This window comes from Diospyros lotus, chromosome 6, assembly GCF_014633365.1.
Source record: "Diospyros lotus cultivar Yz01 chromosome 6, ASM1463336v1, whole genome shotgun sequence".
In the NCBI taxonomy this organism is placed as follows: domain Eukaryota; kingdom Viridiplantae; phylum Streptophyta; class Magnoliopsida; order Ericales; family Ebenaceae; genus Diospyros; species Diospyros lotus.
In genome coordinates this window covers 21,567,681-21,689,576 of record NC_068343.1, presented here as the reverse complement: position 1 = coordinate 21,689,576, position 121,896 = coordinate 21,567,681, and the positions used below count along the sequence as shown (strand labels likewise).

The 121,896-nt window shown below is 36.4% G+C and overlaps 5 protein-coding genes across 13 annotated transcripts; 4 read left to right on the top strand and 1 right to left on the bottom strand.

The window, feature by feature from the left end:
• Positions 1 to 246: 246 nt before the first annotated feature.
• LOC127804008 (probable ATP synthase 24 kDa subunit, mitochondrial) lies at positions 247 to 24,774 on the bottom strand. 2 transcript variants are annotated; one of them, XM_052340707.1, is made up of 7 exons: positions 24,568 to 24,770; positions 14,590 to 14,683; positions 13,662 to 13,806; positions 13,007 to 13,117; positions 1,643 to 1,789; positions 983 to 1,105; positions 247 to 608 (listed from the first exon to the last, which is right to left on the bottom strand). In XM_052340707.1, exons 1-7 carry the CDS (start codon positions 24,604 to 24,606, stop codon positions 545 to 547), a joined length of 723 nt encoding a protein of 240 aa, XP_052196667.1. In that variant the 5' UTR covers positions 24,607 to 24,770; the 3' UTR covers positions 247 to 544. The 2 variants fall into 2 exon arrangements, with proteins under 2 accessions (XP_052196667.1, XP_052196668.1); XM_052340708.1 differs by lacking the exon at positions 247 to 608 and adding an exon at positions 775 to 866 and having other exon boundaries at positions 24,568 to 24,774.
• Positions 24,775 to 40,427: 15,653 nt separating this feature from the next.
• Positions 40,428 to 44,103, top strand: LOC127804714 (probable WRKY transcription factor 50). The gene is made up of 3 exons (XM_052341664.1): positions 40,428 to 40,671; positions 40,855 to 41,007; positions 43,636 to 44,103. Exons 1-3 carry the CDS (start codon positions 40,433 to 40,435, stop codon positions 43,787 to 43,789), a joined length of 546 nt encoding a protein of 181 aa, XP_052197624.1. The 5' UTR covers positions 40,428 to 40,432; the 3' UTR covers positions 43,790 to 44,103.
• A 29,156-nt stretch (positions 44,104 to 73,259) lies between these two features.
• Positions 73,260 to 75,461, top strand: LOC127804589 (cytochrome P450 CYP749A22-like). Its single transcript, XM_052341461.1, has 4 exons — positions 73,260 to 73,580; positions 73,679 to 74,135; positions 74,233 to 74,620; positions 74,741 to 75,461. The coding sequence occupies exons 1-4, from the start codon at positions 73,313 to 73,315 to the stop codon at positions 75,167 to 75,169; spliced, it is 1,542 nt and encodes a 513-aa protein (XP_052197421.1). The 5' UTR covers positions 73,260 to 73,312; the 3' UTR covers positions 75,170 to 75,461.
• A 7,212-nt stretch (positions 75,462 to 82,673) lies between these two features.
• Positions 82,674 to 94,238, top strand: LOC127804741 (small GTPase LIP1-like). The gene is made up of 7 exons (XM_052341711.1): positions 82,674 to 83,247; positions 86,070 to 86,161; positions 86,252 to 86,393; positions 89,271 to 89,575; positions 90,917 to 90,970; positions 91,056 to 91,183; positions 93,808 to 94,238. Exons 1-7 carry the CDS (start codon positions 83,154 to 83,156, stop codon positions 93,998 to 94,000), a joined length of 1,008 nt encoding a protein of 335 aa, XP_052197671.1. The 5' UTR covers positions 82,674 to 83,153; the 3' UTR covers positions 94,001 to 94,238.
• A 7,262-nt stretch (positions 94,239 to 101,500) lies between these two features.
• LOC127803601 (uncharacterized protein At5g64816-like) lies at positions 101,501 to 118,502 on the top strand. 8 transcript variants are annotated; one of them, XM_052339977.1, is made up of 4 exons: positions 101,501 to 101,668; positions 111,574 to 111,625; positions 111,709 to 111,761; positions 117,685 to 118,502. In XM_052339977.1, exon 4 carries the CDS (start codon positions 117,735 to 117,737, stop codon positions 118,116 to 118,118), a length of 384 nt encoding a protein of 127 aa, XP_052195937.1. In that variant the 5' UTR covers positions 101,501 to 101,668; positions 111,574 to 111,625; positions 111,709 to 111,761; positions 117,685 to 117,734; the 3' UTR covers positions 118,119 to 118,502. The 8 variants fall into 8 exon arrangements, with proteins under 8 accessions (XP_052195937.1, XP_052195941.1, XP_052195938.1 ...); XM_052339981.1 differs by lacking the exon at positions 111,709 to 111,761 and adding an exon at positions 111,825 to 111,874 and having other exon boundaries at positions 111,574 to 111,708; XM_052339982.1 differs by having other exon boundaries at positions 101,504 to 101,668; positions 111,565 to 111,625.
• Positions 118,503 to 121,896: the final 3,394 nt, after the last annotated feature.

Here is a 121,896-nt window from a genome sequence, read left to right as displayed (position 1 = left end):
GTCTGATATATATAATAAACTCTCACCACCACTAGTAGCAAGATTAGACTGAACTCGTTACTCATTATAGCGAGTTCTCCTTTAAAGAACTCGTTATTGAAAGTAGCAAGTTCTTCGTTAAATTGCTAGAGTAGAAGCAAAAGTCACTACTCCCAATAGAAGTTTTGCTTGCTGCCCGCCTCCATGCTGGCACCCTTTCTCCAACTTGGAAAGCTGATGCGACAGTTTTGTAGTATTATGTTAAAATGATTGGAAAGAGTAACATTTTATTAAATACTTTAAAAAATCATAATAATTTAAAAATGTCTCAAAAGACAGAGAAGTACAAACAAACTAGTCAGGCTAAGGGTAAGAAAACAATATTTTAAAAGACCCACCTTCGAATTTGATTTCATATTAATCTCAATCTGGTCTGGTCCGGTGTGGTGTAGTGGCAGTCAAGCCCTCAACAGAAATACATTCCATTATTCCTTTTTATTTCACTCAACTGAACCATGCAGTTGCTGAATTGAAAACAGATAGGCACCACCACCAATACTCAGCTTCACAAAAAGTTTCTGATGTCTAGTGACTTCACATCCATCATCTCCTCATCCTTGAATTCCTCCCTGTAACACAATTCAAGCCATTCATTCCATCAATTCCAAACCCCAATGGCAAATCATAACTCTTGGATATAATAATGGGGGCAACACCAAAATTTTATACCGAATTCTTACATAGATGTGGAACAACAATACCCGTAATAACTTCAAAAGGAAAACTCACAGAGACTTATAATTGTAGAAATAGCATTGCCCCATCCCTCTATATATGACTTCTATATAAAGAAGGCTCGGGATGCAGTATAATGCCCTTCGTGAATCCTATCCTCCAATTGAGATACTATGTATCAGCATACAAATACCAAGGGTCCCTGAGATAACAACCTCCTAGTATTCTCATACTGCTTGCTATGTTTAGCTCAGCAGAAGCAGCATACCTTTTCTTTTGAGTTTCCATTGCCTCGAGAGCATCTTTCTTCAGCTCCTCCAACTGGGCTTTTGCAATTTTCAGTTCCAGCTGTTCTTCATACTTGGGCAGATCTTCCCTCTGAATTCCTAGGCTGATAAGAGAGAAACCCGATATCCATTTTTCAAAAAGGTATAACCATGAATCGTGCATAGACTTGTTTCCTAATTGAAAATTTGAAACCTAGTAAGCAACAGAAAATCAGTGAAAAGGCATTTTTTTATTAATAATAAGAAAGAAAAAGATACCTTACCTTTACTAATGCACAAAAATTGAAACAATATACATAAAAACAAATGATATTTTCTTTACTAATGCACAGAAATTGATGCCACATATAAGGAAAATAAGTCAAGAATTACACAGCCACAGTAACCTCAGAGACAAAGAACATTGGCGACAGAACAGAATTCAATATAAGAAGAACAATAATTGCATTCGCACATGTTTATGTCAGCCAGAACATGGCATAAGTGAAATAGGCTGTTTGTGCAAAATCAAGCAAACTAATTTCTATCATCTGTGACCTTCCCTCATGTTTCTAATGCATAAACTGCTCAACAGGTCAAGCAAACATGATTGCCTCAAAGAAAACAGGAATGAAAATGTTTGTTTCATGAATGATGCTTACTTTTTATTGATCTTATCAAATTCTTCCATGAGAAGAACCATTCCCTTCTTGTCATTCCGCAAGAGTGGCTTCTTAGTTTCTTTTTCAACCTTTTCTAGTGCATCCATCATCATAGCTTCTGCACCAAGATCATCAGTGAGGCCCCTCCTGCAACAAAGAGAGAACTTCATCCATACAGGAAGGTGATATGCCTTCTTATTTTGGGTGAATGAACAAATATGCAATTAGATAGAGGGGAAAATTAGTACAAACCATGAAAAAAATGAAATTTCTATCTCCAAAAGTAAAAATTTTGAAGGGTGCAAGAGCAGGCCCCCAAACAAGGTTACATATTTTCCCAACCACCCAATAGCAACTTAGATCAAACTTTAACTAAGTCTGTTTCAGATGTGAACTTAAGGCACAAAAGGAGAAAATTTGGTTCTCTAAGACTCACATCCTGCTCTTTCCACCCACACCAAGAAACATGTAGTGCCAGTTTGGCTACCATGTAGTATTGAGGTTTGATAGTTGTTAGGACCTGCTCCCGGATTACCTGCTAGCATAGGAAGTTTGAGAGAAGGTCCATTTAAAATGAATACAAATACAAAATCACTCAAAAATTCTTTTCGTTCCCATATTTGCTCACTATCAATAGGAGTCAAAATAAATATTATACATCATTCTTTACATCATAAGCTTGGGTTTACAACCCATACATTTTAAAAATAAAAAGCATCAAGACTTTAAATACAAAATGAAACCCTCTAATCATGCCCTCAAACTACACTCATGGATCTTTGAGGGCGGGACATCTCTGTACACATCTATCCAGAACTCACCTCAAATAATTATTTTCCTTATTCCCTGGAATGACAAAAGAAGCAAGGGTGAGCCACAAGGCTCAGCAAGTATATGGCAAAAGGAAATTATGACAAGATCAATATACAAAGGCATGAATAACAAAAAGCCAATGGAAACTCACTACCTGACCACTAAACCTCAATTGAGTTCATGCCTTCCACACTTGACAACATCATCTCCCAAGAAATTATTATTCATTACATTTCATCAACACATTCTCAAAGAAAACGATAGTTTTATGATTTATCAAGACATATTTTAAATTTCCATAATGTAACCATGCCCATACATAACAAATTGGCACACAAGGCCCCTTTAACCACATGTACCACATCAGACATCCCACACATAAATACCAATTTCCTCTTTTCAATCCATAGTCATCAATATGTTATGCACCCATTCCATCATCATGCACATGCATCCATAATAGTAAAACCCACGTGACTCCCAAAACCGTCACTATCATGCATGTACGCATATATCATGAAAGATACTCATCATTCAACTGAATGCCATGCCTTTATAGAATCGTTTCATATGCATGTCACAATTTACAAGGGATGCAATACACATGCATCACAATAGCTCAATAAATCACCACATCCATGCAAATATATACATATATACGCACATATATCAAAATTCCACTAGCTAATCCTAGCTTGAGCACGCTTACCGGGTTAATGGCCACCTCACTCACGTCAGGCGCTCATAGGGTACCCTTTTTTCACACACGCAAACTTAGTTGCCCCACCAAAATAATAATAATTGCACAAATTATAATATCAAGCATGCATATGCAACTTCAAGTACATGCCACTTCGTGAGTGAACACCATAATACATGCAAGCCCTTTACACATAGTGTATACCCATGGCTATATATATAATACATGCATGCCCTTCTTTATACTATGAGTGCCCAATAGTAATTACCATGCCATGCTTAATGTATTTCATGTATGACACGACCCCATCATCATGCATCAAAATCATAAGACATATTGTGGATAATATCCTTAGTGTTTTATGGATGTATTTTCTTCTTCGAAGACTCTTTTCTATCATGAAAGATCTTTTAGGGCATTACTAAGTCACTTTATAATTTAACTCAAGCACACATGTAATCACATTATCACTTCTAAAGTCCTCTCGACTTAACTTGCATACCCAATTGGTTAAGTGGATTCAACATGGTTATGATAAGAAATTCAATCATTTAAAAAGGTTCCATCACGAAAAGCAAATGTCCATCCATTGAATAACAACTTATCTTAACAATCATGCTTAACTTTGGTTAAGTGGATTCAAGATGGTTATGATAAGAAATTCAATCATTTAAATAGGTTCCATCACGAAAAGCAAATGTCCATCCATTGAATAACAACTTATCTTAACAATCATACTTAACTTGGATTGGGAAAGCCTTAACCAACTCAAATAAAACCCAAAATATATGATATTATATATTAAATCGAAGCCCTCAAAGTCTAGTTTATAACGCTTCAAACAGATCTCAATTCCAACTTCTATATCAAAAGTTATGGCCAAAATAGCGAAGCACGCGTAGTGCAATCAAGTCGCGGCCGAGTCGACTTGCCCAAAACCGAGTCGACTTGGGCCGAGTTGACTTGACCTCCAGGACGAGTCAACTTGGCCGAAAACGATCACAAAAATCGGCTTCGGCCAAGTCGACTTAACCCACAACAAGTCGACTCGACGTAACCCGAAATACACGAAATGAACACAAAACACCCAAAAACTCTCATTCTAGCTTCCTAATCCACAACTGTCATTCTATGAATGAAATATGGGATGAAATACTTTCAAAGAGACCCAAAACCATCTCAAATGGAAAACCCACAAGTTAAGAAATTAATACAACATTTACCACTAAAGGTGAGAAGCCATTTTATCGAATATGATTCCAACTCCATGGAGAAGACAACATTTTGCATCAAATGAAGAAATGAGAGAAAAAGAAACTTACACAAAATAAAATTTAAGTGCAAGTAGAACTTGCCTCGATGATGTTTAAACCGAAGAGATGAAGAAGAAGAAGTCTCCTCCCACTGCATCCTTGAAGCCCCCATCAACAAAGAAGAAAATGAAGAAGAAGAAGAAGAATAAAGAAGAGACAAGGGAGCATGGGGAGGAATGGGTTGCCAACCACCCCCCCTTAGAAATTACTATTCTACCCTCCACTCACACACACAACACAAAATATCCTCACGCCCCTTATGGTCATTTTGCATTTTCTTTTTTTCTTTCTCATATTCATTATCAAACCAATTAGGCAAATCTCTTCTTTGCCCTCACCTTTATTCATAGAGCATGCCTATTTTTTACATTTGCCATTTTTCTTTCTTTCCCCATTTATTTCACTCAACAATTCACACAATATTATTTATATAAAATACCCATTTCTATTTTTATTAAATAAAACACACAATTTATGCACATTAGCCCATTTCATTAGCCCAACTCAATGGCCCATTTTCATCATAGGCCCCAATAGGCTATACAACCTCATTTCAAACAAAATACACAAAATCTACTCTTAGGCTCATCCCAAATTTCAAAGTCCAATCCATTAAGCCCACACACTTTGACTTCTCAACATTTCTAGCTCCAATCAAAATCATTTCCATTTACTTAAAACACAACCCATTAATACATGGGCTTAGGCCCAAATGGGCAACCCAAACCATTAAATTAAACACATAATTTACTTACATAAATTTTGTCACATAAAAATATTTTCCACATTTAATTGAATAGAACAAAATTTTCAATGCCCATAAATAAAATATTAATAAACTCCTAAACCCACTAACAGGTCGTTACAGTTTCTCCCCCTTCAAAGAATTTGGTCCTCCAAATTCGGACCTAATCATATGCCTAATTAGGAAAGAGATGCCTCATCTCAACTCAACTCCCAAGTAGCCTCACTTGAACGGAAATGCTGCCACCAAACCGATACATACGGAATTAATCGACTCCTCAACACCGTCTCTTTATAATGCTCAACGACATTTTCTCAAAAGACGCCTCGCTCCTGTCCTGACCTTCATGGTCTAATAGTCGACCATATACTGAGAACCCAACACAACTTCCTTATCCTTGACACATGAAACATCTTATGAACACTGGCCAAACATGGCTAGCTCATATATCAAAGATCCAATTCGCTCCAAAATCCCAAATAATCAATGTAGCGGGAACTAAACTTCCCTGAAGTCACACTTCAGCATACACCCATCCTGGGTATCGTCCTCTACCATGAATGATCTTTAACGACAACTGCAAGTCACGCCATCTCCTATCCGAGTAATTCCTTTGCCTCTCCTGGGCCGCCTTTATATGGGCCCTAATGATTTGGACCTTTTTCCAATGTTTTCTCAATAGCTTCCGATCCCAACAACGCTCGATATCCGACCTCTCCTCCACACAGAGGCGATTTACATGACTTGCTATAACAAACAAACGCCTCATAAGGCAACTTATCCAATGCTGGAGTGGTAATTATTACTGTAGGCAACTTTCACCAACTATATTTGATATCTCAATAGCCATGGAACTTCCTTACAAACACTCCCAGCATATCCCCCAATGTCTGAATAATCCTCATTGTCCGTCTGACAACTGCGGATGAATTACAACACTAGACTTCAACCAGGACCCCAAGACATAATGCCAAGCGTCCTTCAGGTCCACAGATCTGGCCAATACCAAAGCCCATGCCATTCGACGCTCAGGTTTTGGAAACCTCTCTATTGAGGGTCTTTCCCACTAAGTTCGACCCCTACTTCCAAGTTATTCAAGACAACGAAGCAGCGATGCTCAAAATCCCTCTTTAACAATCCATAGTAACACCTTGTTGTCTATGAGACTTCTTATATCTATAATGATCACCAATAGCGATCACTTCTCTACCGCTTAAACCCTGGACAAGATTCACAAGAAAACTACTTTTTTTTACCAAAATTCACATTGCGATTTCCCAACTTAAACAAAGTAACCCTTAAATACACTTGGCGAATCCCCTCACTCGGCGAGTATATCCCCATATCATTGATGAAAACCATAACACCGATTTTGAGATGACTTACCTCATTGTCTAACCATTCACTGATACCCTTTCACCACATGACAATCTTCTATGATGCCCCGCCTCAACAGCTATGCCATCAAGTTATCCACTATGGCGGGATTCTTATCTGTCATGGTCACCTATTCCAGGTACCACCATTCGCGCACGTCCTTACACTACCATATTTCTTCCTCTCTTTATGAATTGATCCATGATCATCTAAGCGCTATTAATATATAATAATACCACGCATCGAACTTGACTATACATACATACATATATATCTATTGACTGCATTACTATTTTAATGGTTTTAGAAAACCACACTCAGCAAAAACACCGTCTACAAATGAAAGGAAACGGGTGACTATTTGCGACCGGTCGACAACTCCTTACCATCAGTTAACAGCTGTTATGCTGAAATAGGCTCTCACCTTATTATTTTTTTTCCCTTAGCTTCCTGCTAACCGACGAATCACATTACATTTTTATATGATTTAGCCTAGTCTAGGTTTTACATATATATATACACGTGCGTTCATATGGTAGCTCTTTTTCTTTCTTTTTCCTCTAATTCTCCGCGCACACCATCATACTAAAATCAAACCAGAAATTTCAGGCAGGTAATACACGTGTCTCTCATAGAACTCCAACTTAAATCCACATGTTTCCCTCCCCATTAGTACAACCATATACTTAGGGGCTATACAGTGCCCTTCCCATTTCTCACAGCACGGGACATGGCCTTTCCCACCAAAGAACTTCCAGTGGTGTGCCCCAACTTTGTATCCACTAATTATTCACCACCCATCATGTCCATCCTTGGCATCTTCATGCACTAGAAATCCACAACTCCTTAGGAATAGGGACACTACTTACCTTCGCCACACCAAATAACGTAAAAATACAACACTATTACGTACTCATCTCTCACAGAGTGAGACTGCCTTAGAGTGTATCAATCCCTTCCTGCTCCAACTACTATCATCACAATTATCCTCCCCTGCCCATGGGGTTCATCAACTGTAGAACAACACTAAACTCGAGACAATACTAATAGGGAAACTGCTCCTTACATCTGGCTCCGCAGCCTTTGATCCAATCTCCATCTCTAACCTCTCGACCTCTATCCCCCATACTGTGGCAACATCGCAAAAGTGTTAGCATCGGTGGCCTTCTCAGCCACACCGAGAACAAATTGCATCTAATCTAACACATCTAGGCTCCAAGGGTAGCCCTTCCAATTATGTACCACTCGATCACTAAAATAGTAGACTCCTCTTGAGACCACTTACCCTAATCTTCATTTATTTCTATCACTTACAATTGCATAAACCATCTACACTATCGTGGGACAATCACTAATCCAGGTACCGACCAATGCATATCGAATCTCCTCATTGAATAGATTCTAATAGACGGACCTCTATTAGGATTTCTCCCACCATCTTCCCATGTTGCTTCTCAACTCACTCATTGTCCTAACATACATCCCTGGTAACTTTTCACGGGGAGACAATGCAAGTAATGAGGTACTCTTTTCTCGGCCTCAATTCGACGGCCTCTTTACAAGCACCCATTTACTATATAACTAATTATTTATAATTATCACTTTAATTTAACTTCTCGATTTCGAATTACTAAACATAGTCCTAACTCTACCTGACATTTCTATGTGTACAGAGACTCCTCTCGCCCCGAGCTTTGCTCTGATACCACCGGTAACATCCCGCATCAAGCGATAAGAAAGACCGGAACAACTTACCTTGATGAGTCTACACGAACTCCCCAGGGAGTCACCCATTATTGAGCTTCCCCAGCTCAAGCACGCTTAACCAGGGAGTTCTTTGTCGACATTTAGCCCAAAAGGTATCCAGATTATGTTATTTCCTTCTTTACTTATTCTCGATATATACTACCCATGGGCATTGGAAATTTTTCCCTATTAAATTAAATGTGGGAAATATTTTTATGTGACAATTTATGTAAGTAAATTATGCGTTTAATTTAATGGTTTGGGTTGCCCATTTGGGCCTAAGCCCATGTATTAATGGGTTGTGTTTTAAGTAAATGGAAATGATTTTGATTGGAGCTAGAAATGTTGAGAAGTCAAAGTGTGTGGGCTTAATGGATTGGACTTTGAAATTTGGGATGAGCCTAAGAGGAGATTTTGTGTATTTTGTTTGAAATGAGGTTGTATAGCCTATTGGGGCCTATGATGAAAATGGGCCATTGAGTTGGGCTAATGAAATGGGCTAATGTGCATAAATTGTGTGTTTTATTTAATAAAAATAGAAATGGGTATTTTATATAAATAATATTGTGTGAATTGTTGAGTGAAATAAATAGGGAAAGAAAGAAAAATGGCAAATGTAAAAAATGGGCATGCTTTATGAATAAAGGTGAGAGCAAAAAGGGGATTTGCCTAATTGGTTTGATAATGAAAATGAGAAAGAAAAAAAGAAAATGCAAAATGACCATAAGGGGCATGAGGATATTTTGTATTGTATGTGTGAGTGGAGGGCAGAATGGTAATTTCCAAGGGAGGGTGGTTGACAACCCACTCCTCCCCTTTTTCTCCCCATGCTCCCTTGTCTCTTCTTCATTCTTCTTCTTCTCTCGACGGTGGCTCCTCCTCCTCCTTCATTTTCTTCTTCTTCAATTTTCTTTTTGTTGATGGGGGCTTCAAGGATGCAGTAGGAGGAGGCTTCTTCTTCTTCATCTCTTCGATTTAAACATCATCAAGGCAAGTTCTACTTATACTTAAATTTTATTTTGTGCAAGTTTCTTTTTCTCTCCTTTCTACATTTGATGCAAAATGTTGTCTTCTCCATGGAGTTGGAATCATATTTGGTAAAATGGCTTCTCACCTTTAGTGGTAAATGTTGTATTAATTTCTTAACTTGTGGGTTTTCCATTTGAGATGGTTTTGGGTCTCTTTGAAAGTCTCCATGGAGTATATTTCATCCCATATTTCATTCATGGAATGACAATTGTGGGTTAGGAAGCTAGAATGGGAGTTTTTGAGTGTTTTGTGTTCATTTCGGGTTGCGTCGAGTCAACTTGTTGTGGGTTAAGTCGACTCGGTCGAAGCCGGTTTCTTTTGGTCTTTTTTCCCCGTTTTCAGCAAAGTCGACTCGTCCAGGAGGTCAAGTCGACTCGGATTTCCCTCAAGTCGACTTGGCCACGACTTGACTGCATTGCGCATGCTTCGCTATTTTGGTCATAACTTTTGATGTAGAAGTTGGAATTGAGATCCGTTTGAAGCGTTATAAATTAGACTTTGAGGGCTTCGATTTGATATATAATATCATATATTTTGGGTTTTATTTGAGTTGGTTAAGGCTTTCCCAATCCAAGTTAAGCATGATTGTTAAGATAAGTTGTTATTTAAATGATTGAATTTCTTATCATAACCATGTTGAATCCACTTAACTAATTGGGTATGCAAGTTAAGTCGAGAGGACTTTAGAAGTGATAATGTGATTACATGTGTGCTTGAGTTAAATTATGAAGTGACCTAGTAATGCCCTAAAAGATCTTTCTTGATAGAAAAGAGTCTTTGAAGAAGAAAATATATCCATAAAACACTAAAGATATTATCCACAATATGTCTTATGATTTTGATTTGGATGCATGATGATAGGGTTGTGTCATACATGAAATACGTTAAGCATGACATGGTAATTACTATTGGGCACTCATAGTATAAAGAAGGGCATGCATGTATTATATATATAGCCATGGGTATACACTATGTGTAAAGGGCTTGCATGTATTATGGTGTTCACTCATGAAGTGGCATGTACTTGAAGTTGCATATGCATGCTTGATATTATAATTTGCGCCATTATTATTATTTTGACGGGAAAAATGGTACTCTATGAGCGTCTGACGCGGGTGAGATGGCCATTAACCCAGTAAGTGTGCTCAAGTCAGGATTGGCTAGTAGAATTTTGATATATGTGCGTATATATGTATGTATCTGCATGGATGTGGTAATTTATTGAGCTATTGTGATGCATATGTATTGCATCTCTTGTAAATTGTGACATGCGTATGAAATGATTCTATAAAGGCATGGCATTCAGTTGAATGATAAGTATCTTTCATGATATATGCATACATGCATGGTAGTGGCGGCCTTGGAAACCACGTGGGTTTCACTATTATGGATGCATGTGCATGATGATGGAATGGGTGCATGGCACATTGATGACCATGGATTGAAAAGAGGAAATTGGTGTTTATGTGTGTGATGCCTGATGTGGTACATGTGGTTAGAGGGGCCTTGTGTGCCAATTTGTTATGTATGGGCATGGTTACATTATGGAAATTTAAAATGTGTCTTGATAAATCATAAAACAATTGTTTTCTTTGAGCATGTGTTAATGAAATGTAATGAATTATAATTTCTTGGGAAATGATGTTGTCAAGTGTGGAAGGCATAAACTCAATTGAGGTTTAGTGGTCGGATAGTGAATTTCCCTTGGCTCTTTGTTATTCATGCTTTCGTATATTGATCTTGTCATAATTTCCTTTTGCTATATACTTGCTGAGCCGTGTGGCTCACCTTTACTTCTTTTGTCATTCCAGGGAAGAAAGAAAATAATCATTTGGGGCGAGTTCTGGATAGATGTGTACAGAGATGTCCCGGCTTCAAAGATCTATGGGTGTAGTTTGAGGGCATGATTAGAGGGTTTCATTTTGTATTTAAAGCCTTGATGCCTTTTATTTTTAAAATGTATGGGTTATAAACCCGAGCTTATGATATAAAGAATGATGTATAATATTTATTTTGGCTCCTATTGATAGTGAGCAAATATGGGAATTAAAAGAATTTTTGGCAATTTTTGAGTGATATTTGTATTTGTATCCATTTTGAATGGACCTTCTCTCGGACTTCTTATGCTAGCGAATAATCCGGGAGCAGGCCTTGACAGTTTGGTATCAGAGTCGACCCTTAGTGAAGGCAGTCCGATGAGGGCGGGGAGTGGTGCTGGGGTTCAAGGGCCTGTACAAGGAGTGACTTCTGGCAAGCTTCTAAGATGACAGCCTCCAAAGGGGAGAAGATCTAGGACCAATTGTAAGGTCACATGACGAAGACGTCATGTGTTCAAAGGGGGGAAAATGTAATACCCCAAGAGCCTAGAGAGTGATAGTACATATCGAGGATAAGTAAGGAAGGAAACAACACCAGTTAGATACCTTTTGGGCTGAATGTCGACAAAAAACTCTCGAGTTAAGCGTGCTTGAACTGGGGAAGCTCAAGGATGAGTAATCCCCTGGGAAGTTCGTGTAAGCCCACCAAGGTAAGTTGTTCCGATCCTTCTTATCGCTCGATGTGGAATGTTACAATAGTTAATTCCACTTGCCACACTAGTGACCAAGTTGCCACTTATTCAGTCTAAGGATATAATCTGGACCAGATTGTTAGTCCCCCAAAAATTGGAGAGTAGCAATTCTATATGGACTTTGTTATTGGCAATCTACCGCCCTTGGATTATTTTCATTGGGAAACAAACATGATACAAAATAATCCGGTCACTTAAATTAAACATAGTACTCTGAATACAATGCATTATTCCTAGGCATTAATCCTTCAAAAATCCTTCAAATCTTGTCAAGAAACAAACATATCCCCAAAAATAATCAACAATCCAACAATTTTTGGCACAATACAGGAGGGTTAACAAAAGAAGAGAACTTCTTAATTCCTGACCACTGGTAACAAACTTAAAGCTGTGAGTTTGGTGAACAAGGCAGTTGATATATTGACTCTGACAGTTCTTACATATGGCAGACACAGTATAATCCCAATTAACCATTTGCTGTAGGGCCAAACACCTTGCCGAACATAAAAAGTCACAGACAGCTTGTTAAGCAGGCTCAACGCCCTTCTAAAACTCCAGTAAATCTGTAATTTATGCAACCTTCTCACCAATATATAATAATAATAATAATAATAATAATAAAACACACCCACCCATGCATACACACAAAAAGGCGGAAACATTTTGACATTTTCCCTCCATCATAAAGGCACACATTTCTTCCATTTTTAAGTATTAAGACCTTAAGTGGCTTTGATAAGACAATCATTAACTATCAAACAATGCAAATACTAAAAGGGCTTCAGACTAACAGAAACTAGGGTAGCAATGAATATAAATTGTCAGAAAATCAGTCAAGGCCGAATTAAAAACTCCTGGTTTACTGGCCTAGCTGGACAACATATTTAGCATTAAGAAAAATAGAAAAGTCAAAATTGAACATCCGGACAAAAAAAAAAAGCATGTGAGAGGACTAAATATCTCATGGTTGAGAGAAAAGATATAAAGAAAAACAAGAGCTAAAGTGTGAGTTCAGATAAACCGAATATTCCAGAGAACAGAATTCCAGCAGTGTGAAAACAAATTCATGCACCTGATTCGTATCTCCTTCAATGTCAATAGATAAGTTCGAGCATCAGGAATTCCCTGTGTTCGTGTTTGAATGGTGTACTGAATTCGTTGAGATTCAGAGAACAAGTCTGCCCTGAATCATAACATGCAAATGTGTTAAGAAACCTACATTGTCAGATGATGATGCATGCTCAACCAAACTTTAAAAAAACAAGCTGGAATTACTCTCACCATGACACATCACATATTTTTCTTTATTTTATTTCTTTTTTTAGGTGACAGGATCAGAGAACCAAGATATACAATAGAGTTTCAGCAAAGCATAAAATGATAGTAAAGTCACTTTTCCCAATTGATAAGGAATTATTTATGTTTTAGCTAAGAACTAATTCAAAGAAACTGATGTTTTAACTACAGACAATAAAGTAATTCCAAATTATAAGCTTTAATATCATGAACTATCAAAGGGAAACCATGTGAGTTTTAAAGAGTTTTTGATGGACACAATGATATCAACAAACTTATACCATACATGCTCAACAAGATTTACATAAGTGATTTTTTCTTAATTTTCTTACTAAGAACACAAAAAGGATAGACTGCAGGTAGGAACCTACCTTCAATAAAGAATGACATAGACCAAAAGAAAAAAGTGATCAACACAATGAAGAACTTACTTTTCCCTAACAGTCTTCATAACCTTCGCATATTGCTGTACTGCAGCCGGATCATCAGGGTCTATTGTGATCTTTTCCTTCCGCAGTACCCCCATTGCTGTCTCAAATTTCTTTTTGACGTCCAGGAAAATGTTCTTCAACATCTCTTTTGAACTCAAATACAAGAAATTTGTTAGAATAAACACTCATTTCCACAAACAATGAATATCATATCACATCTATAAATTGAAAAGAAGAGGTAATCAATGTTTACATGTCATATATCCTAAACTCATTGAACTGAGGTCAAGAAATGTTCATTTATCAACATTTATCTCAGAACAAAAAAGAAACTGAAATCAGGTAAAAGTTCCTATAAATCTCTCAAATAATTATAATATTCATGTTTGATAAACATTCATTGACTGTCAACATCTCAAGGTTCTATCTGTACACAAAAATAAGGCCCTACCTATTGCATTGACTAGGACAACTTAGACAACTAAATTCACATAATTTATCAGGAATATAAGAAAACTAAATGCATGCACCATCTGCAATACTGACATTTGAAATAAAAAGTACTTTTATAAGGTTGGAAATTATAACTCTCAAAAGGATATCATAAAAGCAATGGACATTATTTGTTTCAAAATGCTCATATCTATAGGTACAAAACCCCAAAGTATACAGTGTTAAAAGAGAGTATTGAGAATGACTGCTGCACAAACTTGTAATGCGTATACAAATAGGCATAAATACATGTATATATATTCTTAGCCCTCATATGCAGGAGACTAGATAAACACAAGAAAATGTATGCAAGTGCATCTTCCAAAGAGATGGAATTTTCAATCGTGTGATGTAACTCAATCTTGCTAAAACATGACATCTTTGACAAAGAATGTACAGGAGAGGGAGAGAGAGAAAGAGAGGTGTATAAACTAACCATCTCCTTTAAGGGCAGGAGGAGCAACTTCTTTGGCAAAAAAGCGAACAGGTATAGCATGCTCTTGCTGCAGCAGGATGTGTCCACCATACAACTGTGCAAAAACTAAACAATGAATAACATGTAAAATTGAAACAAAATTTGCCATCTTCCTCTCCAGTTATCAATCAGAAGGGAAAGAGTGGTTCAATTATAACATGTAAAACATGATAAATGAACAAAATGGCAAAGCTACATTCGAAGGAAACCTTGATGAGTCTTCTAAATCATATAAGTGCACTACCATTCACAATTGTAATTCATTTTTCATTCTTTCTCCTCAGTCAATCTAGTTCAAGGGCTATGTTAAACGTCCTGTTTGGAACTAAGAATTTGGGTGGGGAATTAAAATAATCAAAGCTAAGTTATGTTTTTTTCTTTTTTGGGTTTCAAACTAAGAAAAATATTAGATATTTGTCAAGAATTATTTATTTATTTTTTTTTTTTATTTTTTTTTTTATTTTTATTTTTTTTTTTTTGGGGGGGGGGGGGTTGATTACCATAAAATATATATGCACATAAGTAATTTTCATTTTCTTTTCTCTTGGAAAATCTTGGTTATAAAGATAGCCCCAAGAAATAAAAAGAGCCCAAAAAAAGAAGAGGGTATCCCAAATGCACCAAGCTCTCCACTTGCAAGGGTAGGCAGAGGGCCATATTCCATGCAACCTTCCCCTTCTTGCTTTCTCATTCAGAGACTATTTCCACACAACTCAAACCTGTGACCTTTTCAATCATAAAGGAGCAACAATACTATTGCTACCAAGGCTCACCCTTAAAAAGTGCTCAAAAACAAACCAAAAAAAGAAAACAGAAATCATCCTAACGAAACCAACGTGATAGGTGTCATAAGCAAGTTCCCAAATTCTCAAGCAATATTTAGCCACTGCACATCACTCCCTCATGGCCCCTTCACCATTGTTTCCCACTCCTTTAAACCCACCTTCCTTAGACCTTGCAACCATCGCACCCTATATCCAATCACCATATCCCCATAAAACCTCTCAACCTTTAATGTCAAACCCAATGTTTCCCAGCCTTTTCCATCCCATCTCCATACACCTATGCACACCCTAACTGCCTCCTTACAATTTCCCCCACAACAATCCATAGACACTACGTCCCCTACCCATGGTCTCCCACAGTGACTGGATAGTGTCAATGAATTCCCACCTGTACTCCTTATCTCTCCATGTCTAATCCTAATTGAGTGACACACAGATTTAGTGACAAAATTACAAAAAAAAAAAAAAAAGAGAAGGCAGAGGAGTATGAGGCACCTGGTCTCACCCATCATAGACTACCATGATGAAGGATCCAAAACTTCCATGCTTAGAACATGTACCAATTGAATTCCACCACACACTTTCTCCACAGATCGAAGACTAGTTTAGGAGAGAGAGAGACTAGAAGACAAGGATGAAGGATATATGTAAACTAAAGAAAAAATAAAAAGACATTCCCAATGCACGAGTCTTCCCACTTTGCAAGAGTTGGGGAAGGATCCTCTTTGTAAGCAACCTTACCTTACTTTGCAAAACGGATTTTTAAAACTCAAACCTATGATCTTCTAATCACAAATGAAAACCTTATTATTGCTAATATAATGCCATCTAGCATAGAAAAACTAGTGACAATTTGTCTTAGAAAGTTATATCAGATATATCGACCTACATAGGAAAAAGTATATGTTATATGGGTCTGGGTGATTCATCAACATGGGGTCATGATGGTATGGTGGCCATGTTAGAGGTCGTTGCCATAGGATGCGGTGCTATAAACTTCTACGAGAGAGCAACCCACTCAAGTTTTTTCTAATAAGTAACTATTTTCTCAACTTTGTTGGAAACTAAACATTGCAGATATTAACAAAATTAATTAGTCAAGCAACAGCAATGGAATGCAAGAGGAATTTGTAACAAGTTTTAATACCGATAGTCATGTGCATAATTTTGAGAAAACAAACCATTTTCTATACTTTCTGAAAAGCTAATAGTTGACATCACCGAGTGAGATTAAGGCTTAGGATTGTTATTGTAATGACCCGTTAGTGAGCCTAAAATAATTATTTAAATCATGATTATGTTGTGTGAGAATTTTGGTATTTATATGAATTAGAGTGTGAAAAATATTTTGTGTTGTAGAGGGGGGGAAATTAATTAATTAAAGTAATGTTAAAGGGCTCAAATGTATTGGGCAAAGGGGATGAATAAGTCTTTGGCAAAAATGGGCTAAAATAGATTGGGTTGCCCATCTAGGCCTAAGCCCATGTATCAGTGTGTTGTGTTTTAATTAAATGGAAATGATTTTGATTGGGCCTAAGCTATGTGTAGATTGTGTATTTAATTAATGGGTTGGGCCAAGATGAAGAATAAACTCTTTGGGGCCTTAAGTGAATTGGGCCAATTAAAATGAGTTGGATTGATGGGTTGGACTTGAGCCCATTTGCAAAAATTGTGTTTTAAATTAAAATGAAATGGAATAAATTGTAAAATGACCATTGTGGGTTTCATGAATGTATTGGAGGAGAGGAAAAGTTAAGGGTAATTGTGGAAATCCATAAATGAGAATATAAAGAAAAGAGGAAAGAAATATGGAAAAAGGGCAAAAGACTAAAAGGGGCTTAGATATTTGTGTTGTGTGTGTGTAAGTGAGGGCAAAATTGGAAAAAAAAAAAAAAAAAAGAGAGAGAGAAGAGAGAAATGGGCTGATGGGAGCAGGTGGGGGTGGACGTGCATGCCATCCCCCTTGCTTTTCTTTGTCTCCTTCTTGTTTTTCTTCTTGTTCTCCCGATTCTTCTCTTCTATTCTTCTTCTTCTTCCATATTTTTTCTTGTTGCTAGGAGCTTCAAGGTTGCAGCTTTGAGGAGGCTTCTTCTTCTTTTTCTCTTTCGGTTCAAGCTTCAAAGGCAAGTTCCTCTTGCACTTTTTCTTTATATATTGTGCAAGTTTTCCCTTCTTTCGGTTGGAATGTCAAAATATGTCTTTGTTCTTCATGTCCTTATTGTTAAAACTATTTTTGTATTGGTTTTGTGATTATCTTCATTTTTCCCTTAAATCTTGTGGCTTGTCTAAATTTCTTGTCAGGTCTTGTTGTTGGTCTCGTTGGGCTTGTTCATCCCATGTTTTTTTTCAAAGAATGGCAATTTGGGGGTTAGGAAATCATCCATGGGGATTTTTGTGTGTTGTTGCCCGTATTTCTCGTTTCTGGGTTCATCAAAGTTGACTTCATAAGGGTAGGAGTCGACTGTTTTGGGTAAAAGTTGGCCCTGTAGCTTAAGATCTCGATTGGGTCGGCTAAGTTGATGCAAAAGTTGACTTTTCCTTCAAAAGTCAACTTTCCAATTCCAAGAGTCGACTCTCCAGAAGTCGACTTTCCATTTTAGACTGCGCACCTTGTACTCTTTGAACCATAATTTTTTGTCCCAATATCGGAATTAAGATCCGTTTTTTTTTTTTTTTTGGGTTGCGATCCTAACTCGATAAGCTTTGATTTGGTATATGATTTAAACCATTTGGACAACTATTAAGCCTGTGGAATTCCTTTCAAATATATGCTTGATTCGTAGCTTTCTCCATCCTTAAAATTCGTTCAACCTTCAATTCTGAAATCGAATACTACCACTTTGACACAGTTATCAATATTATCAAATATTTGCACTTAATTGATGTGGTGAAACCTATTTAAATGTTGAATTATGTGAAATAGCCAAGAACCTTAATGGACAAAAATTAAGGGTGTGTGAATATTACTTGTTATAACTGTGCTTGTGGTTGCATTGCATTACATTGTATTTCTATATTGCTTCGCATTATGATGTTGGGTCATGGGTTGCATTCATTGGGGAGTCATGTTGTGTATGTGTTGGGAGTATGAGCATTAGCATGACACGATTGGCCAGTGAATGCTGACTTGTGTATGTTAGGCGAGCATATACATTAGAGCATTCATGTGTGTGAATTCTTACGTGGGCGTAGCATGGCCTGATGCTTGGTTTATGGGGGCCTTGTCATCACGTTAATGCTACAAGAGCCATCGCATTCCTTATATGCTGCATTGCATGACGGTGAGTCTTTGAATATTGAAATTGTTTGGGCTCAGTGGGGAATAATCTGGTGTATACTTCATGGGTGTTCTTTGAGACTCTAGGGAATGATCTAATGTATACCTCGGGAGTCTTTGGATATTGAAATTGTTTGGGCCCAATGGAGAATGATCTGGTGTATACTCCATGGGTGTTCTCTGAGACTTCGAAAAATGATCTAGTGTATACCACGGGAGTCCTTGGTAGCCTGCTCTTGGTTGCTGGTAGGTTTGTATACTGGTTCTTGGGTGTCAGTGTCTACATTTTATATGAGTCCCAAGGACCCTATGTGTGCATCTATGTATTTAAGTTATGGCTGGATATCGTGTTATATAACCACATGGCATGGATTGTATGTCGTTTATGTATATGAGACTGACATGTGTTTCCATATACGGCATTATATGCATGATGTTCAGAGAAAGTTCGGTCGTATCCATTTTTTGTTGTTTTTATACACTTGTTGAGCGTTATGGCTCACCTTAAAAATGTGTTTTGATAAAATGTAAGAAATTATATTTTCTTCGAGGATGTTGTCAAGAGTAGAGGGCACGAACCCAATTGTTGTCTAGATGTTGGGTAGTGATTTTCCTTTGGCTCTAAGTTACTCATGACTTTATATATCGATTTATTGATGCTTCCCTTTGCTATATACTTACTGAGCCTTGTAATTCACCCTTACTTCTTTTGTCATTCCAGGAAAGGGGAAGATAGTTATTTAGGGGCGAGTCCCGGTTAAATGTGTATAGAAATGTCTCGACTTCAAGATCCATGGCTATAGTTTTGAGGGCGTGAGTAGAGTGTTTCATTTTATATCTAAAGTCTTAGTGCCCTTTTATTTTGAAAATGTATGGGTGGTAAGCCCGAAATGATGATGTAAAGAATGTTGTAATATTTATTTTGACTCCTATTGATAGTGAGCAAATATGGAAATGAAAAGAAATTTTTGAAAATTTTGAGTGATTTTTGTATCTGTATCCATTTTGAATGGTTCTTCTCTCGGACTTCCTATGCTAACGGAAAAATCCAGGGGCGAGTCTTGACAGTTGTTATTGTTGTTGCTTTCTTGAAAAGCTCAAGGTTGGTCAATATAATTTACCACTTCTAATTTTATTACGTGCAATCTATCTTGTGTGATTGACAACAAACATTATGACTCGGTCAATGTTTCTTCCTATCGCTTTGTAATTTGTTTAAAGTGCTATAACTAGAGAACTTTGATAGTCCAATTTTATCCTTACCCAGTAATACTAAGCTGCTGTAACCTCCCATCAAAAGCTTCCCTCTCCTACCCTCTTTCTTGTATAATCTTAAATCTCATATGTAAATAGTTGCTTGCCATCTTGTCGCACGAGAATTTCAGGTGGCACAAGCACCTTTCGAAAAATTCTTAGTGCAAGTGCTGCTCATGACAAAGACAAGCAGCAGTAGTTTGTTTAAGTTAACTCTATTTCTTAAAAGACATTTGAATAAATGAAGGTAGAAAAGGTCATGCCCTCGTGCACATTTTTACTTACATGGGCATGTCATGTACCTAAGGGATACTGTAATAAATAAAACAGTAGGGAAGAGATGATATAAACAATTGTATAAGGGTAGTAGTGAGCTGTAAACTTGGGTAGTTATTCTTGGCAGGAGATGTAGCCAGTGAGGAAGGCTATAAATAGCGGTCGGCCTCATTCTATTGGCATGCATATTTTGAATAAAATCTGAATTTCCCTCCCATTCTATCTCTCCAATTTTTCCACCGCAAAAATAACCGCTAGCAACTCCTTCTCGTACACGCTGAGGCCCATATGCTTTGGGGCTAGGGCCTGACTAATAAATGCCAAGGGTCTGCCCTCTTGCATAAGCACTGCTCCTATGCCCATTCCACTAGCATCCGTCTCCACCACAAATGTTTTGCTAAAATCCGGTAATCCGAGCACGGGAGCCCCACTCATAGCCCTCTTTAATGACTCAAAAGCAGTCTCTACCTTATGATCCCACTCAAATCCATCTTTTTTAAGTAAATCTGTCAGTGGCCTACTAATGCTTCCATATCCCTTCACAAACCTCCTATAATAGCCAGTTAACCCCAGGAAGCCGCGTAGGGCCTTAACAGTCTTCGGTCTTGGCCAATTGGTCATGGCAGCCACCTTCTTTGGATCTATACTCACACCTTGGCCTGATATGATATACCCCAAATATTCCACATGGCTTTGTGCAAAAGCACACTTTGATCTCTTAATATACAGCTGGTTGATCTTGAGAATTTCAAATGTAGTCCTCAAATGTTGTAGGTGGAGTTCAAAGGTTGGGATGTATATAAGTATGTCATCGAAAAATGCGAGGATAAAATTTATGAGGTAGGGCTCGAAAATCTGGTTCATTAGGGATTGAAAAGTGGCTGGGGCATTTGTTAATCCAAAGGGCATGACAAGAAATTCATAATGGCCTTGGTGTGTTCTAAATGCAGTTTTGGAAAAGTCCATGGGATTCATCCAAATTTGGTGGTATCCGGATCTTAGGTCTGATTTAGAGAAGATAGTGACATGTTTAAGTTCGTATAGTAGGTCATCAATTAGTGGAATGGGAAATTTGTTTTTGATGGTTATCTCATTTAGCTGGCGGTAATCAATGCAAAACCGCCAAGACCCATCTTTCTTTTTTACTAGCAACACAGGTGAAGCAAAAGAACTGTGGCTGGGCCTAATGAGGGATTTGTGGAGCATCTCCTTAACCAATTTCTCGATCTCAGTTTTCTGGTTAGGAGGATAACGGTAGGCACAGACATTAACAGGTTCTGTGTGGGGTTTGAGGTTAATAGTGTGGTCAACAATTCGATTTGGAGGTAGGGATTGAGGTTCTACAAATAAATTCTCAAATTCAACTAGGAGTATATTAAGTAGATCAGATTGGCGTACCTCAGTATGGAATGGGGTTGTATTACTGTTGGATAACATGAATCCCTCCTCTATGGTTCGCTCATCTTTTCCTCCCTCTGTGGCCTGAATAGAAAATAGTTGAGCCACTTGGCACATCTTGTGTTTGAGTAGCTTCTGCAGGCCTTTACCCGTAATCATCTTACATACCCCAATCTCCTTGCTGCCTCTAAGTGTCATCTTTCTTCCCTCCTTTTCGAATGTCACTTCCATTTTATTGAAATCAAAACAGATCAGACTAACATTTTTCATCCAATCGACTCCCAGTACTACATCACATCCTCCTAATTTAAGCAGTCTCAAATCGGCTTCAAATCCCTCTCCCTGCATATCCCAGCAGAACCCTGCACATGCTGACTTGCTCATTACCTTATTCCCATTGGCCACCGTCATTGTCAATGGTTGAGTTGGAATAAGGGGGCATTGCAACCTCTTAGCCGTGCTCTCATCCAAGAAACTGTGGGTACTCCCACTATCGATTAGAATCATCAACTTGCTCTCCTCCACTAGCCCTTCTACCTTAATTATCTTACTGTTGGTGAGTCCCTTAAGGGCATATAGGGATATCTCACCATTGTCTTCTTCTTCGTCTGGTGCAAGTGTTGTTTCTTCCCCTTCTACTTGATCCTCTTCCTCCCCTTCTAGCAACAAGAGTTGTTTCCTGCATTGATGTCCCACATAGTACTTATCTCCACATCGGAAACAAAGGCCCGCTTGCCTCCTCTGTTCTATGGTCTTCCCTCCTTGGGAGTTGGGAGCCGGTAGTGCCAAGTTCTTCATCCCCTGAGATTCTTTTCCCCATTCCCTGGTGAAGCTTCTGGCAGGCAGTGAATTCATTGGAACTACACTCCTATTCACCACCCTTTGTTTCTTCATCAGTGCTTCCATCGCCACCTCATCCAACCTAGCACTGTCAGCAGCATGCTTAAGAGTACGTGGCCTTAACACTTTCACCAGGGGCCTCAATTCCTCGTTCAAGCCACTTATAAAACTTGAAACGAAATGAGCCTTACTTAGGAAGGGGTTGTAGTTGAGCATTAAAGCCTTTAACTCCTCAAATCTAAGTTGGTACTCCATCACCGTCCCAACTTGTTTGATCTTGTTAAATTCTTCAACCACATCAGAGAGTCCCCGATCTCCAAACCTTTCACAAAATTCCTCTACAAATTCTTCCCACCTGTAGAATTCCCGAACCTTAGATCACCCTTGATACCAAGCGTCCCCTGTATCGTTCAGATACGCTGCAGCTATGGCTACCTTTTGCCTCTCCGCTACTCCATACCATTCAAACACCCTATCACACCTCCTAACCCACCAGCAGAGGTTAGTCCCATCAAACAAGGGAATTTCTAGCCTCGGCATGGGTAAACCGTGCGAGTTGTGGTTTACCGGCGCCTCTTGTCACCGTTCCCAACCAGCTTCCCCTAGCTCACCCTGATCATCCTCTCCAACCAATGTCTCAACGGTCCTCAGATTCCTCCTTCTTCCTAGTATTATAGGATCCGTTCTGCCTTGTCCGGTCAGAATTGGATCTGTCTCTCTCGTGGAGGAAAATCGGGGGGAATACTTACCTGATGCTGCCTAGCGAACATCAACATAAATCCTTGTAGCTCCTCTCGGATCTGAGCTACCGCTACATCCAACTTCCTGTCTATGGCAATGATAGCCTCATGATTCCTATCCGATCCCAATTCCAATTGATCTACCCTTGCCTGCAAGTCAGCCATCGAGGATCCGCATTGCTGCATTTGTGCCTCTAATCCTTTCATCCGTGTGCCTTCTGCCATTGTTGATTCCTTTGATTCATGACTCCCATAAAGTGGCTCCGATACCAAATTGTCAGATCCGCGAGGATCTAGCAGTGTTCTGAGTTCGATCTTTTTCGAGCTGGAGAGACCACGAGAGAACAAGAAGAATCTCGCATGAGAGGGGAGAGAACTAGAAAAATAGAGAGGGAATTGGAGAGATAGAATGGGAGGGAAATTCAGATTTCATTCAAAACATGCAAGCCAATAGAATGAGGCCGGCCGCTATTTATAGCCTTCCTCACTGGCTACATCTCCCGCCAAGAATAACTGCCCAAGTTTACAGCTCACTACTACCCTTATACAATTGTTTATATCATCTCTTCCCTACTGTTTTATTTATTACAGTATCCCTTAGGTACATGACAGGGCACAATTTCCTTTGCTTTCTGAAGGGCACTTTGCTACCAATGAACCCATAAACATATATACATATATATATATATATTGCCAAGTATAAAAACTCAAACATCAAAATGACACAACTGAATCTTCAAAATTTCATCTAAACTTTTATGCCATGTCCAGAACTAGGATTCACCAAGGGAAAGGGAATGGTAAAGATAGGAAAATAAATGAAGGAATCCAAACTAAGTCCATATATTTTCAGGCGGGATACCAAATAAATAAATAAAAGTTCGTCAAAAACATCATTTTTTCCATGATTATCTGCTTGAAATTTATATGCATCAGCAATTTGATTTTCTTTTTGCTGTCCTTTCCCATGAAAGGTACTAGTTCCAAAAGGAGCATAAATTCACGAGCCAAAATTTCATCCAAACCTTCAATAAAGACTACATATTTAAAGTTGAAACCTGAATCAAGTGGCAAAATACTAGAACGTACACAAATAGGGCATTTTCTATCCCTAAAAGAACAAAAAACAAAGGAAACCTAAAAATGCCAATGCTACAGATTCCCTTCACAAACTCCCACTGGGATCGACCGAGCTACGCTACCGTATTCCACTGAATGGGAAGATATCGGATCAGATCATAACAGGACGCTCTTAGCATCAGAAAATGGTCCATAAGAAACAAAGTTTGGAATCAAATGAATCAGAAACACCAATTGCAGATCCAAGAACGTGCGGGCATACATGTATTGATGTGTAAAGCGAGAGAACCTGTTTCGATTTGGGAAAGAAGCGAGACGCGAGAGCCATGATTCAGTTGTCGTCGCTCCTTCTCCTTCTTCTTCTTCTTCGAGCAGTGCTGTAAGGGTTTAGGTTCGATTTTGGTAGCTTTGCTTCCTCCCCTTCCTCTGTGCGCCGCGCGATGGCGCTGAAAGACTTCGATACTGCGTTGACTAGTTCGTCTACCTTAATTGTGGACCGTCGATGTATTGATCTGGGATCCAACGGTTATCCATTGATTTTTCACAAGCATACATGCCCAAAAGTATATTTATGCTGTTATATTTTTATTTTCTTTTGTGAAATTTTAAAATTTTCATGATTTTAATTTTAAATGTTGCCTGAACTCTGATCAAATTATATATATGTTCTTAAATTTTTATGTTTTTCTTATAGAACGTTTAAACTTTTTATAATTTCACATGTACCTATAAATTTTCTAAAATCATTTATTTAAATACCTAAGGTGTTAGTTATAGGTTGGTAAGGAAGGCTATCAATCCAACTTAGCAGGTCTTATGGTCATAGACATGTGGAAATCGGACTTAAAGTCAGGTTTGGAGTGTCAAACGAGAGGTGGATTTAGGTATCTGCAAATACAGAGTCCACGAATCTTGAAGATATTTCACAGATTTGAGAAAAAGGGCTAAGCTAAGAAACAACTAGGAATTTTGGTAACGATTGTTGAGTAGTCTAAGAGGCCTCTTCGATCACTTGCAACCTAGACTTGTAGGCTTCGTATTTCTACTTTTTAGGTTACATTCATACTTCTTCATCTTCATGTGATGAACTTGTGTTGAAGACATTTGTTCATGTATAAATAAACTGAGGCTTTTATGGGAAATTGGCAAATTCTGTTGATTATTTAAGGCTTGTGCCTACCCATGCGCATATATGTATATGCAACTAGCATACATAAGAATGTGAGTTGCATGACAATAAATAACACGAGGTATAAAACAAAATAGTAGTATTTGGTCACTTGTAGATTAAATATGCTTTTCTAAGGCCTGTTAACCATAGAGATTAAAGTAAATGATATAAAAGTAGTATCGAATGGTATCTTACCTTAGATTATTGCATAGATATTTGGCATATGGCATGATTGTCTAGGGTGTCGTGCTTACGTTATCCTGTGATCACAACTTACAGAAATCTCAACTTTCCAATCTAGGAGTGTGGGGAGATCATTTTCCCTTGAAAACAAGAAGATGAGATTCATGTGCATATTTATAGGAAACTTTGGTTATATGAATGTAGAGAGAAATATATAGGCATAAATAACTTTTTAGTAAAGTGTACTTTCAGATTGAGGTTAACAAACCTTGTGTATTGTATGCAAGAACGCCTTGAATTAGTGAAGACGGTCTAGCAAGAACTTTTGAGCTACACCTCAAGCCATTGTTTAGCAAGGGTCTTTGGGAATCTGAACGTCTGACTACGACTAGGGACCAGGCATACACTTTTGGTCGTTTGTCAATTGTTGGTCTCGAGCCTGACCATAAGGGATCTGCAGCAACCCCCACAGACTTAGGTTACCCGTATGGAAGTGTAGGAAGGAGCTCAAACATAGGCTACAATCGCAAGAGATGCATAGGCAGAGCATCACTTAACTTTTGTCATTGGGCATTTGCAAGATTGCTTCGAGAAAATCCTGCGCGAGACTTAAGCCAGGTAAATGATCATTTTACTTGCAGGCTCCCTAGTGCAGTCTAGCTGCACGACACCACCATGCTTAGCATTTGGTGTGAAGTCTCAACTTGTGTACAAGTGTTTTCTGTTGCACAACTAGGATGTCTCTGTCTCTTTATCATGTCAGTGAGTACATGAAATCTTCTTAAGGGGATACCAAAGTCCATAACTCAGACAAGTTAGTGTAGATCAAGGCATACATGATAATAACGATGAATGAAAGCGTGTAGTTGCATGTGTATATGTTTTGTGTATTGGTGCCCGTATAGAGGCATAAGCAACATGACTAAATATGAAAACCGATAATGTAAATACAAAGCGAGGTAGAAGCATTGTTGTTAAAATTGCGAGTCGGGTCATACGATTTTACGAGTTTGGAAGCATAAAACGAGTCAAACTTGCATCTAGGATCAAATTTTGATATGAGTCTGCCTAGATCGTGAGTCAACTCGGCGAACTCGGTAAAAACGGACCGAATTTACCGAGTTAATTCTCGGCCATGTTTCCAAGTTAGAGACGGTGATATTTCCGTCTCTAACCAGAGTATATATATACCTGTTGTCCGTTTTCCCCATTTGTGCAAACCCTAAACTCATTTTGCTCGTAAGCGATCGGCGATCGTGTTCCCTCTTGCTGCGTGCGACATCCTTGATCGCATTCTCCCTTGCTAAATACGGCAATCGCGTTCCCCCTTGCCCTTGCTACTCTATGTCCGATTGCTGGTGGCTGGTGCTGCGTCCAATTGCTGGTGCTGCTCTGTGTTTGTTCGTTCACCATTTCACCTTCAAAGTTCAAAGCCTCAAAGCCCAAATGTATATATTATACTCTATATGTTTGGCTAACTGTTAAGTGCAAAATCCGATGGTGAAGTTCTATATATTATATTCTATATGGTGAAGTTCTGGGAAACATTTCAAGGCTATGGCTTCTTGTAGCTTGAAGTTTAAAGCCTCAAAGCCCAAAGTTATATATTTTATTCTATATGTTTTGGTAACTGCTAAGTCCGATAGTGAAGTTCTATATGTATTATATTCTATATATTATATTATATTCTATATGATGAAGTTCTAGAAAACAATTCATGGCTATCGCTTGTTGCAGCTTGCTCTAATTGGCACCGTGATGATTGTGGGTTTTCCTTCCTAATTAATTAATTATTATGTGAATGGGTAATTAATTACTATATTCCATGTGTTTATGTTTTAGCTAAAAAGACAACTATTGCAATTTGCAAAATCACTTTGAATTACTATATGGATTGGGTTTGAGTTTTAGCTAAAAGGAAATTAATTATTATGTTTGAGTTTCCATTATTGCTGCCTAGGGAACAAATATTTGTTAATGTAGTATTTTCAAAATGGACCTTGCTATTTTGATATAATCGATTCAGATAGAACTGTCCTTTTTTGTTATTTTAATTATTGATGTTAGGATAATTATGTCATTTAACATTTTATTTACCAACAATACCCTCGCCAGTCACAATTCAAAATTTCATTCTCTCTATTTCTTGTTAAATTTAAATTTTAGTCTCTCACTTCATTTAATGAATTTTTAGAATTTCAAGAATTACAATGATTTTAAATACCGATTATTCTATTTTATTCGAATTGATTGATGCACGAAATCACTAAAGACATCAAATAACAAAAATATCAATAATAAAACCCACCCAATAATTCAAATAAATCTCAATTTCTGGCGAATTGCATCTAAATGCAATTCGCCAGATGCAATTGCAGCCCGCTAGCGAACTACATCCAAGCGAGCTATATTTATTTTTGGTCCAAAAAATGGGGCTTCTTGTTAAGGTTGGAATTATTATTTTCTGATTTCAAGTTAGAAAACCGTTTAATTTTGGCTTGTTTGTGAAACTTCTCTTTGTCCAATACTAGGCATGAATGTTATGGAGACGGACATGATGCCATCAATCCAAGATACATTGTATTGGGTTTTAAGCTCACTTGTTTGAGCTTCTAACTCTCCCAATTGAACTTTTCTTGTGCCAAATATTGGTTTGAATTATCTTTCCCATGGTATTCTTCTTTTTAATATTTGAGATTGGCCATCCTTTTCTGCATTTCTGTGAATGTATTTACTTAGTCTTGAAGCATCTATGCATTCATAGAAGTAATATTAACATCTTTCCACTGCTTCAAGAAAGACAGACAGACAGTTAAAGTAAGCACCGTCTTGATGCACTAGCATTGTCTATTATGCACGTTCAATTTCAGGAGTAATGCAGTCCGCCAGATGTAGGCTGGCGGACTGCATCATAGATGCAACCCTTGTGCATCCCAGCGGGCTGCATCATAAATGCAGTTTGCCAGCGCTATATGCAATCTGTCTAATGTGGGCAAACTTCAACATAGATGAAGTCCGCCCATTTAATTCAAGACAATGCCGTAATTTTAAGATGATAATATTTTTATGATTTGATGTCTTTAATCATTCCGTGCGTCAATTAATTCGGACAAAGTAAAATAATCCATGAATGAAATAAAATAGAAGGAGAATGCAAAGAGAATATATTGATTACGGTGTGCTGCCACCTAAGTGTCATAATTGTCATTATTTATTTTCATAACTAATTTTGTTTGCTTTGAAAATGTGCAGCTTTAATGTGTTGGACAGTAGTTTTAGGCGGGAGTTTTAGGTAAGGAAGCATACGAGTGAAGAGTTAGAATTTTATAAGGTTAAAATTGTCTTTCTATTTTGTTTAATATAATTAAAATATTATAAAATAATATAAAGCAAGCATTAAATGTCTTTCTATCTGGATAGATTCTATCCAAATAGATTTACCGTTTCAAAATTAATAGATCCCAACAATTTTCTAGAAACTTAGTCTCAAATTGGTTCAACATCATTCCTAAAAGAAGTAGGGGCAATACAAATCCCTATAAGTGTTTAACAAATAAAATCTTAGAAAGTCTCTTATTTAATTTAATTTACACTAATGAAACCTATAACGTTTATAAATAATACTTGGGGCGAATCGAATTAAGGGAATGAATGAATTGAATTAAGAGTGAGGGAAAATTCAACCTTTTTTTCCCTCACCCACGTGCACCACGGACGGAACCCCAAACCCCGCCTTAGCCTCGCGCACGTGCGCCAGCCGTTCCACAAGCCTCATCACCTATATTATGCACCCAATTAATTTTAAAGAGACATAAAACCCATTTTCATAATTTGCACCTAGACCCCATAACTTTTGAAATTTAACACTCACACCCCCACAAAAAAATATCACATATACCCTAATTTTACCAAATAATTGTCCATTTTTTTTAAAACAAAATAAATTAATATTTCCCCTTAAACTCACAAATATTCAATAACTCAAATACAATAATTAATTTTCTCATTAAATTGTTCAAATCCAAAAAACTTCAATAAATCATAAATTACTTTAAATACGAAAATTAATAATTATTATTTATTCTTAAAATACCGATTACATATAAAAACACCATTTTGAAATAAATAACACATGAAATGTCATTTTCAAAAAAAAAAAAATGTGAAGAAAACAACTGAACATGACAGTAAAATTTAGGGGTCCTATGCAAGTTTAATTTTGTTTCACCTTTTAGTTATTTTCTTTTAATTTTAAAATTTTAGAAGAATTCCCACTTGGCTGTGTATTTTCAAAAAAAATAGAAAAAGAAAATAGCAAAACAGGAAAAAGAAACACCACTTCTGTTCTCCCTTTCTGATCCAATCAATTAAACGAATGGGGACAACGCGGGAATTGCTTTATTCTTTCTTCTTTTGACGGTAGCACTCAATATATGGGACATGTGCTTTAATTTGCCCTTGCCCTTTTACTTTGTTGGGTTTTGAATTCCCCCACTTAACAATTTAAAGATGCCTCACAATTACTTATATTATATCTAACACTCAACTTACCTTCAAACTATTATGTACATAAATTTTTCGGATTCTCGTTTTAGAGTTTTCGAAATGTTTCAGTTTCTGAAATATCAAGAAATATTTTTGGGTTACTTTTATAATTTTAAAAAAAATTTATGGTCGTTTCATAATATTAAAAATATATTGAAAACATGTTTCCGATATGAAAACGAATTTCTATTCACGAATAGAAATGAAATTTTTTCCATCTCTAACTCAAAATTTTTAAATTTTTTCTAGAATTTGTTTCCAAATTTGTTTGAATAACTATTTTTTTATAATTTTTAAATTAAAAATTATATTTACAAAATAGGTCCTATAATATTTTTTATTTATGCATTTTCCCTCATTTTCATCTTACTTTTTTAAAAAAAAATAACTTTTTCCTGATTCTGTTTCATATCGTATTCATTTTTCGTTTTCGTTTCCATCTAACTTAGTTTTCAAATAACCTTACGAACTTAAATGATCTCTACAATATGTGATCTTATTACAAACATGATAATTATCTCATCTTGACATGTATATATATAGAGGAATGCAACTCATGATTGGGTGATACCTTGCATTTTTAATTTATGGCCTCGTTTGGGATTGAGGCGAGGGACATATATTTGGTAATTTTGATTATATACAAGTGTTAGATAATTGTTTGGTAAAACATTTAAATTCATCTAACATATTAAAATACTTAGATCTAACACTTTAATAATGCATGTATCGAAAATTAAGTTTAAAAGATTGTAAGTTTATTTAATATTTTATTTTCCTTATTTGATATAATTAAATGCACCTCAAAGTGAATGTAAAGTTAGTGCCAAATGAGGCGTATGTTCAAAGATATGGAGGCAAGCAAGCAAGGTAAAGTGACAGTGATAGGCAAGTAGATCCAAGCAGGGATGTAAAATAGGCTCCGAATGGGGCTCACTTAATTTTATTTAAAAACTAAAAAAAATATAAAAATAATATAATAGATATACAAGTTATTTAATAGTATTTTTTGTGGGTTATTTATTTGATCCAATAGGTATGATTCCTTTCCTCCAACTCGATCCCTTCATTATAACCCAAAAGTTACTCAGTTGAACGATTACTTTGCTAGTCATGGCCTCTCAAAAAGAGTGTATTGACCTTAAATGGTCTTTAGATCATCCCTTCTTAGGGAATTTAAAGCTATACATAATAGCTCCATTTCATGAACTATGATCCATGGTTATCAAACTAATGTTTACTTGGCCAATAGGGTTGCTAATTGGAGTAGAAGATATCTTCATGTTGGATTGCCCTTTCTTCGAATTCTCCACCTTGTGAGCTTAATTGAAGATCCAAATCTGTTTTGTGAAGACTTAGATAGGTTATTGTTGTATAGGTAGACTCTGTTGCCTTGCCGTTTATTAACATTTTGGTTTGAATTGGGATTGCATATTAATAGTTGTGATTATTTCATTTTGTCTAATTAGATTCTTAGGTTTTCATGCCCTAGAATCTTTTGATTGTAATGTTTATGGCTAGATACTACATTTAATATAATTTTTACCTATCAAAAAGAAAGAATCCAAAAGGAGAGACCCACACTCACTTTTCTAAAGGCTCCTAACTTCTTTCCTTACAATTAGGGTTTTGAAGGTCGCCACATACATAGCATGGATCGAGATGGTCGGTCCTTATCCTCCCAACCACCATTGTGCTTTTCCTCACCATTTGTCCCCTAAACCTTAATTTCCTCTAATCATTCACTAAAGAAATGTAGCATCCCAGTATTTTGAAAATAAATAATAGTTATTAATTTTGGTGTTTTAAAGTAATTGGTGATTTATGAAATATTTATGGTTAAAGGAAAATATTAGTTTATTTTATTTTAAAAAAGGGTAAGTATTTGGTAAAAATCGGGGTATGAGTGATATTATTAAAGTAGGGCATTAATTAATTTTTAGAAATTATGAGTTCTAGGTGTAATTTCTAGAATCTGGCTAGGGATTCTCTTTAAAATTAAATATGTGCATATATTAATTGAAGGAGTAGCTAGGCGAGATGTCATGCGCGTGGGAGGGCCGAGCAACAGAGAGGAGATGGAGAGATTTTTCCAGCCAAAACCAGCCCAAAACAACGTCGTTTCTGGCTGAGGCGGTGGCACTACTGGCTGCCACGCGACCAGCTCTCAACCACTCATTTTTTTTTTTTTTTTGGTATTTAAAGCTTCCATTTCCAGTGTGAAATTGGGCAGAACAACAACTTAACTGAAGAAGGAAAATTAGGAGAAGAAGGCGCGAACAACAACGGGAAAATTAGAGAAAATTTGGACAAAATCCGATTTAGTTGAAGTTTGAGAATATCGAATAAGTGGAAAAAATATACTAGGAATTCTGTACGGTTGGAATTTAATTTTAAAGTGCAATTTGATTAATTTTTTGGTAAAATTATGCTGTCTTGCAACGTGTATTATTGTTGCGGTGTGTGAACAGAAAAATATTGAAATCTGTTATTAAAAGGCAAACTCTCTACTCCCTTTGCATGTAATATCCCAAAAAAAAATAAATACATAATAAAAGTATAAATTAAGTTTATCTAAATTAGTTTAAATTAATTAAATTGATTAATTTGTTTAAAATTTTGTGGTTGTGCACGTGTGCGTAGGGGTTAAGCAAAGTGGCCACTTTTTTGTCAAATGAAAACAGAGAAGAACAGAGAGAGAGAGACCAGTGGGCCGCTCGGCCAAGTGAGGGAGAGATCGAGAGGGAGAGGAAGAGATTGAGAGAGTGAGAAAGAGAGATTGAACGAGGGAGAGAGAAGGAGGTGGCGGCCATGGCAGCGACGAGGAGCAGCTGCGGCCACGGAGCAACCAGCAACGGTGGTGGCGACGACGCGGAGCAGCGACACACGGTAGCGGAGCGGCTGAGGGTGGCGGCGCCAGTAGCGAGGGTGGCCGGTGGTGTCGCTGGCAGGTGGTGGCGATGGCTGGAGGAGCTCGGCCGCGGCGGTGCTGGTTCGGCTGCGAGAAGAAGAAAATGAAGGAGAAGAAGATGAAGAAAGGAAGAAGAAGGAGAAGGAGAAAGGAAGAAGAAGAAGAAGAAGAAGAAGAAGAAGGAAGAGGGAGAAGCAAGGCGCAGGAGGCAGGGGCGCGAGAAGAAAAAGAAGAAGAAAATAAAATAAGAGGAAAAATATGAAAAATAAAGGGATTTTGGAATTATTTCGGCATGGAAAGTGATCAGGTACGTGGGTAAAAATTAGTCGAAGCATGTTATGTTTAAATTATAAATTTTTCGTGATTAAAATTAATTAATTTAGGTCCGATTGTGTTATTTGCTAGGAAATGATTTAATTTGTCTCGGGAGCTTGAGAGAAGTCGGAATCAGCTAGTTTCAGGCAAGTTCCTAACCCTTTCCTCGTATTCTTCAATTCCCGTGAGAAACCCTATGATTTCTCGTATTTTATACCCTCCCTTCGTCTGTTTCGATTATGGAAATTTGAGTCGTTTGATTTAAATTTAATTTATTAAGCTGGTTTCGAGGATTTTATTAGCGTGATTTAATTTAAAATAAATATGAGACTCGTTGTGATTTTAATTATGGTGCGTTCACGTGGGATTTTAGACGGCTAAATTAATTATATTACACGGTAGATTTATTTAATTAAAGTCGCGATTTTATTTATTACCAGCGAACGTTTTACTTCGCAGCGGGTGTGCAAGAAAAGCAAGGAACGGCCGTGTAAAGGCAAGCTCTTAACCATCTCTTCCTGATCTTTAATTTTCGTGAAAGACCCCGTGATTTCCTGTACTTTATCCTCTCCCTTACTCTAATTCGGCTCCTAACCTTATTTATTATTCTTATTCATTTGTTTTAATTTAAATTAAATCCGAGCCTTCTAGAGTTTTATTTGTTGTGAACTTATGGGGGTTTGTACCGCCCCCACTCTCGTTGGGAATGATGCCGAACCAGCCTGGGAATTAGTTTTCGAAATGTTTCAGTTTCTAAAATATCAAGAAATATTTTTGGGTTATTTTTATTATTTTAAAAAAAAAATTATAGTCATTTCATAATATTAAAAATATATCAAAAACGTGGTTTTCGATATGAAAATGCATTTCTATTCACGAATAGAAATGAAATTTTTTCCGTCTCTAACTCAAAATTTTTAAATTTTTTCTAGAATTTGTTTCCAAATTTGTTTGAATAACTATTTTTTTATAATTTTTAAATTAAAAATTATATTTACAAAATAGGTCCTATAATATTTTTTATTTATGCATTTTCCCTCATTTTCATCTCTTACTTTTTTAAAAAAAAATAACTTTTTCCTGATTCTGTTTCATATCGTATTCATTTTTCGTTTTCGTTTCCATCTAACTTAGTTTTCAAATAACCTTACGAACTTAAATGATCTCTACAATATGTGATCTTATTACAAACATGATAATTATCTCATCTTGACATGTATATATATAGAGGAATGCAACTCATGATTGGGTGATACCTTGCATTTTTAATTTATGGCCTCGTTTGGGATTGAGGCGAGGGACATATATTTGGTAATTTTGATTATATACAAGTGTTAGATAATTGTTTGGTAAAACATTTAAATTCATCTAACATATTAAAATACTTAGATCTAACACTTTAATAATGCATGTATCGAAAATTAAGTTTAAGAGATTGTAAGTTTATTTAATATTTTATTTTCCTTATTTGATATAATTAAATGCACCTCAAAGTGAATGTAAAGTTAGTGCCAAATGAGGCGTATGTTCAAAGATATGGAGGCAAGCAAGCAAGGTAAAGTGACAGTGATAGGCAAGTAGATCCAAGCAGGGATGTAAAATAGGCTCCGAATGGGGCTCACTTAATTTTATTTAAAAACTAAAAAAAATATAAAAATAATATAATAGATATACAAGTTATTTAATAGTATTTTTTTGTGGGTTATTTATTTGATCCAATAGGTATGATTCCTTTCCTCCAACTCGATCCCTTCATTATAACCCAAAAGTTACTCAGTTGAATGATTACTTTGGTAGTCATGGCCTCTCAAAAAGAGTGTATTGACCTTAAATGGTCTTTAGATCATCCCTTCTTAGGGAATTTAAAGCTATACATAATAGCTCCATTTCATGAACTATGATCCATGGTTATCAAACTAATGTTTACTTGGCCAATAGGGTTGCTAATTGGAGTAGAAGATATCTTCATGTTGGATTGCCCTTTCTTCGAATTCTCCACCTTGTGAGCTTAATTGAAGATCCAAATCTGTTTTGTGAAGACTTAGATAGGTTATTGTTGTATAGGTAGACTCTGTTGCCTTGCCGTTTATTAACATTTTGGTTTGAATTGGGATTGCATAATAGTTGTGATTATTTCATTTTGTCTAATTAGATTCTTAGGTTTTCATGCCCTAGAAATCTTTTGATTGTAATGCTTATGGCTAGATACTACATTTAATATAATTTTTACCTATCAAAAAGAAAGAATCCAAAAGGAGAGACCCACACTCACTTTTCTAAAGGCTCCTAACTTCTTTCCTTACAATTAGGGTTTTGAAGGTCGCCACATACATAGTCATGGATCGAGATGGTCGGTCCTTATCCTCCCAACCACCATTGTGCTTTTCCTCACCATTTGTCCCCTAAACCTTAATTTCCTCTAATCCTTCACTAAAGAAATTTAACATCCCAGTATTTCGAAAATAAATAATAGTTATTAATTTTGGTGTTTTAAAGTAATTGGTGATTTATGAAATATTTGTGGTTAAAGGAAAATATTAGTTTATTTTATTTTAAAAAAAGGGTAAGTATTTGGTAAAAATCGGGGTATGAGTGATATTATTAAAGTAGGGCATTAATTAATTTTTAGAAATTATGGGTTCTAGGTGTAATTTCTAGAATCTGGCTAGGGATTCTCTTTAAAATTAAATATGTGCATATATTAATTCAAGGAGTAGCTAGGCGAGATGTCATGCGCGTGGGAGGGGCGAGCAACAGAGAGGAAATGGAGAGATTTTTCCAGCCAAAACCAGCCCAAAACAACGTCGTTTCTGGCTGAGGCGGTGGCACTACTGGCTGCCACGCGACCAGCTCTCAACCACTCATTTTTTTTTTTGTATTTAAAGCTTCCATTTCCAGTGTGAAATTGGGAAGAACAACAACTTAACTGAAGAAGGAAAATTAGGAGAAGAAGGCGCGAACAACAACGGGAAAATTAGAGAAAATTTGGAGAAAATCCGATTTAGTTGAAGTTTGAGAATATCGAATAAGTGGGAAAAATATACTAAGAATTCTGTATGGTTGGAATTTAATTTTAAAGTGCAATTTGATTAATTTTTTGGTAAAATTATGCTGTCTTGCAACGTGTATTATTGTTGCGGTGTGTGAACAGAAAAATATTGAAATCTGCTATTAAAATGCAAGCTCTCTACTCCCTTTGCAACTTTCCTTCTCTTTACGGGTTTCATTCCCTCCCTTAATCCGATTCAGTTCCAAGTACTATTTATATGAGTTATGGGTTTCTGTACTATTTATATGAGTTATGGGTTTCTGTAGTGTAAATTAAATTAAATAAAAGACTTTTTGGGATTTTATTTATTAAATGCTTATGGGGGTTTTGTATCGCTCCTACTCCTTTTGGGAATGATGTTGAACTAATTTGGGACTAGGTTTCTAGAGGTTGGGGTACAATTATGGGTCCCCGTGAGCGATCATAACAAGGGACAAGAGCTATCGAGTTATGGGGCGAGTGTCGACCGTTTAGCGACGATGGAGCAAACTATTGATCGGCTTGAAGAAGGCTATCGATCGATTGCTCTTAGTCATGAACTGTCTACCAGTGCCAAGTCACTGTTGACCACCTCTACCATTATATGACATATTGTATGGCATTGTAGCACATGGGATTGGGCTTGCATCATTGGGGGGGTACATAAGCTGTGAATGCTTGGACACAAACATTTTAGAGTGACTTGGTGCACAAACATTGCATTTGATGTGTATTCATATGTGGGCGAAGTATGGCCTAACACTTGGCTTATGAGGGTCAATGTATCACGTTGATACTTACTATACCATTGCATCTATTATTTGCTACACTGCATGGTTATAATATGATGTGGTATGGAGTTAGCCCTTGATAGCTATGAGTAGAGCGCGACTCTGGGTAGCTATGACTCGAAAACTCAGGCATGTGATTTATGTTGAGGGCCTTGGGTTCATGTGGATTATGTTATGAAAGCCTCGGGATTATGTGAATAATGCTAGCCAGTTCATGGCTGCAGTAGGTTTGCAGGCTGGGACTTGGGTGCCAAGTTATGCATTTTTTATGTGAGCCCCAAGGACTGTTATGTGTATTATTATATATATTTATGTTGAGAACTAAATACCTTGGTATATGGTATGGTGTGACATTTTAATTTATTGCTCGGTATGTTATGGGTGGTAATCAGTGTGAGAGTTCTATTCCTAGCCTTACTATTATTCTTTTGCTTGCTTGTTGAGTCTTGTTACTCACCCTTGCTCTACATCATTCTAGGTAAAAGGAAAATGAAGATCGAATGTGAGGGCAGTAGCGTTTGAGTAATTGGATAGTTGGTTGTACAAGGTTATCCTAGCCGTCGATCATGGGAATGTTTTGTGGTTTTGGGGTGTAGGAGATTGCCAGTCGTGTTTTGAATGTCATGATTCTTGTGCCCAAGTTTTGATAGGGGGTGCGCCTTGTGTTGCCACCCCATTACCTTTCCATTTTGTATGTATGTATATATATTCCATGTCTTTGTTGTGCTAGTGTATTATTCCTTTTGCATGTTGTTTCGTCAGAGATTTTTGACATCTTATCTGTCTTTTTTGAGACTCCCATTTGGAGCTCACGGGCTTCCAGGATCTCCAGACAAGGGTCCTCACAAGAAATCCCTTAACCCAATTACTAGTTTTCGATTTCATCATCTTTGCTCGTCCTCCCATGCAACCCTAACCCCACAATGTCACACTAACACCTTTCCCCTGAATAAACCTTTGTCTTAGAAGTTTTTGGCTTTTGTTCATTGTTAAGGTCCTAACCTACTCAATTACAAGTGTAATGTGTGTTGGGATCACTGTGATGGGCATTGCCCTCATCCACAATCTCACAGTAATGGGATAATCCACTAAACCTATTATTGATGAAAAACTATAAAACTCTTGAAGTAGTTTTTGAATGAAGAGAACTACAAACCCTCGAATAACTTAGTTTAGGACCATAACCCTCACGAGCCTAGATAACTAATTATAAAAACAACTAGAACACACAACCTCTCAATAACTAGTTGGCTAAATTCCAAAGGCATAATTAATCTCAACATATGGTTCTAATAGACAATTGAACTGAAGATATCTATTCACAGGCTACAATCCTAATTAGACTATCACTTTAATACCTGTCCCATTAATCCCCATTCATGATCAAAATTGTAGCTTACCTAATAAACTCTATCTTTAACAAAAAGGAATTTGAGCAGTTATCTTAATTAACAAAGTGCTGCAGGTTGCACTTAAAGGCGAAGGTTGACCTCATCAAGTTGAAGCTTTGCATGGCAATGGCTAGCTAGGGGACACCAGTACGTAGCCTTTGTTTTAGTTTTTTCATGCTTTATTTTGCATCCAAGAGATCATTCTTTGAATACCTTGATATCCCCTTCCCTGCTCTCATTTTGATTATGTGACTTTCTTGTGGAGAAGTTATAGTTTTGGTCTAACTAAAGAAGCATTCCTAGCTAGGTGTCAACAATATCTTTGATTTGGCCTTTTTATGTTCATATATATTCTTCTTGATTCTCTCAAGTATTTAGTCTATTGTTTGTCTGATGGTTGGCTAGGCAATCTCCCTAACAGGGAGTTTTGAGTACTGTTGTCGATCATGGTTTTGAGCTTGCATTAAAGCATTTGTTTCTCCAATAGAATTTGATTAAACATCGGTTGGAAGCTAGTTAGTTCTTTTTGTCTTTGGCTTTAGTGTAACTGTGACTTGAAGCTAGTTGTTGGTTGGATAATCGCATCTATACATTTTACAGATCCTGTCACTTGAGCTATAGTCTTTTAGTGCATCTCCTTTTGTACCAACTTCTGTCATATTTGACCTTAACACACGTTTGGTAGAAGAAAATGATGAATTATAAAAATAATAATAATAATAATGACTTTTTAGATTTGTTATAATTTCAGAACGAAATTTTAATTTTAGTGATTCACTAAGCTAACTTAATCGTTCATTAAAATCATAGAATGACCTTAAAAATCATTGGCCAAATATATATTTTAACTCATTTACTTATACTGTCTTTTTTATTTAAACACTCGAACTTTTTTTTTTATTTCAATTATACTACTAAATTATATAATTGTACTTCTAATTTTTTTATTATTTCAATTACACCCCGAACTATGCTATTTCGAGTCAATTACATATCTTGATAAATTTATTGAAAATGATGAATTCAGATGTGCAATTAAAATAATTAAAAGTTTAGGGGTGCAATTAACTCAAATTATAAGTTTATGAGTGTAATTAAAATAATAAAAAGTTGGAGTGTCTAAATAAAAAAAATTATAAATACAAAAGTTAAAGTATATATTTCCCTAAAAATTCATTACATTTTACCATTAACCAATGATTTAACAGATAAGTCAAGATAGAAAGATACTTAACATAGGCAATTATGTGACTTTTCATTGTCACGTCATTTTTTAATTAGTGATCATTTTCTAATAACATTCTATAATATTCTTCAATTTTTTCAAAATTCTCAATTTAAAGACACATTTTCATCCATCTTATCTTTCTTTCAAATCAACTATTTCACTAAGTTATGCTATTTAAAAGTAAAGAGTAATAATTTCTAACAACATTCTATAATTATAACAAACAAACAAATTCGATCAGTGAATTGTTAAATTTAAAAATTTAATTTAAATTTGTATTATAGATTTAAAATTTTAACTTTTATAATTTATAAAAAAAAGAAAAGAAAAGAGAGAGATGGAGACAAGGCAAAAGGAACTCAAAGAGGATGCCGCATACGTCAAAATTATATGAACACAAAGATTGATTCTACGTCATGGGATTGATGTCATCTTCTGCTTTTAAGATTTGACTGTACCTAATAATTTTGGGTTCAAATAACTTCTTGGTATACTTACATACATGTGTGTGTATATATATATATATATGATCTGCCTGGCATGGTACGTTCTGTCTTACTCTACACGGCAGCATCCACTTCTTTGAAGCCCATGGCAATGAGTCACCACCAGCACCAGCGCCAACCAGATCAAAACCCTAACTTCGACTCTCGACTCGCCGGGTATCTCGATGCGGTATCAGCGGAGTTTGAGTTCTCCGATTACCCGGTGCTCGGAGATGGTTCGGGGGATGACTGGTTATCTCAAAACATGGCTTCCTCCGATGATATTCCCGTTGAATCCGCCGCTGCAACTTCGACAAATATTGGTGACATGCTACTTTCACCCGCGTACGTAAAAATCTAAATCTCTCTCTCTCTCTCTCTCTCCTTTCATCTTAATTAAATGATAATTATCTGTATATAAATTTTATTTGTGGCTTAAAAGATCTAATCGGAGAAATTAAGAATGGCCATTCCTTTATTCTTAAATTTCTTTTTTGTTTTCCAATTACCGGTTTAATTTACTTGTAGAAAACACGAAAATGAAGCAAATAGAACGGAGACAGCTGATAATGCAAGGTTTAGGGTTGCATTCAGAACACAATCGGAGTCGGAGAATATGGACGACGGCTTCAAATGGAGGAAGTATGGGAAGAAGATGGTTAAGAGCAACCCAAACCCAAGGTACTTTATCATATAATATAATTTTTATTTTTTCTTAATTAATTAGCAGACTCATCTAATTAATTATCATATGGGTTGGTTTTGCTTGAAATAAATAGGTGTTTGACTTCGTCTATATGTATGTTATATGGTAATGTAAGAACCCATTTGAAAAGAAACTTCTTATTTGAAATTTGATACTTAAATTTTTGGATGTATTTTTACTATTTATGATATTTTTAAAAATTAAAAAAAAATGATAATTGATGTTGCAAACACTATTATTTCTAAATATTTTTATTTTCATGTGAGAATTAATTTTATTTTCAATCATGTTTTCTATTAGCTAGTATTGCAATATTAATTATGAGATGAAATTCGATCATATTAATTATTTTTATTCATTATTATCTCATGAAATTATTTTAATATAAAGATACGTCAATACATTAGAAACGGCTTTTTGATCTAAAATTTTGTAATATTAATCTTTTTCCATAGATTTGTATTATTAATGTGATTTTAAAAAGTCAAATTAACATTATAAATGTTATATATCGAATTTAAATTAATTAAGGTAAATTATAACTGATGATGAGAATCATTTTTAAAATCAGTAAACATAATCTTTTAATATTTTTCTTAAAACTCATACATTTGCAGTAAGTTCTTAATTTATGGGAGTCTATCTAATTATGGATCTCTGATCACTCAAGAGCTTTCTCTACTCCCTATGCCATAAGAAGGATATGTAAAGTTGTTTTCTTTCCTTTGGTTTCTTATTTTGTTCTCATAATGGACTAAAATAGAAAACTTATTTTTTTTATTTTTCAACTTTACACTATAAATTAGAGAATTACACCCTTTTGATATTTTCTAAAAATAAATCATCTAATTTTTTGAATCATAAAATACAAAGACATCTTTAGTACAAAATTAGAGTTAAAAATTATAAATATATTTTTAGAATTGAACACAACCTTAGTATTTTTATTTAATCTAACACGGGGTATTAGTTACTAATTTTTAGGGCTTTCTCTTTGGTTTGGTGACAACCAACGAGTAACATATCCTTGAGAGAAAAAAAAAAAAAAAGAAAGAAAGAAAGAAACAATCCTTATATAACCCTCAAAAGGTTTTGGTACTTTGGGTTGTCAATGGTGGGTGAGGTTTGCATAATAGTACAAAAATAATTGAAAAAATTAAATGCAAAACCAAACACAAAAATTGAACATAAAATATATATTAAAAATGAAAACTAAGAATTCTTTTAAGCTATCATTAAGCAGGGCAATAATTGTAATTTTCATTCGACAAAAGAACATCCATGGTAGAATAATGATTCTTTAAAGTTAACGAGAGTCACATGTAATTGGTTATTGGTTATCGGAAAGTGCAAAGGTAAGAGACAATCAAAAGAATTAATAAAAATTTAAAAAATGAATTAAAAGCTTTAAAAGTTGCTCAGTAATTAATGTCCGTACACCTTTTTTTTTTCTTCTTTTTCAAGATATAGAAAAGCGTCAAGACATCTTTAAGAAAGGATTCCAATGTTTGAAGAGTCATCCTTATCCTTAGAACTATATCAAATGGTTCCAATGTTTTAAATCATTTTATTTTGTATCCAAACAAGAAATAAAGCAATATATATACCTATAAGCTAAGAGGGTATTCAATGTATAGCCCCACCTCTTCATCTGGGATGACTAGGATTAGTTTGATGTTATTAAGGCTACAACACAGTAAAGATTAATCTTAGTAGTTATCATAACATAAAATTGTTTCTTAATAATAGTGTTCTCAAATAATTTTTAGAATTAATACCCACAAAAAGTTTCATATTATAGTCTTAAGAAATATAGTCATTGAACACTCAACACTACAATCTTAATTGATCTAAAATTTGAATAATGATGTGACTTCTGTATACCCATTTATTAAGAGATAAAAATATATCACAATAACTTGAAGGGTGGTTAGTTTGATGCTCATTAAGAGGCTATAGTGGCAGATTTTACTACTAAGGTTTAGACATTCTTATATGCAATTTCTAGACAAATTTTTGTTTCTATGTTTAGTACATGTAATTTGTGGTTTTTATGTGTTCTCCAGCTTATCCAATAATGCACCCCAAAACTTGTACATGACTATAAGTTCTTATCTTACAATAATTCATATTTCCAAAAAAGTCCATTATTACTTCATTCTAATAGCTTTTTTTTTTGTTATATAAAAATTTGGTAAAACTACATTTGAAAGGGGTCATTTGACCTGTCATTTGTCATTTAAAATTTCAAATTTATTGTTTGGTTACATAATTATTGGGAGTATTTAAATTTAAATCAAAATTCTCCTTGAATTGAACTCAATAAATAGAAGACTTTAAAGTACTTTTTTTCTTTGTTTTTGACATATCTTCTATTTTTGTTGATTAATACATTGTTTTACTAGAACTAATAGAATTTCTGCATAGAAATTTTACATAGAATGAAATGCATGTCCTTCTCATACCAATTCATAAGCAGTCTTTATCAGAAACAGTGATAAGAATGACTTATATACTCCAAATATCAAGTTTTTTTATATAAAAATAACACTTTTTTTTCTTAAAACAATGTATTGTTTTAATAAAAAAAAAAAAAAAAACAGGAACTACTACAAATGTTCAAGTGAAGGGTGCAATGTGAAGAAGAGGGTGGAAAGGGACAGTGGGGACTCAAGCTACGTGATAACAACATATGAGGGAGTGCACAACCATGGAAGCCCTTGTGTCATTCGTTATAACCAAACAGTCTTTATGTGACGTGGCAGTTGTCTTTATGTAATTGCGAGCCATTTTTGGTGCATGTATTTTTATAAGTCAAGTGATTCTGTATGAGTAGAGTAAAATTTTATTATCCTTATTGACCCATGCTCTCTCTCTCCCTCTGCATAAGACAACCCTTAATAAGTTCTCATATTGAAGAGCATTCTTTTAGCTGTCGCACCAGTAGCCAACCCATTAGGACTACTTACTGTGTTGGTAGTCAATCGGCGATGCTGATTGGCAACTAGTACTCAACGTTTGTCCACTTAGCGTTGTAAGTGAGCCAAGTCATTTACGTTTGGCTTGGTAAGAGCTGGTTGTATTTGACTTACGTTTTATCTTAGAAATGTATATTTTTTATGTTTATTTTAGCTTGTTTTGTCTTGTTTTTTTAGTATTTGAAAACTGTGAGCGGAATTACCTACAATAATATGGGTTAGTGCAAGGATTAAACCAAAATCAGAATACCAAAAAATACAAGAACAAGAAGAACACAAAGAACTCCCTGTTTCTGGCCACCAATGACTATAGCAATGAAGCTTTCAAGGCTCAAATCTAGGTATCCAAAACACCACTTATATAATACCCCAAGAGCATAAGGTCATGTCTAATTAAGAAGGGACTCTAGAGAATCTAGTATATATATCGAGGATAATAAAGAAGAAAACAATATCAATTGAATACTTTTGGGGCTAAATGTGGATAAAGAACTTTCGAGTTAAACGTGTTTGAATTAAGGTAGCTTAAGGATGGATTACCACTGAGAAGTTTGCGTAGGCCTATCAGGGTAAGTTGATCAGATTCTTTCCTATCACTTGATGCGAGATGTTATAGGTGGTATCAGAACTGATCATTGGAAAAGGCGGTCCGATGAGAGCAGGGAGTGGCACTGAGGCACGAGGGCCTGAACAAGGAACGGCTTCTGACAGGCTTCTAGGACGACAGCCCCCAAAGGGAAGAAGATCTAGGATCAGTTGTAAGGTCACATGACGAGAACTTCATGTGCTCAAGAGAGGGAGAATGTAATACCCCAAGAGCCCAATGTCAGGTCCAATAAGAGACTCTAAAGAAATTAGTATATATATTGAGGATAGGAAGGAATGCAACAACACCAGTTGGATACCTTTTAGGCTGAATGTGGATAAAGAACTCCTGAGCTAAGTGTGTTTGAGCTAGAGTAGCTCAAGGATGAGTAACCCCTGGGAAGGTCGCGTAGGCCTCTCAGGATAAGTTGATTTGGTCATTCCTATCACTCGATACGAAATGTTACAACTTAGGTAACACTAAGAATAGGACCACCAAACTCTCACGGGCTTAGCGCAACAGTAAAGCACTAGGGGATTATTTTGAGCGTCTGAGCTTAAAATCCTTATGCAGGCATCGACCACTTGCCAAACCCAATCAACTACACAGAGTAGAATCCACAAAGGAGCAACAATATCACCAAGATATATGGGTAAAAGAGGCAAACTAGAGAGGGTCGAGAATCAGTCAAGGAGACGAAGCACTCTACTTCTAATGGATTGGCCATGATATATATAGAGGGGAAGCCAAGATGCACAATACATAGGTACAAAGAGGCGCAGCACAAAAAAAAAAAAAAAAAAAAAAAAAAGAAAGAAAAAAATGAGGTGCCACACAAAGCATAAGGAGTTGCTACTGACAGCAAGGCGATCATGGGGAGCGAATTCGGCACTAAGCACCAGACAAAGAGAGAGAGCCTCCAAGATAAAGGATATATATAGTGATAGTTAGGGCAAGAGATAGGGTTGGACTTGCCATTCTTGAGCAAATGGGCTTTGCCCCAATTTTTTCTCCAAACAAATGGTTAATAAGCTTATGACCCGACTTTCAAATTGGGCTTCCAATAATTGGTGTTTAGATTTGATTGTTATTTTAATCATGGGCCAAAGCCTATAAAATTTAGAACTACCAGATATAATTGTCATTGCCTTAAACTTTATTAGGAAACACAAACCCAACAAAAACTTTTTTTTTTCTTTATCTTGATCATCGTATACTAAAAGAAGTCATTCTTGATTTATCATTAATTAATTTCTCCTTAAGAAACTAGTCCATTAATAAAACCTATTAAAAATCATTTTTAATGTAAAAATATCTAGATTTTATAAACTAATAATTAATTAGTAATACCATCAATATAGTTAGTTTTAGAATTATCATTAGTTAAAATTATTTATCCCAAAAACTCAGTAGTTTTTGTTATAATATAAAAACTATTGTTGTTAAAAGAAAATTAAAAATATCATTAAACTTAAAAGAATTTTATTCCTTCTTCAATCACTTTTATTCAAGTTTTAATATCTTTTCCATTATTAGTTTTCTTGTTCTTTTGTTCTCTCTTCCTCTCATGTTTTTCTTTCTTTTGTATATTTCACGTCTGCAATATGTACAAAAAGAAAATACTCTAAGGAAGATAAAGAAACAAAATTATCACTAATAACTTCTTTTGATGTTAATTTTTTGGAAACTAGACATTTATATCTTCACCTTTTCTTTTGCTATGGTTCTAATTAAACATTTCAAGATGACCTATAATAATTCAACAATTTTTTTGGTTACTCATTTTTTTTTTCTAAACCATAGTTTGTACAACAACCCTAACTGTGCAAGCTGGGCCTACCTCCATCCCTAGAGGTGGAAACTCCAAGTACAATTTTGAAGCCAAGCCTTTCCAATTATGGGGCCTAGGGACTGATATGATAATTGGTTTAGGTAGGGTAATTGGCTTACTAAGGGCACTTGTAAGGATTTGTGCATGAGACCACGATCCATAAAAGTATGGGACTCACCCTTTACTTGGGAATGGAGAAGGGAAAGATAGCATGTCACAAAAGCATAAAGGAGTCATGAATGAAAGGTCCACAACCCTAGATTCAGTGAATTATTAAGTCGCTAGCAAAGATTGATAGAATGAAAATGTTGATGACAATTGGTTCAGAGGTATTGTCTAGATACAACACGGTATAAGTGGGTAAGATATCCTTGATAACCATACATGAAAATTAGAACATCGAAATTAATAAAAATTAATTGTACATTAAGTAACTATACACTCATGGCAATCGAGAATTGAATATCTTTAGGCTTTGAATAATAGCTTGCAATGGACTAGATCTTCTTTTTCTTCTCTCACCCTATGTAACAGCCCACCTCTTCAAGGCATGTTATGCCTTAGAAAATTTGGTCTCTCTTTTTTTTTTTTTTTTTTTATATCCCCGAAATTTCCTAAGACCTTATCTAGTGCTAGACGAGATGTTTACACTAGAAGATAAATACAAAATAGAAGCTGAATCGAACCTACTCATGGTAATATATACATGAATATTTGGATATAATATTTATTACAAAGTTATTACATAAGCTTCTAAAAATAAAACAATTGTACATAATTCTTAAACTATTCATATTACATCATAACATGACACATTTCCTTATTTCCTGACATCTCGCATCACTACACATCTCCAACCTTGATATCATCACTGCAAGTCTTGACTGGAACATTGAATATTCTAGGGGCGAACCCAAGTTAAATGATAAACCATCTAAGTAAGGGTACATAATGCTATGTCATATGTGTATGCAATGTCTTACCTCGTAGGAGTCAACTGTACCCTCAGGATACCTACCATTTTAGCGGCCACCTCTATCGAATCCGGGGTATATGGGTGCACCCTTGGTAAGATAGTGGTGTCAGTTCGTACTCCCTACGGCCTCATATGCGGTGATCAATGACATCGATATGTATTTATGCATTTCATAATCATGTCATGGATGCCGTCTACGTGTTAGGTACATATCATAGCATGTCAATATGATGTAAGCATTCTCGCAGGTAAACATTTATAACCATACTAGATTCAAAACAGTACACTTACTGCCAAGTTGCCTCGAAAGACGTGTTAGCCTAAAAAATCGTGCCAAGCGGCTATTTCTCAATCTTCTTGCCCTCAAGGGTTCCTAAAATATTAATTTATTTTTAGAATATCATTTCACTATTTTTTCTAAAAATTTTCTTTATTTCTAAGCCCTATTTCTCCAAAAATTGCATAAAAATTATCTAGACTTTCATAAAGTCTAATTTCTCTCTACTAGAATTCCTTAAATAATATTTCTAAAATTCTGAAATTTTCTTGAAATTTTCCAACTTAAATTCCTATTTTTCCCTTATTTCCATAACAACCAAATTCCCTAAATAAATAACTATTACATAATAATTATCTAAAATTTCATATTATTCAATTTCCCTTCACTAATATTTCTTAAATAATACTTCTAACATTTTTAAATTTTCTTGGAATTTTTCAAATTAAAATTCTATTTTTTTCTTTATTTCCATAATAGAACAACTATTTAAATAAATGACTAATTTAACATTTTCCAGAAATATTTTTCACAAAGAAGACATAAACATTATTTCTGATTTAATAATTTTTTTTTTTTACAAAATTTTATTTCTTTTATTTTTATTTTATTTTTATTTATTTTCTTTTCTTTTTCTTTTAATCTTTCTGGCGGGTGCGTGGAAGGCACGCGCCTTCTTCCCACTCGCGGGCGCTTGTAGCCACACGCCCGCCTGGTTCGTCTTCTCCAGCGGCTTCCTCGCCGCCGGCAAACCCCCCAAGCCTCCGAGCTTCGAAACGAAGCTCTATTCCCCCTAAACCCGACCTCCCGAGCCCAAAAATAGCATTAAAATTGAGAAAAAATAACACAAAATACCTCAATTTAACGTTTGAAGGCTCGACTCCGGCGAATCGCGATTTTTCGGTGAGTGCTTGAATCTTCTTCCTCGCTGCTCCGTTAGCCACCAAAAACTCCAGAAATGTTGCCCACGAAGCAAGGATCAAGACCCCGCTCTCAAATCTCTCAAACACTCTCCCAATCGATCGATCTAAGCCTCGAAATTTTCGGATGAGAAGCTTCGTTCGACCTCGGCTATTTATAACCAAAACTCCGCCGCGGGACATCCCATCGAGGCACCCACGTGCCCTAGAAGCCATACCGACGACCGTGGGAGCATTTAAAGCTCCCCTTACCCCCTATTTTCGGCCGATTGCAGGTGCGACCATGCTTGGCCGTGCATCTGCCCAGATTTTCAACAATTTTCCCTTTTTTTTATTTTTTTTATATACATATACATATATCATATATACATATATACACACATAGTAAATTATATACATACATACTAATTTACATAGCTATATACGTACATACCTACATACTAAATTATATACACAGCAAGCTATATACATATTAAATCATATATACATACAAAAATCCTATTTAACCACTAAATAAAATAATTATTTACCTTAAAATTCTATAATTTCTTTAGGGTCTTAAAAACACAGAATTTTGATTTATAATTCGCGATGACTAAGGGTATTACACCCTAGCTTCTATTTATAGTGATTCAATAAAGTCCTCTCTTCACAAACTCTAATAGGATAAGAATTGGCCTATACTCAATCTTGATTTACATCTTTAATTAAAGAATTTATCTTAAATAAAATAGTGTCATAGAATAAATAATTGGATCGTCTTTATTAAAAACTTATTTACACTTAATTGTAACCATATTTGAATTGATAGTCTTATCTCATTTTTAAAGGACAATTAATGTAACCCATACTTGGGATGAAAATTAAATTTCTACCAAATGGTTGTTGGGTGTCTCTTTGTCAAGTTGCAAAACCTTTGGGTACTAAAGAACATTCTCATCCTCGATCTTAGACTTTTTTTATGATGGCAATTAATGCAAAACTAGTTGTTAAAGGTTGCTTTGGCAAAGTTAATGTACCTTTGGTACATGGCCATGTGCTACTTATTTGGAGATTGGCAAGGTGATCTATGAGTGTTCATCCTTAGTGATAGTGATATCGATTCCTAAGGTTTATATTTGGCATCAAGTTTGAATTAATGATGACTAGGCAATTGTTATGTGTCAGCACTTAGTTTGTTTAATTTTAGTTTATTAACTTAGATATTTTCGATTGTATAGTGGATTAGCAGTAGTAATTAGAGTTAGTGGGTTAGTAAAAGTTAGGGAGTTAGCAAGAGTTAGTGGGTATGAACTATTTATTTGCTATTTTCTAGCTATTGTTGCTAGTTTTTCACTAAAATGTTTGTCTTTATGCTATAAATTTCACTGCTGATACAAAATGGAGAAAAAATAGAACATTTCCAAAATTTGTTTCTTGACTATTGCTATCCAATTTCTTTTGACTCTATTAACTCATTATGTCTCAACATTATAGCTCGAGGGTGGGGCCGTGGTCCTGCCATCAACAAAGTACATAACATTTTGGTATCAGAGCCCAAGATGGCTGAAGAGCAATAACTCCAATAACTTGAAATTAACTCAGATAGATCTAGAATTTGAATTTAGGTCAAGAAATGCTCCTTAAGCAGATGGAAGAACTAATGGGGGTAATGAACTCCAGGTTTGGATTGTCGAAAGAAAGGTCAATTCATTCAATAGGAATTAGGGACCACGTGAATAAGGTGGTGTTGGGACCGCATGTGGATTGGTGATTCCCAAGCTTGGAAAGCTTGATTTTCCCCGTTATGACAGTTCAAAAGATCCGACCCTATCGATCTGTCGAGCAGAACAATTCTTCAAATTCCAAGGGACAACACATGTAGATCAAGTCAAGTTAGCAGCCTACCACTTAGAAAAAGATGCTCAATTATGGTACTATCAATGCAAAAATCAAGGTCACTTGGTTACCTGGGAAGGAATGAAAGTAGGACTATTAAAGAGGTTTGCTGATACGAAATATGTAGATTTTTTGGGGGACTTATGCAAGCTTAAATAGACAGGTATTGTTTCTGACTATCAAACTCGGTTTGAGAGGCTTCTAGCACAAGCTAACACCTTGACAGACAAACAAAAAGCTGAGTGTTTTATTAATGGGTTAAAGGATGGGTTGTGATTTGATGTGCGAGCCCAAAACCCACAAATTAAGTCTAACTACTGCTATTAGGTTAGCTCGTACTTATGAACTCAAAACCCAAGAAGTAAGGCACTCTATTAACATAGCATTCTCCTCTTCGGTTCCCAACTCCAATACCTAATGGAGTACTCTAATTGCTGGTGGTTCTAAAGACACAAAAAAAGAAGGAGTTTTACTGGTTCGTTAGTTTTCTCCAATAGATCTCTAGAAGCAACGAGAACAAGGGTTGTGCTACAATTGTGATGAGATGTACACAATCGGTCACAAGTGCAAAAAGTTATTCTTAATTGAAGTTAAAGAGGGGATTGAGGAAGTTGTGAAAGAAGGAGATAGTGGTGGTGGAAATGAGACACCGATGATTTCTCTACATGCCTTGGCTAGAGCTCAATCGCCCCAAACCATGCGGATTCACTCACAAATTGGTACGGCTCCATTGACAATTCTAATTGACTCTGATTCCATGCATAATTTTCTTCATCACAAATTTGCCAAAAATGTTGGGCTCAAACCAAAGATCGGCTATTTATTTAGCCTGGTGGTCACCAATGGGGAAAGGTTGTCAAGCCTAGTGCATTGTGACGGCATACAGTTACTGCTGCAAGGCATTCTGGTTGAAATGGATTTCTTCTGACTCCCTTTGGAAGGTTGTGATGTTATCTCAATAGTACAACGGTTGAGTACCCTTGGTCTTATTTTATAGGATTTTGGACAAATGTAGATGCAATTTAATATAGGTGGAAAAAATGTGTTGTTACGAGAGACGCCCTTCTCAGAACTTTGAGCTCTTGAAGGTGAAATTGCCCCTTGGATTCTAAGGCAAAATGAAGGGCGTGGAATCCTCTCACAGCTTTGTGCAATTCCTTCTGACTAACTCGCATAATCAAATCATAGGGAATTGCTAACTGATTAACTAGGTCCCTTGCTTGCTGAGTTTAAAGATTTGTTTGAAGCACCTACCAAATTGCCATCTTCACGCTCTCATGACCACAAAATTCCCCTTCAACTTGGAGTTGAAACAAGTTGTGTTCACCCGTAGGTATCCACATTTTTAGAAGTAAGAAATTGAGTGATTGGTAGAGGAAATGCTGACAAAGTCCTTTTCCTCCCTAGTACTATTGGTGAATAAACATGATGGTAGTTGGAGGTTTTGTGTAGATTATCGATCCCTTAACCGAGTGACGTAAAAGATAAGTTTCTCATACCAGTCATAGATGAATTGTTGGATAAGCTACATGGTGCCAAATTCTTTACAAAACTTGATCTCAGATCTGGGTATTTTCAAATCCAAATGGATCCTTATTATGTGCATAAAACATCCTTTTTGTAGTCATCATGGGCACTCCGAGTTTTTGGTAATTCCCTTCGGGGTCTCTAATGCTTCATCTATATTTCAGTCACTTGTGAATGAGATTTTTAAAGCCCATTCAAGAAAATTCATTCTGGTATTTTTCGATGACATCCTAAAATATATAAATACATGGGTTGAGCATCAAAAGCATGTTAGAATTGCATTTTCTATTTTGCTAGCTCACTAACATGCAGTTAAGAAGGAAAAATGCCAATTTGGGCAAACACAAGTCAAATACTTGGGGCATATCATTTGTGAAGATGGTGTAAACATGGATCCAAAAAAATATAATAACTATGGTGGACTGGTTGAAACCTACAACTATTAAAGCTTTGAGGGGATTTTAGGGACTAATAGGTTATTATCGGAAGTTTATTACATGTTATGGAAAAATTGCAGGTCCTTTGACTTACATGTTGCAAAAAAAAAAAACACTTTTTCTTGGTCTTAAAAGGCGAATAAGGCATTTGAATCATTGAAACAGTCCATGACTCGGGCTCCGATTTTAGCTTTACCAAATTTTCACCTCCTATTTATAGTGGAGTATGATGCATCGGGGAATGGGTTAAGAGTTGTCCTAATGCAAGAACGGCGACCTATTACTTATTTTCGTACCGCTTTGAAGGGGAAGAACCTGTTGTTGTTCACCTATAGAAAGAAGTTTATGGCACTTGTTCTTTTAGTAAAAAAAAATGGTGACCTTATTTGTGGGGACATCATTTTGTGGTACGAACTGATCAACGCAACCTCAAGTTCCTTTGGGAGTAGCAAATAATAATCAAACCTCAACAGAAATGGTTGCTCAATTGATGGGCTATGACTTTTTCATTGAATACAAGAAGGGAAAAAACAACTTAGCTACTGATGCTTTATCCAGGAAGGACACAGAAGGGGAGCTCAATACCATCTCAAGCCATTTACCCCATTGGTTGGATGCCATCAAGGATGAAAACCTATCACACCCGAAGCTACAACAAATCCATCACTTATTTGAACAAGGAGAAGTAGTTGGACCATGGGAAAACAAGAATGGAATAATAATCTTTAAAGAGCACATATATCTTCCCTCAAACTCAAAACTTATTCCAATTATCCTCCAAGAAATTCATGGTGGCGAGCATGAAGGATTTCTCAACACTATCCATGGAATACATGAAATGTTCTATTAGAAACAAATGAGAAAGGCACTAGCCAACTAAATCAAACAATGTGATGTTTTCCAGTATCACAAAATCAACCACCAAATACTAACGGCCTTCTCCAACCATTGCCCATTCCTACACAGGTATGGAATGACATTTCTATGGATTTTATTGATGGATTACCCCTATCTAAGGGGAAGATAGTTCTTTTTGTGGTGGTAGATCGACTTTCCAAATATGCACATTTTATTCCCTTATCTCATCCTTACACTGCAACAAAAGTAGCTCACGCATTCTTTGAAAATGTGTTCAAACTCCATGGCATGTTGAGCTCTATTATTTGTGATCGAGATTCCACTTTTCTAAGTGTTTTTTGGAAGGAGCTCTTCAACTTGCAAGGAACTAGTTTCAATTACAGTTCATCTTACCACCCTCAAACTGACAACCAAATCGAAGATATAAATTGGTCTCTTGAAATATACCTACGCTGCTTCACTAGTTCACAACCTAATGAGTGGGTTCTGTGGATTCCTTAGGCTGAGTTTTGCTATAACACCAGTTTGCATGCCTCTACTTGTAAAACTCCTTTCGAGGTGGTGTATAGAAAAACAACACCCAATTTACTCACTTATGTTCCTAGAACAACTAAAGTTAAAGCTGTAGAACAAACACTTCAAGCAAGAGACCAAGTTATCCTTGAACTAAGATGTTAAATTCAACAAGGGAAAACCAAAATGAAAAAGGTATATGACCAAGGTAGGGTGGATAGGGAATTTATTGTTGGTGATTGGGTATATTTGCATTTGCAACCTTATCAACAAACTTCTTTGGCTTTGAGAAGATCACAAAAGCTCTTCCCTAGATTTTATGGGCCCTATCGTGTGCTACAACGAATTGGACTAGTGGCTTATCGGCTGGACCTTCCTCCAGGGAGTAGAATTCACCCGATTTTCCATGTTTCCTTCCTTAAAAAATAGCTTGGAGCAATATATAAAATAGATCATTCTCTTCCAAGAATATCGAAAAAAATCAAATTTCTTACAACCACATCCTGTTGCAATTTTGCGTTCTCGCACCAGGGGACAAACTCATGAATTACTTGTTTAAAGGCAAGGTCTTCCTACAACAAATGCAACGTGGGAGGAAGAATTCTCTTTCAAAGCCAAATTCCCAGATTGTGTGTGTCCTTGAGGACAAGGACCATTTCAATGGGAAAGGAATGTTATGTGTCAACATTTAGTTTGTTTAATTTTAGTTTATTAACTTAGATATTTTTGATTGTATAGTGGGTTAGCAATAGTCAGTGGAGTTAGGAGTTAGTGGGCATGAACTATTTAGTTGTTATTTTCTAAGTAAATGTTAGTCTTTCTATTATAAATTTCACTATCTATACGGAATGGAGAAAAAAGAGAAAAAATTTCTAAAACTTGTCTCTTGACTATTGCTATCCAATTTCTTTTTACTCTATTAATTAATTACGTCTCAACATCATAGCCCAAGGGCGGGGTCGAGGATAGGGTCGTGGTCGTGCCATCAGCAAAGTACGTAACAACAACTTACTTCATTTTTTTATTTTTTATTTTTTGTCATGTTGTACGCCACCCAACATTAATGTGAAGCGATATCCATTGCATAATTTGAGATGAATTATCTTTATGTTGGGTGGCATACTACATGACAAAAGGAAAAACAAGGAAAAATGTTCACAAATACCTCAGCTACTATAAAGGAAAAATGTTTGGGACATTTTGTGTTGATCAATTTGATGAGAAGTGGAAAACTTTACATTATGTTTTGAATCAAGGGTCTTAGGTTTTGAAACATGGTCAAAGAGAGTTAAACAAACAAGTCGAGGTCAAACGAACTACAAGTTTTCAATCTAGGAGAAAATGTTTCAAATTAATTGAGTGCAAAAAGCTGGTGCCCATACTCCCCCTCTACAGATTGTGTAACTGGCCATGAACCCTAAGTCAAGACTTAAGATTCATGAAGTCTAAATATTCATCAAATTTTTTAACAAAAGAAATAGTCAATGTTCCAAAATACCTAAAATTGAAACAATATTCCACTAGAAATCCTTAATGTTCACAACATGAAAATAACCAAAACTAACTACTTTAACTAAATCCACTTGAATTCTCTAACTTGAGTCTACATCTAGCCTAATCATTGCTGCTCAATTGGAAAGTGTTGGAAGGGGTGGTGAGTATAAAATCTAGTAAAGGCTATCCCGCATAATAGATCAATATCAAAATAATTTTTTTTTACATATATAATCAAACAAAATTTAGTCCAAAAATTCATCTATATTTCCCATGCAATAAATATCATCAATATAATATATCACATTAAATCACCTGGTGTAGCTAACAAAGTTCCACATGTATAAAACATTAATTAACCAAAGGAACCACAATAATACTCTATAATCAATTCAACCTCATTAAATATCTCAATGGACAGGTATAACCCTAAATCCAATCAATGTACAAATAAACCCGTTAATTCTTTTGGATCTACCCCCAAGTACCCAATGAAGGGTGATTAGAATATATCACCATCTCCTTCCATTGAGAAACTAAAATGGCATTGTATAGATAGTCAAATTTTAGTTGCTAGAGTAACCCCTAGACTTCTCCCAGTTTGGAACAACATACTAACATTGTTAATAATATTTTCAAAATATTTGAATTAATATTACTTAATAACATGATTATTTCAATCTTATTCCTTATTACAAATGAAATACAAGTTACCCATTTCAAAATAACTTCATCTAGCAATTTCAAAAATACTAAATAATATATTTCTAAAGATTAAGTCCATCTATCATCATTCATCCATCCATAATGAAAATTTTCAATATTAATTCATAGAATTTAAATTCTCATAAGTCACATGAGTCATAACCAATATAAATAAAAATAACACATATTGGTAAACGTTTACATTATAAGCAATAATTATAATAAAATCTCCAACAAACATTCAATTCTTTAAGGAAATCAACAATAATCAAATTAATGAAGATAGACGAAGAAGAAACAGATGAAGTTGTGGCAGATAGGAATCACCGAATCAAATCAAGAAATTACAAAAGAAGAAACATACAAAGTTGTATACCGCTGTAAGCTAAATCAATAGAGGCACTGAGCAATTGAAGTTGTGAATTGATTCGTGTTGCAGAAAAATGACGACACCAAGCAAGCGAGCACAAAAATGTCAATTTGTGTTTGTGAATCGATGGCGGCTCAACCAGTAGTTTGTGTTTGTGAATCGATGGCGGCTCAACCAGTAGTTTGTGTTTGTGAATCGACAATGACACTGAGCAATCGAAATTGTGAATCAACGATGATACTGAGCACCGAGCAACCATGCTACAAGGGGGAACAATTGAAGGCTGTGACGAAGGTGTTTGACAAAGATAAGGGTTAGCAGAGGCAAAGGGCATCCCTCGAATAACAATTAATACTATGCTGGCTTTTGTCTCTAGATGGAATTTTTTCGTCTCTAACCTTTCTATGCATGAGAACTGAAAATTGGTAAAATCGTTATCAAACTCAAGATTATACCGATTTTATCGAGTTGAATCGGCAGTCACTCCAATTCTACAATAATTTAGATTTTATATGGGCATTGAGTTGTTTAGATATTCCTAACACATAAAATCGTATGAATTGAATCGGGATTTCGACAACCATGTTTAAACCTACTCCTAAGTGACCCTTACCTGTCACCCAAGTGATGAAGACCATTTATATGGTCAAATCAAGTCTTAGCTCAACATTAATGAGTGGTTTGTGTTTATGAACTAATTTGAGGGTTTTTATTTAATTGGGATTTGGATTTGCTAAAGGACCAAATTCTCCTAATGGGAGAGGTTTATAAAAGAGGTTAAGCTTGCTCATTTAGCTCATTTGGCGAATTTGAGAGAGCTTGAGAGTTAGGAAGGAGAAATAAAAAAGGGTAAGAAAAGAAAAGGAAAATGTTTGACTAAGAATTGCAAAGAAAAGAGAAAGCTCTTCAATGAGTTCAAAATTAACCTAACGTGAGGGTTCTACCCCTAATTAAAGTTTGTTTTGTTTGTTTATATCATGAAAAATAAGCTATATGCATCAATGGCATGAAGTTTTGTAACGACTCGATAATGGGTAATACAAATATGTTATTGGTGGTCATTATAATTAGCAGTCGGGGTGCTTATTTTGTGGTGGTCAGAAGAATGAATGTGCCTCCAACATTAAAGGTATCAGGAATTAAATTATCATTATGAGTTAAAGATGGAGGAATATATAATTTTAATATTTGGTGTACCCAAATGATATATATTAAAAAGAAAAAGAAAAAGTAATAATAGGGTCAAATAAGTGAAAGTTGGAAAAGGTAAGGCAAAAGCTATATATAATATATTACATGGAGAATTAGGGAGATATTGTATTTTTATATTATGTAAAAATATTGTATAAAAGTTAGGAACATGGATGATTGGGAAATTTGATAGAAGTTGAGAATTTGGTAGAAGTGAGCTGGCGAAATGGAAGGATAAGTGCATATAAATATAATATTGCTATTGGGTATAAATATATATATATAAGGGATAATGGTTTAATATATGGATGGATATATTATAGTATATAATAAGGAAAAAGAGAAAGTGAAAAGCAATTGAGAAATGAGGGGTGGTCGTGCATAAGTATATGAATATATATAATATATGTATTGGGTTAACATAAATTATACTAATAGTATATTATATATTATGTAATGGAATATATTATTTATTATATTAGTATCAATGGTGGAAGAGTTTCCAGCACAATGGACACTCAAGGGACCTCTTTCTCCATAACCAATATAAGTATGCATATAAATATACTATATGATATTATGGGTTGGTTTATAAAATAACAAGGCAGCAAGATTGCTTTCCATTCTTCTTTCCTTCTCCCACATGCTACCAATTAGATAAAAATAATAGAATATATATATATATATACGTGCTATAAGGTGCTGGTGAAAAGAAAGGATGGAGGTTGTGCGTTATGTGTAGAAGATACATATAATATAGTGGCTCCCTCATCATTCTCCTTCTCTCATCCATGCTCCAGCTACCCATTATATAATAGCAATAGAATATTATATATATAGTATAGTATGCAAAGGAAAGGCAGTAGCTTCTCCAATCTTTTACTTTCTTCCAAGGCATGTGCAGCCCACCTCATACAGGGATAATCTTTATATAAAATATATTAAGTTGATGGAAGGGAAGCTGGTAGAGGAGGAAATGGTTGTTATAATTAATCTCATAAATTAGGGGCCATGTGAAGTGAATGATGTTGTTTAGCTTAGTGGTTTCTCATGATGGGCTCAAAGATTGAGGAGGAAACTATAGGCTTGTGGCTGGGAATTGCAGCAAAGGAGTGGGCTGAGAACAAGGTGGATGATTGGGCTATAAATAGTGTGAAAAGGAGAGGGAAATTAGAGAATATAAGGCAAGAAGGAAATTGGGAGAAGGCAGAAAGAAAAATCAAAAAAGGTATTAGCAATGTGGAAGGCTCAACAAGTAAGGAAAAATGTAGCGTGGCAAGAAGGTAAGGAGGTATTTAAATGAGATGGAATTAATGCTAATAGTTGTATTTAAATAATTCTTGGGTTTTGCTAGATTAAAGAAATTTCGGGGAGTACAATCGCTAATCCTAATGGCTTAAAAGGTATTCACTAAGGAAAGCGTTGTCCATTTCTGGAATTTTGAAGCGTTTGTCTGTAATTTGGAATCTGTTGCATAAGACAAGTTCTTATCTTATTTTTCTTTTTATTCAGCTAGTTCTTCTCATTTTCTTACAAGTTCTTATTTCGTTGTTATCTTCAAATGCAAGTTTTTCTCTTTCTAATTTGCAAGTTCTCCTACCTCCTTATTCCTTTCGGAGGCAAGTTCTTTCATGTTTCTTCTAACTTGCAAGCTCTCACTTTGGTGTTATTTTCAAAGCAAGTTTTCTTTCCCTTCTTCCTTTCATATGCAAGCTCTTTAACCCTCTATTGCTCTTACTTCTGTAGTGTCATGATTTCTTGAGTTTGGGTTATGTAAACCCTTGATTGTGGAAAGATTGGCTTGCATGTGTCCTATGTGGTTATTCCGGTAACTCTTTTATAGTTCTTATTTATATTTATTGAATCTCAAATAGGGTTTCATCTCACCCTATGTTCCTTAGGAATGATGTGTTATTTCGTAGGATTGAGGACATGTAAAGGTTTGATGTTTTCTTGCATGGGTTTTGCTCTCTTAGGTATGTTGTTACGGGCAGTCTTGTGTGAGTTATACATGAGAAGTCTTTGTCAATATGCATGGTTGTGATGAGGCATGGAGCATGTGCATGAAAAGAGTTTTAAAATGTTTAAAGGTTTCATGATACTCGTAGCAGACAGGATCCGTAGGATATATACATCTATAGAGAGAGTTTTGGCTCAAAGATGGACTTTGGTCCCATAGTTATGTTATGGACTTTGGTCCCATGGATATGTTATGGACTTCGGTTCCATGGTTTGTACTTTGGTCCCATGGTTTTGGTTTTAAAAGATTGCATATGAGCATGAATGCATGTTTCATCTTGTTGTCATTTAAAGTGATATGAAGAGGTGTGGCTTGAGTTCCCTAAATGTTATTTATGATTCTTATTGCTTCTCGATACCCATGATTCTCATAATCTCTCTTTTCAGTTATACTTGCTAGGGCTTATGGCTTACTTCGCTTTAACATCATTCCAGGTAAGGGTATGATCAAAGAGGTGGGCGAGTCAAATGAAGTTTGAGACATGGGCTAGAAGTGTATATAGAGTTATCTCAACCTAAAGGCCCTTAGAGGTGTTTTGAGATATGATGTACTACATTACATTTTGCGTATGGCCTATGTTGTACCCCTGTTGGGATATGGTGGGCGAGTTAGCCTTAATGTATATATGTCTATGAGTGATGATGTATGAATATGGCTTATGTTGTTAATAACAGGGAATATGTATGATGCTTCTATTTGAGTCTTGCTTATGTGCCATCCTTTCTGACGCTCCCTCTTAGATTCCTCGGTTGCGGGGTCTTCGAGGGTGGGGACATTATATTTGTTATATCAGAGCTTGTACAAAAAAAAAAAAAAAAAATTGAGGAAGTTTAGGGGCATTGCAAGTTTTGTTTGTTTCATAAAAAATAAGCTATATGCATCAATGACATGAAGTCTTGTATGAAAACTTGCATAGAAACTTGTCTTATTCATGTATCATAGTCTTTTTCTTTCTAGCTTGTGCGTCAGATTTGTATATCATAGGCCATGGATCTTTGGTTGGTAACAATCTAGAGTTTTGGTCCTTATGGTGGTCAAATGTGGTGTTCACAAAATATGTTACCTTTCTTATGATAGCCATTAAATGTCTAAACATCATCCTCATATGCATACAAATGTTTTGGAATCCTCACTAAGTACTTCATTTTTTAAGTTAGCATAATCGTACATGTGACTAGGTGTTGGAAATGAGTCCAAAGGAAAGGAGAAAGTGGATGATTATCGAGCCTTTAGTCTTGGAGTTTCTATCCACATGTAGTTTTGTTTGAAGGGAACATTATTGTATTTTAAAATTTATTCACTAATTTTTTATCAATGGAATGAAAGTGTTTTGGTTATAGTTTATTGTTAATTGATCATTTTTATGTATTGAGTACTGATGTGAGAAATGGTGAATTTTAATTGGGTTGCTATTTTATTTGTTAGTGCTAAATATAAGTCTATGGCTAAAAATGTGGGATGTTCTTTTGGCACAATGTAGAACCCTAAGATAAGATCGTTGAATGAAAACAACCCTAATTTTTGAAAAAAAAAAAAAGTTTCAATGTTTATGCTTCTGGAAGACCAAGTCTTGAAACAAGATGTTTCGAGTTTTGAAACAATGGTGTTTTGAAATAATTGTGTTTCATTAAGTTAAATGAACTAAGTTTAAACTTAGAAGTTTTTGTTAGAGATGTATGATTGTGCTGACATAAACTTAATTGTCTATTGGTGATAATTTTCTTGTACTAGATATATGGATATCAAATAAATTACCTAATCATCTCCTTTATCTAGAATAATTGAGATATTGTGAATACATAGTTTATTGAACAAGTGATGAATCAAATTGAGATCTAAGTGTGATTAAATGCGACTTGATAGTTCTAGGGTATAGCATACAAACTCTACTCAAATAATGGTATAGTGGCCTGCTCCGGAAGGTGTCTGCTAGCATAGGACATTTGAAGAAAGGTCATCACAAGTATGATATACAATAAGACATCACACAAATACTCACATTCTAATTTCATTTCTCGCAACGAAATTTCCATAACCTCTTTTATAAAATAAGGTTTGACAAATCTTGGCTCTATGACAATACAAAACAATTACGAGGCTCTAATGTAAATGAACAAAATAAAAATCTCATCGAATCAAGCCTCACCAAATCACTAACTAGGATCTTCAAGTCTAGGGTGCCTCTGTACATCACTACCCTTGGGCTGCAGTCCCACTGAACTTGCCCCCAATAATTGCTTTGCCCCTACCTAGAATGGAATAAGAAGATCAAGTGAGCCACAAGGCTCAGTAAGTTTAAGTACAAGGAACAATTTACAGGATTGCAAAATCATGGTGACAACGAAGTAGAGTGACAACAAATCAAATATTAATACAGATATATATATTAGGGGATCACATCTCATGAATTTATCAATCAGAATTTGTTATTCATGTCACCATGTATAATTATGAAAGTGTGCATATCCATCTCGTGTGCATACATTGTGAGTGAAGATCTCACAAATCCCATAGGCTCGTAAGTCACCAATCCAACACATATAATAGTCAGCACTATCTACCGGGCTATGGCCACCTCGACCAGCGTCATGCACTCCTAGAGTACCCTTTCTCCTCGCGCAAAATAGTAGGTGCGCTAAATTTATAATAATATGATGCATCAACACACAATTATGCGACTTATACACAAATGCTAGGTTTCCAAAACTAATACCATGCAGATGCTGCACATATATATATATCCATTTGATTTGAACTCACATGTTGATAACAACCCATTACTAGTGATCACAACTTTATAATTGAGTCTCCGTTTACTTTAATGCTCGTCTTACTCATGTTAGCCCATTAATAGAATTGTTTTGATTTGACCACAGAGGATCGGCAAATATAGCACAAGGTACCTAAATATGGCATTTGGATGTAATATATATATATATATATTGAGGGTGTGACATTCGAATGGCTTAATGACATTCGGATATGGCATATAGATTTTTGAGATTGGCATTCGAATGGACTCAATGGCATTCAGATATGACATTTAGGTTTTTGTGAGATGCATCTGAATAGTACAGTGCCTATTCGGATATGACATATAGGTTTCTAAGAGATGCATTAAGATGGCTCAATGGCATTCGAATATGACACTTAAGTTTTTGTGAGATGTATCCGAATGGTACAGTGCCCATTCGGATATAACATATAGGTTTCTAAGAGATGCATTCTGATGGCTCAATGGCATTCAGATGTGACACTTAAGTTTCTATGAGAAGCATCCGGATGGTACAGTGCCCATTCGGATATGACATATAGGTTTCTAAGAGATATTCGGGTGGCTCAATGGCATTGAGATGTGGGTTAATGGTTTCTGTGAGTGGCATTCGGATGTTTCAGGGCATATTTGGATGTGTCAAACAAATAATGTGAGTGACATTCGGATGCTACAGTACCTATTCGGATGAAACCCAATGTATTTTGTGTCTTGCATCTGAATGTGGTTTGGGTGTATTCAGATGTTTATGTTGTACATTCGGCCATGGATACACGACTAAGCTCAAGCAGATACAAAAGTGGACAAGGCTTCGTATCTACATTTAGGCTAATAAAATGCCATTCACTGAAGGAAGCTTGGGGTGAAAACAAACCCATTTGAGACCATAATGAGACCCTAAAGAGATACTAAACATTTCACATAACAACTCAACTAATGGAGGTCACAGACAACGCTATCAGAAGCTAAACACAGTAAGTTAAAATGACAAGAACCAACCAAAAACTCATATCAGCAGATAGAAGATATAGGATGGCTTGCACGAATAAAAAGACGGTGCAAGGGAAACTTGCTTGATGACTTCGCGATGTAGAAGAATCACCTCTCTTCCAGAAGCTCCTATCGGCTAAGATGAAATATAGATACGAGAAGTCGGAAGGAAGGAGAAGAAATATGAAGAAGAAGTTGAAGAAGGCGAAGATAAATACGTAGAAGAGGGTGGACGAGAAGAAAGAAACAAAGGTCGTCGTTACAGATGGAGCACAAAGGGGGAAAATGCAACAGCGATGTAGGTCTGCACCTACAAATGGGTCAATGTAAAGATTCTGAAAAAAAAAAAAATAATAATAATAATAATTAAATGATAATAAAATAAATAAATAAAGAAAAAAGAAAAAACAAAATAATTAAAAACAAAAATATAAAAAGGAAAAGGGGGAGGCGCGCGGGTAGCCCCCCCCCCCATATCGGCTTCCTCTCTCTCTCTCTCTCTTTCTCTCGGGTTTTGTTGGTTTCTCGCGAACCGACCATTCGATCTTGCATCCGACTTCATTTTCACCGTTAAAGTGCCCCTCATCTATAAGGAGGTAAGTGTTTTGGTATGATTTTTGATGATTTTTCCGTTGTTTCGCGAGATGTATGAATATAGGCGCGATTTGGGTTTTGGCTGGATGTTTAAACTTAGATCTATAGAGATTTGATCGTTGGATTGGGTTAGTTTTGGGATATGTTGGTTGGAATAGTTGAGGGTGTCAGATGGTGGTCTTTGATTGCCGGAAACTGTAAGCCACGGTGCCTGGCTGCAATTGGCAATGATGTTCTCTATTTTGATCGAAAATTAAACCCTAGATCTACGAAAATCTACCCGTCCGATCTTAGTCATTTTTGGGTATATAGGCCCCCTTGGTGTAGTGCACCTCGTGGTGGCCTCCGATTGTTAAAAAAGTTACCAGCAGTCGGAGAACGGCGATGGCCAGAACGCTTCCCTATGTTGGCCGAAAATTAATTTTTAGATTTGCTAAGATCTAACCGTCTGATGGCTCTCATTTTGAGATATGTTGATGTTTGTGGTGAGGGCTTCTAAACGAGTTACTGGTCTGCCATATCATCGTCGGTCGGCGGCGGTCGCCCGCGGCGACAAAATGTGGGGAAGAAAGAAAGAAAAAAATGGGATTTTTGGGTTTAGGCAGGTCGAGTAAGGTTTTAGCCCAGGATGACGAGACTTGATTGGGTTATAGAATGGCCCAATGTGTTGGGCATGGTTTGATCAAGTTATGGCAGCCCTTGGGCTTGCCCACTCGACTTGTTTTCCATTCTTGTCACTTGTCCTTGAACCTAGAACACTTTGGTTAGGTTAGTCCTACTCAGGATATTGACATCAATCTAATTTGGGTTCTCTTTAGGTCTCTTGAAATTGGTGATGTGACTGGCGAGTCACTTTGTTGATCGAAATTCTAAGGACAAAGCCCTGTTAGATGATTCGAGACCGAGCAAGACTGACCCCGAGTGTGTTCTAGGCTAGCTTGTGATGATGACTTGGGTTTACCCCGAATCCTGATTCATGATGGATTCATTTTATTTTGAGGCTAGCACATTGCAATTTTTTTTTTTAAGCCATCTATTAAATCACTGATTAATTAATTGTTACGCTTTTAAAAATTTACCAATTAAGTCATAAATATATATATATGTATTTTTGAAAAAAACTTTAAAATATTATCTAAATTAAAAGAAATCTACTTATGGGTGAATATAGATATATATATATATATATTATTCTTATTGCATCCTATAAATGGGTGTGTAGTGTCACTATACACCAGAAGATCGAAAAATAGGCACTGGCACTGGTAACCGCTGCCCTAAAGCTTAAGCCATAGTTCCAGAGCCACCGGGTCATAGTTCAAACTGATCAACCAATCCGACAGGTGCTTTAAAAGTCAGAACTCTCAAGAAGGATGATAGCATGGTCAGTCGAACTCTCCGAATTTGGTATACAGTACCAGTCCCGCAAGCACATCAAATCCTAGGTATTATCCAATTTATGTGCTAAATTATCTTCCTTTGACTCGAGCCTGGAGTCTAACCCCTAGATACTGTTTGTCAACAGAGCTTTCAACATCAAAGGGAGCGGAGCCGAGATTATCTTGGAGGGACTCAGTGGGCTGGTGCTTGAACAATCCCTCTGCTTCAACTTCAAGGCAACTAACAACCAAGTAGAATATGAAGCCCTCATAACTGGGCTAAACTTGGCAAAAGAAATGGGAGCAGCCCGAGTGGTCGCAAAGGGTGACTCTTAGTTAGTAACTAACCAAGTTAAGGGCGAATTCCAGACAAATGAGCCACAACTTGGCCGATATCTCAACAAGGTCAGAACGTTAGTCGAGTCCTTTGAATACTTCCAAATTGAATATATTCCTAGGGAACAAAATGCGCTGGCAAACCTGCTCTCAAAATTGGCCAGCACCAAAAAATCAGGGATCAACCAGTTTATTATACAAGAGGCCTAAAACTCGCCCACCATCGACCCACTTGACATACAAGCCGTGGAGGTAGCATTGGAGTTTTAGGGAACCTCCATCATCTGATTCCTGCGAAAAGGGACGCTCCCTGTTGATGCCGAGGAAGCTAAGAAACTCAAAAGGTCAGCTTGTTACTTTACCTTGGTCAGAAACTAGCTGTATAGAAGAGGCTTTTCCACACCACTCCTTAAATATGTTAACACCAACCAGTCCACGTATATTATGGTCGAGGTACACAAAGGGGTGTGCGGAAGCTATCTCGGAGGACGATCTTTTGTAGCAAAGGTACTGAAAGTCGGGTACTATTGGCCGACAATGAGGAACGATTACCTAACTTATGTAAAGCACTATGACAAATGCCAAAGGTTTGCAAGCGCACATCATTCCCCGCCAAAGGAGCTCCACAACCCTTGGCCATTTCACAAATGGGGGATAGATATCCTTGGGCCCTTTTCAATTGCACCAGGACAGCTCAAGTTCATAGTAGTGGCAATTGATTACTTCACCAAATGGATCGAAGCTGAGCCCCTGACCACTATCACCGCTAAAAAGATCAAAAAATTCATTTGGAAGAACATCATCTGTTGGTATGGCTTTCCCAGAGTGCTCAGTTCAGACAACGAAACTCAGTTCACAAACAAAAAACTCCGGGAATTTTGCAAAGAGCTTGGCATCCACCAAGTTTTCACCTCAATCGAACACCCACAGACCAACTACCAAGCCAAAGCCGCTAACAAAATCATCTTGGCCGGATTAAAGAAACGACTTAACCAAGACAAAGACACATGGCTAGAAGAGCTACCGATGGTGCTATTGTTATACCACACGACAACTCAAACATCGAACCTGGAAACCCCCTTTCGGTTAACTTACGAGTCTGAGGACATGATACTGGTAGAAGATGGGGAGCCCAGCCCTAGGAGCCAACACTTCTAGGACGACCTCAATGACGAGGACCAAAGAACTAACCTTGATCTCATCTAGGAAATCCGAGATTAGGCCCACATTAGTGAGCAGGCTACTAAACAAAGGGAGGCTTGAAAGTACAATAAAAAGGTCAGGCCTCAAAAATTCCAAGAGGGAGACATATTCCTAAGAAAGATTGAAAGCCTAAGGCAACAACCTGGGCAAGGGAAGCTTGACGCTAACTGGGAAGGGCCTTATCGAGTCACTAACAACCTTGGCAACAGAGCTTACCACCTGGTCGAGCTCTCGGGACAAACCCTACCTAGATCATGGAACGCAACCAGCTTGATAAGAATTCAATCTTCAGTTACATCCCATACACTCAACAACTAGCAAAACGAGAATTCGATCTTCAGTTGGTTCTGGTTCCTTTCTTCTTCTAGGGATCGGATGACTTCCAAATCCAAGTGTTATTCCAAGTCATGTCATCTTCAGACTCCACTGCTGGTCAGTCTTGGTCGTCATAAGACTCGATCGGTTCATTTTCCTCGTCTAATCCTAGGTTAATATCCTTGATGAAGTTCCCTTCTTCTTCTTTAGGATCCAAATCCTTTTCTTAGGTGGGATTTTCTTCTTCTCCTATAACTCCCTCGAATACTCCAGCGACATGCTAGTAAAGTTGTTCACAATAGAAATAAAGCGACTTATAGTTGTCTATTTGTTGAATTTCTTCCGTAAGAGTCTTCCAATCTCCTTCGAGATGATCTGTCAAGAAATTGACCTGAATGTGGACTAGGTTGGGTTGTTGGTAACTACTTGGGGGTATGTCTTCTAAAATATGTTCAAGAACATTAAGATGTCCAAAAAAATTAGCAACTATCGGGCCCCTTGCTTCTAATCGTTGTGTCCAGTGCGTCACCCAGAATTGTTCAAGGTATTTGGCTGCCATCCTTGTCATTGAAAATAGATTCTAGTTAGAAACCTCAAATTTTTCATATTACTTCTGTTGTCGTCTCAGTTTCAACAGTCCATTAGGATTCAATAATCCTATTTTAAGTTCTCTAACCAATGATTTCTACTTAGTCCTCAACCAAATAAGTAGCTCAAACAAAAACCTAGGTTAAGAACAATCGAAATTCCAACTCAAAATTTTTCAAGGCTCAAAACTATACCTTGGTCCTTTCATCTTTTAAGCTGATGCCAATTAACATGACTCATTCTTATGAGTCGTTTCTCAAGGTAACCTTACCTTAATTTTATACTATCAGAATTAATTTCTAAAATCTTCAAATTCGAATATTATTCTAACATTGAGTTTTCCAAGCCACTCCAGATTATTGCATGTCTTCTTATCCTTTGAAACATCCAAGTTCGCTCATTGAACCATCCCCGACTTCTTATCTTAACCCAATCCCTAGGATCCTTAATCTACTAAATCATTCTTACTCTCGAACATCAACGATACCTATTAAAAACCTAATCTTAACAACTAGGTTATTTCACAACCATCTAACCATCCATGACTCGATCAATTTCGATAACTACCAGTTGCCCCATCATTCAGCGTAAGTATTTCGACTAATAACTTTAAATTAATAGAAGAATCTTCCAATTCTTATCCTTTCCTTCCTCGAGATTTGTTCTAAATCAACAATCTCTAAACCATCAACAATCCCTAAGTCGTAAAAATTTCGCTTTGATACCAACTGTAACATCTCACTCTCTCAAGCGTGTTATAACTTAGGAAAATTGGGTCTATTTTTTTTTTTTAAATCAAACTCACCATAAATACAAACTCCCAAATCTCCCATTTTCCTATCTAGCATAAAATTATCATACATCATATGAGCTAGACTAGGTATTTCATCGTTAGCAGAAGCAAGAATCGAACCTAACATTAACATAAATCAGATCTTACATCATGGACTTTCAAAACGTTCAAAATTTCAAGTAGCAGAACTTAAATACATAAATTTCATAATCATAAACATCATGCACATGATAAGTGCCGTCACATTCTTCTTCCGTATCCACGTCTGCTACATCTTCACCTGGAACGTTTGAATATTCCAGGGGCATAGCCCAAGTTAGATGATGAATCATCTAAGTAAGGGTACAATGTTCATATTTCGTGCATGGATGCAATATACAAAATGTCTTTTTCTTTTTCACTTCATTTGAGCCTACTGTACCTTAATGCTACTCCCCATTTTTACGGCTTCCTGACCATGTCGAGGTGTATAGGTGCACCCTTAGTAAAGCAGCGATACCAGCCCGTACTCTCAAACCATATGCAATGCATGATCAATAATATCATCGTGTACATACGCACATTTCATCATAACATGTAAATGCAATCTATATGACATATTCACATCAAAGCATGACAACATGATAAAACCATTTACATAAAATCGGATGCAGGGTCAGACCACTTACAAATCATATCCTTTCGCATGAAATCTACATTTAATTTAGTATAACTAGTCACCTTAATATCGTTTTCTATGATTTCTCGAAGGACGTGCCGACCTCAAAGATCGTGCAATTCACCAAATCCTATAGTCAAATCTTCTTCTGATCAATAAATATATATGAAAATTAATAATGCTGATTTTCCTAATTTTATCCAAAATTTTCCTTATTTTTCTCCCATTTTTTCCTCTCCATAATTCGAAATAAATACCTCCTCACGTAATTTCTCAAATTTTTCTCCACCATAAATCCAAAAATAATTTTATGAGAATAATAAAAAAAAATTCAAAAAATCCAACCTAGCACGCCCTGACCCACGAGCCTAAAAGGTTGACTGATGCGTGAAGCTCACACGTCGGTCGTCTTCTCCAAAATTCAGGTCGCTGGCGACGCTCTGATCTCGAATTTTCTTGCACTACCTTGAAGCCCTTCTCAAGTCGGTCTTACTAGTACCCCTCTTGGCCCAAAACAACAACCGGAAGTTAGTCAAAAACCAGCTCAATTCCAGCCACCACCTCACTTCTCCGACCATCTTCGAAAACCCCTCAAACCAACACGAAAGTTTTCCAAAATCTCCAGAAAGAATCCTCTCACACTCTAGAAAAAAAACCCCTTATCCCCGACCCTTGATTCGCTCTCAAAACGCGAGAAATTCGAAGTTTAAACTTGAATGCATTTGGCCACTTCGAACCCCTATTTATACCCCATTTTGGAGCCTAATCAAGCCATACCTAGTCAAATCCGAGTCTTAAATGCCTAATAAGGCCTAACCCTACCCCAAATCATGACGATTTGCAACGAAAACCCATCCTCAAAAATCCAACAGCCACGATCATGCCTCGTCATTCCTGTCCAATCCCAGCCATACTTGGCCATTTCTCAACCCATACCCAGTCCCAATCAACCCCCCATGCTGTGGGGCCTATTTTCGTGCCCTCAAACAAACTAAAGAATGTCAACTAGAGGCTGGCCGGTGATGGAAGCGATGGTCGAGGCCATGGCTGCTTTTCCTTCTTCTATTTTTCTTATTTTCACTTTAACCCCCTCAATTTTTAAAATATCTTTTAGGCCTTTCCACGAAGCCTAATGAGTTCCCTAAAATTTCACAATGACCCTTAGAATTTCCTCTTTCACCTTATATTCTCCAAGTTTCGTTTTACCACTTTTCTGCCAAAATTTTAAAAATTACACTTAGGCCTGAAACTTAAACAAAATCGCACTTGATCGCGAATTCCTTTGTTTTACCCTAAACCCTCTTCAAGGTTGTTCCTTGTGTAAAATTTAATTCTTCTCGGGGTTCTGTTGTCCTTTCTGAAATCCCATACAATGATTCCATTTTCTAGGCTGTTCCGTAGCTGTATCGAAAACAATTCCTAATCTGATTTCTTTTAGCGTAAAAAATCCTATCTCAAAACGTTTGACGATGACATACCCTTCACTTTAGACATTTACGTTTCGGGGTATTCCTTCCCATTGATTTGGGTGCTTAAGGTTGACAATCTGCCTTCTAAATCTCTGAATTTGACCATTCTAATGTCACAAATTAATGGAACATTTCACGTATTACTCATTTTAAATATAGGATATTACATGTCATCAATAAAAACGGAGGTTGAAGCATTGTTCATTCTAAAGACTATCATTCGGGAGCTCTATTTACACTAAAAAAAATCTCTCATTTTGAAGACCATCTCTTTCTTATAGGCTATCCCTCCATAGATGATAGCAAACCAAGCCTTGTATCAAACAAGTATTGGCAGACCTCGAGTCTTCTCGGTCTCGCCTCAACGAACCTCGAGTTACCTCGGTCCCCTCCAAACCAAGCCTTGTATCAAACAGATATTGGCAGATCTCGAGTCTTCTTGGTCTCGCCTTAACGGACCTTGAGTTACCTCGATCCCTTTCAAACAAAGTCTTGTATCAAACAGGCGCCAGAAGACCTCATGTCATCTCGGTCTCACCAAGTCGTGTTGTCAGAACAAACCGATGCTGTCAGTTCGCCCCCAAGCGCTCGGGTCTATCCCGGTGGGTAGATCTTGGGGAATTCTCCCATTCAAACAAAGTCTTGTATCAAACAGGCATTGGCAGACCTCAAGTCATCTCGATCTCGCCAAGCCTTGCTGTCGGAACAAACCGACTCGGTCAATCTACCCCCAAGCGCCCGAGTCTATCCTGACAGGCGGATCTCGAGGGACTTGAGCTTCACAATTTTCTTAGGGTTTGTCTGAGCTATGGACATTAGAATCAGGAAGAGAAAATGTGAGTACTCTTTAGATACCATTAACCTTTCAAATTGAAGGTTGCAATCTCTTGTGGTGTTATGATCTCTGATTATGACTCCCGTGCCTTCGGGGTTAGAAATTTGACCTTTAGATGAAAAGTATACACACAACAACTTCTAGAGTATTTAAAGTGAGTCTTTCCAAAATAACATTATAGTTGTTGGGCACCCAAACTATTATAAAACCTTCCGTGATAGTCCTTTGTTGAGGCTTAGCTCCCACAGTGAGGCGTAGGGTGATGATTTTCATTGAGTTACAGCTTGCCTATTGAATTTGATGAGTGATCCCGTGGGCTATAATTGTTTTGGGTTTAAATTAATTCAAGTGGTCGCAAGTTTTGAAAAGTAAGATATTAGTTGAACCACCAATGCCCACGAGAATTTAAAATACGTCAAAACATTTGATTATTCTCTCGTTGTTGACGATACGACCAAAATAACCTCAAGAAGAAGGCTCCCTTGCTAACTCCTTTCTAAATCAAGCAAATTGGGTATATATATAGATTTCTAAATCTTAAGTAGACATTAAAAGAACGTCAAGGGAATTAATTTCATTAGCAGTGTGGATTTACTTTACTTTAAAGTTCATTCGTTGTCTTTATAGCCACAAAAGTCACGCCAGTATCGATCACCTATTAATTATGATTAGAGTATTTGTTATATGAATCATTCTACTACTAATAATAATAAAAACTTCTCATATCCACGCAAAAAGGGATTAGAAGGTGCTATGGATATTTTTCGAACCACCTTTCTTATTGGTTGGATTCGATCTAGTAAGCTGACCCAACCTCTTGAAACCCAACGGTCCCAAGGTCAAGGTCGTCAGAGTAAAGTCGCACGTCGCCCAGACCTGAACTCAGACCACAGAACCAACCTAGCACCCAGCGATGCTTTCAGCTCGTTGGTCAAACCATTCAGCTTGCATCACAAAAAGATCGCAAAATAATCAGAGGCAATATCCACCTGTCTTATCTGAGACAAACCAGATCCCTCATAATGCGGAATTCATTCCCGATTTTATGGAATTGATAAGAACATCTTATCTCCATAATATTATCCTCTTATTTTGAATTTTATAAAAATTATAAACACCTCACACTATAAATAGGGTCAAAAACCATTGTATAGGATATGGACAATAATAATATACTGTTATTCTGTCGGAATAACTAGAAAACAGTCGTGGACTAAACATCATTCTAACCGAACTACGTAAAAACTTTCCTATGTATGATTTAGTATTTATTCTATTTATTTCTCCTCTTTATATTTGTGCTCACTTTGTCATTAATTAAGAATTTACAAATCACGATCAACAAATTTCGATGACAGAAGGTAAATGATGAAAACAACCCAACTGCCAAAAAAACTCGCTGACCTGCCATGTCCCAGCATTGATCAGATTGGCAATTAATTCAATATAAATATTCAATTCTTAATTGCTTTCCTTGTCCATAATTAACAACCAGAATAAGCATATAAACCTCTCATTATCATATATATATATATATATATAAGCCAATCCTGGGCATCTAAATTACCGATCGAGCAACCTTCTTAGTCATCGTAGTCAATATTCCAAAACTTGCTTATTAACGCAAGCAGACATATCCCAGCATCTAATTAAATACATGGCATAAAATTAAGATTTTGTTTTCCGGTTGTCTAAACTAAGCTATAAATACAGCAGAGTTGCAGGTTCTTTCCACCATATCTAAGAAATTACAAGGATTAAGGACGAGCAAATTATAAAGCCTGCCATGATCTTCATCGTCGTCCTTGGCCTGAGCTGCTCGTGCCTTCTCTTCCCTGTGGCCAGGTTCCTGCACAAGATATGGTGGACTCCGATGCGCGTAGAGAAAGCGCTGAGATCGCAGGGAGTGAAGGGGCCTTCCTATAAGCTCCTCTACGGAACCACCAAAGAGATGATCGCCATGACCAAGGAAGCCATGAACAAGGACATGGATCTGTCTCACGACATACTCCCCAGAATGCAGCCTCACATCTACACTTGGATCAAGCTTTATGGTCAGTCAGACTACGTATATATGTGATTAATTAATTAATCTGCATTCATAATTAATGATGATTATGTGCTAATTATCGGATTGGAACATGCGATGCAGGAAACAATTTTCTCAACTGGTTTGGGCCTCAGCCGCAGCTGGTTGTGACGGAGCCGGAGCTGATCAAGGAGATACTGACCGACAAAGAGGGAGCCTACCCGAGAGGCGATATTCCGAGCTACGTGAAGAAGCTGATCGGAGAGGGGATTCTGTCGAGCAAAGGGGAAAAATGGCTGAAGCTGCGGAAGCTGGCCAACCATGCCTTCTACACGGAGAGCTTGAAGCATATGATACCCGCCATGACTGCAAGCGTCGAAGCTATGCTGCAGAGATGGCGACACCAGGACGGGAAGGAGGTAGAGATGTACGAAGAATTCAGAGTTCTGACGTCCGAGGTGATTTCGAGGACGGCATTTGGAAGCAGTTACAAGGAAGGGGAGAACATATTCGACATGTTGAAGACGCTAGCGGAACTTATTTCCCGCAAACAGTTTCAAGTTGGCCTCCCGCTAATGGGGTATACAATCGAATCACACACAGAAATCAAGAGAAGATATTGCATACATTATGTTGATATATAACTTTGTTTTGTTGACTTTAATTTCGGAACGCAGGAGATTCATGAAATCGGAGGACGACATTGAAGCGGACAAACTGGACAAGGCAATTCAAGACTCCATCAGAGATATCATAAAGAAAAGAGAAGAGCAGATGAGGCCTGGAGAAGATGATGAAAACAAATCGGGAAGTGATTTTCTAGGATCACTTATAAGGGCCAGCCACGACCCGGACCAGAAGAAGAGGGTCACCGAACAGGAAATCATAGACGAATGTAAGACATTCTACAACAGCGGACAAGACACCACCACGAGCTTGCTTTCTTGGACCGCTCTCCTCCTCGCAATCCACACCGACTGGCAAGACAAAGCCAGGACGGAGGTTCTCGAGTCGTTTGGCAGCCGGGAAAATCCGACCCCGGAAGGCGTTGCAAGATTGAAAACAGTACGCCTATTCATCATCATCATCATATATATATGGCCCAACTTAAAAATTCAAATCAAATTAATCGCTTGTGTTTTTCACAACCTACCTTTAACTTTGATCTTCTATGCATGCATATAGATGGGCATGATCATCAATGAGACCTTGAGACTGTATACCCCTGTTGTGAACGTGGGAAGAAAAGTGAAAAGGGAAGTTAGACTGGGGAAATTGCTTCTTCCACCCAACGTGGACTTGCTGATTCCACCCCTGGCGCTGCACCACGATCCCAAGATATGGGGAGAGGACGTGCATCTATTCAAGCCGGAGAGATTCGCAGAGGGAGTGGCCAAAGCCACCAATGGCAATGCCATGACGTTTCTTCCATTCGGCTACGGGCCTCGGTTCTGCGTGGGGATGAACTTCGCCACCACGGAAGCGAAGATCGCCCTCTCTATGATTCTGCAGCGTTACAAGTTCACCCTCTCGCCGTCCTACATTCACTCGCCGCTTAAGGTCCTCACCGTTCGGCCTCAACATGGAGTTCCAGTCATCCTCCAAGCACTGTGACTACTTTATTATTATTATTATGTACAATAATCGAATTCATAATCAGCAATCAGAGGGCTCATTGCTGGCTGGAGGAAGGGAGAAAGGCAGCAAGGATGTTTAATGTGTTTTGACTATTATATTCGTTCCAGCGTAATTCTATGTTTCTAGTATAAATTGGGCTTGATCTTGTTTGAAATATGATCCGGTATTAAGTGTACTGTTTAGATCTCCTCAGTAAGTTAAATGGGAATGCAAATTTGCAAAACTGTGGTGGCGCGCATGCATATATATATAGCATTAATATTATGGATTTGTTAAGCAATTAAAGTTGATATTTTAATTCCAGTCTATTTCAGCAGCAGCAATATCATCATTATTCTAAAGCCAATTTCAAAACCCTTAACATATATACAGATCTGGAATCTGATTCTAGTATAGAAAAATAGTGGTCAAACATTGTGCATCTTTTACTTATATTGGGTTCGAACAGCCGCTCCAATATAATCGATTAATTACCTCCCAAAAGCATTATCTGATTTCCCCTTGGACTCCCCGTTTTGATGCTGCTTCCCCCCCTCCTCTTGTTTTTGACGTTCATTAGCTGCTCTTTTGCCCGTCAATGGTCTGCGACCCTCTTCTTGTCTCGCGTTGGACTCCTAATTAAGAGACCACATATGGCTGGATTCACACAAGTATTTCTAGACACCATAGCATATTTAATAAGTTTGACTGAGAAAAGTGCATTGCGACACTACATCCAGGCTATGCAACAACATCACAAAACTTCCTCTTCCTCGAGCCACTAATGATTTCATTAACTCTTAATGGTTTCCACTGGTACTTCTTAATAGTTTGTTGATCTCTTTGTTAATGTTGGAAGTGAGTGTCTATGTGTGTGTGTGTGTGTGTATGGCTTTCCTTCCAAGCTTTGCTTTTCTTCCTCTAGAAGCTTGGTAGCTTTCCTTGGTCTCCAAGTTCTTCTTTGCTTGGTCTCCAAGTTCTAGCTTTGGTTGGTCCCCAAGTTCTTTTAGCCTATATATACTTCTAAGCTTCTTCAAGTGTTTAAGGGAGTAACTTGGTCCAGCTTCGGTTGTTCGTGGTTATCGTTCACTGGAGATGTTGTTTCATCCTATTGAGACAGTCACCATAGTCTGCTTGCTGCCAGTGCAGGGCGTTAACTGTCTTCAGGACAGCGCAAAGTGCGACTCGACCTGCTTCTGTTCCTACCTCCTTCACATTCCAAAAGTTTGTTCATGTTTCTTTGTCGTTCCAGCTGCGAGTGTTGCTATTCAACCGTCTTCTCTACATTGTTGTTTAGTCTGGTAACATCTGCAATCGTTCACTTGTTGTTGTTGTTTATAAGTTCGAGTTATTGCTATTTAAAAGTTTCTATTGTTGTTTATATCCGTGTTCAAGTTGTTGTGGTCAGAAGTTAAGTATTATAGTTATCGTTTCTTATACTATAGCGGGTTAGAACTGATATTCTTGTATCAGATGGGTTATTTATGTATTGGGCGGATCATTCTATTGAAGTTTTTATATATATACTCTTTGTATCCCTAACAGTTAACTCTTAACAACATCCATCATCATCTTCTTCTTCATCATCATCATCTTCTTCGACCTGACTGACCCTGGTTTCTCTTTCCTCACCACCGATCAACCCTGCTCTCGTTTTTCTCGTCGCCTAATCAACAGTAGCACCAAGTAATTAGAGTTTGTGTTTGTGAATTGAAGACGACTAGGGATAGTGATGATTCGTGTTGCATGAAAATGGTAGCACCAAGCACGAAAACATTGATTCATGTTCATGAATCAACAATGGCTTAGCCTATTTTGTGTTTGTGAATTAACGGTGGCACCAAGCAAACAGAGTTGTGACGAAGACCAGGGTCAAGGTCGCCAGCTTCGACCTCTGCCACCAACCCTACCTCATTTCTTGCAGAATCGAGACACGTGACGCCTTCTTATTGGCCTGATTAATGTGGGGCCCACGTTAGACTACACGTGTAACTCATGCAATATGTTTACTAGACCCCAAGTGTATGATTGTTACAAAATTAGAAATTGAGGGCTACAATAGATTTGAAATTAAAAGTTTAGGGACACAACAAGTTCAACTTGAAGTTGATGGGGCCAAATGACCTTTTACCCAACGTTGAGGGACATTTTTATACCTTTTGCTTTTAAATATTGTTTATAAGCAATCATGTTTTGATAGCATTTATGAGAGAATTGGATCAGAGACTTAAATTTGAATTCTCCAAACTTACAGCAATACCACTTATCATTAAACTATCATTTTTTAATTCATCATTATTTTTTCTTGATAATAGGAATAAGTAGTAGGCAATCTAAAATAACTTTTCATACCTAAAGAAAAAAAAAATAAAAAAAGGCTTTCAAGTCAACTCAAGGAATACTCTTATTTGTAGTAAAATAAAAGACACACTTAATGAATCATGCCCATACATATTCTAATATTACGGTTATTCATGAGGTAGGTTAGTTTGTGTAATGTCCCGTTCTTTCAAATCATTTGTTAACTCGAAATTTTAGGAATATATTTTTTTTTTTAGCATACACTCAACATAAATTAAATCTCAATAATCCCGATCTACCATCTCAGCATATCAACTTAAATGAATAAGTTAAGACTAGTAATATCATTAGATTAGCGGAAGCATAATCGAAACCTTGACAATACATAATCGTAATCCATTTATTCATAATATAGAATTCGTACCATCGATGTTCAACATGACATCATCAAAATAATACATCTATAGCTGAATATCTCGTACATATTAAAAGGCTTACAAAAATCTAAAATGTAACTATTAGCTACCTCTCGAGAACCTCATTTCCTTTGGCATTGTTGCTTTCACCTTGAACGTTTAAATATTCTATGGAGAAAGTTCAAATTAAATGATGAATCATCTAAGCAAGAATTCAAAAATATTTTCGTGAATATATGCAAAACCATGAATTAAACTGACACATCCCGACATGTCCCAGCCCAAAAGAATCTCACATTACACTTAACTCTAATCGAGGAAAATGCAATCTTTCTAAAGACAACACGACTACATCGATACATTAGCATAACACAATCCTAGTTAAGAGGGACAACCTCAATGCATAAATTCAAGTATCACCCCACTATCATGTCAGGCATTATGCTCTCACTCAAAAGTATTCTGAATCTCAACACAACTCTGGTCACAAGAGTCTCATATCAGCACAATTCCCGAAATCAAAGACCACCTCGGCATTAATACTATTTCTCGAAGGAACCTGGGGTGGTATCCACTCTCAGCCCCGCCACTTAAGCCAACATCCGGGGTGGTGTCCATTCTTAGCCTTACCATTTGAGTACCATAGGGTGAAGTTCGTCTCAGCCCCATTCCAAGTAGGTCACATAGTATTAATCCTTAGCATTATACAGTCTGAATCTCGGCCAAACCACAAGATCAAGCGTAAATCACGAAAGATAAATAAAAAAATATAAAGAACATGAGATTAACGTGTTCGGATCCAAAAAAGATCCTACTCACGGCAGAGGCTCTGCCTCTAGTCAATCCACTAAATATTTTTCAAATTACAACAATTTACATCGATTTATAACAAGATCACAAGAAATACAGTATTACAAAGAAAAACTAAAGAATTGAAATATAAGTACAAATCATTCAACAGCCAAGAACTATCTGTACAAACAATCTCTTTACCTCAATCTCTCACGCCTCAGGCGTATTTACAGCAGAGATTATGCAATACATGTAAATCTTACCAAAACAAGCCGATTGATCGAATGAAGGGATTCATGAGAGTGTGTCTCTTTTCATGCGTAGAAAATAGGGTTTCAGAAAGAGACAATGAGCTAATATCAATTAGGACATCAAAGAGCCCTTATATAGCAGCAAGAAATCGAATTAGGCCAAAGGGAAAATTTGCATGGGCCATAAGATTATTGGGCTTGGCTCAGTAATAAATCTTGGCCCACATTAAGAACGAAACTTGGCCCACAATATTTAATCACCACAAATATCAACAACAGATTAGATATACATATTTAAATTTCATTTAAATGTAAGTAAAATGAAAACCCAATTTTACTCATAAGAAAGAATGCAAACAAAATGTACCTGAAAAATATAAATGATAAAAATCATTCATATACATTTTGAATCACCTTATTTAATAGCACGCATCCTGAGTGCTATCACTCAAGTGCCACAACATAGGTTAACAACCCACATCTCACATGCCAATGCCGCAACACATAGCACGCATCATTTAAAATCAACATTTGAATGCATGAATTTATAATGCATGAAATTCATTGCACAGGTATAAAACAATTTGGGATGAACCTCCCACATGAAACCAATCGATCACAGGTCAAATTGTTTGTATAAACAAATCAAGTATAGGGTCAAACCCTCATAGTAAACCAAGTTTTCGGTAGAATTATTCTCCTCGAACGTAACTCAGAATGTCTCGAATAATGTGTATGGCCTCGATTTTCGTGCCAGTCTTCAAGTAATCGTATTAATACTCAACCTTGAGCCTCAACGATCCCTAGACATTATGTTCATTCGAAAGAATATCAATATCTATTTTTCTCAATTTTCTCATAAATTTTCTCTTATTTTCTACTAAAAAATTTTAAAATAAATACCTCCTTAAGTATTTTTTTCAAATATTTTTCTACCATAAATCATAAAATATTTTTCTAAAAATATTAAAAAAATTCAAAAAAATACCTCACTCCATGTGCCCTCAAGGGCCTGGGCGTTTGAACTGCGCGTGCTTTGCACGCGTTAGCTGGTCGTTTTTGCAAGCAATCATTTGCACGCCCCGGTCGTTTGAACTGTGCGTGTTGTGGACCGTACCGGCCCAATCTCGGCCTTCAACCTTATCTTCAGCCCACGACCCAATCTCAGCCAAAGCTCAATCCTAGCTCTACGTCAGCCTGTAACAGTATCATTATAGTCGCATGCTGGGTATTCCCGCGCCTGCTCGAGATCTCATCCTCATTAATGGTGGATCTCGTCCACATTAATAAGGGTCCTATCGACACCATGCTATCATTTGGGAACCTCCATTGGTGCCGGATACCCAGTCTCATCCCTTACAAACGCATGACGCATGCATACAGAATGACCTATCTTCTTATATATAACCTGGCTCTCTTCAAAGCCCAAGTATATAAGTATATTCTCTTTATAGCCTACTCATACTCTATCATTTTACTCTCTTACTCACTCTAGCGTTGGAGTGCTTCCAGGTGCCAACCGTCTCCCGATGAACCGGTCACCAGAGTCCACCCCTTGCTATTGCAAGCCCATCTCTGACCATTCCTTTGGCCAGAAAAAAATAGGGACATACCATGAAAGGCATAATAGAGAGTGAAGAAAGAGACCTTACCTCCTTTAAGCTATCGTGTTTGTTAATTTAATTATTTATCTACATATTTCTTTCAATTTGCAATGAGTAATGGCTTGTGAAATTTGTTCCTATAGCACCAAAGTTGCTATTTGGCATTAATGCATATTTGTAAGATTTTCTTTTTCTGGTCAAGTTATATTACGTATATACAGACATATTTCACAGGTGATTCGTAATTTTGAAATATAAACACTTTACTATGTAAATCTCCCACACCACGATACTTTCTGTGTGTGTTTTGTAACTGTTATCTTATTGAATTTATATAGGCACTCATTCTATTTGTTTAATTTTTTTTTTTATTAATCTAGAGTATTCTGGGCTTCACTCAACTAATACCCAGGGGAGATGGGTCTCACCCCATCCCACGACTCAAGTAAATCATAATATAATTTTCATATAGTGTCTTCAGGAGATTTCAAATCTAAGATCTCAGATATATTTACCCTGTTCTTATCACTGGAGCCACCCATGGAATTATTTGTTCACTTATTGACTTGTCATGATTAATGGTTAAAGCCATTAGGCGAAAGCTCACACCAATAGTGATCATGTCCTCTTGGGAGGAATTCATGCTTTTGTTGATCATCTTCTTAACGATGATGTATTCGTGATGACCATGATCCTGATGATCATGTTCATTACGATCTTGTCCTTGATGACCATACTTTTGATGGTTAGTCACTTGGATAATCCACTCAGACATATAACCAATGGCAATCACGCTGTTTATCACTTGTATGGGTATTAGAGTTGATTATCACCCCATTATAGTAGATGACCAGAAAGATATGGCTCATCACTAAGATGCTAATTGGCATCTTCTTCAAGAGGACGTCTGACTAAGATACGCATTGTGAGATCCATTTCTTCTACTTGTTTTTTGATAGCTTCCATCTCTTAGGGTTTTTATTGCATATCCCTAGCCAATTGTTCATATCCTTATGCTAGTAGAGCCTTACTAGATTAAGGTCTTTGAGGGTCGTATTACCTGAAAGGACTAACCTTAAGAGTTACCTCGAGTACTCTTTGTTTCCACCATTGAACTGAACTACTATCTTTCCAAAGATAAGGCCAAAAATGTCGTTGAAATCCGTAACTTGTGGGGTAGCCTCAAATGGGAAAGGTGTGATGTCATGAGTTGTTTGGTGACAATCAAAGTGTCTATCAACAAGAAAAAAAAGTTACATCCAATTGTATTAAAAAAGTTACATCCAATTGTATTAAGATAAACTCTTCGAAGCTTTAAGTCAAAGATTTCCCTAAATTTGAAAGAAATGATGGCTAGATAATAGAACAAAGGGCTTTCAAGATTCATTATACTACCTAACAGTCATTTTATAGATTAAGATGTAATAACTGTTTAAAAGGTCAAATCACCAGGCAAAAGAGGTTAATAGACCTAGCTAGTTTCCCATGATACAAGATCATGGCTCTCATGCATCAGTGCATGCCTTTCCGTCATGAATCGTTTTCTCATAACTAATAGGTAACAATTCCCACCTAGCACAATGATGTAGTTATTCCCTATGATGTCATGTTATACCTTGCTTAATAAGCAGTTGTTTCCAATTTGTTATGATGGAAGTAACCACTAGGACAAATAATCCTCTTTTGCAATGTGCCATGATAAGTAGGTAACAATTAATTATATGTCATGGCATCGATTATTGTGATTAGCACCACGTGATTAATAAAGTTTGAATAATTATTTCAATAGTTAAGACTTCATTCATGATTGTATGTAACGTCCTTAAGTGAGGGTAGGTAGGGAGCAACACTAAAAGGTGTTTGCCACTCAAATCACATGTGAAACTTGTTTGATATGTGTCTTTTATATGAAAATTTAATTTTATTATAAATTAAAATATTTAAACTTATATTAACTAAATTATTTTTTTTTACTATTTAATGTTTATCTTCTAAAAAAAATGTAAAGTCTATAACATTTATTACTATTGTTATTGACTTTAATTCATAATAAAAAATATTTTTAAAATAAGATAAAAAAATTTAAATATTTTATTTTTGCAAACCATAAAACTGTCTGCGCGTGAAGAACAGATCCTCTCAGCCGATCTTGTCCCTCTGTCTTCTTGGCAAGCCCTGCCGACAACCGTTAGAACCCTGATCCTTTCACCGATCTCTGTTTTCAGAAATATAAATATATATATATATACACACACACACACATAGATCAAACAGATATATAGCAAGCATAATTCTGAAGCCGACAAGAAATTGAATTGGAGGGAACCCATTTCTCATTGTTGAATATTCTGTTATTTTATGCGAATTTTGAATTGGAATCCCGTTTATAGATTTCTTCGTCGGATCAACCTGTGAATCGATGGTCGTAGAGGGCCGTTTGGATTTTAATCTGGGTGTTTCGTAGTGGTCGCTCCAATTTCAGCTTTGATACACGAGTTTTCGATTCATCTTCCGAAGACCTTCGTTGATGTCTGTTAATTTCGTGGAATTTTTTTGAGTGGGTTTGGGACGTAGTTTTCTTGGATGGTGAATTCAGTATAGTTCTTTGCGGAGAAAAATGTTTAGGAGGGAACGCGAGAAAGACAAGAACAAAGAGCTGAATGGCGGAGCGCTTTGTGGGCAGGTTCGAGTTCTTGTTGTTGGGGATTCAGGTATTGGACTCATTGTAGTATGTTGTTTTCTTTTGTTCGCGTAATTTCTATATATGTATTTGGATGGCAATGCTTCTATCATTGAATTGTGCACCGTGTGTTTGTGATTTACTTAATGGTGAAAGCCCAAATTGCATTAAAAAGAATGCAATACCTAAAGCCTCATAGCAACATAGAATGGATCCTGAAATTGTCAGAGGAGTTCTTGCACAGTTGTCAGGGTGCAATGGTGGAGAAATAACAGATATTGGGGAAGTTGGTCAGGGTTTTTGCCAGTGGAAATGCCTAAAGAAGGGTTACTGTTTGAGAGGCGAAGCAATCCTCACATAGTATTACGGTGTTTGATTTTGAATTGGTATAATTCATCAACAGATTCATGTTGTTTCCTATTTGACCCATGGTTGTACTTTTATATTTTCTGTAGACCTAAAAGATTAGTGGCTCCTGAAGTGTAGTGTAAGTGCAAGATTTTCACTTGCAGCTTAGGAACTGTGAGGCTTCCAATGGTTGACTAGAATGCGTCCTTCAAGATTCATTTATCTCAAGTGTTACTTGATGTTTCAGGGTAGTTCATTAGATGGAGATGACTATTAGAATCCCAGTTTTAGAGACAAGTTCATATAAATATTCAATATGTTAAAGCTGAATTAAATTTCAATTCTCCCCCTTTGTCCTTTTTGTAATAAATTCTCATAGTCTTGCTCTAATCTAATTGAGAAAGGGTCATTAGGAATTGATGATCTTTTACCAATATTTTTAAAAGGATGACTAGTTCAAGGTGCTGAACAACAAAGTTTGATTTGTAGTTCGAGATAAAGATAACAGGCAAGGTGACTTTGTTACTACTAGGAGCGTAAGCAGCTTATATCAGTGAGGACCTTAAATTGAGTTGAAATTCCAATCGTGAAGAGTAAATAAATACCAGACAAAGCTTGATATAGGTAGAGCTATGCCTGTTACTTTTCCAGCCCCAAGGAAGTTTACTTGATCCATTCCTAGCTTGTGACTCTTCTAAAATAATTAGGTGGCTCTACATGAGAACCTCCTTCTCTCCTGCCACTCTTGGTTCATTTGGTACTTAAGTGGAAGAGAAGAGTTGGGCAGCTGATATAAATCCTTGTTTTCTCTAGGGGTCTCTGGACTTATGCAGTTTATGTGACTAATGCTCCTTACACAGCTCCCATTATGCCAATTGATATTAGAGCAAGGAGGTTGCATTGCCCAGTGTCCAATAATAAACGTGAAAGAAGCAGTTCTACCAACATTGTTCATGGGATTAAGGATTTGAGACAAGTGATTGTAGAACATGGGCATGCAATCATTGAAATTCGTGATATGCTACTGTTTGCCAACTGAAACCAGAACACTTGTGTCCAACCATTCAAGGCACCGGAGAAGTTGCCCGTGGGCAATGTGTGTTAAACTGATGCAAAATCAACAAAGCAATCCTCATGCCTATAAAGAGGATGATTTTCATATGGATGATGAAGAGGAAACATATAAACAATTCCAACTGAGGGAAGGGAATAGAGAATTTCAAGAATATTGGTTAAAGGCAAATATTCCCACATTCAATAGGAATATGTATATTGAAGGCCCTTAGATTGGACCCTGAAGTTGAGATTTGTTTGAAATGATGAAGCTCCCTTAGACAAAAGGTAACAAAAACTAGTACCCTTTAGACTTAAGAGTGGTGTTGGTGTGTTCAACTCCAAAAGAATAGGTAGCATCAAGGAATGGCACCACTTGGATGTGGAAAAGGATAAGGCAACTGCCTATGGATAGGTTTTATCTCCAGATTATGTGCATTCTCTATCCCAAATGTATAAAAACTGTGTGCTAGAGGACGATTAGTTTCTGAACAATCTGCTGACTTCTCTTGCTTTCTGTCTGTAACGACTTGCATGAGTCAGATTAACAATATGTTGGAAGATACCTTAATAGGGTGAGGCCCAGTATTCGAGAGAGATCCAGACTACAAATATATTGGATTGTGAAAGAAATACATCAATCGGCATTGAAGGCAGAGTTATTAGAGAAGAATGGCAGAAAATCTGAGTATTCTCATAATTGTTCATAAATGAACTATGCCGCAAAGAACAAAAGAAAGGCTTCAAAAATAGCCAATCCAGGTCAACCAAGACAAGTTGGGGTATGAAGCACGGGATTTGGGAGTGGTAGAAATGCATGAACCAGGCAGACGACGGGATCCGTAAATTGAGAGGCATCAAAATCTTCTAATCCCTATGCACGAGCTATAATTGACAAATGTTTTAGATGTGGAAAACCAGGCTATTGTTCTAATGAATGCCCTTCATGAAAGCCAATTAATTTGGTTGAGCCACAAGAAGAATAGGATGATGGAGGACTGTGGATGATATTATTCTAAAACTTGAAGATCAAGTCATGTTATACCAGGAAATGATCAATTCAGATAACTGGACCTGCCCCCTGCCCCCCCGCGCCCCCCCCCCCCCCCCTCAAAAAAAAAAAAAGAAGAAAGAAAGAAAGGAAAAAAATGGAAAGAAAAGTGATTATCTGGGATTAACAATGTTATGATAAACAAGGGGCATCTTGACCTGGTGGTGAACCCAGTTTCCTCCCATTCTCCCACAAATAAACATAGCCTAAATGGATCTGATTTTAAGTTAGACTGCTTGTGTTCAACCTTGTTTCAGGGCAGGGTTATGGAGAAAGACATATTATCCATTTTTTTATTGGAGTGTTACTATTTTGTTTAATTTTTGGATTTTTATTTTATTGTACATCTCATTTCTTCACTATCAGATTGCAAACTTCATTTCTTTTTAATCTTCTGTTAGGAGTGGGGAAAACTTCTCTGGTTCATTTGATTGTGAAAGGTTCCTCCGTTGCTCGTCCTTCTCAAACGATTGGATGTACAGTTGATGTGAAGGCAAGACCTACATTCTTTTATGTAGGACATCTAGGTTCCTATGGCTGTATGTTGACCCTTTGTTGAATTTGTTCCTGTTTCTTTGTGTAGCACACAATTTATGGAAATTCTGGTAGCTCTTCAAATAGCATCAAAGCTGACAGTGAGAGGAATTTCTTTATTGAACTCTGGGATGTCTCAGGACATGAACGATACAAAGACTGCAGGTCTCTTTTCTACTCACAAATAAATGGTAAGATCTGAGCACCATGGTTATTTGAGAATACTTTTGGCTTCTAACTTAATATTTTGACCTTAATGGAGAAGCCCAGATTGTCAAAATCTCACATATCTCTTATTAAATTGAAAATAGAATGGTGAATTTCAACCTAATTTACATTTGATAATGCTGGTGAGTTTACGGCTTGTTTGTGTAACAGCTTGCCTCTCGGAGCCCCCGCTAGCATAGAGGATCCGTGGGGAGGGTCATCAATAGTAATGATACAGAAGCAACTTAAACCAAACCACCATTAACCTACTACAAAAATTCACACTTTCAGATAACATAACACAATAGCACCAAATTTTCTTTTTACATAACTATATATAACCCACCGAGCAAAAATACATCCTCTGAATATAACATATCAAGTCACAACCACAAAACATACATATACCCTCAAGGCACACAAGCCTAACTAGCTCTAGCAGTTCAACACAAAAATTCTCAAGACCTTTTCTTTAGGTGAGCTCTGTACACATCTATTAACAAAAGATCAGCCCCTGCTAGACTCACCCTCAACCTTATCTTTGCCTTTACCCGAAATGATGCAAAGAAAAAGAATGAGTCACAAAGCCCAGCAAGTATAACAACGAATAACAAAAGACATGATCCAATACGAATAAGCTACAATAACCCACCACAAGCAACCCAACCAGAAAGAAGAGAATAAAGGCAGTGAATCATGCCCATGCCATGCATAAAGACTCATGAGTAGTCATATTTATAAAGAAAACACACTTGAAACTCCAAGTCTTACACCCACAACAACTGACACTTGGGGCCAGATAGCTCAACTCCTAGGGCTATGCTTCCTCGGCATACAACCCTCGAGGACAATCAGCTCCCACCCAAGGTCATAATCATATCACAAGTCACAAGATCATTGGGGCCAGATAGCTCCACTCCTAGGGCTATGCTCATGAGTACATACAACCCTTGAGGACAATCAGCTCTCACCTAATGCCTTGGTTTACCCATACAACACACACAAGACAATATATATATATATGTAAGAACACGCTCATAATATGACCTTCAAACCTAACCCTCACATGGACCCAAACTTGCTTAATGCCATGCCAATGTATGCATAGTTACTTCCCAAGAACATTTAAATATGCTTTGGAACCGATAAGAAACCATTCAAAACTTGTCTTAAACCCACTTTAAGAGAAACTGTCGACAGTTGCCTCACCCGAAGGAAACGGTCAACAACTTTGGGTCTCTGGTCAACAGGCTCTGCAAACTATCGACAGTTTCCCCCCAAATAGTCAACCGATAGCAAAACAGAACCCTTTTCGACTCATGCCAAATGCAAGCCAAACCCCAAAAATGCTTACACAAGCAACCCCTTAACCAGAAATCATCATTCATTTTGGGATTAGAGAGTGAAACTAACCCTACTTTGAACTCAAAGGAGACAAACAAGATCAAACAAGAAGTATGAGAGATTTACAAAGGTTTCTACATAACCTTCAACATGAGCAATCTTTTAGGAAAACATGGGATTTTATGCTTGAATCCCCAAATACTATGAGCAAATGCTTTAGAGAGACAGGAGGGATTGGAACTTGCCTTAAGAAGCTCTTCTTGATAACCTTACTTGAAGAGATATGCTTCCAAGAAAACCTTTTACTTCTCACACCCAACAAGAGAAACTAGCAAGAAGAGAAAAAGAAGAAGAAGATGAAGAAATCTCTAGCTTCCACAACCCTTTTGGAGCACCAACAAGCAAGTGGGAAGAAGAAGAAGAGAACCCTAACCTTTCTTTGCTCTCTCCCAATTGGCCTTTCCCTTCCTCTCTCTTTCTTTGCCTTTTTCTTCCCCTTTCTCCCATGCAAATGAGCCTCTCTCTTATATTTATACACACATATCCCCATAATTACTTAAATTCCCTCATTGCATAATCACTTAAATGAAGATTTCTTATATTCAAATGTTAGCTTAGGCATTAATTAAACACCACCAACACCAAATAATATTTCATCACATACCTTGAACAATTGTGGGTCCCACTACCACTTAAGTCAAATCTTTGACTTTTCCACTTCCTTCACACATCACCTATAAATATCACATATAATCCTTCAAAAATTATTATTCCAATAAAATGATTATTCTATTTCCAGACACATCACCCAGACCCACTAACGGGTCATTACAGTTTGTTACACAAATAAGGAAGTGGTAACACCATCTAACAATCTGAAATGAGTTGGGATAACGTAATCCCATAGAAGTGGGTAAGTTTATACCAAGTCCCCCCTAAGTATTATATTATCTCATCTTCTATGGGATTTGTGACAGTTCCCCCCCCCCCCCCCCCCCCCCGCGTTCTCTCTCCCCCTCTCCCTCCCTCCCTCTCTCTCTCTCTCTCCATTAAGTTCAAGTTACACCTCATTGAAGATAAACTATACCGAACATGGGGTAGGATTAATTTAAGTTCATACCTCCATAAAACTTACAATACCAAACATAGGATAGGATTATTTAGTCCCATCACTATTTTATCCCATGCTTAACTCCATCCTATCAATATTTAATCTGGATACCAAACTGGCCTTAAATTCTGTCTGTTTACCCACCACGTTCATCGGTACTGTATTATGATTGCCTTGACAATGAAGTCTAGTCATTTAACAAGTTGATGGATGACTTTTCTTATTGTTATTAGTATTTGATTTGGTTTATGTTTTTTCTTTTTCATTTGGTTTTTTTGCCCCCCTACCAACAAAACTACTGAAAAACTAAGTACGGATTGCAAGCCAGGTCATTATGAGTTATACTTATTCAAATGCACAAGTCTAACTGCTGCAATTATTTTTCGGGCCTGGAAATCATGTGCAGGTGTAATCTTTGTACATGATCTATCTCAGAGAAGGACAAAAACAAACCTGCAGAAATGGGCTGCAGAGATTGCAGCAACTGGGACATTCTCTGCTCCTCTAGGAGCTGGAGGTCCAGGTGGTCTCCCTGTCCCTTACATTGTGATTGGTAATAAAGTAGATATTGTGGCAAAAGAGGGAACTAGGGGAAGCAGTGGCAATCTTGTTGATGCTGCTCGTCAATGGGTTGAGAAGCAGGGTTTACTTTCCTCTAGTGAGGAACTTCCATTGACTGAGAGTTTTCCTGGCAGTGGAGGTCTCATAGCGGTGAGATTTTGATACTTGATAGTTATCTATTTATTGTTTACTTGTATGCTAACTTTTTTTTTTTTATGAAGATGTGATTACAAAATTGATTTACCATATTATATGTCCTCCATGCATTTTGTGAAATAAAAGGCTCTTCTGATGCCCAAAGAAATTGAATCATTGCATTGTTTAGATGAGATTTGAAAGAAATTGATTCTCTTTATTTAGTTTTTAGAATGTGTAAGTGACCATTTTCTTTGTTTAACAGTTCTTAGAGAAGGTGTTTTGATGATAAAATGAATTACTTGATTTTAGAACCTAGGTAATGTTCCATAACTGGCAGCCAATTCTATTTTTCTGTTGCCTTGTGAAAATACAATCTAAATAATCTAGTCTTTTTGGGTTTGCCATGTTTAAGAAGAGTGTCGTTATTATTTAAACCTCATCAGAGGTGTTGATCAGATTTCTGGGTCCTGAACAATTCAGAAAGGACTTCTTTGGTTTCATTTTCTTTCCACAACTTGTTTTTATTTTTGTAGACCTAGGGTCTGCTGGAGGATACAATTTACTGTTTCCTGTTGGTCTTTCATTCTTTCAGTTTTCTTTCTTTTTTTTTAGGTAATACCATGTTTTGCCACCTCATATTTGCCAACTTGCACCGGTTTATCTTCTTTTGTATCATGAAGTACTTTCTTATGAAAAATGTAAGTCAGTTTAATCATGATTTGTTGTTGATTTGTAGCAATTTAGTCTGCTTTTATGAATATTTAGGAGAGAATCCGCTGGTCCAGATTGTCCAGGTAACAACTCAAGGACTTGTTATACTTTTGGATCTTGAACCCCTGCCTAAAATGTCTGAAAACAGGGGCAGTTGACATTTGATTGTCTTGAAGTAAAACACTTTATTTCCAGTAACTTGTTAAATAAACCTTGTCTCTTTCCTCTGTTAAGAAATTCATAGTGTTTTCAGCCGTGAAGCATAAGTCCATGTTCCTATGCTCTTTCTGTTGTTTTATATTTGAAACTTGTCTACCACAGCTTAGACTACTATATCCAATTGACTTATATAGTTACCAGTGCATTTGTTCTTTCGACATGCTCATAATGGACCTGACTGGGAGCTACCCTCTCCCCCAAACCCCCCCCCCCCAAAAAAAAAAATATATATATATATTATTAATTAATTACTTAATTAATAAAAAGCAAAGAAAAGAAGTAAGAAATAAACAATAAGAGTGAAAGGGTGAAGATATGCACGTCATGGTGCCAGCATCCTAAAACTATAAGTGTCCATTATTATTTTCACTAATTCATCAGTTGGGACCTATGTGAACTTTGGGAACTGTTTGATGTGTGCAGGCTGCTAAAGGGGCGAGATATGACAAAGAAGCTGTGATGAAATTTTTTCACAAGGTCTGTGTTCTTGATCTGTTGTGCCTCCTTTTATTAATTGTTTGTGGGACCTTCACCAAATAATACAGAGATCCTCTTTTCTCAGTTGATCAGGAGGAGATACTTTTCAGATGACTTACCCACACCAAATTCATGGTCTATCCCAGTCGAAAGAACATTGCAGCCATCACATGAAATCTCAAACGATGAAGATGAGTTGTACAATAGTACAAGGTATGTTTTGTTGAACACTATAGGGAGGGGTAGAGGTTGATTCTTTTTACAGCATCCCCTGTGCACAAAGGCTCCCTGCTTCACAAGGATTGGGGGGTGTGGGGGCGGGATTTTTTTGTATGCAACCTTACCTCTGCTTTGCAAAGTGGTTTTTTCCATAATTTGAACCTGTGCCCTTTTAGTACAAAGAAACAAGGTTGATTTTGTTTTATTAGTGCAAATCAGTTGTGGCGTATGGTTTTCTTTTTCCTATACTTGTCAACAAAGCTCCTGTCATTTGCAACAGAGAGTGAAAGCTAACTCCTTTCTTCTTCTATTGAAAGATCAAGTTACACCTGATCTGGAAGTTACTTTCTAGGAACCCCTTATTATCCATAGGCCCCTTTTTGCTGAGCTGACCGTTGGGTTAAATGACTGTCACATGGAGATGATATCATATGATACTAAGCATCACTTCAACAGTGTATGATTAGCACTTTGACCCATAAACCTTTTATTTGCTTGCAAGAGATACAACTTAATTTTCACCAGGGTTGGAATGTGGAAGAGGAAACTCATCAACTGTGTCCAAGTTGGTTGCAACCATAGTTGTTAAATCGAGATTCGAATTGAGAATCGAAATTCTTATTTTATGATTCGTGAATCGAGAATCAAATCGAATCGTAAGATTCGATACACATTCTCAATTTCAACTATAAATAATATATATCCATAGAAAATAAATAATGTGCCCACCATGATCAATTCTTTTAAATATAAATAGATAAATAAACTTCTAAATATATTTGCTAAGTTTAAAATTATACCAAAAGACAAAAGTATATTCATGTTGCCTTTAAATTCAAATTGCACCAAACCAAACCACTTTCAAAATAACAAGCTAGAAAAAAAAATTAAAAAAAAAAAAAAAAACCTACAACTATAAGGTTACTAATAAGCTCCATTGTCCATAATCTTCACTAGTTATCAATCATCTCTATCTTCAAGTTCAAGAGCATCATCATTTTCATCATCTTCTTTGTTTTCAAAGATAGCCAAATCGAACAAATATTTGATTAAAGTGCACATGCAGATGAAGTCACACGAATTGGATGAATCGGGCGAATCGTGCTATTCATACAATTCACGGTCGATTCGTCCGATTCATAGTTGATTCTAAGGGATTTTTGATTCACCCTATAAATTCGACTCGATTTCTATATGAATCGAGTCAAATCGTACGATTCGAATCGTGAATCGTACGATTCTAAGAGACTTTAGATTCACTCTATAGATTCGACTCAATTTCTATATGAATCGAGTCGAATCGTACGATTCGAATTGTGAATCGTAAGATTCTAACAACAGTGGTTGCAACCATAATGGGCATGAGAGATGCTTGCTATCCAGACTCTTTTAAGTAGTTACTAAAGCTGAAAGAATAGGGGGGGGGGGGGTGTTTATCATATTATATTTGAGTACAGATTTGCCTTGTATAGAAATTCGCCTTTATACTGATCTTAAACATGCTTCATTTGCTGCTGCGAGAATGAAGGCAAAGGAAAGAACCTCTGTAATCATATTGAACTTACCTCCAGTTTTGGTTAGATTCCAAGTTTTCTTTTCTTTGCCTTCATCTTCTAGGATTGAAGAGGTTGCTAATTGATGTTATTGATCATTTTGGTGACAATCATGGTCAAGTATGAATCTCCCCCTTGGTGTTTTAATTATTTTGGCAACCATCTTTTGAGACTACAAGGTCATAGGTTCCAAGTTGTGGAAACAACCTCTTCACAAAAGAGCAAGGGAAATAATGCATACAAAAATGACCTGCCCCCAAACACACTCACAAATTGGGGAGCCTCATGACTAGGGATGTCCTATCTGGTTTTATTTTGTTATATCTTTTTTGTTCCTTTAATTTTTGTGTTGGGGAGGAGGGGGGGTGTGGTGGGAGTGGAGGGAGAATGCTGTTTCTAAGATGTTTCTACATATTCCAACAGGTCTGTTTGAAATCAAACTAGTTGGGAATTGCTAAATGTGGCTCATCTCTCTCTCTCTCCCATTGTGGGAAGTGGACATATTTTTTTTGTGAAGGGTGTTTGAAAATTGGCCATTGGGGCTGTGGATCTTTTATTTTCTTTCAATTTACCATGAAGCAGATGGAAAATGGTAGTGGTTTTATTCTTCCTTAACAAACTTAAGGTGTAATTTCATCTTATTTACCTTTCTGCATTCGTGAGGTTGAGTTGTTAATTTGAAGTGAAGACATATGGAAACTATTATAGCCGCATAATTTCTGAGGCTTTTATGCCAGTTATTGTATGCGAAGAGAAGGCAAGTGTAAGATGTGTTCTCATCAAAATGGAGTGAAACAATTCTTGAATCTCCGGGTGGGTTCCAGTGGTTTACCCTATTGAATTGGTAACATAGTAGTCATTTGTTGAAGAGCTTTCCGCATTTCCATGGACTTTTATATGGGCATTTATCTGCAATTTATACAAACACGAAGTACTAACAAGATTCGAACTATAGTTTACCGAAGCGATGTCCTCCAATTTCCTTTCTTACCATTGTCATCAGCTGCAGCTTTCATGTCATTCTTGTTTCCAGCCTTGCCTCTTACTGGTTACTGTCATTTGCAGGTTAACTGCAGATCCCTACAAGTACAATGTCCTTCCGCCTCTTCCAGCTCAAAACAATCTGTTGCCACCTCTCACACCTTATCCTCAGCAGCCAATGTTGACACCTGACAGCTACACGATTCCACGATATGCGGTGCCCAGCTCCCAGGATATCGGCAGCGCAAGATCGAAGCGTACTAATATCAACGTCTGATGTTTTCTTGATGAAATTATACATCTTAGAAGCAGAGTGATGTAGTGGTGGTTCCAATCCTACTTGTTAGTTTGCAAGCTGTAAGATGGTTCGTTCATTCTTTGATTCATTGTGTGTTCTCTTTGAAATGTATAATGATTTGTAGATCAACATACAACAGTTCGTTTACTCTTTTGCTAGCTCTTGGATAATTTACGAAGAAGCCCATTATTTTAAGGGTTCAGTTGATTTTATTGTTGTTTTAATTTTATTTTTCTTTTAGAAAAAACAAAAACCCGATGATGTTCTCATATTCATATTTTTATTTTTATTCGATTAACTATTATCTTTTTCGTTAACAAATGAACAACTAATACTTTCTTTTTAACAACTCAATCAGCTACACCTCCTTTCCCTATCGAAAAAAAAAAAAAAAATTATCGAACTATTTTAGTCATTATACATGTGATCAATAAGGAAATTCATATCTGTCCTTAACTAAACTTATCCTAATCCTAAGGTAATCATCTCAATCTCAGTTAATATGCTTCTTAAATGTCTTGAGAGAATAGTGATTATCATGGTTGTGTATCTAACGAAGTAAATAAAATCACATCTTTGATCCCAATTGGAATTCTGGAAATGGGTAAGCAAGGAATATAGAGCCAATATGAGCAATGCAGATAGGCAACTCAACAAAACTGAACTCTATTTCTACTTGGCTCTCATTGTTCTTGGCTTCACCACCCACACCTTTCCTGACTTCCTAATTTAAGTAAAGGGTCATTTTAGGGAACACCCCCCCCCCCCCGGGTGATAGTACTCTTAACTTGTTTTGTAGGCAAACTGAGAATCTAGCTCAAAGTTCCGACGCTCCTTAAAGCCTAGTCCTCGGGCTAGTGTTGTTCACCTTTGTCTAGTGCCTTATGGACCTATACACACCGACCCTCACGCATGGATCGTGTAAGACTCCACCCAAAATATAATGTTCATGACCCTAAGAAATAATTATCAAGTGGTGCTTCTACAGTTTGAACTTTGGCTTAAATTTTTTTTTACTCTTAACACTACTTGAGCTATAACACCCCAATTTTTAAGGGCGTTAGATAACGTAAAATTTTTAGGATATATTTTTTTCCAACAGAAACTTAACACCTGAATCATCATGCTTGGGTTGTGTAAAATCATATCTTGAAAGTTTTGAGAATTATAAGAATATATGAGTATGAAGTTCTCCACATTAAAAAGATTTATAATTTTTTTCTGAAAATCATTAATATAAATGTTTTGAAATCATTAATAAATTAATTTTACTAAAAATATATTTTTCAATATTATTTTCTCCATAAATTAAAATATAAATTTTCTCAACAATAAATGTTAACATTCACGTGAATGTATTTTATAATGCTTAGGGATGTTTATAAATTGATAGTTTTAAGAAAATTCTGTATCCTCCCAAGTATTTTGAGATGAGTAATCGAGTGTTGGCATCACAAATGTTAAAATTTGCATAAAAAGCCTTTAAGTTCTTAGAGAGCTTTGACAAATGAAGATTGAGAGTTCCACATTTCTACGAGCAATCATTTGAAGACTTCCTTTGACAATGTTTGCATATAGTTGTAAATAGTTTTTGTTTAGTTTGGAGGAATGTTCTTTATTTGATAGAATAGTCTTATTTAATTTTTTGGTTTCGTTGTGATGCTTGGGAACCTAGCATAAAACTGTAGACACCTTTTGTTTTTTTTTTAATGAATTTCGTATTTACAAAAAAAAAAAAAAATTCTTGCTGGTCTATTAAGATGTTTTCGCCATCGTCATTGAAGATACCTTTATCCCTCATTTTACTCCTCCAATTTTTCTAAGTTTGTTCTTTTTTTTTTTCCTATCACATCATACTCTTACTATTTATTTTTCTTTGAAGTCTATTAATTTTTTTCTCTTTGTGCACTATGACATAAAAGTACTAAATGTAACACTTTAGGAGATTTTGGCATGTTAATTTTCAGGAATAAATTGTCAAATGAATGTCTCCACAATTAACAAAAAATAAATTTTGAAGATGAAATTTTTTTTAGGGTACGAGTGTAACACCCCAAAATTTTATTTAAATTTTTGGAGAATTAGTTTTTGAGAAAAAATTGTTAAATGGACATTTTTTATGATTTATTTGGAAATTAGGATATTAGCGTAATTTATCAAAAATATAGAATTGGATTAAAGCTGTAAGTGAGAAATAATTTTTAAGAGTTGTGGTATAAGTGTAAATTAGCAAAACTTTGGGCCAAAACAAAAAAGATAAATTGGTGGCAAAATGTTGGAAATTAGCGTGAAGGTCGCAGATTTCCGGCTGGGATTCGAAGATAAAATTTGATACTTTTTTACTCAAGTTGATATGAGTCCATGGTGGGCTTTATAGGTGGGGTTGAGACCCGATTTTGGAATGATTCATTAAGTGGATTGAAAGAAATTTGATTTTGAAATTTATATCTTAAAGTTGGGGTGAAATTAGCAAACACTCGTTGAACTTTAAAGTTGTATTTATTTATTCACTAAACTTTAAATTATAATCACTTATTTACTGAATTTTACTCAACGTCAACCATCCATAACTCGTTATAATTTCGTCAGATATTACAAATGGAAAATACTAACGAAATCCGACGTAGCAAAAGTAAATTTAACATATACTCACTAAACTTTAAAAATATAACTACTTATTCACTGAACTTTACTAAACGTCAATCATCCATCACCCCGTTATATTATCGTCTGATTTTGAAACACTCGTTACATCACCGTCTGATCTTGAAACATATTAAAAGCTTTTTGTATGCATTTGAGATCACTTACTTCTCAAATCAAAAGCCAAAAACTAAATTAATGATTCAAATTAAAAAAGCTAATGATGCAAACCAGAAGTAAAAAAAAAAAAAGTCTACTTATATTTAAGGATGTCACACAGTTTAGGAAAGCTATAAAATACCATAGGGTAGCCACGATGTGCAATTTGAGGTTAAAAACAAATGACGATAAGAAAGCACATGTCATATGCAAAAGTGGGTGTAAGTGGAGGATTTGGGCGTTGGAGAATAAGAAGTTGAATTGCATACAAATAAAGACTTACAATCCCATCCACACCTATATTAGAAATGGCACAAATAGGCACTACATAATTAAGTATGTAGCTGAGAGATATTTGGAAACTTTTTGGTTTGCATCAGTAGCTTTTTTAATTTGAATAATTAGTTTAATTTTTGGCTTTTGGTTTGGGAAGTAAGTGATCTCAAATTCATACAAAAAACTTTTAATATGTTTCAAGATCAGACGGTGATGTAACGAGGTAATAGATGGTTGACTTTGAATAAACTTCAGTGAGTAAGTAGTTACATTTTTAAAATTCAGTTAGTGTATCTTAAATTTACCTTTGCCACGTTGGATTTCGTTAACATTTTTCTTTTGTAATATCTGACGGAGTTATAACGAGTAATGAATGGTTGACGTTGAGTAAAGTTCAATGAGTAAGTAATTATAATTTAAAGTTCAGTAGGTAAATAATTACAACTTTAAAGTTCAATTAGTGTTTATTAATTTTACCCCCTCAAATTGTGAGTATTTCCACTTGTGGTTCAAATTAAATCCAGACTAGGTTCACTTGAGTCAAATTGATGCATGAGATTATAAGTTAAGGGGTTAAGATAAATTAAATTTTAAAGTCGTAAAAATAAATTGTACAAGCTTGGAATCCAAGTTAAGGAATAAATAAAGGTTAAGGGTGGTCTTTTACCCTTGGAAAATGTTGATTGTATTGGGTACATGTAGCATTTATCTTGAGTATTTCGGGTTTATATTATGGTCTATGAAACACCAATACATGAGATAATATATGTGCTTATCTCAAAATTTGATTAGATTAAAATTATAGCGACAATTTTGTTTCAATTCAAATTATCATTGCGTGAATGATTGATATCAACTGAATTAATTTTAATTTGAAAGTTAAACTTATTTTCACTTTAATTTACAATTATATTAATAGTTGGAGACTCCCCGTAAAAATGACACTAAAAGGTGCCATATTTTATACAACGACGAAAACACGAACAAGCTGATTTCTTGATCACTCTTCCAAGGGGGGATATAATTATATATATATGTTGTAAAGTAGAGGGGATCCAATAAGGGCTAGCACGGATTCAAGGGTTGTGTGGGCTTATATATATATATATATATGTTTGGGTTGAAGCTGGCACTGGCTGAAGCCCGTGTTAGCCCTTCTTGGATCCGCCACTATTGTAAAGGAGGAAACTGTTGTTAACCACTCAACAAAGGTTGCAAATTATCTGGAGGAAGACAGATTGTCTACCAGAGTAATGCTAGCAACAAACTGCGGTACAAACAAATGATAGAAGCGGCAATAAATGTAGTAAAAGTGGTGATAATAGTAAGAAAGAGACGTCACGACGAGATAGACAAATGGTGGAGGCAATGAAAATGCTGAGAATGATGGTGTCTATAGCAAGAATGGCAAGAAAGAGGCATCAATGGCTAGGGAGACGAATGGCGAAGGCAGCAAGAATTGTAGAGAATGATGGTGTTGATGGTGAAAATGACGAAAAATAAGCGTTGATGGCGAAGGCCACAGATAACAGAGGTGGCAATGGCAGTGTTGACGGCAAGAGGAATGAATGGTGGAGGTGATTGAGATTCAGACATAAGGTTAGAATATGCTTCACAAATCGACAAATGGAAAAGGAAAAAAAAATGAGATTTAAGATTAAACTCCAACCAAGCATAAAGATGGAGATTTAAGGGCATATTCATGAACTTGTTCATGACTCGAATCAAGTTGAGATTTGTCTTGCTCAAGCTCGCTCGAGTTCGACTCGTTTATAACATGATTCAAACACGAAAAACTCTTATCAAGCTCTACGCATCAAGTCGCTCACGAGCAACTCATCTCGTTTACAAGCCAACCCTAAATACATCATGCATCTTACATAAACTTTTGTCACTTTGTGGCTTTGTTTTTTTTTTTTAAATATTAAAATTAAAAAATTATACACAATTACCACAACCAAGTAAATGTTAAAGACATGGGTGAAAGAGATGGAGGATTACAAGATTAGGAGAAAATTTAATTAAAAACCCTATCATAAAACTTGTTAAATTAAACTAACAAAGTTCAAATAACTCTAAGATTTTAGTTAGATTATATTAGTTTACATATTTATCTTTTTCTTTTTAGGTTATACCACTCTTAACCTACTAAGAAAGAAAATGAGAGATAACTTAAGGTTTTAAACTCACAAACACTATTATTTATCACTAGACTACATTTTTAATCGTCATATTTGTTTTCCATGATATTTATCTTTTTAAGTTGATTAGACATTTTTAAATAATAATAAGATTAGTTTCATTTTGTAACTTTTATTCTCTACTTTTGATTTCCCTATTTGATAAAAAGGATAAATAGTGATGATATGAAGAATTGACAATCAAAATATTCATTTAGATAGTCCAAATAGCTCGGACCACAAATAGAACTCTAGGTCAATGAACTTGCGAAATAAGGATCAAAAGGATTATTTTGTTACTTGTTGAGAAAGCTATTTTGATGTCTAGACGTGGAACAATAGTAAAGATAGATAGGGGTGAGCACAATTTCAGTTAAACTGAACCGAATCAACAAGTTCGGTCGGTTTGGTTCGGTTATTTTTTTTTTTTCAAAATTTCGGTTCGGTTAATTTCTTTTGGAAGGTTCAGTTTTCGATGTTCAAGTCAGTTTTTTGCTTGAAATAACTGAAAAATCCAAACCGAATCATATACCTATAACCCTTCCACTCGAACCCCCCCCACGCGGGCGTAACACCCCATGCGGGTTCTGGCAGGGCACAATACCCCACACGGGTTTTGTTCTCCTATTCTCCTTCCCGATAGCCTTCTCGTATTCTCCTTCCCGATAGTCTTCTCCTATTCTCCATCCCTTGCCTCACTAGAGTCCCTATGACGTCTCACTGTGATGTCCCTGAGACTTTCATGTTTGTCTTCTCTTGAATCTCTGTCCTTTTTAATGGTGCCGGTCCATTCTAACGGTGTCGCCGTTCTTTCTGACGATGTTCTCTATCCCTCGCCTCACTAGGAGTCCTTTCTATCTCCCTTCACCATCCCTCGCCGATGGCAAAGATGATGGCTAGAGACGAAGACGAAGACGAAGATGATGCCAATGGCCCTTTCAGTAAGTTTTTCGGCTACTTCTATTTTATATTGAAACCTAGATCTACTAAAATCCAATCATTAGATGCTTTTGATTTTCGGGTATGTGGATCACTGTGGTTTAGGGAATTCGATTATTGGTTTCGATCATTGGAATCACCGGTCGGCTAGCGGCAACAGTAAGGCCGAACTAATGTTCGATCTCTTGCTTATTTTGTGTTCCAGTTCGATTTTCAGTTCGGTTATTATGTTTTAGATTTCAGTTAGTTTGATTTTGATTAATTCGGTTTGTTAGGTTAGTCGGTCGATTTAGTCACTACATATTGTTTTGTTCGGTTCGGTTCATGATTTTCAGTCGGTTCGGTTCGATTATAACCGATTGCACACCCCTAAAAATAGAATAAGGAAATTAAAGATTATAATCGAGAATGTTTACTCTAGACAAGAGATCATCCTTTAATTATAATAGTTTAGAGATAATTTTGTACTTAATATTAATTCTCTTTATTATATGTCATCTAGAGATAGTAATCATAGGTGAATTTGAAGAGATTATACTTATTTCCAAATAGCACATTCTTTAAGATTTAGAGGACGCGATTTATCCAAAATTTATTGAGATTATAATTAATTCCTAAATAATTTTAGAAAATATTATTAAATCATGATCAATCTTATCACTTAATTAAGGTGAGAGTTCTAGTTGGACAGAGTAATTCAATCTTAGGTTTAGTTAATTTATTCTCGAATTTACGAAATCCCTTTTTGTGAGTCGAGTCAAGTTTAGATAAATCTTGAGACTGTAAATAACCTAACAATTTGAAATTGAAGATAGATTGTCACGATATTTGAGGGTGATGGTAGCTTAGCACGATGGGGTGTGAGGCTAAAGATGACTTGTCATATGTCAACCAAGTAAGATCTTGAAAGTTATTAAATATGTTCACATTTATGAACTTACCTACCAAGTAATTTCTCTACCATGCAATTTTTTATTTCTACTAAAATCACTTGAGGATTGCTTATTCTATTTTATCATATTTTTATGAAATATTTTTCTTTTTTGTTAAATAAAAAAAATCTCTAAATGCAACCATGAATATCTTTTATCGCTAGAAAATGGTCGATTTAACTTATAAATATTGACAAACTCATCACCTTAGTGACATCATAATATTTAACTTATTATTATTTTTGATGTCGTAATTTAAATCATCTAATAAATAAATAAATTTAAGATGAAAACTCCATATAGGAGCTATAACTCTCCTCACATTTAATTAATAGCTTTCTCTAGTTATGAGTTTTATTTCTATTATTTATCAATTTTCAGTCCGGATGGTGGGTGGGCTTCTCTTCGCTCTCTCCGCTCGGTCGACACGATCGGCGAATCCTCCTAGCTGACAGTGAAGACGACGCCCCTCTACTGCTCCTCAATTCCTGCTGCTACTACTAGTACTGCATCTACAGGTTTCCCCTCTTTTCTCTTTCTCTCTGATTTTGTTTCAATCCCGGCACTTGTCTTCGTCTGCAATGTTTCAAAGCGTAAACCCTACTACATTTCACAGAGCCCGCAATAAAATAGCGCTAAAACTAAAGGTCTGCTAACTTCTGTCCTTTGATCTCTACTGCTTCTAATACCGCCTTTACCCTTCTTCTCTCTGTCTTCTTTTTCTCTGTGATTTTCTTTTCAATCTTGGCACTCGTCAACGTTTTTCTGTAATATTAGGCGTGCATTTGTATCATGTAATATTTACATGCACAGGTTAAATAAGTTTGGGTTTATGATTGGATTAATTAGTGCTTGTATGTGTAATCGGGATCCGGTTTAGGAAATTTGAAGTTCAAACTTGATCTCAAGGAGCGATATGTATTTTTTAATTTTGGGAATGCTCGATATTTCTCATGGAGACAGTTATGGGGTTGATTTTCAGTGGCATTCTGTTGTTGGCATTTTCAAACGATGTCGGCAGTGACTATTGTTGTTTATTGCTTAAACAAAAAATGCTTTTGTAGTTGTTTTCTATGACACTTAGTAGTACTGGAATCCGGTTCCTTTGTGTTTGTCCTTGTTTATCACGCAAGAGATGGGCTTGATTGAATAATATGTGTGTTTTAGATTGTGAACTTGTTGACCAAATATTGCAACTAAATGCTATCATGTGCCACTTGAAGCTAGAAGCTCAACCTAAGCTTTGATATTTGTTAGGTTTGCATCATGTAATTGGATACAACAAACATGACTTGCATTTTTGATCTAGTAGTAGTGTTATGAACTAGATGCCATTTTAGTGGATGATACAACTATATATCATTTTAGGGGATGGAGGATGTCACAACCCTAGGGTTTCCTAGGGTTGGAACTTGGAATAGGAATTTAGAAGAAGAAGAAGGACAGAATGGGGAAGGAAACAAAATAGAAAGAGGGAGAAATGGAGAAGGAAAGGAGAGGTTTTAGATGTACAAAGGGAGAGATAAGAGTGGGAGGGAAATCAAAATGTTTCATTCAGTTCATTCATAGCCCTTATTCTCTAACCTATAGCCTCTTTATAGGTTGTTTACACCCAATTCAGTTATCAACCAACTAACCAACTAACAAGAACTAACAACTAACAACTAACAATTCAAGTAACTACACACTAGGGAAAATACAAACAAGAGCAATTACAACTAATGCCCTTGGGATCATGACATTTCCCCCCTCCTTGAGAGAGTTCTTGTCCCTAAGAACTTGCAACTGCTAACCCTGTTCTTCATCCAATTCCCGCCTTCACAATTTGAATTCTTCTTTGCCTTTTCTTGTTCTTCTCTTACTTGCCTTGGCTGCTTTTTCTTTCTCCTTCTTGGCTTTATCTGATGAATGAGAGAGAAAACAACATCTTGTTGTTCAATAGGCATTTCAAGCTCTTTTGAAATATTGCCTTCATTTTCCTCTACTAAACACCAACTCCTCTGCCTCTTCAGTGGCTAAGAAATCTCCAACCATATTAGCTGCTGTGATTTCCTTGGTAGTGCCTAAAAGGTCAACAAAATCTTTTGCCACACGTTGACATTTTTTTCCCGCTTTTTCCTTCCTCCTCTTTGTCTCTATTCAGTAGATCCTGTTGAAATATATACACTGGTTTAGGAGATTTACTTAGACAAGAACAGAATCCTCTCCCAATTCTCTAATACTCTCCCGGATTGAAAACAGAATATAAATCAATCATTATCAGAATTGAAAGAACGGATAAAAAACAGAGCATAAATGTAAATCAAACCACATGAGACAAGCGGTTCGGATTGCAATGGTTGTGCTGGAAATATGCTTAAATCAAGGGAGATTTGACTTTGATCCTAGAATATTCTAGGATTTATCTTTTATGTAAATATTATGTAAATATAGTAAGTAAAAGATATAAATTAGGATGCTGTCTATATTTAGTTTATTTCTTTCCTTCTTTGTTCATAATCCTCTCTTTAAAAGAGGATGTTGTTCTTGCTTATGAGTATCAATCAAGCTATATTATCCTTGATTAGTTCTAAGTTGGTATCAGAGCTTCAGATTTAATCTCAGCCATCCATTACCTAGGCCCTTTGCCCTTTGCCATACCTTGCGACTGTCGGAGCCTCTCTATTGGCCGCTGAAGCTCGGAGCTGGCCACTTTCAGTCAATCAGTCGCGGCCACCCAGATCGCCTAGCCGTCACTGCTCATGGGACTCCTGGTCGCTGCTACCCAAGGCTGTCTTCTCTCCATTGTCAATCGCCAGGATCGTTTCTACCTCCTGCGAGTGCAAGTTCTCTCTGGGCGAGATCGTTTCAACCGCCAGATTGTTTCAAGAAGGAGACGCCCACTTCGATTGGGTCTGTTGGGTTTGCTTCAGCCACCGATTGATTGCGGCCTCTCTGCCTTACCGCCTACTGCTTGCTTCAGCCACCGGTTGCTTGCGGTCTCTTTGCCTCAGCCACCTACTGCCTTGGCCATCGTTCAGATCTTGGTAACCTTATTGTTCCTTCTTGTTCTTTTTTTTTTTCCCACTCCTAAGTGATAAGCTAAACCCAACACATTCCTTCTTGGTAACCTTATGTCGGAAGTTACTTCTGAAACTACCCTAAACCCTACTGCTTCCATCCAAACAAAAATTCCAACAACCCAGCCAAACCATTCTAGCACCCATTCTGTCCAAATCACCACCATTCGTTTAAATGGTGATAATTTTCTTCGCTGGTCTCAATTTGTCCGGATGTATATCCGTGGACAAGGAAAAATTGGCTACATCACGGGAGACAAGAAGGAACCTGCAATGGATGACCCAACACATTCCATTTGGGATGTTGAAAATTCTATGGTCATGACTTGGCTGGTCAATTCTATGGATGAAGATATTAGTTCCAATTATATGTGTTATCCTACTACTAAGGAATTGTGGGATAATGTAAATCAGATGTACTCTGATCTGGGTAACCAATCTCAGGTTTTTGAGTTCACTCTGAAGCTGGGAGAGATTTGTCAAGGAGATGATTCTGTTACTAAGTACTTCCATTCTTTGAAAAGATTGTGGCAAGATCTTGACCTCTTCAACACTTATGAGTGGAAATCTACTGAAGATTGTAATCACCACAAGAAAATGGTTGAAAATGGTCGTATTTACAAGTTTCTTGCTGGTCTTAATATCGAATTTGATGAGGTGCGAGGGAGGATTATTGGCTGATCTCCCCTTCCTCCTATTGGTGAAGTATTTGCTGAGGTTAGAAGGGAAGAAAGCCGAATGAGTGTCTTGCTTGGCAAAAAAACTGTTGGTGAGTCGATTGAAAATTCTGCGTTGTTTACTGATTCTACTGCCTTCAAGGCTGCAAATTACCAGCGTAGGAGCAATGAACGGCCTCGGGTCTAGTGTGACCATTGCAACAAGCCACGCCATACTCGTGAGACCTGTTGGAAAATTCATGGCAAACCTGCAAATTGGAAAAGCAACAAGCAAGGAGACAAGGGCAGTAATCGTGGGGTCCCCACTGCGAATGAGGTTGACACAAGTCCCTTCAACAAAGAGCAGATTGATCAACTCTTGAAGCTGTTACAATCCAGTTCCTCATTTGGTATTCCTAGTGTTTCCTTGGCGCACACATGTAGAAAACCTAAAGCTCTTTCTTGTCTACATTCCTCTCCATGGGTTATTGACTCTGGAGTCTCTGATCATATGACTAGTTCTCCTTATTTATTTAATACCTATCATCCTTGCTTTGACAATGAAAAAATCAGAATTGCCGATGGAAATTTTTCATCTATTGCAGGAAAAGGAATTATTAAACTAACCGAGAAAATTAATCTCAATTCTGTCCTTCATGTTCCTAATTTGGCCTGCAATCTTTTGTCTGTTAGTAAACTTTGTAAAGATTCTAACTGTCATGTTACCTTTTTTGAATCCCATTGTGAATTTCAGGACCAGAACTTGGGGACGATGATTGGGCATGCTAGGATGATTGAAGGTCTTTACTATTTTGATGAAATTTCGTCTGGTAATAAAAAAGCTCAGGGCTTTAGTAGTACTAGTTCAATTCTTGTTCACGATACAATTATGCTATGGCATCTTAGACTAGGACATCCTAGTTTTGCCTATTTAAAACGTTTGTTTCCTGAATTATTTAAAGGAATGAATTGTTCTTCTTTTCAATGTGAAAGTTGCATTTTAGCAAAAAATCATCGTTCTACACATTTCCCAAAACCCTACCAAGCATCCAAACCTTTTTATATAATTCATAGTGATGTTTGGGGTCCATCTAAAATTTCTACTCTATCTGGAAAAAAAATGGTATGTTTCTTTTATAGACGATCATACCCGTTTGTGTTGGGTTTATTTGATGCACAAAAAATCTGAAGTGGAATATTTATTCAAAAATTTATACACTATGATTGAAAACCAATTTCAAACCAAAATTAACATTTTACACTCTGACAATGGCACCGAGTATTTCAATGAGCACTTGGGGGATTTTTTGAAAACAAAAGGTATTCACCACCAATCTACTTGTCGACATACTCCTCAACAAAATGGCATTGCTGAACGTAAAAATAAACATTTACTCGAAGTAGCACGTGCCATCATGTTTTCTATGCATATTCCAAAATACTTATGGGGTGAAGCTGTTTTAACGGCATCCTATTTGATAAACAGGATGCCTACTAAAGCATTAAAGTACCAAACACCCCTTGAGTGTCTAAAAGATTTTTTTCCTAACACTAGATTACATTCGGACCTCCTTGTCAAAGTTTTCGGATGTACTATGTATGTTCATATCCCTGCTCAATTTTGCTCAAAACTTGATCCTCGGGCTGTCAAATGTGTTTTCTTGGGCTATACCTCTCAAAAAAAGGGCTATAAGTGTTATGATCCTCTCACAAAAAAGATCTACGTGAGTATGGATGTCTCTTTTGTTGAAAACAAACCCTATTTTTCCAAAAATTTCCTTCAGGGGGAGAAACATGAAGATGAAGACAATTTTTGGGATGTTTCTGTCCCTCTTCCAAATGCAATCTGTCCTACTAAGGAATTGTATGTTTCTGATAATAGTCACGTAGGAGATTCTAGTTCCTTGATGCCAAGTAAAGGGGTTTCTCGGGCAGGGGGAGAATTACTACAAACTGATCATCATGATCTAAATTCTGAGCTTCAGGTTTATACGAAGAAGAGATTTCATCAAATGAACAAAGACTTGAATGTCAATCCTGCACAAAATCAGTCTGAAAACCCGAGAAATAGCACTGTAAGTTCAGGAAATCCCACTTCAACATTTAGTCCACCTCCTTCCACTTTACCTAATAGTTCTCAAGTTGATTCTTTAACTATTTTCAATCATTTACCTACTATTTCTGATCTTGATGTTCCTATAGCAATTAGGAAAGATGTCAGAAGTTGCACTAAATATCTTATTGCTAAATATCTCTCCTACTACAGACTATCAAAGAATCATAAGGCTTTCACATCTAGGATTTCACACTTGTTTGTGCCAAGGAATATACAGGAAGCTTTGGATGATCCAAACTGGAAATTAGCAGTTATAGAAGAGATGAATGCTCTAAGGAGAAGTGGTACTTGGGAGATAGTTAACCTGCCCAAAGATAAAAAGTAGTAGGGTGTAAATGGGTGTTTACAATAAAATGTAAGGCGGACGGGAGTGTTGATAGGTACAAAGCCAGACTAGTGGCTAAAGGCTTCACCCAGATTTATGGGATTGATTATCAAGAGACCTTTGCTCCTGTTGCAAAAATAAACTCTATTAGAGTCCTGTTGTCTCTTGCAGTAAATTCAGATTGGCCCTTACACCAACTTGATGTCAAAAATGCATTTCTTAATGGTGATCTTGAAGAGGAGGTCTTCATGAGCTTGCCACCGGGATTCGAAAATAAACTTGGGAGTGACAAAGTATGTAGACTGAAGAAATCCCTGTATGGTCTCAAACAGTCCCCAAGAGCATGGTTCGAACGCTTTGGAAAGGCAGTTACCAGTTATGGCTTCCTTCAAAGTCAGGCAGATTACACTATATTTTATAAACATTCAAAGAATGGTAAAGTTACAATTTTGATTGTTTATGTTGATGACATTATTTTAACTGGTAATGATGAGACAGAGTTAGCAGTCCTCAAGCAGAAACTTGCAAAGGTGTTCCAAATCAAGGACTTGGGGATCCTAAAATACTTTCTTGGAATGGAGTTTGCAAGATCCAAAGAAGGCATCTTTGTTAATCAGAGAAAATATGTTCTTGACCTTCTTGGAGAAACAGGTTTACTTGGTTGCAGGGTGTCAGAGACTCCCATCGAGCCTAATGTGAAACTATATGCTGCCAGAGCTGTAGAAGTAAAGGACAAGGAACAATATCAGAGACTTGTGGGAAGGTTAATCTACTTGTCTCATACGTGACTTGACATTGCTTTTGCAGTAAGTATAGTGAGTCAATTCATGCACTTGTCAGGGTCAGAGCATTTTGAAGCAGTCTACAGAATCCTAAGAAGGGACTCCTGGAAGAGGCTTACTGTTCAAGAAACATGGCCACCTACAAGTTGAGATCTACATTGATGTGGATTGGGCAGGAAGTGTTAATGATAAGAGATCTACTTCAGGCGATTGTTCTTTTGTTGGGGGAAACCTAGTTACCTGGCGAAGCAAAAAACAAAATGTGGTGGCTAGAAGTAGTGCAGAAGCAGAGTTCAGAGCTGTTGCTCATGGAATTTGTGAGGGAATGTGGATCAAAAGGATACTTGAAGAACTGAAGTTTCCTCAGTCGAAACCAATAAAAGTCTATTGTGACAACAAGGCTGCTATCTCTATTTCTCATAATCCAGTATTATATGATCGTACAAAACATATAGAAGTGGACAAACATTTTATCAAAGAGAAGCTCGATGCTTGAATAATATGCATGCCATATCTTCCAACAACTGAACAAATTGTTGATGTTCTAACTAAGGGTCTTCACAAGAAGCAATTTGATAAACTTATTGGCAAGCTAGCTATGAAAGACATCTATAAGCCAGCTTGAGGGGGAGTGTTGGAAATATGCTTAAATCAAGGGAGATTTGACTTTGATCCTAGAATATTCTAGGATTTATCTTTTATGTAAATATTATGTAAATATAGTAAGTAAAAGATGTAAATTAGGATGCTGTCTATATTTAGTTTATTTCTTTCCTTCTTTGTTCATAATCCTCTCTTTAAAAGAGGATGTTGTTCTTGCTTATGAGTATCAATCAAGCTATATTATCATTAGTTCTAAGTGGTTGCAACCCTACATCCAGCGTCCAAACACCCACCAAGAGCAGTCTTCTTTATTGCCAAGAATGATCAGTACAACCGCATGAACAATTTCCCCTATTCGCTAGTATATCCAACACTCATTCCCCAAGATTATAAAGCTATCTTGCTAACTAGCCTTCCTTTCAAAATGAATATGCACACGTTACAATCGAATGAGAATAACTCGCACACACCCAGCTACCCCTTTTCCTCTATTTATAGAATAGGGTGGACATCCCAATGAAAACTATAGATAATTACAGTTTAACCCCGTAACTTTCACCAATTTCACATGGGATACAATTTCCTATCTAAACCTTCAATAGCCATTTATGTGAATTGCCTTCACTAATCTTCTAGGAATGACTTTATCCTATACCTTTGTATTGTCATTAGGTATGGGAAGAGTGCCTTTTTTTTCAAGAGAAACAGACTCGATGTCTTCAAAATCCAGAGTTGCTGTGATCATATCCTTTATTGAGTTCACAACATCTTCAACTTCCTTATCTTCTAGAGAGATATCCTCAATAGGATTATCTTGTACTTCCTAAATTTCTTGATCCATCGCGGAAAATTTATCAACTTCTTGCTGTAAACTAGGGGTAGCCATAGAAAGACCTTTGTTTTGCTAGTTACTCTTCAGAAAACTTTTAAGCGTCAGCCCATACTTTCTACAAATGGCTTCCAGTGCCAATTCTTGTAGCCTCGCCTTCTCTGCCGCTTGTTCCACCGTAATATGACAAAACATATTCACCATAAGCCTTAGCGCATCATTAAGACCATTAGTGAATCTTGATACGAAATAAGACTCATTCAAGGTTGGATGAGAATGGAGTGCCTGTGCTTTCAGTTTCTCAAACTTGACCAAATACTCCATAACCGAGTTCTCATGTTTCAACTTGTTGAACTCCTCATTGTAACTCTTGTCTCCAACTTGATTCTTCTTGGTAGACTTAATAAAAAATTCATCAAACTTACTTATAAACCTTCCAATTTGCTGTCAATTCTGTCCCAAGTATTTGCAATTCTTGTATCCATCTTCTCAGTTCAAGTCCTTGCAAATTCTCCTATATAATAGCTTCTTGATCAGCTTCTGAGGATCCCCACAAAAATCGAATTTAGTTTTAGCAAACCTAGTCCGCCTCCTTAGCAGGTTCAAGTTCCGCCAACTCAATTCTGCCTCAATCGGAATCCGTTGATAACTGGGTCTACTCTGCCTTCAGTTTTGGATTGCCATTAACCGGAGCAGGAGTTGAAGGAATTCGCCATGTCTTTTGATAATCAATTGCTACCAAGTCGGCAATTGTTCGCCTTTGATTGTGTCGCTTGCGCAAATTGCTCTTGGACAGTTTCCAACCTCAATCGCTCAAGGCTCTGCTTTTGGTCATGCCTTCCTTCTCACCTTGGTCGCATGTAGTGCCCTAGATTGGTTCCAAGAGTCGATTTGCTGTGACTTCAAATTTGAGCAGTCGTCTGTAGAATTAGCTTCGTTAGCCTGCTTTGCCTTCAATTCTAACCCAAGATCATTGGAATTTGCTTGGGTGTTAAGCGCAATTGACACCCAAGAAATGATGGAATTCAACTGCACCAAGAACCTACCTAATACTTGACAATTGGCCCCAAGAATTGCCCAATCACCATTCAATTTCCAGAATTACTGAATCTTGCTGCTTATTGAATTATCTCATGTGACTCGTTCAATTCCACCCCCACTGAATCCTCTGCAACCTAGGTTTGCTATTGAATTTTGTCGTCAGAATCGTCGGAAACACTACTGGAATTAGTTGGATCTACAGCCAAGAACAGTTGGCTCTGATACCAATTGTTACAACCCTAGGGTTTCCTAGGGTTGGAATAAGAATTTGGAAGAAGAAGAACAAAATGGGGAAGGAAACATAACATAAAGAGGGAGAAATGGAGAAGGAAAAGAGAGGCTTTAGACATACAAAGGGAGAGAGAAGAGTGGGAGGGAAATCAGAATGTTTCATTCATAGCCCTTATTCTATAACTTATAGCCTCTTTGTAGGTTGTTTACACCCAATTCAGTTATCAACCAACTAACCAACTAACAAGAACTAACAACTAACAACTCAAGTAACTACACTCTTAAGGAAAATACAAATAAGAACAATTACAACTAATGCTCTTGGGGTCATGACAGAGGATTCTTTCATCTATAGAAAAAAGAAAGCAAAGTTTTGAAATATGAAATATTTTTAATTTTGAAATGCCTTTGCGTGAAGATTGCACCCTATATAAGGGGAACTTGTAGCTTGGCCAAAACAAAAACACAAGTAGAACACATTACTACAAATTAAAAATTACAAACTGAAAGTCTTTGACATTGCAAAATTGTTAAGTAGATCCACTGCTTAGCATTGTTTTTGATTTTTGTAGGATAGGAATGAAACAATCTTCTTTTATTTAATCTTTTGCATGTGCCCACCAGAGCCATCATCTTATTTTCTACTCCGAAAGTTTGGTTACACTTGTCTCTGTTTGCAAATTTCTTGTACTTGTTGTCATACTCCAATTTTTGCTCAACTTCTGCATGCATCTTTGTAATTTTTTGGTCTAGTGCTAACAATTACACTTAGTCCAAGCAGCTTCAGAAGAGAAACGAGACCCAGAGTGCACAACGGAGGGTGTACGTGCATGGTCAGCTACAGTGGTGTGTTGGGTGTATATACATGACCTTAAATGGTGATTTCTCAGTGGATCTGTTTGGCATGTTATTGTAGGTGAGCTATCTTGGGGTACATCAAAGTTCACATTGCCTTTGAATTGTCTTGAGGTAAACTTCATATAATGTTTCCCAATAATCTGATGACCATGTCTCTTTGTTTGTCTTTTGAAGATGGCAAGTGTTGCTTATGCTACAGTGATAGGTCAAATCTTCTCCACAAGGTCTGTTAAAAATGAGTGCTGAACTTGCTATCATGATCAAAGATTATGCTTTCTAGCAAAGCATCTAAACAGGCTACCTCTTAGAAGTATAGCTTAGCAATATGATTAATATTCGATATCTTGTGATAGGTGATGAAATATGCCATCTTGCAGAACCAATCAACCAAAAGGAAAAAACAAAAAAAAAAAAAAAAGAAAAAAAAATAAAAAAAGAATTTGATTTTAACTTTCAACACATGAAACTCATCAGATTCATTACCAACTAATGGTTAAAACCTCATACAATTCGAACAAGGTTTGGAGAGAAATACTGTCTTGCTGCTTTTGTGATAAGAAGAGCATAGTGGCCTGTATTTAGTGCTCGTTCCTGGGAAGTTTGGCATGTGTAATAGTGCTTCACATATTTTTTTGACACCTATATAGTCATACAATAAGGAGCTTCACTGCCAAGATGCTCTTATCGCATCTTATATGTCCCATGCCCAAGTTGTCTAGCTCTTACCCGTATCTATACATGATATCTTTGAAGAAAAAAATCTGGTGTGTAGTTATTGTCACGCACAATATATCCAAATTGTATACATACCTGATAAAGATATAAAAAAAAAAAAAGGAAAAACTTTAACTGGTGTGTGTACCATGTGGACATATGACCCGTGATGAAATCCACACACCCTATAATAACATATCAAGCCTTTATCCCACTAGATAAATTCTAGCTCTTCGGTCATTTTTATCTATTGTCTTACCTTTTTTCAAGCTCTTATAACTAATATTATACATGTGCACCATGGCAAGTTTTTTTTTAGTCTTGATCTCTTTTGTTAGATACTTGTTCCATTCCATCTACCCTCATAGGAGCCTTTATTGGTCGTCTTCTCACATAACTAAACTATCATAATCGTGTCTCACATCTTATCTTCAATAAGACTGTCACAACTTAGGATTGGGCTAGGGTTTAGAAAGGAAATTAAGAAGATTAAGAGATCGAGAGAGCAGAATTGGGAGGGAGAGTTCAGATGGAAGAGAGGGAAACAACAAGAAAGAGGGAGAATGCTCGAGAGAAAGGGAGAGAAAGATAACAGAAAGTGAGAGAGAGATAACAAAATATTCAGTTCATTTCTTAACATGAATTCCCTTCCTCCAGCTGTGGCTTATTTATAGCCTCACAGCCCATGCACCCATGTGCAGTACAACCGTATGACCTCACAGTCTATGCACCCTTGTGCAGTACAATCAGAATTCATAGCTAAGGACAAATATATATAACAGAAAGAAAAAGAAAATTACAATTATTGCCCTTGGAATGTGACAAAGACTCACTTTGAGTTTATTACAAACAACCTCATTTCTATTATATTTTTTCTTATATGGCTGCACATCTATCTCATCCTCATTTTCATTAGGGTCATATTTTGCATGTTGGTGTTTTACTGCCCCACGTTTTGTACCATACAACAAAACTAGTCATATAAATGTCTTATAAAATTTTCTGTCTTTAATGGAATCCTACCATCACATAAAATTCTGGGTGTACTTTGTCACATTCCTAGGGGCGGATGGGTCGTAGATCATTGTATTTCTCTTCTGATGCTTGCTGCTTGCATTGCTTGTACTTAGCTATTAAGTGGTTGTGCTATATTGGATTGTACATTCCGGATATTCTGGATAAATGTATTGCTAGGCTATAAATGAGGCATAGCTAGAGGAGGGAAAGCCGTTGAGAAATGAATTGAATTCTTTTCTGTTATCTTTCTCTCGAACATTCTCCCTCTTTCTTGCTGTTTCCCTCCCTTCCATCTGAACTCTCCCCCCAAATTCTCTCTAACTCTTAATCCTACCTAAATGATCCCTTGTCAGATCCGAGGATCTGACATTAGGCTCTTTTCATCATTAAAAATTACTTGATTTTTGGCCTCTTGGCTGAGATCTTTGAATACACCCCCCCCCCCCCCTCTGGCGGGAAAAAAAAAAAAAAAAAACCCTAGAATGCCTGAATATGTAGGCGCATTTGATAGCTTGGACTGGTTGGTCATAGAACCCTTCCCTTATTTCATCGGGCCGTGTTCAACTGGTCACCTGGGAAGTTCCAAATTTAATGGTAGCCACTTGAGTCAATTTTTGAAACACCTTGGTCCCATCTAGCGTATCTAGAATGTTGTCCAGCTGCATCTTGCTTACGGCCATACCATTAACACAATTCTGTCAGGGTCCATAAGGCTGGAACAACACAAGAACCCATGTTCCTTGGATCAAACCTTGCTGTAATAGTTTATTGACTTGTTCTTGCAGAATCTTGAGTTTATATGGGCTCATCCAACAGTATAGCAGATCCAGAAGACTTACTCTAAGAACCAAGTCAATCTTGCACTTGGTGTTCATGGTAGGAGGTATCCTCTCCTTAGTTCTGCAAGCAAGGGATGGACATTGTTGGAGACTACTAGTGGAACTACTATTTTGTTACTTCACTTTTTTTGGAATCAGTTCTTGATTGTGATCTGATTATGTCCCTATTGATGCAAATTCACCAATTGTTGCCCTTCTTTAGGGTCAGCAAAGTTGAAAAAATTACAAGGAGTCAAGGACTCTTGTTGTCTTGTAGATCAAGCCATGCTGTAATAGTTTATTTATTTTCTTGTTGTAGAATCTTGAACTTGCTTGGGCTCACGAAATAGTGTTAGCCCATTTGGAAGACTTTAATGACCAGGTCAATCTTGTGATGGATAGTTCTTATATGAGGTGTCAAATCTTTAGTCATCAACTCCTTAATCATATAAGGGTTGGACTTGTTTGAGTATCACTTCCAAAACTACGATTTCATTGCTTTCCCTTTTGAGCAATATCATCCCAAGCTTGAATCCTAGTATGTGGGATCGACTATATGAATTCTAGCTTTTTATTAATTTCTATCTATGGTTTTATCTTCTCTGAGGCCCATATAATTAATTCCAAACCTAAGTTTCTCCCACAGTTTTCCATGGGCTTTCTACCCCTCTTGCTAAATACTTGTTCCATTCCATTCGCTCTTCTCATATGGCCAAAAAATCTTAATTGTGTCTCATATATCTTATATTTGATAGGAGCCATTCCGACCTTATTGCAAATAATTTCATTTCTAATTTTATCCTTTTTTGTATGGATGCACATCCATTTTAGCATCCCATTTGAACAGCACTGCAAAAATCCATCATGCTTGTTTGGCTTTCATACTCTCAAATGGGTGCTGTTGTTATTCATAGTAGTTGCCATGCCTGCTTGCTTCAAAGTTGCAAAATAATCTAATGTTATCCTTGTAAAATTTGTATCTGTTGCTGTTGTCGCTATGGACTCTGTTAAGATCAGAACTTTCATGCTTTCCCTAGTAAGCATTTGACAAACATCCATGTTCATCACATTGTAGGACTTTTCTTTTATGGTGCTTGAGAATGGAAAGTAACACCAATCCCGGATCCCTTATTAACATCACCCTCATGTACCTTAGCTGTAGAGGAAGAATGGTGTTTCTGTGTTGGCAGTTGCAAATTGTTGACCATTATTCTCATCACAATAATATTACGAGTTCTATCATCAAATGATCAGGTCATAAATTGGTTGGTCAACAAAACAACCAATCTTGAAAATACCATGTAGCTAAATATTTTCTTTATGAGCATATGTATGTCACCATTGCACAAATAGTTTTTATCCTCATATGTCCATTCAATAGGATCATCTTCACAATCTTCAATTTCAAAAGAACCACCGCCCATCTTTTGATTTGCTACTAGATTGATAGATTGTTTGGGACAGCAATTGAAATTATGTCTTTTAACTGACCTATCAACAGTATGTATCACCCCGCTGCGAACCACTGCTTTATGTACTGCTGAGTCTTTAGCCAAAAAAAAAAAAAAAGGAAAAGAAAATGTACTGCTAAATCCATTGAGCTGTCTTGGTTTTTAGTAGTTTCTGCAAGTACCTTTCCTTTTTTTCTTTTTCTTTTTTTTCTTTGGCTTCATTGGTTTTTGCAAAGGGGTAGGTTGAAAGTTCTAGTTGGTTGTGGATTTCTAACTCATTGCCGGGTTGACTATAGCTCGAGTCATGGGCGAGCTACATGTTAGGCCTGGTATGCTTGGCATCTCTGCTCCCTCATTCAATGTCCTTTGGCAGCTTTGCTTTGCTCACTAGCGGTCAATTGTTGTAGTTGATACTCTCCATAACATATTTGAATCTCCTTCAACTGTTGCCATTGTTTCTTGAATGTATCACTATTGTAAAAGTTTCTCTGTTCTGTGCCTATGTGCCATTGGATCACAGCGATGTGGACCTTGTTTTGATCAATAGGAAGAACTAAATACTGCTGGAGTGTGGATTTTAAGGGTAGATACATTTGAGGGAACAGATGGTTCTCACATTCACACAAGAACACTGGAGTTTGAAAATGTGACATATCATTAAGTCTAGAATGCTTCTATGAATATTACAATCTTATATACCAATCAAGTTTTGACCTTGCCAAAATAAAATGTACAAGAAAATAAGAAAAATTACTAGAACTGAAAAACTGAGATAAAATAAATATAGATTGATGGAAATCAGAAGACGTATTCAGCCACCAAAAAAAAAAAAAAAAAAAAAAGAATGGAAAATTTATAAAGGACAGTTTATTGTGGCCAATTAGTCTTTCTGGGTAAGAAATCCTTAAATCAAAAGAAGTATGCAAATAATGAAAAGGCTAAAAAGAAGGGAAAAAAAGAAATTGATAAAAATGGTGAAGAAATATTCCTTGCTCTAAAGGTGGGATTTGACCAGTATCCATTGTACCCCTGAACTTCTAGCTGTGTATATTTTTCATTTCTCCATGAAATGATCTATAAATTTTCTGCCCATTTTGAGTATGCATCCAATCAAATAACAATTCTATCCTCATGTTTATTTTTCACCTTGTCTGGCCTTTTTGTGGTCCCACTATTCCCAGAGTCCCTCTTCTATGTTCCTGCATCACGTCATGCCTAATGAAAAGAAACAATAACTAGTGGAGAAATATTGAATGAGAGTATTGATAAAGGTTTCTAAGAAGACATTTAAGATCAGTGACATGTCAAGGACATTATCAATGGAGATGTCATAGTGATCACTCTTCATTATGGCAACAAAATTATGCTGTTTCGTTGGTCTATAAAATTGATTATATATGCAACATAGCTCCAGCTAGAACCTAAGGTACTTTCTACCATTTCGAAGGACCCTGGTATTTTACTGGCACAGACCTGGACTGATGCACTATTTGTACGACAGTTGTCTGCTTCAAGGTGGAGGAAGTTTTAAAAAGAACATTTTTGTGGGAAACCCTAATAGATGACATGGATAACTGCATTATAGAAAATACAGTCATGAGATAGAGATGGTTGGAGAGTCGTAATTAATGTGGCTGACCACACCTTGTGAGATTAAAGCTTGTAATTGTTGTTGTTGTTGGCGGTGGTTCTACAAAGGTCAATTGGAAGACTTTAATATGTTCTCCAGAGGCTGCATATTGAATTATTTCTTGTTAAGTTCGGCAAATTTGTAATATAAAATATTTCTTTTGTCCCGAAAGTAGTGCAATTAACTGCATGAATGATTTCTTTTCAAATGCGGTTCCTTCATTAATTGGAACTTACCATGCACTCTGTAAGGTTTGGAACGTTTTGAAGTGGAGATGATATATCATTCTGTTCATTTCTTCTTTCCCCTAGTAAGAGATGTGAATGAATAGTTTCTTAATAATTCTGAAGGTAGCATGCAAACAATTAATTTTATATATTTACTTATTTATTCCTGAAATTTAGGGTGCAGAAGTAAAAGAAGAAAAGAGAGAGCTTTGATTACTTCAAAAGTAATGGTGGAAGTTTGGTGGTCCCTTCTGGGAGCTGCTATTCCGGCTCTTGTTGCAGGGCAAGCTTTTAGAATGAAGAGATGGCGTGCTGAAGAGCAAAGAACAAAGGGTGCTCAACGAAGAGAGAAGACTTCTGATGATATCTTTGTCTGTGAGAGGGTATGCACATCTAAGAGAATGCTCAAGAAGGTCGGGGCATTCTCCAAAGACCCCATTCCTGATACTTGTGTTACCGTTTGCGGTGTCTCTGAGATCGATGCATGCTCAGATGCCTGCGCCCGGGCTGTCTGCGTGAACCAGCATCAAGTACCCAACTGGAACGACGTCTGCCTTCGAAGATGCCAAAGCGAATGCCTTAAACTGTCTGCATCATCTCGTTCGACGTAGTGCATATTTTTGCATGTGCAAATCCAAACTGTAGTCTTGTACAACATGCGGTTTAGGCTGAGCACAATTGTGGTTATCCCTTCAAATTTAGGCTTTAGCATGGTGCAATGGGATTCAGATGAGAGAGAGGGGTTTGTATCCCTTTCCTTGTGGTGTAACTTGTCTTTTTTCTGCATTATTATTGCAGAGTAATGTCTACATTTTGCCTAATTAGAACTAATTGTGAGATGAGGAGGCAAAACAAACAACATTACTCATCTGCATTATTTTGAATCTTTTCAAGGACAATGGCGGTGGTTTTTCTTTGATTATTTAGATTCACCTCTTAAGTTTGTAAAGATAATCATTAAAATCTCTACTTTGATTCTAGCTACGCTAGCTGTATGCCTGTAGGTCTCTCTCTACTCAAATTTTTCTGGCCATTTGTGATTGAGGAATTATGGAAAATCCTATCGGTACTTTATGGATTATATCATGAGTTACATAATGTAGTTAAAATGTTTAAAATATTTCATCAAGGTGATGAAGTGAGGTGGTGAGGCGACGTGAGCATGATTAAAATATTCTTCACTTAAGACGGTGAAGCATGGAGGTGCGAGGGATAATTTTATCATTTATGATGCATTTATAATTCATAATGTAACTCATAGAGTACTTATAACATAGGCTAAAAATTATTTTACCTAAATAAAAAAAAAATAAAGAGTTTACTACAACCTTGCCGGATTGACTACAACCCAATTATTGCCACCCAATTAAGAAGGATGACTGACATGAGGACATCGACATGGCATCATAAAGAAGGCATTTCATGGGCGCCTAGAAGAGAGCTACCAACATTCTCCTAATATATGAATGCTACATCATAATTTTCTTCTTCTTTTTAATAGTGGAGGGTAATTTATTATCATGTATGCATGATGTCAGTGTTCTTATCCAACTCTTACTTTCAAGTAATTATTGATATAAAAAAGAAAGAAAGAGAGTTTGTACCTCTTATTTTGGTCAAATAAAGATATCAAAAAATCAAATTCCAAAAAAAATCAAAAGTTTCATTTTGGTTCCTAGAACGAATTTGCAAATTTTCTAGATTTGAAAAATTTTTAACTTCAAGATGAGGAGTCTTTCGTTTACCTAAAATTGGTTAAAAATTATTTTGAAAATCTGTTTTAGTTATTGAAAAATAGTTTTCCAAAAGAGAATAGGTTTTGGGTACCTACTCTTATATTAGATGAGTTTTTTTAGATTTTGAAAAGTTTCAAGATCTCAAGAGTCCAAAGACTAAATTTGGGCCAAATACATATTTTAGTCTCTAAAATTACATGTTTTTTTTCATTGAAACATTCAAACTTTTTATTATTTCAAACACACTCTTGAACTATATTTCAAGTCAATTGTATTTCTAAATTTTTTATTGTTTCAATTACATCTCTGAATTTATTGTTCTTAACAAATTTATAGAGATGTACACTTGATTAAAAATTGTATAGTTTAGGGGTATAATTAAAATGACAAAAAAGTTTAGGAATGTCTTTGAAATAATAAAAAAATTGTCTAAATGAAAAAAAAAACCATATAACTAAAAGGGTTAAAGTATATGTTTTGCCACTGAATTTCCCAAGAAAGTTCCTTTAATTGACTCAAATTTATTTATTGAAATTCATGTATTTACAAAATGATTTGGGGGGTCATATTTTGCTCCAACTTTGACCCGATCTGGTTTTCGTCGAATGATCGGACAATGATGGGAACCACAAGATTTACCACTACATTTTTTGTTTTGTTGTACGGTATTATTTGGTTGAGATAAAGTGTGGTTGAAGCTAAATGAAATAATTTTTAAAAGAAAAATTTAACCTCATAATTTATTAATGAAATAAAAGGCCTTAATTAAATATGGTAAGGTGGATGAGTTACATTTGGATTAAATATGAAGGAGACTTTTTATGTTACATTAGGCCATCTCAATGCCCTAATGCATGCATTGGATGTGGAAATGATATCAAGATTTTATGACCAAATACGATATTGTGATAAATGTACATGACTACAATAATAAAACTAAAAAAACAAAAAAACACTAAATGTATTATATTGGTACATATTGTACCAAAGGTATATGCTTGTTTTATCTCCCCCCACTGGGGGATAGAGAGCAACAGTTATTATACCTATATAGAGTTAGTGAAAGTTTTTACTATAATTTATTGACATTGACAAACAAGAAATTAAGTAGAAAAGTAAAGGAAAATTTTTATTTTTTATATTTTACATGGGATTCAATTATAAGTGTTCACACCATATAAAGGGCATGGAAGGGTTCAAACCCACAACCTTATATATTTATATAAAGTAAACTTTGATATATTTGAACCTTGACAAGCAATTTTTAGGGCCCATTTGATTTCATTGTTGTTGCTTTCCTTTCTAAAATTTCATAAACATAAGCAAAAAATATCATTTATATTTTTGTTTTTAAGAAAACTTACATATTTCCAAATTTTGGGATAAAACAAGGGGTTAATATCAACCCAACATAGTAACGAAAACTTCTAGAAAACATTTTTGTGTTGGGTTCATTTTACTTCTACTTAACACACAAGTTTTGAATAATTAAATCTTAAACCCTAAATCTATCTAATAAAGTATGATTAGTCGCTTTCTTTATAATAACTAATGATTGCCTTACAACTACCGTCACGTAGATATTTGGTTCGTGTAATGCACTAAACATGCAATGCCACTTGGCATGAAACATGGTACGGGAATGTTTTTTTAGTTTGTCTTTTTTTTTTTTTTTGTAAAATAGTTTTTATTTTTTCAAACATAATAATTTAATAAAATAAATTTTATTTTTGATGTTATTTCCTCTAAATAATTTTTATGTTTTTCTATTATAACTAAGTATAAAGCACACTAAATTTTTAGGTCTCAAAAGAAGGGAGGGAAGAAAGTTAATCCATAATGATGTAAACCTATTAAGGTTCTAGTAATAGGGAAGGGAGTCTCCCTCCGTATTATAGTCACCTCCCATTTTCCTCAATTTCCTTTTCTTCTTTCTGAGCGAGCCATTATTACCCTTTTCCACTCCCTTTTTCTTTCATATTGCCAAAACTTTCTCTTTTTCCCTAAATCCAACCCCCCCCCCCCCCTTCATTTGGTTATTTGTGAACGATATTATAGCGAGGCTTCCAGGGGCGGATCCACCGTGGGGGCAGGGGGTCGGCTGCCCCCATGCTCAAACAATTTTTTTTTTTTTTAAGTTTATTATATTTATTTTGAATTTACATTTTTATCCCTTAACTAATCTTTTAGTTCAAAAATTTTTGAAAGCTTAAGTTATTATGACAATTTTATTTATAATTGTAATTCATCCTAAATATCATCTCTCATTCTTCTTGCATTCTCTAACCCTTCCTCCATTTTTTTATTTTTTTCGATTTGCATTCTAGCTTCTTTTTATCTCTCAAATTTCTTTGGCATTTTCTTTTTATCTCTCAAATTTTGTTAACAAGTTAGGGAGTATTGAAGATAGGTTTTCAATTTTTTTTTTTTTTTACTTTTCTTAAGTACACTATTTAGGTTGTTCGATTTTTTATCGAACTGAGAAATTCTTATATAACGACTCTAGGTTTAGGTGTTTTATTATTTAATGTCAGTTTAATTTTAAATGTGGGTCTAAGTATTTTAATACTTGATGATAAATTTCTTTGATGGCATATAAATAATTTTAGATTTGTATGATTTTATTTTGTGGTTCATGTAATCGTGAAAATAT

Excerpts from the sequence above, each read along its gene's own strand:
- LOC127804008 (XM_052340707.1), bottom strand. The coding sequence starts at position 24,606 with ATGGCTCTCGCGTCTCGCTTCTTTCCCAAATCGAAACAG. Across the intron at positions 13,118-13,661 it reads ATGAAGACTGTTAGGGAAAA|GGCAGACTTGTTCTCTGAAT; the intron begins GTAAGTTCTTCA and ends GTTATGATTCAG. Across the intron at positions 1,106-1,642 it reads TTTGATAAGATCAATAAAAA|CCTAGGAATTCAGAGGGAAG; the intron begins GTAAGCATCATT and ends CTCTCTTATCAG.
- LOC127804714 (XM_052341664.1), top strand. The coding sequence starts at position 40,433 with ATGGCAATGAGTCACCACCAGCACCAGCGCCAACCAGATCAAAACCCT. Across the intron at positions 40,672-40,854 it reads GACATGCTACTTTCACCCGC|AAAACACGAAAATGAAGCAA; the intron begins GTACGTAAAAAT and ends ATTTACTTGTAG. Across the intron at positions 41,008-43,635 it reads AAGAGCAACCCAAACCCAAG|GAACTACTACAAATGTTCAA; the intron begins GTACTTTATCAT and ends AAAAAAAAACAG.
- LOC127804589 (XM_052341461.1), top strand. The coding sequence starts at position 73,313 with ATGATCTTCATCGTCGTCCTTGGCCTGAGCTGCTCGTGCCTTCTCTTC. Across the intron at positions 73,581-73,678 it reads CACTTGGATCAAGCTTTATG|GAAACAATTTTCTCAACTGG; the intron begins GTCAGTCAGACT and ends CATGCGATGCAG. Across the intron at positions 74,621-74,740 it reads GCGTTGCAAGATTGAAAACA|ATGGGCATGATCATCAATGA; the intron begins GTACGCCTATTC and ends GCATGCATATAG.
- LOC127804741 (XM_052341711.1), top strand. The coding sequence starts at position 83,154 with ATGTTTAGGAGGGAACGCGAGAAAGACAAGAACAAAGAGCTGAATGGC. Across the intron at positions 86,162-86,251 it reads GATGTACAGTTGATGTGAAG|CACACAATTTATGGAAATTC; the intron begins GCAAGACCTACA and ends TTCTTTGTGTAG. Across the intron at positions 90,971-91,055 it reads TGATGAAATTTTTTCACAAG|TTGATCAGGAGGAGATACTT; the intron begins GTCTGTGTTCTT and ends CTCTTTTCTCAG.
- LOC127803601 (XM_052339977.1), top strand. The coding sequence starts at position 117,735 with ATGGTGGAAGTTTGGTGGTCCCTTCTGGGAGCTGCTATTCCGGCTCTT.